Raw genomic sequence first — 141,979 nt, 5'->3', positions numbered from 1 at the left:
ACCAAATGTCATTTTATGTAATTATCTTTCCGTACAACGTTTTCTTGTGGTTACTCACTTGCTTGTCTTAATCACTGGGCCTCTAGTCACCAGGCCCACAAAATTAAACTAATCAAATCAAAGTCATAACAACATGATTAGCATGCCCTTTTACAAAAAAAAAAACATGATTAGCTATAAATAGTAAGGTATTTAGTTAATCAAAGCAACTTACTTATTTCAGGTTCTTCACCTAAAGGAGCAGCTTCATGACGCTGAAAGAGAGATCCAACGGCTGGCACAAAGAGTCGAAGGAGCCATAAGCAACAGTCCGATCTCATCTGTCTCTGTCGTAGCCAATCAGACTACACCGTTTTTCGGAGACTATGAAGTCGAAGTCGGAGACGACAGTGACGGTTACCAGAACTTGTTCTACTCGCCGGAATACATTGATGGATTTGAATGGATTAGCCCATTCGTGTGAAAACTACTAGCCTAAATATTAATTTTATTAGTATAGAGATAACTAGGTTATATGATTGGTCGATATCTATAATGAAGCAGCTTGTGGATTAAAGCTATAGATCTAATTCGGTTGTCTAATGTTGTGGATATCTTTATCTAAGCATCAATTGCTTAAGGCTTTAATTGGTTCGACTTGAAGCCTTGAAGGTCAAGTTTGTACAAAACAATGTATTTATTTGTCAATTATAAGTAAATATATATGATATGAAATCATATTATACTTGGTATTTTTTTGAAAGAATTTAACTTCATATAATAAAAGCCTGTTTACATCGATGCACTTAGTATTTAACATGCAGTAATCTTTAAGACATACATAATAAACCCTAATTTATTATTCAGAAACTATATATTGATCAACGGGTTATCTACATTCACACGCTTAACTCTAAGCAACTACTGATACTCAACTCCATATTTATACAAAACTATAAATATAATGTCAAAAGAAGCAACGAACTAAAACTATTAAAGAAACGTATGACCACCTATTTGACGATGATATACAACCACTTAAAATATATATTGGTGATTTGACGATGGTAAACGACCACTTAAAAATATATATATTGGTAATGTGTATTACGTGTAATATAAACTATTTATTATTGTCATAAGAATAGTTAAGGTGCAGAAAAGATTGCGTTCTCTCACTTTTTAGTCACATAATTTTAATTTATTGGTTCTTTTTGCAGCGAACGACTTCGTTGTCAAATTTATAATTACGAATCATTCATAAGAAATCGTACGTACATAATCACTGAATTAAAATACCGACACTGGTTGTCATTTGTCAAAAAGGAAAAGAATACGGACCATTGGAATCGATAACCTGATAGATTTTAAAGCATGTCTTCTTGTCAGATTGGTACTTACGTGTTTCTATATGGACTGTGGATATATGTTTTTAAAAAAAAGTTTAAAAAGATTTTTTTTTGCACTAATAAAATAATATACTGGTACATTACATAATATAAGCTGTATATATTACGGGTTTTCTTTAAAAACTTTTTATCATCATCGAACACATATGGTAGCATGTTATAGAAAAGAAAACTAACGGCGAAAGGTATCGCACTCGCACATGATATTCAAACACAAGCAAAACTACGATAAAACTTTAAATGTCGATGGATAACATTTTGCCAAAAATTTGAAAAGAAGTTCGGATAGAATATAACTCAATTAGGCAACGAAATAATGTGGGTTCACCTCATGTGACAACAAAATTGGATATCTTATACAATAGGACGGTCCAATATATATTGATTGGAAAATAATGTGGGTTCACCTCATGTGACAACAAAATTGGATATCTTATGCAATAGGACGGTCCAATATTGACTGGAAAATATCTTCCTATGCATATCTTACTGTCGTCAGTTTATTAATATATGACCACAAAGATTTAGATAATACAAGATGTCCACGTCTAGAACTAAAGAGAAATATAACATTGTAAAAGCTTATTATACTAGTGAGTTTTTGTTTAATACATCAATGGCTAAAACTCAAAGCTAAAGTTGTAATAACTTTCTTGGGAAGGATATGCAGGATAAGTGTCCCGTGTGTCTTATCTCTTCACCAAATCAAGGCTTTAAATGTTTGTTGTCTCTCAAATGTGAGATTTAAATGGTCACATAAAGTTCAAATTCTGTCAAATTAACAATGAAGTAACTGACATATACATGTGTCTGTAGAAATAGATGTCTATGTGTCAAAATATTGCAATTTATTCCTAGCAAAAAGCGGAATCGAGAAGTGATAAAAGAACGCAATTGGTGTAATTTTAGGAAATAGAATAGGGACTGATATTATAAAGAAGCAACAGTGTCGGGTACTTTTCCAAGTTGAAGTCAGATTCATTGGAGTATAGTGTGATATGTGTCAAAAAATCATGGATTTATGGGCTGAAAAGTCGGTCATCTTTTCTGGTACATCAAATATTGTGTTGATATTTCTATTTTGTACATTTCTTAGGTAGAATAATTTGAAACTATAACAAATGGAAACGAATGCCGTTACTATATGAAAACATATAACTAGCTAGGTTGTGGATCAAACCCGCTCCGCTTGATCCGTCAATCCGTAGTTGTAGTTCGAATAACTTTTTTGATTTTAAAAATTTTACCAGTTTGATCCGCAATATGAAAAATATAAAATTGGCATCTGCCCTGTTAAATCCCCAAGTTATCAGCTAGAACCACATATGATATTATATTAATAATAAAAATTATTATTTTAACTATTTTTATTAAAAGTAATAAAAATCTACTTATAATTAAAATTAAATATTTTTTTTAAAATTTTTTAATTTATAATGTTATTTCTTAAAAGATACATTTTAAATTTTGCAGATTGACAAGTATCCGCGTTTATATTTTGGTTGATTTGCATCCTTACCACACAAAAAATACTCGATCCAAATTATTATTTTTCAAATTACTTGACCGCATCCGCCTCACGACGGATCAAATGAAGCAAGGTCCGTGGATAATATTTCAAATTCCTAGACCTACATATAACATAGTGCTGTAGTATTAATTTTTGTTATCACTTTAATATTTATATATATTTCAACCAAATATTCAGAAATATTTTTACATACTAATATGTTATTGCTAATACATAAAATACATATGTTTAGATTAAAATATTAAATGGTATTGTATAAAATAGAAATATTTTGAAAATATATAACTAATGCTAGGTTGTGGGTCAAACCCGCTCCATTTGATCCGTTAACCCATAGTTTAAGTAATTTTTTTGATACAAAGATCCGCAACATGAAAAATATAGAATATGTATTTGCTACTTTAAAGGCGCGAGTGATCCGCTAGACCCACAAATGATATTATTAATAATAAAATTTATTATTTTAATTATTTTTATTAAAAATAAGAAAAACTATTTATAAATAAAATTATTTAAATATTTTTTAAATTTTTAATTTTTTTTTACAAATTCTATTTCTTAAAAAATATATTTTTAATTTTTGGAGGTTGACGAATATCCGCGTTTAGATTTGGTTGATTCACATTCGTACCAGATAAAAACACTCGATCCAAATCATTTTTATTTCAAATCACTCGACCGCACCCACCCCACGACGGATCAAATGAGGCAAGGTCAGCGGATAATAATTCAAATTCCTAGACCACATATTACATAGGGCTGTAGTATTAATTTTTATTATCACTTTAATCTTTATATATATTTCAACCAAATATTCAGAAATGTTTTTACATATATGTTATTATTAATACATAAAATACATAAAACATGTTTAGATTAAAATATTAATATATATATATTATAAATATTATGTATACGTAGTTTAGACATTTTGTAACTCTTTTCTCTAATTGATGAATTTCAAACAATTTTTTTATAAAAGTTTGGTGAGACAAAAGTATCTAAATATGAGTTATAAATATTATATTTTACAATTTTATTGTGTATTTATTATTTATTTATAAAAATTTAGTGTTTATAATTAACAATTATGAAGATTAGAAATTAAATTGTAATATGTAAAAGCATTTAAAGATAAATTTGAGATTTCTTGTTGGAGCAACCTACGCTTAAACCCTCATTTGAAATTTTACTAAACACAATTTAATTTTCATTTTATCCCTTCAACTTATGTAACTTAGATGTAATTTATTAGTATTAATTTTTATAACTTAATCTTTATATATATATTTCAACCGAATATTTAAATATATCTTTACATATATGTTATTATTGATACATAAAGTACATAAATATTTTTAGATTTAAATTAAATTATAGGTAATAAAATATTATGTATATTTTAATCATTTTGTAATTTGTTTTCTCTAATTGATGCATTTTTAGAATATTTTTGTTTTTATAAAACTTTGGTGAAACCATAGTATCAATATAGAGTTATAAATATAATGTCTTTTATTTTATTGTATATTTATTATTTAATATTAAAAATTTAGTACTTATAATTAATTTGTATGAAGATTTAGAATTACAATATAATATGCAAAAAAATATTAAAAAATTGATTTTTTGTTGGATAAATCCATCTTCTATCAAGTCTTCAATTTGAAGATCCTGCATCTTCAAGATGAGTTTTGTTGTTAAAAATCTCTAAACCAGTGTTTTGAAAACTGAACCGAATCAGCCGATATAATAGTGATTTGATTTATAACCGAACAGTAAAATCAGATAAAAACCGGTAAAATCAGTTCAAAAATCGACTTTAAAAAATCAACATATTATATGTTGTTTCGGTTATTATTAAATTAAAACATCATATTTTATAGTTATTTTTTGTTTATCGTTATTTAACTGGTTACTCTTTAATTTTATTCTGAATGTAAAAGTTTCTTTTTTGGCTCTCATATATTTTTCTTATTTTTTCATATTTATAAAATTTAATATTTTATCTTCAAGAATAATAAATTCGGTAATTTGAACAGTCAATCATTTGTTTTTATCATTAATTTGCATAGTATTCATTTGTTTATTATATATATAGCTAGATTTATATTTATTATTTATTTTCACTAATTAATGAAAGAAACTATTGAAGATATCCTGTGTAGAATTATTTTTTGAAGTTTATATAGTGTATATATATTATTATATATATTTTTTAATTTTCTTAAAATAGAAAATTTGATTCGACCGGTTCAACCAATCAATCATTAACGTATATGGAGTTGATCTGGTTTTTAAAACATTGCTCGCTTATCACAAATTCGCCTGGTATAAGAGCCGGTATAATGAAGTCATAAAAAAAGACAGTGTTTTGGTAAATATGAACATTTACACTAATACCCTCAAGGTCTAGTTTATCTCTCGATTGTGCCCTAGATATATCTGCTAACCTCACGCTCATCACACACACGCGCACACACACACACACACCCCCCTCTTCTCAAAAACCTCAAGCAAGCGAATCGTGGAATTTCGAAACTGTTGAGAGATGTCTGATCACGAAGAAAACGGCGTCTCCGGTGATGGATTTCACTCCGAAGATGGCGGTGGACGCGGCGGCGAGATCGACGACCACCGAGACTCAAAATCCGAGGTAAGTACACGCATCCATCTTCTACTTGGCGTATTGCACAATAGGGCTTTTGAGTCGATTCGATGGAGCTATTGCTGTGTTTTCTGTGCGTGTAATTGGATTTGGCTCCGAGATTCGTCACGTTTTGAATCGAATATTTGAGACGAATCCCCAAATCGAATTGGTTGAATGTTGAGAGCAAACAGTGTTACTTTCTACTAGAGTTAGTTTAGAATATGTTATGATACTGTGATTTTTGTGAGTATTAGTGAAATGAGAAAAGTTGTTTTGTGTAGAGGGAAACGGTTGACAAGGAGAGAGATTCGAGAGGGAAAGGGCGGGATAAGGAGAGAGACGGGGAGCAAGAACGGAGGAGGGAGAGAGATGGAGAGAGAATCAAGCGACATGATGACAGGGAGGAGGATAGAAGAAGCAGGGATCGAGACCGACATCACAGAAGTCGTCACAGGGATCGCAGTGGCGAAAGAAGAGAACGTGTTAGGGGTGATGATGATGACTACCGTCGTAGTAGCCGTGACCGTGACTTTGACAGGTTTTGTCAACTTTAGAACTATTCTCCTTTGCATTTTAGATGAAACCATTCCACCCTTCATGTTTTAGAAGACGCTGAGTTTTGATAATTTTTCTGTTTTAGGCGTAGAGATTCTGACAGAGATAGAGGAGATAGACGCCGTCGCCGTTCTCGTTCAAGGGGTAGATCTGAGCGAAGATCACGTTCTCCATCAAAGCCGTAAGCTCATTTTCTCTTTTCATACTGTTTCTAAGAAATTATCTTTGACATTATCTTGCTCTCATGATTGACACTACAGTAACATATTTTTAGAGAATCCAGCTGTGATGAATAAAGAGTGCTCTTTATGTTTAGTTTGTAGAGTAGATTGTTCTCTTGTGCATCTCTCAAGTTGTTGGTCTTTGCGTTTTCGATTCTTTGAATATCAATATCCTTAATTGCAGTAAGCGGGTCAGTGGATTCGACATGGCACCTCCAGCTGCTGGGATGTTAGATGCTGGTGCTGCTCTTACAGGTATACCCACCTCATATTAGCATTTTTCTTCTGTAATTATTACTTTGAAAGAGATAAACTAAGATTGGGTTGTTATGGAGTAGAATGCTAGAATTGAAACCTTTGGTTGTATGGTGTTTTTTTTCCCTGTCTATCTTTTGAGAAGGAAACGTTGGGTTACTTTCCCCTCTCTTCCAAGATTTTGGACTTTATTCGTAAAAAGAAAAATTGACAATCTCTCTAACGGGCTCCTTATAATCTCACTTACTTCACCACTCTATATTCTAAAACCTATAGGATGGATCTAGGTCTTCTCATACTTAAGTAGCAAGTAGTTGTAATAGGCTCTGCTCAGGTGCTTACCTTGTTTTCCTTTTATAGGCCAAGTTCCTGCTCCAAGCCCAAATCTTCTTCCTGGAAATGGAATGTTTCCTTTACAACCTGGACAGGTATGTACCTTTGTCCCTGCCAAGTTGATCCCTGTTCCTGCAACTGATCTTCCTCTTCTTCTATGTCATGTAGCAATTCGGAGGAGTCCCTATGATGCCTATTCAGGCAATGACACAACAGGTCTGTTATATTTCTCATGGATATATGGAAGATACTGTGATTTTTCTGTCTTAACATGCATTCGTATGTGTCTTCAGGCTACTAGACATGCGCGTAGGGTCTATGTTGGTGGCCTTTCTCCCTCAGCAAATGAACAGGTTTAATATTGTGCACTGCATATTTTTGGTCCCTAATATCTCGTCCTGCGTTTGATACGTCTATAAATTCTTGTATTGCAGTCTGTTGCCACATTTTTTAGTCAGGCTATGGCTGCTATTGGCGGAAACAGTGCTGGTCCAGGTATTTTTTTCTGCTGTATGAATTGGTAGAGTTTTAGGTTGAGAACTGTTACTATACTCATTTCTTATAATTATTTGCAGGTGATGCTGTTGTTAATGTGTACATAAACTACGAGAAGAAATTTGCATTTGTGGAGATGCGATCCGTTCAAGAAGCCAGTAATGCAATGACTTTGGATGGAATTATATTTGAGGTAGGTCCTGTTTATCATGGCACCAACGTTTCTTCTGTGTAGGTAATGAAGACTAAACCATATTATTCTTCTATCCCAGGGAGCTCCAGTGAAGGTGAGGAGACCGAGTGACTATAACCCAGCGCTGGCTGCAACCCTTGGTCCGAGCCAGCCCATTCCAAATTTAAACTTGGCTGCTGTAGGTCTGACTCCAGGAGGTGCTGGTGCGCTTGAAGGCCCAGACCGTCTTTTTGTTGGTGGACTTCCTTATTATATCCCTGAGTCACAAATCAGAGAGTTGTTAGAGTCCTTGGGAGCCCTGAAAGGTTTTGATCTTGTAAGAGACAGAGAAACTGGAAACTCAAAAGGATATGCATTCTGTGCGTATCAAGATCCCGCAGCTACAGACATTGCATGCGCTGCCCTCAATGGAATTACCATGGGAGATAAAACTCTATGTGTAAGGCGAGCTAACCAAGGAACAGCTCAAACGAAACCTGAACAGGAGAATGTATTGTTGCACGCACAACAGCAAGTTGCTTTCCAGGTAAAATAAATAATTGCATTAGAGCTTGCCTCTTTGTCAACTATAAATTGATTTGATTTTCTTTTCTATTTTACAGAAGATTATGCTACAACAGGGAGCAGCAGCAGCAGCAACCAAAGTTGTGTGCCTGACTCAAGTAGTTACAGAGGACGAGCTTAGAAATGATGAGGAGTACGAAGACATTGTTGTAGACATGAGAGATGAAGGCGGAAAGTTTGGTAAGAACTCTTCATCGCGAAAAGCTAAGTTCACTTTGGTTTTGATTTGGTGTACATAAGTTGTTGTTTCTGTGTTTGAGATTAGATTGAAAGAGTATTGATCTATCTCCGTTTTGTGTTGGTATATGTCTGTTTTACAGCCTTTTGTTGTCCCACATTCTGCTATAAAGAATCAGGCCATAGCAGGAGACTGCATAGCTTCCTTATCTATATATCATCCGAGACACAACCTTCTTAGAAGAAACACCTTGTTGTTTTTGTGTTTTTGTTTGTTCTTGGATTCGAATATGTTTGCTATTAAAATGCAGGTGCGTTAACTAAAGTCGTGATCCCTCGCCCCAGCTCCAGTGGTGAGCCCGTTCAGGGTGTTGGAAAGGTTTGTAGCCATTATTATTGGCCTATATATTTTACATTTTCTGTTCAATGCAAGTGGAATGTCTGTGGCTGAAAACGATGTTTGGTTTGGGACAGGTGTTTCTTGAGTATGCGGAAACAGAGAGCTCGAACAGGGCAAGAAACGGTATGAATGGTAGGAAGTTTGGAGGGAACGAAGTGGTGGCTGTGTTTTACCCTGAAGATAAGTTTGAACAAGGCGATTATTCTCTCTAAGATAGTATATTTTAATTCTTCAAATAACTTTTTATAAACCATTTACTTGTTTGTGTTGTATCAAGACAACGAAGGATCCACATATTACAATGCTTGTTACCTTTTATTTACCAAACGAAGGCATTCTTTTGGTTTCACATATTTATTTTATTGTATGGCCTTTTTGAGTCAATTTGCCAAATCTAATGGTAAAATTAGGTACTAAAGTTATGGATAATAATTACGGGGACAGCAGTATATTACATATTAATGAAATAATCAATTGAATTGACGTGTAAGTTAGCCTAATTTTTTCACTAAATAACAGTTTTAACTTTTAACTAAGCTTTAACTCAACCACATGGGGGTTTGTCTACGGGTAGGTGTGGTGGCCTTCGGTTAATCAGATTAATCAGAAAAAAAAAATTAACTATTTCATTATACAAGATATATATAAACAAATATATATTCCTTCTATTTAATAATAAGTGTTATCCTAATTCTGTTTTGTTAGGCTACTTTACAATTCCAATATAAATTATATTTTAGATGAAAATTAATTGAAAACTGCATTAATTTTATAAATATTTTTATTTATTTCAAATATTGGTAATCAAAAATATGTAATTAGTAACAACTTAAATATATTTCTGTCATTTTCTTAATCAATGTGAAAAAATATCAAATTGATTTTTGATTTGTATAAATGGAACAAAACATACTATATTTGTATAATATCAATGTTCTAATAATTGGTGGTGCCTAGGCAATAGATCGGTTATAGCCGAAACAATTTTTTAATTTTTTGATTTATTGCGATTAAGTATTATATTTAAATATCTTTTTCTTCATTTTAAGGTAAATTATGTGTCATCCAACCACTAACTTTAAAATATATTCCCTATGTTTTATAACTTACAAGATTTAAAATTTCTATCACTTAAATGAATCTTTGTATCAGATTTTAAAATATACACAATTCTGTTGTAAATTTTGTTATAGTAATTTATTCATGAAAATGCAACAAAAGATATCAAATTTGGAACAACATTAAATTTTAATAACATGTCTGAAAAATTTATTTGATAACCACCAGATTTATGATTTATAAAATTTAAATTTTAATAAATTAACTGAATAAAAATATTTCATAATGTATTTAGAGTTTTTTAGCATCAAACTTTTTTTTTTTCAAAAATTAAATTTTCTCTTGTTTAAATTTCCAGATATTAAAGTCAATGCTAAAAAGTCTTAAACCCTAAGAAAGCAAAATGCCAATCACTCAAAACCCATTTCTTCCGAACTCTTAAACCCTAAAAGGCATTTCATTTCATCTACCAGTCGACCACTAATTACTTACCTTACCCTCCGGTGACGACGCCCCCTTGCAATGACGCCGTCTCGTCTCTATCTCCATTTCCTCCGCCGTTTCTCCACCGCCGTCACAGATCCCACAACCACCACCACCACCGCCGCAGCAATCACCGTCTCCAAAGCAAAGTCCAAACTCCGCAAAGTCCACGACCCCGACAAAGCCCTCGCGATCTACAACTCCGTCGTCTCCAACAACACCGCCTCCTCCTCCTCCTCATCCCCACTCTCCTCTCGCTACGCCATGGAGCTCACCGTCCGCCGCCTCGCCAAATCCCACCGCTTCTCCGACGTCGAGGCCTTGATCGAGTCTCGCAAGAGAGACCCACTTATCAAAACAGAGGCTTTCCTCTCCACGCTCATCAGATCCTACGGACGCGCCTCCATGTTCGACCACGCCTTGAAGACCTTCGAGGAGATGGAGCAGCTCGGAACTCCCAGATCCGTCGTCTCCTTCAACGCGCTGCTCGCCGCCTGTCTCCATTCCGACAATTTCGAAAGAGTCCCCCACCTGTTCGACGAAATTCCTCAGAGGTATCCTAACGTCATCACTCCTGATGAAGTCTCTTACGGGATGTTGATTAAGTCGTACTGCGACTCTGGCTCGGTGGATAAGGCTGTGGAGACTATGAGGGCCATGGAGGAGAAAGGTGTTGAGGTTAACATCATTGCTTTGACGACAATCTTAGGATCTTTGTATAAGAGCGGGCGAACCGATGCGGCGGAGAGCTTGTGGAGCGAGATGGTGAGTAAAGGCTGTGAGTTGGATAACACTGTTTATAACGTCAGGCTAATGAACGCTGCGAAGGAGAAGGGGCCTGAGAGAGTGAAGGAGCTGATGGAGGAGATGAGGAGTGTTGGGTTGAAGCCTGATACGGTTAGCTATAACTATCTGATGACCGCGTACTGCGTGAAAGGGATGATGGGTGAGGCCAAGAAGGTGTACGAAGGGCTTGGTGAGAAAGAGGGGTGTTGTTGCGCCGCGAATGCAGCGACGTTTAGGACGTTGATATTTCATCTGTGTATAAACGGGTTGTATGAGGAGGGTTTGGTTGTGTTCAAGAAGAGCGCGGTGGTGCACAAGGTTCCGGATTTCAAGACGTGTAAGCATTTGACTGAAGGGTTGGTGAGGAATAATAGGATGGAGGACGCGAGGGGAGTGGCTAGGGTGGTGAAGAAGAAGTATCCTCCGCGTTTGGTGGCTGAGTGGAAGAAACTAGAAGAGAGTCTTGGATTGTATACAAAGAAGGCTGGTTCTTCCCGAACAAGACAGGTGTTGGATGATCAAGAAAGTGATGCTGCTGCATAAAGCTAAAGAAGGTCTGTGTTTTGTTTGTGCTGTCTTTGCTAGGACTTGTTGGAACACTGTGATCCATGATGCATTTATTTTCTCATAAGTTAGCTGTGCTACAAAAATTATAGTGGTTTGAATTTATATAAAGATGAGAACAATTATAGCTTTGATTGAGATAGAAATAGCAAAGATTGTGTATCTGCATTTCCATAAAGTCCATGTAATGTAGATGTTCTTCAAATTCCTTTTCCGCCATTCCTCTCTACGAATTGAACAATCCCAACAATTTTTTTCTTCTCGAAGTATATCTGCCAGACAAGAGGTTGATGAATCATGTTCTTCGAAAGTACTGTACCAACACAAGAACACTCTTACATTAGGCATGGATTTTTGTAGACTGAACTATAGTCAAACAAAACTAATCGATCAAATCTTTTGAAACAAAACTAAAATGGGCCGAAAAGGAAAGCCCATAAGTAATAAGAAACCCAATTAGTCGGCGAAAACCACATTCCTCTTCTTTAGAGCTAGAAACGTCGAGAACTAAGTACAAATAGACTTGAAATCTTAACAACAAAAAAAAAAAAAAACTTGAAAACAAAATCGAAAAACCTTCAGATTTAGGTGAATCGGTTTTCTCCGGCGAAGGAATCGAAAGTAGAGAGAGAATGGCGACAAGAATAGCACCAGGAGTGGGAGCTAATCTGCTGGGACAACACTCAGCTGAGAGGAACCAAGAAGCTACTGTTTACGTCGGCAATCTCGACCCCCAGGTTGGTTCCTCACGAACTCACTTTAGGTTTCCGATTTGATTCTTGAGATTTTACTCAGTTTATCTATTCTCTGTGAATTTTTGTAGCTTTCCGACGAATTGCTGTGGGAACTGTTCGTACAAGCAGGCCCTGTTGGTAAGTACTTATGAACAAAATCAATCAGCATAGGGTTTAGCTTATTAATTAATTATACGTAGAAGAAGAAGAACTTTGTGTTGATCTGTGTTTTTGTTTATTGGGGTGTTTAATCAGTTAACGTCCACGTGCCGAAAGATAGGGTGACAGGTCTTCACCAAGGATATGGATTCATTGAGTTCCGCAGTGAGGAAGATGCTGACTACGTAAGTCTCTTTGTCTTTCTTCTTTCAAGAGTTTTTTTTTTTTTTGAAAACTTCTTTGTAAACTGTTTCTTTCTTTCCTCTGTGTGTTTGCAGGCAATTAAGGTTCTTAACATGATTAAAATCCATGGCAAGCCTATTCGTGTTAACAAGGTATCATCAAGTACCCTTTATTGTGTTTGTTTTACTCACAAGTTGCTCAGGGGGTGAGTTTCCCTTTATTAGGAGTTTTGCTAACGTTTTTGCTTGTCTCTGGTTGGAATTGTATTTAGGCGTCTCAAGATAAGAAGAGTTTGGATGTTGGTGCTAACCTTTTCATTGGCAACCTTGACCCTGTTAGTTTTTTTTTATATATCATTACATTACTTTTTAACTACAATCTACTCATAGCTCACAAGAGTTTTTACGTTACAGGATGTTGATGAAAAGATCTTGTATGATACTTTCAGCGCTTTTGGTGGCATTGCTTCTAATCCCAAGGTATATTCTTCTTTATCATGCTAAATTTCAGTCCGTTATTATCTGAGTAATATGCCATTGGTTTGGGAATAAAACGGCTCTGATGCTCCCAACTTTTCATATCAGATAATGCGAGATCCTGATACTGGCAACTCACGAGGTTTCGGTTTCATCAGCTATGACTCCTTTGACGCTTCTGATGCTGCTATTGAGGTTTTTTCTTTTTTTTTTTTTCCATAAACAACTAAACTTGTCTACGGGAATGAGTTCCTAACGTATTTCAAAGAATCTAGTCACCTAATCCAATGAATGTATTTTGCAGGCAATGACCGGACAATATCTATGTAATCGTCAAATCACAGTCTCTTACGCATACAAGAAAGACACCAAAGGAGAGCGCCATGGTACTCCAGCAGGTTAGCCCTCTCTTACTCTTCACTTCTTTCAATTATTCAAGACTAGTTACTTATGTTTCTGTTATGAATCTTTCTCTTTATTAGTGGAACAACAACACATTGCTTTTTGTGAATGCAGAGAGGCTTTTGGCTGCCACAAATCCAGTTACCCAGAAGAGCAGACCCCATACTCTATTCGCAAGCGGCCCGCCAACACATCCCAATGCTCCTCAACCTAATGGTATTCCACGTCCCTTTGTCAATGGCGGCATGCCACCTGTTTCGATCCCAGGCCCCCGTCCTACACCACCACCCCCACCCCCACAAGTCTACCAAACTCAGCCACCACCATCTTGGCAACCTCAGCCGCATCAACAGCAACACGGCTTAGCGGTTCCACCCCCCATGCAGTTCCGTCCTACTCAGGGAATGCCGCCTCCACCACCTCCACAGTTTCTTCATCAACAACAAGGTTTCGGCGGTCCAAGGCCACCACCACCACCACCTCAAGCCATGGGAATGCACCAACATGGATGGCCGCCGCAACACATGCAACAAGGTGGACCACCACCGCCCCAACACATGCAGCAAGGTGGACCACCACCACCTCAACACATGCAGCTCCATCATCACATGTCTATGCCACCACCACCACCACCGCAACACCAGGGCTGAGTAATCACAAGGATTTTTCTCACTTCGCTTTTAGAAAACACAAAATACTATATTTTCTTGATGTCTAGTCTTTGATTCTCTGCAAGAGAGAGAGCGTGGAAATTAGTGCGCATGTCTGGTTTCTAGTGTTCATGTTCTGTTGCTGGGCCAAAATTACATTTAGACATGTTTTCACCGTTGATTTAACTGTCTGGAAAGAAAATATTACATTTGAAAACTGTTTTGTTGTCGCCTTCAAAAAAATAATGTTGATTGCCTCATATCTAGACATGTTGCATCGAGTAAATGTAGATAAAAGCCATTAACATCTCTAATGATCCAAGCCGCCGTTGAAATGCTCCCACTGTCCCAAAATCCTAAACCCACAATCGTAGTTACATTTGAAATAAATGTTTTTATTCAGTTATCCTTAGTTTGAGTTTAACCGATATTCATGATCTTATAAGAAATAATTGTTTATATTTGGCTATACTTGGTGTACTACATTTTATAAAATTTATGTACAATTAATCTTTTAATTTATAATATTTGTTGTTAATTGTTTTTTGGATAAATCGTTATTTATGTGCTATATATAAATTGTTTGAATATTGAGATAATTTAATCATTTCTGTTCTTTAGTTGAATCACACAATTAGAACGAATGACTTGTTTGATGTGCTCTTTCAGAAAAAGAAGAGGTCCATCGTTTTTACTGTTCAAAAACACGTTTCGCCATGCCACATATAATCGTACCAAAAAATAGTTCGGCCAATCTTGATGGCCTCGGTTTCAGTGCGTCCATCATTTTGCTTTCCACTCAAGGTGCTTTTTTTCCCACTAATTTTATATATCACCTGGAAAAATATTTATTACTTTTATAACAGCCATGTTAATTTTGAACCAGATTTCACAATAATCTCAAATCAATAAAATTTTAGAGTTTCTCTCTTTTCAAAGATATAACAGACTGCCTAAAAACCAACAAGAACGGTAAAAAAATCTTCTACAACCGATGATAAATTTTCTCTATATTCATTATCTACCATTGTCAATTTGTCCAGTACCTCCACAAAATTTACATCCGTGTTAGATTCATCTAACAAATCCGCAATATAAGGTTAACTAGTACTACGATAATTTAATCGTTTTTCATGAAGATATCAAATGTTGTAATCGAGCATAACTCTTTTCATAAATAAATTCATAAATAAATGTTTCTAAACTTTCATCTTCTTACAAAAACTTGCATCTTCTTAATATTCATGTTATACTTACAACTAGAGCATGTACATATCAACTTACCAGTTATTGTTCTGGTTGTCGTTGAGCAAACGTCATGAATTCTTAAATAACTTATGCATATTTTTTCATAATTGTATTTAGATCCGTATGTGGTTGATCCATCCGAAAACAAAAATAATCAAAAAAATATTATTTTTTTGTTTGCTTTGTTGTGACTTGCGAATAAATGAAAAGAATAATATTTATAGAAAAATCTGGAGAATTCCCAACGAATTCTAGGAATTCCGATAAATTCCTGAGGAAACATTTTTCATCAAGAATTCCTGACGGATTTTGAATAATTTTTCCAATTTGTATTTTTGACATATATTCCCGACAGATTGTTTGGTCAATATTTCCAACAGGAATCTGTGTGTTCGTATGTAGTAAGTGGTCTAAGTTTCCTTTCGATCGCGGGAGAGATGATCTATCGGTAGATAACATCAAGGTTGATACAAGGTGTGAGTCCGGAAGCTACCAGTTGAACAGATTGGTTGACCAATAATCCGATTTGACTTATTTATTTTTTGTTTTTAAATTTAAAAGTTAATTCTAATATTTGCATTAATTATATATTTTAAATACTTATCAATTTTATCTTGCTGTATTTTGTATTATATGTTGTAACTCCAAATTGTTACAAAAATTGTTTAAGTATTATCTATTTTATATTTTATGTGAAATTGAAGATAAAAAACAGATTTTAAAACTCTATTATGTTTTTAACATGATTTTTATTTTATTTTTAGTACTGATATATATATTAAGTATATATTTTAAACATATTAAACTATTGATCTACGTTCACCCGTGATCGATCCAATAACCTAATGATCAAAATTATTCAGATCAATCTCCAAGTCAAATTTAAAAACTTCTATCTAATTATCTATATTCTATATATATTTTCTTATAATATACTATTTATTAAATTTTACCCAAAATGATATATGATTTTATATACTATTTCTCTGTATATTGATCATATATCGAAAGCTAAAATTATTTACTGATTGCTCCTGATTATAATGGTATAGTTCACAATTTTATATATAATGAACATTATTCACTCTTTCAAAGTGTACATAATTATGATTTTGTTGACAATTTAATTGACATGTCTATTTGTTCAGTAATATTCTAAGAATAATAATTTTAAATATTTGTTTTTAATTACAGTATTATAATAATGAGTTTTACCGACAGATTACCATTTAAAAACTTGATATTCATCTATGGCTAAATAAATGAGTAATTATAGATTTTCTAGCTCCTATATTTGCTAGCTAAATATTATAGAGTATTGTTAGTTACCATATAGTGTTTTGACATCCAAATTCCTTACTTCCTAAAATAACAGATTCTTGATTTAGTATAAAATTGTTATTAAATTGTTATTAGTATAATGTTGTAGAAGATATTAATATAACATAGTCTTCTTAAAAAATTTCACCTAAAATCAAGTCTGTCCAACTTTGTGTTTCTATTTTAATAGTATTGATTGATTTTTTTTAATAATATTATTTTTATTCATACTTCTTCTTCAACAGGAGTACTTTTAATAAGCTTACATTTTAGTATCAATATTATATATATATATATTTCAAATGATATTAAGTTATTAAAGTAAATTAATGTTTAAATGACGTGGAAACATGTGACAGAATTTGCATTTACGCTTGTCTTTGTTTTTAGTTTATCTTGTACTTTAGAAAATTAAAATTTCAAAACTATCTAATCTATTAAAACTGATAATTTTGTATATTCCTAAAATCAATAACATTCCAAAAATATTTCCTATTTTACACTCTGAAAAGAATATTCTATCTATTAAATCTTTAACAATATAAGAATGTATATTAAATAATTCATAACTTGATGTATATGCTATACTCTGAATAGGACAGTGTTATAAAAATACTTAACACATAGCTAAAATAAATTACAAGACACAAACAATAAAATATCAATTTTCGGTTTATTTGGTTTTATACCAACCATAAATATATTTAATTTTTATAATATTTTGTGAATTTTACATTATATGATAATATATTGGCTTTACTAAAACATAAATATTTTTCAGTTCTTAATTAGAATTTTTCTGTTTTATTTTACTATTTAAATTAATTAGTAAACATACTAATTTACTAACAGAAGTAATTTTCATAAAATAAAAATAAGAAAATTATTAATACCATATTATTATATAAATAAATATTAGTACACATATTTTTCTTCGAAATTTTAAAAAGATTATTTTTATTTGACAAAAATAGAAAATAGCTTTTAACTTAAAAATATTAAATTAGTAAAATTTATATTTTAACTATGAAAATCAGATTATAAAATAAATCATGTGTATATTATTAAATATATTATATAATATACTACGTATTGAACATCCCCTTGAATATTATATATATATATATATATATATATATATATATATATAATAAGTTAAACAAATATCCATAAGGGTGTGCGATCAAAATCTAATTTAATTTTATTTTCCAAGATTATAACACAAAACTCTACCAAAATAAAATAAGTAATAAAGATCAAAGAACCCGAAGAAAGACCACACATTTTGGAACGGGAAGTAGTTACGATGGAGATTGTTTGTAGACTTTTTAAAAGTGGTTCCGATGGATAAACTTAGAAAACGACGTTATTATTTTTCTTTTTGAAACTTATTTAAAATATAGAAGAAGTTTTGAATAGAGTAGAGGAAAAACTTATCTGCCCAGTGCCCATATGATCTAACCTACCCAAGTTATCAATTGTATCGGAAAGTCCCCAAAACTTATCTTTCCCGCTGGGTCGGGCAATGCGTCTCAAATAAGTTTCACAAGTTCACTTTGAATTTCTCTCTCATCTTCCAGAAGATTTTTTATTATATCATTGATGAAAATAGTTTATCTGTCACACTGGTCGGACTGGAACTTTAGATACATGTAACTGATTAATTAAGTCTAACAGATTGACCACCTTAAAACAACATATATTTAGATTGAAAAAAACAATAAAAAAACTAGTTGTACATGACTGTGGTTGTATTAATATCCGTGTGGATTATCTTGTTAAAAAGGCAAAACACAAATTTAATGTAAGTTCGTCGATTCTCAATTGGCTTTCCATATTTAAGAGTTTCTCTCCGAATGCGTGGTTGAACTTATCATTTCTTACCCAACAAAAATAAAAACGTAAACGTGGTCGAGTTTATCATTTCTTACCCAACAAATTTGTTTAACTTCATCTATGATTTCTTCCGAGCTACTGACCCTCGTTCATGTTTTGATTTGTGACGGTGAAAATATGCCTTAAAATTAAAAGGTGAAAAGTAAGCAATACTCATTTAATTTGTTTGGGTATATTCATTACAGTATGTTGTTCAGGAAGTCAATTAAAAACTACTTTTGTCACGGATCTTTCTTTTTCAGCTCACAATATTTCAGAAATCAAATGTTATTATATAAATAAATAAACATATAAATATATATTCTATTTCTGTTGTAAGAGGAAGGAATAGAAACACACAACAGAAAACACATTCACATGTTGTTTTATCAACGTTGCCACTTCATCTCTTCTTGCTTCTGATAGAAGATCTTGATGATGCATCCCCTCCACCTCTTATAAGCGCTGGGTCCATTTGGACACGTTCCACTTGGAGCAGTACTCCAAATAACTAGTCCTTTTACCATGTCTAATAGTTTTAAAAGTTAATTTGAATTAGTTAATTATTGAGGCAAATAGTTCAAATACAATATTGAAAAAAAGAACAAGAGTGTTAATATAAATCTAAGTTTAGCATCACTGATTGTGCCTGTTAATTTAGGTCAAGATAGAAACCCTAAACCGGAATCGTAGCTCTTATAGATATTACCCGTGCTACATTACGTATGAACAACAAAACATGCACGACACCAAGTTACATAAATGTGGAAACGAATCTTTAAAGGATATATACCAATACCACTTTTACACATGTCAGGAAAATGCCGAAAGCGAAGAAGATAGGGACTTTTAACTTACAATTTTTAATGGTTTGTACAACATACTAATGAAATTTGATATTATAATATTAAATTATGATCTACTGATTAAAAATGGCAAATCTAACTACCGCTATCAGCATGCGATCTCGTAAAAGATGAAGTAGCTAATAAACATTTTTGAAGTGATTTTAGTTTTATAAATAAGGGATGTCAGATGCGTAAATATATCAAAAATTCAAAGTTAAAGTTTTAGGTATCATTTGGGAAACCAAGTAAAAAGATTCACTTACATATGGAGTACAAATCTTTTTTCTAAAAAAAATGTTTTTTCTTACGAAAAAATGTTTTTTGTTTCTTATAGTAAACTATTTTCTATAATCAATACTTTCATAAACCCAGTTGCACATGTTAAAAGCAATATTAAAGTACTTATATGATGACATACGCACAATATTTTCTGATTGTTTTTGTTTGAGTTCTTTTCAATTTGTTCTCTCCTACTTCTTTATTAAGGTCAAAATCTTATGTTAGCTAGGAAATATTATATTTCGTAAATATCTAATTCTTGTACCAAACAGAATACTTGGGACCCGCGAACACTGTTGAAGTTTCTGATCGTCAGTTTCCACTAAGTATGCAAGTGGTGACCAAAATTCATGTTTGTGACTGTGTGAGTGCGCCTATATATACAAAGAAAGGCAGATAACCGATACTCCAAGCTATTAGAACATTCAACCTTAGGAAAAAAAAAAGAGTCACCATGGTTCACACTGGTCCAAACTCAAGCACTGGCCATATGAACAAATTCGCTTTAGGGTGTGCAATCGTTGCTTCCATCATTTCAATTATCTTCGGATATGGTAAATCTCTATAACATACCCAAAAAAATATTTTTCGACGTATCATATATATATATATATAAATGATGGTTGTTTTTGGCATGCTTTTGTCTGAATCTTACCGTCCGAAACCCTTATAATACTAATGAATCTTGTTTTTCTCTTTGTTTGTTCTTAGATACAGGAGTTATGAGCGGAGCAAGGATATTTATTCAAGATGATCTGAAAATAAACGATAATCAGGTAGAAGTTTTGATGGGAATCTTGAATCTCTGTGCTCTCGTTGGATCTTTAACGGCGGGAAAAACATCTGACGTCATAGGTCGACGTTACACTATTGCTCTCTCCTCCCTGATATTCTTAGTTGGATCGGTTATTATGGGATACGGTCCAAACTATGCCGTTTTGATGGTTGGAAGATGTATCGCCGGAGTTGGTGTAGGGTTTGCTCTAATGATAGCTCCGGTTTACTCCGCCGAGATAGCCTCGGCTTCACACAGAGGCTTTCTCACTTCGCTTCCTGAGCTTTGTATTAGTCTAGGGATCTTACTAGGCTATGTCTCGAATTACTGCTTCGGGAAATTGACGTTGAAACTCGGCTGGAGACTGATGCTTGGACTCGCAGCGATTCCTTCAATGATATTAGCGTTTGGAATCTTAAAAATGCCTGAATCTCCGAGGTGGCTTGTACTGCAAGGTAGGTTAGAAGAGGCCAAGAAAATCATGGTTTTGATATCCAACACCGAAGAGGAAGCTGAAGAACGCTTCAGGGACATCTTAGCGGCTGCAGAGTTAGAGGAAGATAGAGCGGTTGGCAGCGATGTATGGAGAGAGCTGGTGATAAACCCTAGACCCGCGGTGCGTTTGATCTTGATCGCGGCCGTGGGGATACATTTTTTCGAGCACGCGACTGGGATCGAAGCTGTCGTTTTGTACAGCCCGAAGATCTTTGAGAAAGCTGGAGTGACTTCAAAAGACAAGCTATTGCTAGCCACGGTCGGTGTAGGTTTAACTAAGGCTGTTTTTATAGTAATAGCTACTTTCTTGCTGGACAAGGTAGGTCGGAGAAAGCTTCTGTTGACGAGTACGGGTGGTATGGTCTTTGCGTCGACCAGTTTAGCAATTGGTCTCACGATGGTTCACCGTTTCGGGAGGTTATTGTGGGCCTTGAAGTTGAGCATCGTCTCTGCGTACACGTTTGTAGCGTTTTTCTCGATTGGGCTTGGGCCTATAACGTGGGTGTACAGCTCAGAGATATTCCCGTTGAGACTTAGGGCTCAGGGAGCGAGCATAGGCGTTGCGGTTAATAGGATCATGAACGCAACGGTCTCTATGAGTTTTCTGTCAATAATGAAGACGATCACTATGGGAGGTGTGTTCTTCATGTTCGCTGGAATCGCGGTTGTAGCGTGGTGGTTCTTCTTCTTTATGTTGCCGGAGACGAAAGGATTGCCATTGGAAGAGATTGAGAAACTTTTTGGTGGTGGAGATGCTCGTGATGCTCGCGAGGGATTAGAGATTCAAGCTAAGAGAGTCAATAATAAGATTTGACTAGGTGATCATCCGGCTCTGCGCGGAGTGAACGGATTAAAAGAAATTATAATTTTTACTCTATAGATATCAAAAATATAAAAAAGTGACATATTTATTATACATGGTATAGATTATAGCATAAATAACGTTGATATAGAGATTAATGCAAGAAAAATCAATTTGAGATTAAAAGTTTATTGAATTTTTCAATCAACAAAAAAATTTACTGAAGTATCCGGATAACGATAATTTTATTATGGTTGACAAAAAAGTAATTGTCTTATTATTGAAGTTAAATCGTTATATTTCGTTAAAACTATAATGGTTTTGAAGTAAAAATTGTAAAAGAATATAAATAAATTGAAGTAAATAATATTAGGTTGGAAAACAAAAGAAAAAATAAGTAACTGATATGAATTTTCAAATTTAGTGGGCTTATTAGGACTCAAAATTGTAAAAAAAATCCTTTATCGAACCTTAATATCCATTAGACTCTAATACATATGAGCCTTTTTTGATTTATCTTTTATTTTTTTTTATTAAAAATTCTCGATGGGACATGAGATTAAGGGCTATGGTTCGGATGTGTTCGATCTCTTTTCTCATCACATGATATATCTAGATGTAGCAACAAAGTAAGGTTGTAAATCTCTAATTGTTCGTATATTTCCAGACAATTTTGTTCAGACTCTTATATAATTGAAAATAATTATATGTATAGGACGAAAATTAAGGAAGCCCACGTTAAAAATGATGTTCTCCTTAAATTAAATCGGAAAAATTATATGAATTTCTAAATTTAATGTCTGTCACCATTTCTGATAATTTCGTAATCAAAAATTTTGTTGCAAAAATTAAGAGATTGCAAGAAATTTAATAGGGAATTCCTTTTTGAATGTATGTTATAATATTTCAAGATTGCTCATAAATTTTATATATGACATTTTGATTTTACAATATAAAATAGTTTATATCATCCCAAAATAAATGTCATGTATTCCATAAAATACAAAATATATTAATAAAAATAAAAGTCACATACCAAAGTTTTATAATCATATTTTCCAATTCCTAGAAATGCATGTATCATTTATGAATCGTAAATAAATTGAATATTATAAAAATATGAATAGTATATATATAGTCAAAACCCTATCGGTTGTGACTATATATAAGGCTATCCTATTAGTTTCATATATGTTTATAATTGTAGATTTCAAGATAATTATAGAAAGTATTATATACATATGGCGAAAATTAAGGAATTTCACACCAAAAATGGTTAGTTTCTTTAAATTTAATTGAAAAGATATATAAAATTTCCAAATTTAATGTCTATCACCATTTATGATAATTTTGTATCAAACGTATTATTGCAAAATTGAAGGGATTGCAAGAAAATTAATATGGAATTTTTTTTTGAATGTATTTTATAAATTTTCAAGATTGCTCATATTTTTTTGATGTATGACTCTGATTTTACAATATAAAACAATTTATATTTTCCAGTCCCAAAATAAATGTCATGTATCCCATAAAATAAAATAAATATTATTCAAAATAAATGTCATGTACTAAAGTTTTATAGAAGAACATAATTATGAATATTTTATATTTTCCAGTCCCTAAAAATTGTCATGTATCATTTATGAATCGTAAAGAAGTTAATTATTATAAAAATATGAATTGTATATATAGTCAAAAATCTATCAGTTGTGACTATATATATCAGATTATCCTATTAATTTTGTATAAAATTATAATTGTAGATTTTCATATACTTATAGAAAGTGTTATATGCATAGGGCGGAAATTAAAGTAGTCCACATTAAAAATGATATTCCTCTTAAACTTAATCGGAAATAATTATATAAATTTTCAAACTTGATGTTTGTCACCATTTATGATAATTTTGTAATCAAAAAGTAATTTTGGCAAAAAATTAGGGATTGCAAGAAATTTAATATGGAAATCATTTTTGAATGTATTTTATAATTTTCAAGATTGCTCATAAGTTTTTATATACGACATTTTGATATTAAAATATAAAAAAACTTATATTGTCTATCCCAAATAAATGTCACGTATCCCATAAAATACAAAAATATTCGTCAAAATAAATGTCATGTACTAAATAGAAGATTATAATTGTGAACTGTTTATATTTTCCAGTCCCTAAAAATGTCATGTATAATTTAGAATCGTAAAAAAAAACTAATATTATAAAATATGAATCATATATATATAGTCCAAACCCTATCAATTATGACTAAAGATATCAAAAAATCAGTAATTGATCGTCCCAAATTTATAATTTGGAATGAATCAAGATATTCAAGATTTTATGATATATATTTTCCATGTTTGGTTACTAACCGAATGTTAGCACGACAAAACAACAAAATAAATAATATGTTATGGTCGTGGATAATTATAAAATGGAATGTAGCATTCGAATAAAAAATTAATCCAATCACGTTTAATGCTAATACAATATCAATTTTTGCGTTAATTGATATAATAAACACATAACTGACATCTCCTATCTTTACTTGCCTTATTTTTTTAAAATTGAGCAATAAATTTAGAGCTAAATTAGCGTGGAGATCAAGAGAACATTCAACTTTCCCTTATTTTGTAGTAATAATTGAGAACATAATTTGGAAGGTCAAAAGAATGAAATCCCCGATTACGGATTACTTACGATAATTTCTATTATATTCCTTATTTTGGTGGGATTATCGGTTGCAATAATATGGAATTAATACTAAGTGGCGACATTTCCCCACAGTACAACTGGAAGACGGACATCACTGAGAAACCATTGAAAATTCAAAAATTAATAATCTGTAATAGATCAAGTGTATCAAAAGTATTTTTCTAAAATAACAACTAAGTGACGAAAAATTTGAATAGGATTTTTAAACAGAATTTACTCTGCATCACGTATCAGCAATGAAATCTTCGGGATCTCCTTTTCATTAACTGAAAACATCTGAATGCGACCCACTTGCACAACATGTCCGATGACATCTATGTTAACCAAAATGGATTAGTAAAAAAACTATATAACAATACGCTGCTACTTAAACAATATTTGATACTTCATTAACAAAAAAAATTAGAATTACCAATCAGAATATGAGGATTAAGCGATCCATCGAGGACGTTTTTGAAAGGCACAAAACAAAAGACAGCCATTTGTGTTGGGACTGAACGAAATGAAAAACCACGGGTGGTTCGTTACTCACCTGGCTTTCCTTTTATAACAAATGTCACAAAAAGTTTTTATAATTATGGTAACTAAAAACTAAGAATATGCCTCAAATATGAAAAAAGTGTAAGAAATATCGCTAATCATATCAATTAAGCCTAACAATTAGGTGGTGATTGAGTTAATACGGAAAGATTGTGATCTGATTAGGGACTGAATCCTAAATCAATCATGCTTTGCCAGATTTCATATTCAGGATACAACCATAATTATTCCTTGACTCGCATACCAAATTGGGAGATTTTATATTCATGATTTGCGAGATTTCATATTCAATAATGACATTTTTGGGATATGATTATGGTTGTATCATAAAATAAAAAATAATAAAATTACGATAAACATAAAATATAAAAATAATAAAATATAAAAATTACGATAAACGGATAAAATATAAATAAAGTAGAAAATATGACAACTACCACTATTATAAGTATGAGCATTATATTAACAATAAATATATAAATATATATGTTCTTGGAACAAAAATATATATATGTTCTTTTGTTGCAACAAAAATATATATATTTTATATTAGTATGAGCATTATAACTTCAGTTGAGAAAGAATACATCACCAAAATATAAAAGAAGTATACATAATGTTATTGTCTGTATAAACATAAACTATAAAAGAGGTGTATAAAAGTGTCATTTCCTGCGAGCATTATAACTTCTGTATAAACATAAAATATAAAAGAGGCATATAAGATGTATAAGTTTATGGTTTAGCATGAACGTAAAGCATTGTACATTAAAAATAAGCACATCAATTCGACACAAAGCATTCTAGGCAATAAGTTGTGCTGGATATTAATAACATTTATTCCCTTTTCAATATAACATATGTCCATTACAATGGCATGAGAGATAAATATTTTAGGTAAGGATGAGCTTTTGAAAAAATAGTGTAAGGTGAAATGTGGAGATGCCACATAGGAAATGACACACATCACAAGTAATAAACACATGAACAAAAAGTTAATTTGATTAGTGATCTCCTCAAATAATAGCAAGGGGATTATATCATTGCAGTAGTAGAGTGATATGGCATATATTTTCTTTGTCAGCGTCATTTGGCATATATACTATATATATACTATATATAAGGTGTAATTTTGTAAGCAGATTAATCGTTCAAGAATGTCTTTATTGGGTCGTGATATATCGCATAATTTCTTATTCTTTGGGTTTATATCTTGTATAGCAAGTTTATAATATTCTCTTAAGAAATATGTGTTGGTATATTATAAAGATATTTCCTCTCGTTCTCACTCACTCTTTGTCACTCGTGTGTTTAATCATTCAAGAACGTAAAAGTACAATGATCAAATATGAAAACAATAACATGTAAAGACACCGATTGTTTACCTAGTGTACACCTCACTTTTCCAATGTTTAGTGTAAAATGATGTCTAAATTTAAAATAATGTGATTAAAAGTTGAGCTTTTAAACCGGTGGTGGTGGCCTAGTGGCGCTCGAGGGAATTGAAAAACCCAACAAGGCGAACGCGGATTCAAACCCCACCGGCCACACGAATATGAGTTATTGCTTTCGATTCATTTGAATGCCCAGGAGAGGGTCTATCCGTGGGCTGTATCTCCACCCGGAGGTTAGGCTTGTGTCATCATTGACCCGAGTTTAACCATTTTATTTAACAAAAAAAAAGTTGAGCTTTTAGTTAATTGATGTTGCTACTCCACAGAACTTAAAAAAACTGATGTATCATCATCTCCTTGAAACTTGAAAGCCACTTGTATTGAAAGTACTTAAAATGATGTTAAATGACTTGTTTCCAAAACTATAAAATGGAAAATCAGGTATGACCGCAACTTTCTAGATAAACACTGAATTTTATTATTTCTTGATATTGTATCGTTCAAACATCAATTATTAAATACCGCAATAATATCGATAAAACCTTACGTTCCTGCTCGTGATCTTTCCATGCTACCAAGCTTTTTAGACTCCACATCAATAACGTCGAAGGGGTACAAGTTGAAGAGGTAATTTCTTGACAATGGTGAGTGTGCCAAATTCTTCCATGTCAATTTCTCCAATTTCCATCCCATTTGGCAATCCCCAGTCGAAGAAGTAAAGCAAATTCATCAACCCTAGCTCCACAGTAGCAACCCCCATTGGCATCGCAGGACACATCCTTCGACCAGAACCAAATGGTAATAGGTCAAAATGTTGTCCTCTAAAATCTACAGAACTATTAGTAAACCGTTCAGGGATGAAATCTTCAGGGTCGGTCCAACGCCTGGGGTCACGTCCGATTGTCCATACATTAATTTGGATTAGCGTTCTCGGGGGAATATCGTAGCCTTTGATCTTGACATGAGACATTGTTTCTCTTGGGAGTATAAATGGAACTGGTGGATGCAATCTGAATGTTTCCTTGATTACGAGCTTCAAGTAATCAACTTTGTCTAGATCATCTTCAGTTATTCTTTCCCTTTTGGCCCCAAGAATGTTTCGAATATTTTCCTGAGCTTTCTTCATCACTCTAGGGTTTCTAACAAGTTCTGTCATCGCCCAAATCTATAGCGCTCGTATCTATCCCCGCAAGAAATACATCCTGAATATCATAACAAACATTTAAATCTAATTCTATTTAGTTGTGATTTAATATAAGATGTGAAGCAAGACAAGGATTTGATATTATACCATGAGGATTGCCTTGATATTATCCATATTGAGTTTGTATGAATCTGCATCTTCGTGTTTATCAATCATATCCAACATTAAGGAGACAATATCCGGGTTTTTCCTTCCTTCTGGCTTCAAGTGATCATTAATCACATGCTGGTAAAAAGCATCAAGCTCTTTAAAGACTCTGTTGATCTTCTTGTGTCGTTGAAACAGCAAGTCTATGAATCTTCCGACTCCGCCGTGGAAGAAGTCAGAGAAAGTGAAAGTCCCAAGAGCTTCCACAGCGTCGGTAACAAGCTCTTTGATCCTTTCTTGATCAATAATGAAGCCGCTCTCGTGGAAGTTCTGTCCTAAAGCAACTCTACCGATGATGCTTGCGGTGAGGGAGAAAAAGGTTTTGCTTAAATCAACGGAAGATTGTTTCATGCAAGACTCCGTCAGTTTCTTCACCATGAAATCAACCTCTTCCTCTCTAATATACCTAGAAGATTGAACCTTCTTAAGACTAAAAAGCTCGATAACGGCAATTTTTCGCATTTCCCGCCAATAAGCACCGTATGGCGAAAATGAGATGTCTCTAAAGCCGTAAGAGAGTTTGCCGGTCCCGAACGTCTTTGGTCGGCTGCAACATTGCAAGTCATGAGTTCTGAGAACCGCTTCAGCTGCTTCGCTCGATGATATCACAACCACTGGAACAAAACCTAGTCGAAGAAGCATCACTGGCCCATGTTTGATTGATAGCTTATGAAAACATCTGTGAGGCAATCCTGCAAGATGATGCAAGTTCCCAATGAGAGGAAGACTTGAAGGGCTAGGAGGAAGATTGAGTACTTTTGAGTTTTGGAATCTTTTAAGAAAGATTGATGATACAAGAGTAAAAAGAAAAACCAAGAAGAAAGAGAGCACGATCACCATTTTTAGACTTCCTCTTTTAAGCTATGTTTCTTAGAGTGGTGAGTGCAATTCCGAAGAGTCTTGTATATATATAATAAAGGACTCGAAAGATGACTTGCCTACGTTACCTCTCCAAAATCAAGTAGTTGAAAATTGTGTAACAAAGTTGTTATATTTGAGGATAATCTTATTTGGAATTATAAATGTGACAAAATTAAGTCTGATCGTTTTGTGGTTCCACACTCCAATAATTAAGTGTCCTGATAGACTTGTGTTAGATCATCTCCAACAATGACACAAAACATTAAATTTGGTGTAATTTCATTTACAACAAGACACCAAATTTGACATTATCTCGTTAAATTTGGTATAATACGAATAATGTTATACCAAATTCCACACCAAATCTTTAAAATATATATTTTATTATATTTCATTTAAGACTAGAGTTTAATTATTATTATTACTTATTTCATATTTGTAACTAAACATAAATATATTATATTATCATTTTTAAATTATTTTTACATAATTATTTTTAATTATTAAATTACTAATGAGTAATACTCCCTCCGTTTTATATAAGTATCACTCGGACACTTTTCACATAGATTAAGAAAGTTGTTAAAATATATGTAAATTGTTATTAATTACACCTCTTTGACCAATAGTATTTCAGAAAAATAAAATTATTTATAAAATCAATATAGTTTGCAATTAATTTTCAGCTGAAAGGAAGTATAATTTGCATTAGAATTGTAAAGTGACACTTTTTGTTTAATAAGAAAAAAGATTTAGAATGACACTTATTATGAAACAAATGGAGTATCATTTAAGTCATATTGTAAAAAAGTAAATTATCATAAAATTTTATGTAATGCTACTAAATTTATCAAGCACAAATAATTTTAAAATTTTATTTTACAATATAGTTAAACTTGTACTACAAACTACAAACTAATACAAATTTTATTAAAATAAATATATTATTTTGTTATGTGTTTTTGATATTTAATAGTTTGTAAATTTGAATATAACTAATATTTTTATAAGAAAATACATAAAATATAATATTTTTAAACCAAAAATATAAATGTAAATAAATTTTATAAAACATAAAATTACAAAAATAGTATCTAAATATCATAAAATAATTGTTTATTAATCACAAATAATAAACATTTATTAAAATTGAAACATCAAATAATATATAATATTACTTTTGATGTAGAATTTGGTGTTATTTTTGGAGATGTCAAAAAAATTAGACACCAAAACACCAAATTTGGTATTTAAATTACACCAAACTTTGTGTCACTGTTGGAGATGTCCTTAGATTGATTATACGAGAGCAACTCCATCCATAGTAAGAACTTTTGAGAATTTACTGAATGAGTATCTAAGATTTTGATAAACTTTTCCATCATTTTAACATAAATGATCACCTAATCACTTTTGGAGAACCCCATTCTTATATCATGGATGAGGGTGCTCTGACATGGCACTGGTTGACTGAACCATCAAATATGTACGAGTCATGGCTTCCTTCGTTGTGATCAGCATGTTGGTGAAATCGCCGTGATGGCACGTTCATTCATCGATGATAAGTGATTAGCATTAACGCGATTGATGTGATGCCATGGTGGTTGTGATGTTGTGATCATCTTGATACCGTGATCGACTTCATGCCTTGTAAGCTTCTTTTTTCCATTGATTTTAGATTGATGGAAGGTCAAAGACGTCCTTAGCGTTTGCTCGGCATAAGCATTTGCTTCGTTAACAAAAAAGAAAGACAACTTCGATTTCATGTAACCATTAACATAGAGCAATTGATAATCAAAATAAGCCCTAACGTGGATAACCTCTTTCATTATGAATATATTGAACAAAAACATTAGTCGATGCAACAATAAATAATTGAGTACAGTACAAGAATGATACATGCCATAATAAATTCAGGCTTTTTTCAAAAAAGAAATAATAATAAATTCAGGCTGACCAAACAATAGAAAATCAGCGTACTTGGCCATAAACGAGTTATGTAATATGGAGCGCGTGCCGTCATAAGTCAACATTAAACAAACTTGAGCTAATCATTATCTTGTAACATAGCTTTAGTGATAATACTTATCCTTTTATTAGAAGAACGTAGAGAGAAAATTGGAGATATTGGAATTTAAAGGCACGTAGCATCCTTATTTAGACTTCGTGAATACCTTCGACGAGTTCGTCACCGTTGAGTAGTTTTTTTCTTAGGTAATGATAATTTTTCATTCCCCACATATGGCCCCAATTGTTGAAACTGATTTGGCGTATTTAAAATGAGCACGAATTCAATGATGGATTAAGGTTAATCTTAGTGTTGGATCATAACTCGATGAATGAACAGAAAATATGTTTTTTAAGTAAATCTTACATTAAATTAGAAGTCTCAGACTATATTAGAGAAGGAGATGTTACAACACAAGACGACAACACAAGCCCAAGAGTTTGCCATATCATTAACACAATAAAACACAAGATAAGAACATAAGTCATCAAAAGACAAGATAAGGGATCGAATAGGGAATAAGATCATGTAAACATCAAAAGACTAACTCTCTGAAAGAAGGTGAAAGAGTTCTGACAGTATGGCTTGCAGACAAGCTTCGAGATACCCGTTGATATGATAGCAACTTGTGCACCCAAAAGGGTTAGACACTCTGCGACAAATAGCAGAAACGTCATAAAACCGGAAGGTAAGACTTTGCAATACCGGCGAATCTGGAACACCCGAGAACAAGTTCATACATGAACTAAAAACGGAAAACTTCCATTGACATAATTCTCCTTGCAATACGATCACTCTAACCAAGTGAAAGACCTGGGAGAAAAATAGGTTTCATAAAGGAGAACACCAAACTATGAAAACCCAAATACATTTGGTTCAAAGTAACGAAGCAAATACTATCACTTTTCCTTCGAATCTGCCACAAGTGGAGAAAAAATAACATTAATGCATCCACGTTTACGGCACCAACCGATGCAGATATGCATATTGCGGTAAAGATTTGCACCAAGGCGATAAAATTGCTACTGGAGCCTTTTGAGAGTACATACAAAAGAACCAAAACTACAATAGGATGAAGTTCCGTACACATTGAAACTCTGTCTAGTTAACAAGACGCATGGCAAGTATCCAATTAAAAGCTTACTATAGTTGAATCCAATCAAAAGCTGATTAGGAGGAAGCGCAAAGACATGAAGCACTTAAAGAGTCCGAGACGCATTGATCACTTAACACACCACCGGTTTGATTTCCTCACATCCATCCTCAATAGACTAGTGTTCCAAGTCACCATCTATATGATGTGGAGGGAGGGAAATGACAGGAAGCACTTAAAGAATCCAAGACAGGCTGGCCAATTGGCTAAGATCATTGACAAGATAAGAAACAGGATCATGTCCACAAAATACACTCAGAAGCCACGTTTGAGAGGCCTTGGTGTAGATAAATATTTGGGATAAATCCAAATATTTGTTATTTAATTTATTATTTATTTTATTAGTTATTTTGATAATTATCTTTATTATTCTAGGATTTTATGGTTTTATTATATATAGTCATCTAGGCTAAAGTTTGTATTCAGTTTATAAGTTTTGATTTGATTAATAAAAGTTGAGAGTTTTCTCTTTGTTCTTTGTTTTCGGTAGATCATTGGTGATCTCAACGAATTTAAGAAGACATCGATCTTAGGCATTCTTAGACTAAATAAGATCTTTGTGATTATCCTAGTTTTCCGGGTATTCTCAGAATCAACGGATCTCTAATTCTATCTTTTAAAGCTTCCGCTATATCATGTGGTATCAGAGCTGGTGTTTTGTTTTCTTAATCAAAACTCGATTCTGGAATCATGGCTAATTTATTCGTGGATAGTGAAATAATTGTTTACAAAACAATTATTGGAAGTCCAATCTTCGATCTTTATGATGATGACGGTTGGATTCAATACGACGGCAAGGAATTACTTGGTAAAGAGGTTGACAAGTTGAGCGACGAAGTTACTCGTCAGAATATTTTCATTCTCGTGGACGGCAGCAATTTGAAGCAGGGCAACTCACGTTTTGGAAATTATGGAGTCAGCTGGGCTTTTGTTAAAAGTGATCCAATAACAACAGCACATCATCGTAACAAGGAGAAGCATATGTATTTCAAGCTCATGATGATTACGTGGTTTCAGGGAGAACAAAATTATGTTTTCTCATTCGAGAAAATATACCAATGGAAGAGGAGGAAAAAAAAGAAAAGATGAAGCCAAACTTTAAGATTCGAGGACGAATCTTTCCAACCGGAGAGAATGGTGTAGATAAATATTTGGGATAAATCTAAATATTTGTTATTTAATTTATTATTTATTTTATTAGTTATTTTGATAATTATCTTTATTATTCTAGGGTTTTATGGTTTTATTATATATAGCCATCTAGGCTAAAGTTTGTATTCAGTTTATAAGTTTTGATTTGATTAATAAAAGTTGAGAGTTTTCTCTTTGTTCCTTGTTTTCGGTAGATCATTGGTGATCTCAACAAATTTAAGAAGACATCGATCTTAGGCATTCTTAGACTAAATAAGATCTTTGTGATTATCCTAGTTTTCCGGGTATTCTCAGAATCAACGGATCTCTAATTCTATCTTTTAAAGCTTCCGCTACATCAGGCCTGCTGTAACTTTGGTTTAGAGCACACTTGTAGATTTATAGTTCTAAGGTTTTCTTTTTGATTCTTTGTGTACATAAACTTTATATCTTCTGATGATCAATAGATTTAACATTTCATATAAAAAAAAAAGTCAAAAGCTGATTAGGTACCTTTTGAGTAGGGATAAATATAGAATATAGGCTGGATGAATCGCCGGAGTTGGTGTAGGGTCTGCTCTAATGTTTGCTCCGCTTTACTCCGCCGAGATAGCCTCTGCTTCACACAGAGGCTTTCTCACTTCGCTCCCTGAGCTTTGTATTAGTCTAGGGATCTTACTAGGCTATGTCTCGAATTACTGTTTCGGGAAACTGGCGTTGAAACTCGGCTGGAGATTGATGCTTGGAATCGCAGCGATTCCTTCAGTGATATTAGCGTTTGGGATTTTGAAAATGCCTGAATCTCCGAGGTGGCTTGTGATGCAAGGTAGGTTAGAAGATGCCAAGAAAATCATGGTTTTGATATCCAACACCGAAGAGGAAGCTGAAGAACGCTTCAGAGACATTTTAGCGGCCGCAGAGTTAGAGGAAGATAGAGCGGTTGGCAGCGATGTATGGAGAGAACTGGTGATAAACCCTAGACCCGCGGTGCGTTTGATCTTGATCGCGGCCGTGGGGATACATTTTTTCGAGCACGCGACTGGGATCGAAGCCGTCGTTTTGTACAGCCCGAAGATCTTTCAGAAAGCTGGAGTGACTTCAAAGGACAAGCTATTACTAGCCACGGTCGGTGTAGGTTTAACTAAGGCTGTTTTTATAGTAATAGCTACTTTCTTGCTGGACAAGGTAGGTCGGAGAAAGCTTCTGTTGACGAGTACGGGTGGTATGGTCTTTGCGTCGACCAGTTTGGCAATTGGTCTCACGATGGTTCACCGTTTCGGGAGGTTATTGTGGGCCTTGAAGTTGAACATCGTCTCTGCGTACACGTTTGTAGCGTTTTTCTCGATTGGGCTTGGGCCTATAACGTGGGTGTACAGCTCTGAGATATTCCCGTTGAGACTTAGGGCTCAGGGAGCGAGCATAGGCGTTGCGGTTAATAGGATCATGAACGCAACGGTCTCTATGAGTTTTCTGTCAATAATGAAGACGATCACTATGGGAGGTGTGTTCTTCATGTTCGCTGGAATCGCGGTTGTAGCGTGGTGGTTCTTCTTCTTTATGTTGCCGGAGACGAAAGGATTGCCATTGGAAGAGATTGAGAAACTTTTTGGTGGTGGAGATGCTCGTGGTGCTCGCGAGGGATTAGAGATTCAAGCTAAGAGAGTCAATAATAAGATTTGATTATATCATTGCAGTAGTAGAGTGATATGGCATATATTTACTTTGTCAGCGTCATTTGGCATATATACTATATATAAGGTGTGATTTTATAAGCAGATAAATCGTTCAAGAATGTCTTTATTGGGTCGTGATATATCGCATAATTTCTTGTTCTTTGGGTTTATATCTTGTATAGCAAGTTTATAATATTCTCTTAAGAAATATGTGTTGGTATATTATGAAGATATTTCCTCTCGTTCTCACTCACTCTTTGTCACTAGTGTGTTTAATCATTCAAGAACGTAAAAGTATAATGATCAAGAATGAAAACAACATGTAAAGACACTTATTGTTTACCTAGTGTTCACCTCACTTTTCCAATGTTTAGTGTAAAATCATGTCTAAATTTAAAATAATGTGATTAAAAGTTGAGCTTTTAATTAATTGATGTGGCTACTCCACAAAACTTGAAAAAGAACTGATGTATATCATCTCCTTGAAAGTCACTTGTATTGATTTATAGCACAGAAAATTACTTAAAATGATGTTAAATGACTTGTTTCCAAAACTATAAAATGGAAAATCATGTATGACCGCAACATTATAGATAAAACACTGAATTTTATTATTTCTTGATATTGTATCGTTCAAACATCAATTATTACATACGCAGTAGTATCGATAAGAACCTTACATTCCTTGCTCGTGATCTTTCCAAGATATCAAGCTTTTTAGATTCCACATCAATAAAGTCGAAGGGGTACAAGTTGAAGAGGTAGTTTCTTGACAATGGTGAGATTGCCAAATTCTTCCATGTCAATTTCTCCAATTTCCATCCCATTTGGCAATCCCCAGTCGAAGAAGTAAAGCAAATTCATCAATCCTAGCTCCACAGTAGCAACCCCCATTGGCATCGCGGGACACATCCTTCGACCAGAACCAAACGGTAATAGGTCAAAATGTTGTCCTCTGAAATCTACAGAACTATTAGTAAACCGTTCAGGGATGAAATCTTCGGGGTCGGTCCAACGCTTGGGGTCACGTCCGATTGTCCATACATTAATTTGGATTTGCGTTCCCGGGGGAATATCATAGCCTTTGATCTTGACATGAGACATTGTTTCTCTTGGGAGTATAAATGGAGCTGGTGGATGCAATCTGAATGTTTCCTTGATTATGAGCTTCAAGAATGTTTCGAATATTTTCCTGAGCTTTCTTCATCACTCTAGGGTTTCTAACAAGTTCTGTCATCGCCCAAATCAATACTATAGCGCTCGTATCTATCCCCGCAAGAAATACATCCTGAATATCATAACAAACATTTAAATCTAATTCTATATAGTTGTGATTTAATATAAGATGTGATTTAACTGTAATAATTTAATTCATTAAGGGTATCCGTGTAATCAACTATCATGAAAGTTAACGTGAGCGCGACATATCTGAAACAGATTTTTCAAATAATATTATAGAGATGCGAAGCAAGACCAAGATTCGATATTATACCATGAGGATTGCCTTGATATTATCCATATTGAGTTTGTAAGAATCTGCATCTTCATGTTTATCGATCATATCCAACATTAAGGAAACGATATCTGGACTTTTCCTTCCTTCTAGCTTCAAGTGATCATCAATCACATGCTGATAAATAGCATCAAGCTCTTTAAAGACTTTGTTGATCTTCTTGTGTCGTTGAAACAGCAAGTCTATGAATCTTCCGACTCCGCCGCGGAAGAAGTCAGAGAAAGTGAAAGTCCCAAGAGCTTCCATAGCGTCGGTAACAAGCTCTTTGATCCTTTCTTGATCAATAATGAATCCGTTCTCGTGGAAGTTCTGTCCTAAAGCTACTCTACCAATGATGCTTGCGGTGAAGGAGAAAAGGGTTTTGCTTAAATCTACGGAAGATTGTTTCATGCAAGATTCTTTCAGTTTCTTCACCATGAAATCAACCTCTTCCTCTCTACTATACCTAGAAGATTGAATCTTCTTAAGACTAAAAAGCTCGACAACGGCAATTTTCCGCATTTCCCGCCAATAAGCACCGTATGGCGCAAGGTTGATGTCTTTAAAGCCGTAAGAGAGTTTGCCGGTCCCGAACGTCTTTGGTCGGCTGCAACATTGCAAGTCATGAGTTCTGAGAACCGCTTCAGCTGCTTCGCTCGATGATATCACAACCACTGGAACAAAACCTAGTCGAAGAAGCATCACTGGCCCATGTTTGATTGATAGCTTATGAAAACATCTGTGAGGCAATCCTGCAAGATGATGCAAGTTCCCAATGAGAGGAAGACTTGAAGGGCTAGGAGGAAGATTGAGTACTTTTGAGTTTTGGAATCTTTTAAGAAAGATTGATGATACAAGAGTAAAAAGAAAAACCAAGAAGAAAGAGAGCACGATCACCATTTTTAGACTTCCTCTTTTAAGCTATGTTTCTTAGAGTGGTGAGTGCAATTCCGAAGAGTCTTGTATATATAATAAAGGACTCGAAAGATGACTTGCCTACGTTACCTCTCCAAAATCAAGTAGTTGAAAATTGTGTAACAAAGTTGTTATATTTGAGGATAATCTTATTTGGAATTATAAATGTGACAAAATTAAGTCTGATCGTTTTGTGGTTCCACACTCCAATAATTAAGTGTCCTGATAGACTTGTGTTAGATCATCTCCAACAATGACACAAAACATTAAATTTGATGTAATTTCATTTACAACAAGACACCAAATTTGACATTATCTCGTCAAATTTGGTATAATACGAATAATGTTATATCAAATTTCACACCAAATCTTTAAAATATATATTTTATTCTATTTCATTTAAGAGTAGAGTTTAATTATTATTATTACTTATTTCATATTTGTAACTAAATATAAATATATTATATTATCATTTTTAAATTATTTTTACATAATTATTTTTAATTATTAAATTACTAAATGAGTAATACTCCCTCCGTTTCTATATAAGTATCACTCGGACACTTTTCACACAGATTAAGAAAGTTGTTAAAATAAATGTAAATTGTTATTAATTACACCTTTTTGACGAATTGTATTTCAGATAAATAAAATTATTTATAAAATCAATATAGTTTGCAATTAATTTTCAGCTGAAATGAAGTATAATTTGCATTAGAATTTAAAGTGACACTTTTTGGGTAATAAAAAAAAAGATTTAGAATGACACTTATTATGAAACAGATGGAGTATCATTTACGTCATATTGTAAAAAAGTAAAATATCATAAAATTTTATGTAATGCTACTAAATTTATCAAACACAAATAATTTTTTAAAATTTTATTTTTAAATTTTATTTTACAATATAGTTAAACTTGTACTACAAAGTACAAACTAATACAAATTTTATTAAAATAAATATATTATTTTGTTATGTGTTTTTGATATTTAATAGTTTGTAAATTTGAATATAACTAATATTTTTATAAGTAAATACATAAAATATAATATTTTTAAACCAAAATTATAAATGTAAATAAATTTTATAAAACATAAAATGACAAAATAGTATCTAAATATCATAAATAACTAGGTGTTTTCCTGCACCATGTGCAGTAAAAGAATTTTAAAATATTTTTTAAAAGATAAATATAAATTATATTTATTTTTTATTAATATTATAAATTTTCTTTTTTATCAATATGTTAATATAAATTTGATTTAACTGAATATTAAAATTAAGATAAAACCAATTTTTTATTTTGAATTATATTTAAGAATGTGCATGTATATATTTAAAATTATAATCTTAGGTAGAATTTTCTATCTATTTATTTTAATTAAATATATTAAATAAATATGTAAAATTTCAGAATTGTCAAAAATTAAAATTAAATAATATTTATAAAATCTGTAAATATATATAAGAAACTAATGATTTTACGATTTAATTTGATGTTATGATTTAATTTTATATTTTTCTAAAAATATGTATATATTTTTGAAATATTTTTAATTTAAATGATATTACAAAATTTGAAATACCATAATTGAATATATTTATTTTAATGATGATTTATGCGTTATTGCCATATTTTTAAAAAGTCCAAAAAAATAAATCGATAATAAATATAATATATGAGTTATTACCATATTTTAAATTTTTTATCAAAAATATAAATTAACATTAAATATAATTGTCGATGTCATATTAATCTATAAGACATGTCATCAATTTTAGTAGCTATGTCACAATTATTAATCTAGGTGTTTTCATGCACCATGTGTAGTGATGAATTTTTTAAAAGTTAAATTTTATATTTTAAAATGTAATTTTTAATATTATATATTTTATTATTTTGACTAATAATTAATATAAATATCATTAATTAAGCATAAAGTTAAGAGAAAATATTTTTTTTTATTTTAAATTATATTTAAGAATATATATGTATATATATAAAGTTAAAATCTTAGATAAAAATTTATTTATTTCATTTGGTTAAATTATTAAATCAACTTGTACAAAATTACTAAAAATCATATAAAATTGTATAGTTATCAAAATTTAAAACTAAATAATATTTATATAATTTGTAGATATTTAAAAGAAACTAATGATATTACGATTTATTTTTTTTTAATTCAGAAAATTTAGAAAATTTTAGATAATAAAAATTTTATTATAAAAGTAAAATTATATAATATTTTGAAATTCAAAATATCATATTTGAATATATTTATTTTAGTGATGATTTATGAGTTATTACCATATTCTACAAGTTTACCAAAAATATAAATCAATATTAAATGTAATATATGAGTTATTGCCATATTTTAAAAAGATTTCCAAAAATATATATTAGCATTAAATGTAATTGTCCATGTCATATTTAACCATATGACATGTCATCAATCTTAATAGCCACGTCACAATTTTTTTTGTGAAAACGATTGTAGAGAATACATGTGGCAAATCACTTCTCAAATATAGACTAGGGGATTGTTTATTAATCACAAATAACAAACATTTATTAAAATTGAAAACATCAAATAATATATAATATTACTTTTGATGTAGAATTTGGTGTTATTGTTGGAGATGTCAAAAAAATTTGATACCAAAACACCAAATTTGGTGTTGAAATTACACCAAACTTTGTGTCACTATTGGAGATGTCCTTAGATTGATTATACGAGAGCAATTCCATCATTTTAACATAAATGATCACCTAATCACTTTTGGAGAACCCCATTCTTATATCATGGATGAGGGTGCTCTGACATGGCACTGGTTGACTGAACCATCAAATATGTACGAGTAATGGCTTCCTTCGTTGTGATCAGCATGTTGGTGAAATCGCCGTGATGGCACGTTCATTCATCGATGATAAGTGATTAGCATTAACGCGATATTGATGTGATGCCATGGTGGTTGTGATGATGTGATCATCTTAATACCGTGATCGACTTCATGCCTTGTAAGCTTCTTTTTTCCATTGATTTTAGATTGATGGAAGGTCAAAGACGTCCTTAGCGTTTGCTCGGCATAAGCATTTGCTTCGTTAACAAAAAAGAAAGACAACTTCGATTTCATGTAACCATTAACATAGAGCAATTAATAATCAAAATAAGCCCTAACGTGGATAACCTCTTTCATTATGAATATATTGAACAAAAACATTAGTCGATGCAAGAATAAATAATTGAGTACAGTATAAGAATGATACATGCCATAATAAATTCAGGCTTTTTTCAAAAAAAAAAAAAAATTCAGGCTGACCAAACAATAGAAAATCAGTGTCCTTGGCCATAAACGAGTTATGTAATATGGAGCGCGTGCCGTCATAAGTCAACATTAAACAAACTTGAGCTAATCATTATCTTGTAACATAGCTTTAGTGATAATACTTATCCTTTTATTAGAAGAACGTAGAGAGAAAATTGGAGATATTGGAATTTAAAGGCACGTAGCATCCTTATTTAGACTTCGTGAATACCTTCGACGAGTTCGTCACCGTTGAGTAGTTTTTTTGTTAGGTAATGATAAGTTTTCATTTCCCACATATGGCCCCAATTGTTGAAACTGATTTGGCGTATTTAAAATGAGCACGAATTCAATGATGGATTAAGGTTAATCTTAGTGTTGGATCAGAACTCGATGAATAAACAGAAAATAGGTTTTTTAATAAAATCATATGGTATATTATTAAAGTTGAAGTATACAATTGAATGGTTTAGAAAGAAGGATATTATAATAAATGAGATATGTTTGGAAACATGGATAGTAGAGATGTGTATTTTCTTTTATTTACATATTTAGCCATTATATTTTCAATAAATTATTAACAAATGAGAATTGTTTAGAAACAAGAATAACATATTTAATACTTCTTTTTATTTAAACATTTAGCTATTGTGTTTACAATAAATTAAACAACATTCTTTCTATATTTTTTCTTATTTACAATTCTGTCACTATATTTACAATTCTTTTTATTTACAAATACAAACTGAAATATAAATAATATATTATATAAAACAATTTTTAAAAACAGTATTATTACTTTATTTAGTTTAGTCAAATATAAAAAATTCAAGAGTTCAATTTTCAAAAGAAATATCATAAAATTAATAATAATTCATGCAAAAAACTAAAAATTTGAAACATGGATAAAAATGTGTCAAGAAGAAAAAAGTAATGGCTTATGTTATTAATAAAAATTGGAAATACATTATATCAATTTTAAAATATACAAAATGGACTAATCTAATTACCTAAAAACATTGTTTTGTTAAAATAATCATAAAACAAAATTTAAATTTTATATTTATATTTCAAATCAAAATAATAATTTAAAGTTATATCAAAAATTGATACCAGCTCAAAACTGTTTTTTTATTTGATTCTAGATTTTCTATCAGTTTATACTTTTAACCTTTGTTGATTATGCACTACAAGAAAACAGCATTTTGGCGAGGAAAGTTAACGAGGAAATATAATCATCGTAAATTTACGAGGAACTTACGAGAAATTTACAAAGAAAGAAATAAACCTCGTTATTTCCTCGTAAACTAACGAAGACAATATTTCGTCGTAAAGCCCACGTAACTTTACGTGGTCTTTACGAGGAAATACACTTTCCTCGTAAAGACCACGTAAAGCTTGCATTATCTTTACGAGGAAAAGTGGAAATATACTTTCCTCGTTAAATCAACGTAAATTTACGTCACCTTTACGAGGAAATGATATACGTGAACTTAACGAGGAATTTTAAAGCACGTTTTTTTTGCTACCTACCTTTTCCTCGCAAATTCATCGCAAAACTTCAACTACCAGATTCGAAAATTTTCTATAAATATGGAAGTTTCAACATCATTTTAAACACACCAACAAGAAAAAAAAAGAAAAACGTGAAAGGAAAAAAATGTCAGGCTCCGGGAATGTCTACGAGTTGCGGAGGTGGATGTATTTGCATAGAGATGCTAACGGGAGAGTGACGAAAGAATACATTGCGGGACTAGAGACATTTATGCATCAAGCAGATTCCACACCGCTCGCCCTAGAAAGGGGTAAGATGTTCTGTCCATGTCAGAAATGCAACAATTCGAAATTGGCCAATCGTGAAAATGTTTGGAAGCATTTAATAAATAGAGGTTTCACGCCAAATTACTATATCTGGTTTCAACATGGAGAAGGTTATAATAATTATGATCAGAATGAAGCTAGTAGTAGTAATAGCAATTTTCAGGAAGAACCGGTTGCTCTTCATTTGCATAATGAACCTAGTTACCATCAGGAGGAGCAGATGGTAGATTTTGATAGGGTTCATGATATGGTAACTGATGCATTTGTAGCTCATGATGAAGATGAAGAACCTAACATAGATGCAAAAAAGTTTTATGAAATGTTAAATGCGGCGAATCAACCACTTTACAGTGGTTGTAGAGAAGGTCTCTCTAAATTGTCGTTGGCTGCTAGAATGATGAATATTAAAACTGATCACAATCTACCTGAAAGTTGCATGAATGAATGGGCAGACTTGTTCAAAGAGTATTTGCCGGAAGACAATGTGTCTGCTGATTCTTATTATGAGATTCAGAAACTGGTGTATAGTCTTGGGTTGCCTTCGGAGATGATAGATGTTTGCATCGACAACTGCATGATCTACTGGGGAAATGATGAGAAGTTAGAAGAATGTCGATTCTGCAAGAAGCCACGATTCAAGCCGCAAGGACGGGGACGTAATAGGGTACCGTACCAAAGGATGTGGTACCTACCAATTACAGACAGATTGAAAAGATTGTACCAATCAGAGCAGACTGCTGGAAAGATGAGATGGCATGCCGAGCATACTCAGACGGATGGTGAGATGACACATCCATCAGATGCAAGAGCCTGGAAACATTTTAACAAAGTATATCCGGAATTCGCTAGCAATATCCGGAATGTGTATCTCGGATTATGCACAGATGGATTTAGTCCATTCGGAATGTCAGGGAGACAATATTCATTGTGGCCAGTCTTTCTTACGCCATACAACCTGCCACCGGAGATGTGCATGCAACGGGAGTTGCTATTCTTGACCATATTAATACCTGGTCCAAAACATCCTAAAAGGTCACTGGATGTTTTCCTGCAACCACTGATAAAAGAGTTGAAGGATTTGTGGTCAACAGGGGAGAGGACGTATGACTGCTCAACGAAGACGAATTTCACTATGCGAGCGATGCTTTTGTGGACCATAAGTGACTTTCCTGCCTATGGGATGTTGTCGGGATGGACTACACATGGGAGATTAGCTTGTCCATATTGTAATGGAGCGACAGATGCGTTTCAACTGAAGAATGGGAGGAAGACAAGTTGGTTCGATTGTCATCGTAGATTTCTTCCCATTGGCCATCCGTACCGAAGAAACAAGACATTGTTTAGGCACAAAAGGGTTGTGAGAGACACTCCTCCTCCATATTTAACTGGAGAAGAAACTGAAAAGCAACTCGATTACTATGGAGCTTTGGAAACAGTTCCTCGTGGTGGTAATTGGCATGTTCCCCCTAATATGCCTGATTCTTACGGTGTTCATCTCAACTGGCACAAGAAGAGTATATTTTGGGAGTTGCCATATTGGAAGGATCTTCTTCTGCGCCACAACCTCGATGTGATGCATATAGAGAAGAATTTCTTTGAGAACATCATGAATACAATATTGAATGTCCCGGGGAAGACAAAAGACAACATAAAATCGAGGTTAGACTTGCCGGATATTTGCTCAAGAAGCGAGTTACATATAAACAGCAATGGGCAAGTTCCTGTTCCGATATTCAGATTGTCTTCAGAAAAAAGTCGGTGTTGTTCAACTGGGTAGCATCAGAAGTGAAATTCCCCGATGGGTATGTTTCAAATCTGTCTAGATGCGTTGAAAAGGGTCAAAAGTTCTCCGGGATGAAGAGTCATGACTGTCATGTCTTTATGCAACGACTACTTCCCTTTGCTTTTGCGGAGCTACTTCCTACAAACGTACATGAAGCACTTGCAGGTACTATATTTATTATTGCAGTTATTTTATATATAATGATTTAGTTTGAAATATATATGACTAATATGTGTATAATTGTTTTTGGAATATACAAGGCATTGGAGCATTTTTCAGGGATCTGAGCACCCGCACCCTTAAAGTAGAAGTCGTGGAACAGCTTCAAGAGAACATTCCCATCTTATTGTGCAACTTGGAGAAGATATTTCCTCCTGGTTTTTTTGACGTAATGGAGCATCTAGCTGTCCACCTTCCATATGAGGCATTGCTTCGTGGACCTGTACATTACGGATGGATGTATCAGTATGAGCGAGCCATGAAATATTTGAAGGGAAAAGCAAAGAACCTTGCAAAGGTTGAAGGTTCTATAATTGCTGGAAGTTTGACGGAAGAAACTTCTCACTTCACATCGTACTACTTTGCGTCAAAAGTACGTACTCGGAAAAGAGCTTCAAGGATATATGATGATGGTGGTGTCGCGCCAACATACGCAGTTGCTGGTGTTCCAGACATCTTTAGCCAGATTGGGCGACTGGGTGGAAAATCAAAAGAGGTTTGGTGGTCGAGTGAAGAAGACGCTCATAGTGCACACACCTATATTCTACTTAATTGTGAGGATCCATTGATTCGTTATTTTGAAAGGTAACATAAATGGACACGTATATATAAATTAACACATATATATAATTGCCAAATATTAATTAATATAAAATGTGATTTTACAGCCTATTTGTTTCACAAGTCGAAGAAACATTCCCTGGTATATCCACAACTGACGTAGACAAAAGGAAAGATCAACACTTTATAAAGTGGTTGAAGAGTCAGGTATTAACTCAAACTCTTTATTCATAAATGATTTGTATTTTAACGTTCACTTTGTTTTTGCAGGTTGATTTTGACGACGATGCAGATTATCCTAAGTGGTTACATGAAGTAATTCAATCTCCACATGTAAAGGTCACCACTTCACAGATGTATTTCACACGAGGCTATACTTTTCACACATATGAGTATGGTAGACAGCGGGCGACCAGTAACTATGGAATATGTGTGAAAGGGGAAACCGATTTCTACGGTATCTTGACAGAGATTATCGAAGTGGAATTTCCATGGATATTGAAGCTGAAATGCGTCCTCTTCAAATGTGAGTGGTTCGACCCCGTCGTCAACAGAGGTGTTCGGTTTAACAAATTCGGTGTAGTTGATGTCAATGGTGGACGAAGGTACAACAAATTCTTTATTTGGCATACATGAGCAGAATAAGCTTACTTCTATGTTTTCTTTATTTTCAGGTACAACAAATTCGAGCCTTTCATCTTAGCTTCACAAGCAGATCAAGTTAGCTACCTTCCATACCCTCGGATGAGAGAATCGGGAATAAATTGGTTATCCGTGATCAAAGTTACACCTCGAGGACGAATCATAAGTGGAGAAGAACCACCATTGCAAGAAGAACAAATAAATGAAGTCGAGGAACCTGAACAACAAATTGATGACATTCTTCTCATTGATCCGCATAATCATGAGTATGAAGATCTTACCGACGATGGCACAGACGAAGCTGTTGAAGACGAGTTTAATGAAAATGATGATGTTTCTAGTGATGACGAAAATGTATCCGATTGATGTATTTGTGTTTTAATATGATTGAATTTCAGACTTAATGCATGTGATTCGATTATAAAGAAAAAAAATATTGAGTTTGAGGTTTTGAATGAAAAATAAAAGATTGAGGTTTGGGATTGGAATATGAAGAGTAGAAGATAGGAAAGATGGTGTTTGTGGTTTGGGGTTTTTGATTTTAGAGGTTTAGAAAGAAAACCTCGTTAATTCCTCGTAATTTACGACGAAATAACGAGGAAAGTAGAAAAAAAGAAATACACGGGCCTCGTTAATTCCACGTAAGCGCAAATCGTCGTAACGACCTCGTAAGCTTACGTGGAATTAACGAGGCTTTCTTTTTTTTTTTAGTTCCTCGTTATTTCCTCGTGGGCTTACGAGGTTTTAACGAGATATGTTGTCTAAACCCCTAAACCCTAAACCCCAAACCCCATCTTTCTTATCTATTTTGTCTAAATACCAAACTCCAAACCCCATTAATAATTTTATAATTTTCAAAAGATTATATTTTAAATCTTCAAATGATTATATTTTCAAATCTTCAAATGATTATATTTAAATAAATAATTTGATTTTGTATAAGTTTAAATTAGGAAGAAGAGATTGATATTAGAAGTTAAAGAATTGTGATTATAAATTTTGAGGTTTGAAATGTTAAGAATATTGAGGTTTGAGGTTTTGAATGAAAAATAAAAGATTGAGGTTTGGGATTGGAATATGAAGAGTAGAAGATAGGAAAGATGGTGTTTGTGGTTTGGGGTTTTTGATTTTAGAGGTTTAGAAAGAAAACCTCGTTAATTCCTCGTAATTTACGACGAAATAACGAGGAAAGTAGAAAAAAAGAAATACACGGGCCTCGTTAATTCCACGTAAGCGCAAATCGTCGTAACGACCTCGTAAGCTTACGTGGAATTAACGAGGCTTTTTTTTTTTTTTTTAGTTCCTCGTTATTTCCTCGTGGGCTTACGAGGTTTTAACGAGATATGTTGTCTAAACCCCTAAACCCTAAACCCCAAACCCCATCTTTCTTATCTATTTTGTCTAAATCCCAAACTCCAAACCCCATTAATAATTTTATAATTTTCAAAAGATTATATTTTAAATCTTCAAAAGATTATATTTTTAAATCTTCAAAAGATTATATTTTCAAATCTTCAAAAGATTATATTTTCAAATCTTCAAATGATTATATTTAAATAAATAATTTGATTTTGTATAAGTTTAAATTAGGAAGAAGAGATTGATATTAGAAGTTAAAGAATTGTGGTTATAAATTTTGAGGTTTGATATGTTATGAATATATGAAGTAGAATATAAGAAAGATGGGGTTTAAGGTTTGGGGTTTAGAGTTTAGAGGTTTAGAAAATAACCTCGTTAATAACTCGTAACTTACGAGGCATTTACGAGGAACAGAAAGACGGGCCTCGCTAATTTATCGTTTAATTTGGGACGGGCCTCGCAATATCCTCGTAAGCTTACGAGGTTTTTACGAGGAAGAGGAACACGGGCCTCTTTAATTCCTCGTAAACTTACGAGGAAATTGCGAGACCTCCGTAAGTTATATATACAACCTCACAAACCTCACACTGTCCATTCCTCCCAACTTCCTCTCCACTTCCTCCCCATTTCGTCTCCAACTCCTTCCCCATTCCTCTCTCCTCCGAAAATGGTAATTTCCTCGCCCCCTTTATTAGTTTAGACAATTTAGATAGGTGGTTAGTTTAGGTGGTTAGTTTAGAGAATTTAGATAGGTTTACGGATTTTATGTTCGTTAGATAGATTTTTAAATTATTGATGATAGCTTTTTAATTATTGATGATCATAATCTCAAAAAAAAATATTTTTGCAGGTTCGCCAGCGCATGCTTTCTGCTCACTACAGGGAGATATTCGGTGAGCCTGGTAGTCAGTTAGACCCGCCAGGTTCTTCTTCAGGTGCCGGCGGTTCAGGTTCTTCGGATCAGGAGTCTGTTCCCGAGACTCAGCATTTCTTCCCTCCGATGCCTACTCCGATGGCTCAGCCGATGGCTCAGCCGATGCCTCAGCCGATGGCTCAGCCGATGGCTCCTCCGATGGCTCCTCCGGTGCCTCCTCCGATGGCTCCTCCTGAGATCCCCGCCGCTGTTCATTCCGATCTCATGGTGCCACCTACTGTTCCCTTCTCGCAGTACACTGTCGAGGATATTCTCGGTATGCCAGGCAGAGCTGGTTTACCAATCATAGACCCCGACAGACCCGACGGGACTTTATGGTAAGTGTATTTTTTAAATAATTATTTTAATTTATAACTTCATTAAATAATTTAAATTTTCATTTTTTCCAGGTTTGGGGTTGACAATTCCCTTGCGACAGATGTAACCGAGACGATTAAAGGTTACTTCTCCATGGCGTATCCAAACTGGAAATTGACGCCGATCTACATCCGAAAGACGTGGTTCAAGATTTACGCTGTAAGTAATTCTATTAGTTAAATTTTTTTTTTATTAACTAATTATTAATTTTTTTTTGCAGCAAAAGTATCATTGGTCCATCGGGGTCAGTGAGAGAGTGAGGAAGGCGTTTTACGAGAAGGCGCAAGTTCGCTTGTCGGACACGGTTTGCAACTGGAAGGGTGCCTGGATCGTCAAGGGGTACACCCGTGGCAAACCCGCTGAGCTTACCACGGATGTTTGGGACGGCCTCATCCGTTACTGGAAGGATCCTAACTCCATTAGGATCGCAAACATTTGTGCTGCCGCCCGTAACACGGTAGACGAGCACGGTAACGGCCCGATGCTACACTCTACGGGCCAAAAACCACATGCCGGTGTCCGTTTGAAAATGGTACGTAATTAAATATTTAATTTTTTAATTATTATTTTTAATATAATTAAATATATTTCTAACAATTTTCTTAAATGTTTTTAGGCCAAAGAGTTGGGACGTCTCCCGACTCTTCCGGAACTTTACGAGCGGACCCACAAGAACAAGGCGGGCCAGTTTTTAGATGGCAAGTCCGAGCAAATCTACAACAACGTAATTGCTCGGGTTGAGGAGCGCCAGACTCAGCTGACCCAGCAGTCCGGCGACGGATTACCAGTTACCTTATCCACAACTGAAGTGGATAAGATTTACGAGGAGGTAAATTTTTTAACATTATATCTTTTTAATTATTAATTGATTAAATTTACCTTTTAAATTTAACTAACAAATATAATTTTTTTGTTTTTAAGGTTGTCCCTAAGAAAAAGGGACGTATGTTGGGGATCGGTTCCGTCAATGATGTCCCGAAAGCGACATCATCTTATGCTCAGAGACAGACCGAAGAAGTCACTCAGTTGCGTTCCGAGCTGGGCGCGACCAAAAGCCGTGTGAGTGGACTCGAAGCCTTCATCGACGTTATAGCGTCCACAAATCCGGAATGGGAAACTTTGTTGAGGAACATGAAACAACAAAATCCCATTCCAGGCGAGTCATCGGGCACACATAACGAGGAGGATGTTACGAGGAGGAGCGAGGAATTCTACGAGGCGATGAACGAGCCTTAGTTTTTTTAGTTTTTTTTCGGTTTATGTATTATAAAATCCAAAACTTAATTATATATAAAATATTTTGTTGCTTCTGAATTTTATTTAAAATTTATTTATAAATCCAATATTTAAATATTTTTATTTTGTTAAATTAATAATTATTATATTTATCAAATAATATTTTATTAATTCGAAAAATGGAAGTCTACGAGTTATTTACGACGAAAAGGTTTCCGAGGAATTTACGAGGAAAGTCTTTCGAGGTTTTTACGAGGAAAGTCTTTCGAGGAATTTACGAGGAAAACGTTTCAACGATTCTACATCGATTTTACGAGGAAATCTTTTCAAGGATATTACATCGAATTTACGAGGATATGATTTCAAGGATCTTACGTGTAAGTAACGACGCGTGTTTCGCGTGGTTTGTACGAGGAATCTCGGCGAGTGATTTACGAGGAAATGGGGCGAGGAACTTACGACGAAATATTAACTTCGTCTTTACGAGGAAATAGAAAACTCGCTAGGCTACGAGGAAATGGCGACGAATCCTTTGTTACGACGGACGATAAACGACGAAAAGCTTTTCCTCGTTAATTCCTCGTAAAAGGATGTTTACGAGGAATTAACGAGGAAAATGGCCCTCGTTAATTATTTGTTTTCTTGTAGTGATGGTTTAAGTTTGTTTGTTCTTGTTTTTTTGAAAATCTCCTTTAGATATTTACTTTTTATGGTTTAAATTTGTTTCATTTTTTTTGACTAACGGTTTGGTTTAAATTTGTTTCTAGATATTTATTCTTATTCTGTTCGCTTTTGTTTCTACAGAATTTTTTTTTTCTACAGAAAATTTTGTTCCTGCTAGCTTTGTATCTCAAATCTGTGTTTCACCTCTGTATCTTTCCAAAGATGATAAAAATTCAGTGTGCATATACATATACGGGAGGGTCTGAGGAATGAACGATTTGATCGAAACCAATTGAATTAGACAATCTCTAAAAGTCAAAAGAAAGATAGTGTGATACTATAAATAATGCAGGGAGTTACGTGGAATTGAATCAACATTTTTAGCTCCTAATATCATGGACCCGAAATGAAGAAAAACAAGACCGATGCAACTAACTAACAGAAAAACAGTTATTAAGACAGGGAAAGAGACTGAAGAGGCATGTTTGTCGGGATGAAGACAGAGCTCATCTCTTTACTTTTTACTTTCTATAATTTTTTTACCAAACTCCCGAAAACTCTCTTTCTCTCTTTATTTTTGCACTCTCCCCTTAATCTCTTCTTCTAAGGTACTAATCTCTTGCTAGTTTTGTATTAAACCTAGCAAGCTTAGCATTACTCTGTTGCTGTTAATTGTTAGTTATCTAACGAACATAATAAGACAAGAAACCATTCCCAAATAACACCATCTGATAAATCATTTGTTAATCTACGTTTTGTTGTTTGTTGTTCTTAGACAGTTTCAGTGATTGAGGGAGAGAAGATAGAGAGTTTCTATTTTCTATTTTCGGATTTTCTTCTTCTACTCCAATGGCTTCTTCCCCTGAATCTGCTCCTCCACCGTCAAATTCAAGCTCTTCTCCGTCTCCACCGTCTCCATCTCCTCCTCCTCCTACTCAAGGAGGCTCATCTCCTCCTCCTCCTACTCAAGGAGGCTCATCACCTCCTCCTCCTGATTCCACCACACCACCAGCTCCACAAGCTCCCTCTCCCCCCGATTCCAGCAATAACTCTCCTCCTCCACCGGCATCACAGGGTGGTGGAGGAAATGCCGGCGGCAATGAGTCTCCACCATCACGGGGCTCACCTCCTTCTAGGGGTGGAGATAATGGTGGTGGTAGATCTTCACCATCAGAAGACAATGGTGGCTCTCGTTCGAATAATCCTCCCTCTGGTGGAGGTGGCACCACTAGCGGTGGAGGTAGCGGCACTAGCAGTGGAGGAGGAGGAGGAGGAAATAATATGAATACGGCGATCATTATAGGTGTATTAGCTGGAGCTGGACTGTTGATGATCGTGCTTATTATTGTGTGTCTTAGACGCAGAAAGAAGAGAGATGATTCTTTCGATGCTGAATCCATGAAAGGTAAAACCATATACATACACTTATAGGTTTTTCTTGCATTAAAAGGTTCACCATTTTTACATATTGTCTCAGGAAACCAATATCAATACTATGGAAACAATAACAACAACAATGCTTCACAGAATTATCCAAATTGGCACCTAAATTCACAAGGCCAAAACCAGCAACCTTCTGCTGGTTGGGGAGGAGGCGGACCATCACCGCCTCCTCCTCCACGGATGCCTACGAGTGGAGATAATTCTTCCTTGTACTCAGGACCGTCACGCCCGGTTTTACCTCCTCCTCCACCTACTTTAGCCCTCGGATTCAACAAAAGCACTTTTACTTACCAAGAGCTTGCGGCTGCAACAGGAGGATTTGCGGATTCAAACCTTTTGGGACAGGGAGGATTCGGGTACGTCCATAAAGGTGTGTTGCCTAATGGGAAAGAAGTTGCGGTTAAGAGTTTGAAATCGGGTAGCGGACAAGGAGAAAGAGAATTTCAAGCTGAAGTTGATATCATTAGCCGTGTGCATCATCGGTATCTTGTTTCTTTGGTTGGATATTGCATTGCTGATGAAAAGAGAATGTTGGTTTATGAATTTGTTCCTAACAATACTTTGGAATATCATCTTCATGGTTAGACATTTAAAACTTACAACAAAATGATTTAAGTAGTCTACAGATTAAAAAAAGAAAAAGAAAATTTAAGCTTTGTATGTTGCTTTTATTGCAGGGAAGAACCTTCCGGTAATGGATTTCTCCACAAGGATGCGTATCGCCTTAGGTTCTGCGAAAGGACTTGCTTACCTTCATGAAGACTGTGAGTTTCAACATTTCACCAATCTCATATATCTGAACCAATGTTGCAAAAAACAGAGAAAAGATTGTTTCTGACTAGTGATTTATTTTTGGCCGAGAAATCATCACAGGCCACCCACGGATCATTCACCGTGACATCAAGTCTGCAAACATTCTCTTGGACTTCAACTTTGATGCAATGGTTATAAAATAGTGGTTGCATTTAGTTTCGGATTATGTTGCTACATAATCACTATAGCTGATGACTTTTTAAGTATTTTGTCTTTTTCAGGTGGCTGATTTCGGATTGGCTAAGTTAACATCTGATAACTACACTCATGTATCTACTCGTGTGATGGGAACTTTCGGGTAAGCGGTTTCTTCACTATATAAGATTTTTCATACGAATCAAGAAACATAACCTTTGTAGAGGGACCAATTGACTTTTCTCTGCACAAACATGTGTAGATATCTAGCTCCAGAATATGCATCGAGCGGTAAATTAACTGAGAAGTCCGATGTTTTCTCGTACGGTGTCATGTTGTTGGAACTAATCACTGGGAAACGACCGGTTGATAGTAGCAGTACCATGGACGACACATTAGTAGATTGGGTATATATGTTTTTTCGTTATTCCTACTTAAAAGCGTTTGTATATGCTTTTGCCTTTTTTTACGGGTACTACTGATTCCAATTTTACTACAAGTATAGGCTCGTCCTATCATGGTTCGCGCACTAGAAGATGGAAACTTTAATGAACTTGCAGATGTAAGGCTTGAAGGAAACTACAGCCCGCAAGAAATGAAACGAATGGTGACTTGTGCCGCTGCTAGCATTCGCCATTCTGGACGTAAACGCCCAAAGATGAGCCAGGTGATCCGATAATATAACATAAAAATGGATTTTTGTTTTTGGTTTCGTATAATAACAAACAAATGTATGTTTTGTCTCTTTCAGATTGTAAGAGCATTAGAAGGAGAAGTGTCACTAGATGTTTTATATGAAGGTGTGAAGCCGGGACATAGCAACATTTATGGGACATCAGGAACAAGCTCAGAATATAGCCAAACCTCTTACAATGCAGACATGAAGAAATTTAGACAGATGGCTTTGTCGACCCAAGATTTCCAAAGCAGTGAAGGTGAAGGATCATCTGGCAATGATTCCAAAGAGATTAAAAGTCCTAATGCTCCTAAATGAAATCTCTTTTGAAGCAACCAGAGATAGATTCATTCTTTTTGGGATAGTATGAATAAATTGATTTTTTCAAAGGATTTTGAGGTTCTGAGAGTAGAAGAAGCATGTATGCTAAAAAGCAATGTCATTGTAATGTTTAGATTGTTCCTCAAACAGATTATATTATATGTTTCATTTTTTTATAGAGATTTGATTCAATTTCAGACATGAACATACAACACCAAAAACCATCTTAGAAGATTTTTAAAGTGTTAAAAAATCATATATAAAACTTGAATTGAGCTTATAAGAGGCTGAGCCCGGAAAGTGGTCTATTTCAAAGTCAACTTTCCGAATCGTTCTTATTCCATCATGGACTTTTGTATAATGCTTATTCTATCATGAATTCAGCAAAACTTTAAAATGTTTATACGAATTTTCACAAACGGTGATTAGTCAACCGTATATTGATTATAACAGTGATTAGACAACCGTACATTCGGATGACTAGATAGTTGACATAATATTTTCGTTAAAACAACGTCATTTTGAAAAATATCAAAAAATTAAAATTTTGAGTAAGACAGACTTCAAACCACCTCTTGGCGGAATAAAACCCACTTCGAACCCACATCTTTGCGGATAAGTAGCAACCTTTTATGCACCAAAACTTAGAATTTAAAATCTGTATGACTCAAAATTTTAATTTTGTTATATTTACGAAACGACGCCGTTTTAATAAAAATATCATGTCAGTTATCTAGTCATCCGAATAAACGGTTGACTAACACTGTTATAATCAATATATGTGCATGTATGCACATGCATGTTTGTGAAAGTTCATATAAACAGTTTGAAATTTTCTTGAGTTCATGATAGAATAGGCACTATATCAAAGTTTATGATGAAATAGTCAGGACCTGGAAAATTGGGTTTCAAATAGATTTTCTTTTTCTGGCTGAACCCTTAACACATAATTATGAAAATTGATTGGGGGTTGAAGCAGTGACCGAACCAGAGTATTTATCGGGTCCCGGTTCTACCGGACCGGTTAAAAACCCCTTTTTTCTCATTTCATTCTTTCTCTCTCACCACTCTCCGTCTCCCTCTTTCTTCCCTCAATTCCTCAAATTGTATAATAAGAATCCTTAATTGTGGATTCTCAATTCCGCTCTCGTTCTCGAATTCCACTATGCTAAGATGGAGAAGTCTCCTCTCGCTGAAAAGCTCATTTTCATCATCTTCGGCGGCCACGAAAACCATCCTCGCTCCATTTCATTCGACCAGTGTTCTGTCTGAGAAATCGAGGAAGCACTTTGGTTCCGTAAGATCTTATCTCGAAATTTCGAATCTGGGTCGTTCTCAGAAACATTTAATTAGATGTTTGGTTCTTTTGTTTTTTTTTTCTCGCAGGATAGAGCTTCCAAGGGTGGTGCTGGTGGTACAACTTCTGAATCTTCTTCAAAAGTATGTGTGATCGGATGATTTGTTCTTTACAACCAAATGGGTTTTGTAAATTTTTATTCTTTCGTTTTGAAGAGATGAGTTTTGGTAGTAAATGTAATCTGCATTGATAAGTTTTATATGTTTCAATGCCATTGGTGTGTGTGTATGGTCATGTTGTTTAGTTGTATCTCTCTAATTCATAGTCATAAGAAAGAGAGTTGTCAAATATTTGATCCCAGAACTCGTCCATAAGGTTCACCTGTACCGTTAAGGAGAAGGGTCGTCGCACTAGTGCTAAAAAGACTGTAGACAAGCTTCTCTTCCACAGTGGACTTAACGATCCGATTCAGGTTGAACTTTTCTTTATACTTTCTTTCAATATATCTTCAGTACATATCTTATGACTTTCCAAGCATTTTGTATATGTCTTATAACGTAGAATGAGTGGAACATTGGTCCAAATCCGCTTATCCGAGATAGGCATATGAAGAAAAAATCTCCACCTGGCAGGGGAAAGAAGCCTCGTGATAAGAAAACAAAACGTGAGTTTGCTTGCTTCCATCTCTTCTTCTTTTGTAATAATATCAGACAAAACTCTTGGCTCTGAATCCTTTTTTGTTTGTTTTTGGAGACATTAGGGTGGCACAGAGAAGGAAACACCGACGATGACTTCGGCGCTGATGCTACTACTAACAAATTTGAGAACAAATGGAGAGAAGCCTGGACAAACCAATCTCAGAAGGCCTCCTCGTATTCGAGGGACTCGGCATCATCGGGGTTTCAATGGAGAGAAGGATGGAGCTGGACTACTCAGTCTCAAAGGAGGAGCAAAACCTGGAACAATAATGGGTCTTGCGATGATGAGCCTTTGATGGTTGGGTCTCAGTCTGATAGGAAAGCTCTTGGTCTACCTCTAGCTGGTCCCCTCAAACTAGAAGATGTTAAGAACGCGTAAGTCTTCCAACTGATTCTGTTTAAACCTGACAAGACTGCTCCGCTCACTATAGTTTTTACTTTGTTTTTGCAGCTACCGTTTATCAGCTAAGAAATGGCATCCTGATACAAACCAGGGGCCTTCTCAGGTATGTTTTTAACCAAAAAGATTGGGGTTGTTTTTAGGTTTCTGAAGTCGTTTGTGAGAGATTGTTTTGGGTAATGTGGTGGAAATTTGCAGGCAGCGGCTCAAGAGAAGTTTAAACTCTGCGTTGATGCATACAACTCTCTCTGTTATGCACTCTCTTGACATTTACACAGAGTCATTGATTGATACATCATTCTTTAGTAGGAATCTAGAGTTTTTTGAAGTTGCTTAGGCTGCTTACGAGAGATCCAATGGTTATCTCATATGATGGATTTGAGTCATCAGAATACGTGTCTCTCAACCTTTCCATGCATTTGATAACCAGAAAAAAGACGATAATATATGAAATTGATTTACTTTAAAGTATTTAAATCACTTTCAAATCTAATTTTTTTCTATGTTCTCCTTGTTATTTCTTTAGTGTCTAGACTAATACACGGCTTAAACGCACATCCAATCACTATGAACCTTTCACTTATATATGCTAGGTTTCAAAACATTCTTGTATTAGCAAACGTTGAAGTCACCTAACCACAGAGTCTACTTCACACTGGTGCAATAGCAAAGGTTCCTCTTTGACAAAAAAGAAAAGCAAAGGTTCCTCCAAGTGACTTATGAATAGTCTTTGCATCCTTGGTTGTTAGCATCTCTGGAATCGACATGCCACCAGAGATGACTATTTCTGTTGCAAGGAAAAAAGTTAAAACCTGAGATCAATTTGTCGAGATTAGATTCTTATCAAAAGCTACAAGTTACCTATGCCTTCCCGGACTGAGAGGTTATGCCTTATGATGTTCTTTGAGCTAATGAGGAAAATATCTCCAAGGTAGAGATGATTAGTGGGGGACATAAGACACAACAGAGCTCTTCTCCGCCAACACGGCTTAGAAGCATCACAGTGGATGTAATGAAACCAAAAGCGTATTCTCCCATATGAAGGTGTCTGATAATCGCAACCTCCTCGAATGCACTTGAGCTTTGTTCCGATAAAAAAGAGAAAAATGATAAAGTAAAGATTGAGAAAATTGTCATTTAAATTACGAATTTTCAAATTTGGTTGAAAAAAGCATGAGTTTTTTTTGGATCATTTAAAATATCAACTTAGTTTGAATAGTCAATTTAAACTTCAATTTAATTTGACTAAACCAAATTAAACATGATGATAATATGTTTACAAAAATTTAATCTGAAAAACGTATTACAAAATAGATCTCTTTTTTTTTTTACAAAATAGATTTCCAGCTTGTCTTTGTCTTATAAGTTATAACTAGATTTTGACACACGCTTAAAAGCGCAGGTTTATTTTTTAAAACATAATAAAAATATAAATACATGTTACTTTTTCATCTGCTTGAGCATTTTTAATCTCACAAATCTTGAATCAGAATAATAGACCAAAAATTACAGATTCGGTTTGATCAAGTTTAGGCTAAAATATCTATTTGATAAAACAAATTGACCTATAGGTTGTTTCGGGTCCATGTTCAACCCAACCCCAGTAGATATTTGAAATATTCAAAATTTGTTGTGTATATTAGTTATATTTGAATATTATAGCATATTTTTGGTATTACGAATACTTTTTATATTTCAGGTTAGATTTTACGGTTAGCAATAAAATAGAAACAATAATATGACCTATAGCAAAGCCGTATAACTATTTTCTTTTCTTTTTAAAGATTTTTAACTTATATATCATATGCGTGAGTTATTTATAGAATAAGATCTATTAAAATATTTAGAAATGATATGGTAAGACTAAAAAATTGTTAGAGAAATTTAAGGTAATTTATTGTTAAAGAAATATAAGGTAAAACCAAAAACAATTAGCTCATAAGAGAGTCAACCAGCTTTCATAAGTAATCTTGAGAATAACCGGACCTAAAAGTAAAATGTATGACCCTTACATAATCTAGTTTGCGTTTGATGAAAATCTGTTTATTTAAATTTAAAAAAAAAATTAAGTTTGATATCGAAGATTTTTTAATGAAAATCATGATTTTTTTCAAGAAGTTACAAATTTTAGAAAGTTATAAATGCTTTCTTATTTTGTAAGGTTATTTAAGTTTGTAATTTGGCAAGTTCGGTAGTGAAAAACATTAGTTAATATTAATGTTGATTGTTTAAATATTTTTTTAAGAATGTTTTAGGGTTTTCCATAATGTGTTCCTAAAAATATGGAAGATATTGGAATGTAATTTTGAAAATTTATGGCGAAATATAAGTTCAAACCGTAAATGCTAGATATGAAAAGTAAATAATTAGTTTTGTTACAATTTTGATAGCTAAAATCCAGTGTTTTCAAAACCGGATCGGACGGGCCGGTCGAACCGGTCCGACCGTGACTCGCTGAAGAAGCCGAATCCGGTTCGGTTTAAAACCCGGATTTGATAAAAACTAATAAAACCGGCTGAAATTCGGTAAAACCGGTGATCCGGTTTAATTTTAAAACCTGATTCTTAAAAATTAACATATAATTAAGTGTTTTTAATTATTACTAGCTAAAATTTAATATTTTATAATTAGTGTTCAACTATCACTATTTAATTAATTTTTTATTTTTCTAAGAAAACATGTGAAAAATGTATTTTTGACTCTCATATACTATTTTTATTTTACCATATTCTTAAATTTTGAAATGTTAGTTGTAAAAATAAATAAATATGATTGTTTAGCTGTAAATCATTTGTTTTTTTAAAAAAAATTAGTTTACATAGTAATCAAATTTATGTTTGTTGTTTATTTTGAGTTAATAAAAAAGAATAGAGAAAGTATTATATGTAAAAGTAAAGTTTATATAGTATAAATATATAATTATATACATTTTTATATAAATAGAAAAACCCGGTTCGACCGGTTGAACCGGTCTAACCAGTCAACCAGTAGCTTCACCGAGTCAGTGTCCGGTCCGGTTTTCAAAACATTGCTAAAATCATAACATGATTCATATTTGAATAGTTGAATTTAAAAATTTTGGAATTACATGATGTTATTCGGAATATATTATAAGTATATTTTTAATATTAAAATATTATGTGCATATGTTTCCATTCTTATTCAATGCTTTTAAAGTGATGTATGCAAAAATTAATATAGTCCACGAAACACACATATATCAAGAAAAGTATATGAAACTCTTCTAATAATAATAAGTAAAAAAAAAAAGAAGAATGATGTAATCATAGTTTGTTGTTAGTATAATTATTTCATTGATTTTCATAAATTGGAGATTGTAAACTATGCCGTTGTTGTAAAATTATGCAAGTTTTATTACATCAATGTTATTATAGTATTAATATAATATGAATTTGAATAATCTATTCTATTAAAAAAGGAACATTCTGAAAAAATCTACCTATGCAAAATCATAGGTTACCATATATTGCGTCCAATATTGTTACCATGTATTACTCATCTATATAACGACTTATATTGTTATTCCAATAGCCTCTCAATTTCGAAAATAATTAAAGGGCCCAACCCAATATCTATATATATATTTTGAATCCTTCATATCTTAAGTTCTATTTGGTCTAACCATTCTATGAACCCAATACTGACGTGCTTTATTACCTAAGTTTATAATCCACTAATATAGCAATATTATATTTGACAGAAAATAACATATTATAAACAATAATATATCACACATTACATCTTGTACACAATACACTATCTATCGCATACATGGAAAGACCATACATTGTGAAGAGAAGATTCAAAACAATATCTTTGATGAAGATATATCTTTTTTTCTTGGTCTGACATATATAATCCATAACAGAACCTTATATGTAGGTAGAACAAGTTCTCCAGCTTCGAAAATGATTCATAGTAGAAGACATCATTTTTCATCAAACAAATCTGTAAAACGAAAACACAAACATAAATAACTCTAAATAATATGGCAGAAGTTAACTAATTTAAACATGATATACGAATATTTAGGATATTTACTGCAATATCTAACCTACTTAAACTGAATAGATTTTTCAAGCTATATTTTCTAAACGATATTTGATACATAAAGTATTTTATATAAAAAACTTGATATACACGTTTTGTATTGAATACTATACGTGTCCAGTCTGTTTGAAAACAAATGCTGTTACCTATTCTAACGTGATATATAATATCCTGGTATTTATTTATATCGAGTATTCAAAGATATTCCTTATTAGAACAACTAAAAAATCCCACCAAATCTTCTGAACATCCAACCCTGCCTAAGCGTACCCTATAAATCACTATCACCCTTCCCATTATAAATACAAAGCATTTTCACCCCTAAAAACATCAACGATATCACATCTCCATACCAAAAAATGGCAAACAATTTGCAACTCTCTTTCTTGAACGATATCAAACCGCACAAGACTGCATGGCGCATTCAAGTGAAAATCCTCCATTCGTGGAGATTCTTTATGAAAGGTGTTGGTGTAAACGTATCGCATCGGGAGAGAATTGTTTTTTTTAATTGTGGTGTCGATTTGTTTTTCGAAAAAGAGGGAAGTTATCCTCTAATGTCCGCAACATATACAAACATTATGGGCTTTTGAGTATTTTAAAATTATAAACCACCAGACCCATTATAATAAAAACGTGATGGGCTGTATACCCATGATACAAAACAAATATTTTTCCTTTTTTGTCAACATAACACAAAAGATATATATTAAAGCTAAAGAACTAATATAAAACTCTAATTAAAAATATTCAATGTACTCAATAAAACATGTAAACTGTTTTTAAGTAATTCATTTTTTGATTCTTTATAAAAAGATATTTTATATTATTGGTTAAAATTTTCTGTATGTTGCAGTAAATAAACAGAACATTACGTGCCCGTGGAATTGTTGCCATATATATTTTCTTCGGTATATTAACATTTTTTAAACTAAATTGCTTTGTTCAATTCATTTTCTAACTAAAACACATCTCAAAGAAACACATTAAATCGACTTCGTATATACCAAATTTGTTTTTTTACTAATAACGATTCCGTTTAGTTTAAATATGTTCATACACCTCATATAACAAAAAAAATTTAAGAAATTATATTTTTAACAGAGACAAATCCGCCCTTTTTAAGGGCGGGTCAAAATCTAGTGATAGATTATGAGATCATCAGTCTGATTTTTGTTATAAGATTAATGAAGAAAGTTCAGAGATTGGTCACGTTATAATATTTTGTCTACCGATTCCCGAATGATGATGTATAATAAATAAGGGATTGACTAAACAACTAAATTTGATATGTATCTCATGTTACCTTATGTTGTTAGAAAAATATTAGGTAAGACCAAAAATAATTAGCTAACAAAAAGGTCCAACAACTTTGTTTAAGTAGATTTTTTCAGAATGTTTCTGTTTTAATAGTATAGACTAGATTTTGACCCGCCCTTTCAAAGGGCGGGAATATTATTTGTTTTAATTTTTTTTTAAAAAATAATTTTTATATTTGAATTTTTTGTAATTATATTTATGTTTAAAATTAATTTAATTTGATAGAATTGTCTCTTAAATAAATGAAATACATAGTTGGACATAACATTATCAATAAGTTATGTTTTTGTTTTAATAGAATAGATACATATATGAGAATCAAAATATTATAATTTGTCTATTTAAACCCGTCTTCTATCATTTTGAAATGATTTTTAATATTCTAAAGCTTGGAAATATAATCTTAAGTGTAAAAATATATTTGGCAATCTTTTAGTTAGTTTCTGTTTTAAATGATACTGATTGATCACCAAGTTTTCAGAATGAAATATTTTTAGCATAAACCATTACAAAATTATTTTTAATAATATTAAAATCATATACGTTGTAAGATTATTTATATAACCTATGTTAAATTCTTGTAAATTTTCGTTATTTTATATGGTTTGGGGATTGTATACTATCATTTATGCTAGTGAAATAGAGTTTGTATATATTTTTTTTTTGTAACCCTCATTAGAGTTTGTATAGTTAGATTTAGCTACATAGACGATTTTGTAACCCGTTACGTGTAATATAACTTTCTAATTATTAGTCGTTTAATAATAAGTTAAACTCTATAAGGTTTCGCTATAATTTACGTTTGGAGTAGATATAAAATGACCTTTTCTTGAAAGTCCACCAAGACTAATACATCCGCCATATTCTAATTGTTAGACAGTTTTGTTTTGTTTTATAAATAAAAAGGTAGTAATTAATGAATGACATTCTCTTGTAAATAATACGCTTTGTAACATATAAAATTATCTTTTTTAAAAAATATTATACTTTATAACATATAAAGCACGAGATTATCTTTTTTTTTTAAATATTATAGTACTTTGTAACATATAGTTTTGAATGAAAAATATATAATGTGTTTTTGTGTATATGTGTAGTGGTTGTTTTATATGCTTAGAATGATCATTATTGATATATAAAGGTAAGTGATGCTAATTCATAATGTCTATAATTAGAATTGAGAAGTTTTTAAAGCGATGAAATATTATTTTTTTGTTAAATATAACATGCGTTAATTAAATAACACAAAATACAGTATCATCAATTACATCAATTACATAAAAGTGAAGGATACAATTGCATATTTTCATATCAATCGTATGTGCGTAATCCAGAAAGTATTAAATATATGTGAAGATGGAAAGGTAATTGTATTTATTCTTGATACCAAATAAAGATTATTGTTTATTTACTTAACTAAATTTTATAAAACAAAAGAAAAGCCAGTGGCATGATACTGTAATTATAAAAGAAAAATAAGGGCAAATACCTATTAGGTATTTTACTTTAATAGTATAGATTAAGAGAATAGGCAATAGGGGTAATTTTGTATACGAAAATAAATAACAGTGAAAAATAGTGTAATTGGTTATTTAGCTAAATAAGAGATAATATATATATATAGGAGATGCAAATACTCAAAAATAAATAGTAACGTACTTTTGAAAAAATACACCTGCGCGGTTAAAGTAAAAATAAGATGGACAGATTAGAATATTGTAAAAAATAGTATGGGCCTACATTTGTAAAAAGTAGGTCCATTAATGCTTACGTCCATTTGATTAGTGTTATACGTCCATTCACTAATGTCTGGACAGATTAAGGGTTCAATTCTCAAAAGGTAAAATGATAGAAATATGCACATGAGAAGAATAAGTCGACGTAAGTTATCTAGAAAGCCAACCGGTCAAACTACATGTTGAAAACGTACCTAATAAGAAACAAAGAAGAAAAAGATAAAGATAGCTCAACCCAATCGGATCTTGATCCTTTTGAGGATGTTTTTCTTTTTCTTTTTTTTTTTCTTTGTGGTTAGCCATTTTGCTGTCATTCTCTTTTGTTTGTTTTTTTTCCCTTTCTCTTCTTGTTTTGTGTGTTGGATAAGGACCGTATAATACAGTACGGATCCAAAATGCTAAAGGTGGCGTCGTCAGTCGGTGATTACTAAATCATGAAATCACCTTACTAAACGTTTGCTTTTTTTTTCATGCATGTGTTCTTATATATGAAACCATTTCTTTTCGTCAAGTTAAATTGCAAACGCAAATGCCAAAGGCAAACGTTTTTCTTCATTTACATTTTTTTGTAACTGTTCTTCATTTACATTTGAAACAATCAAAGCCTAATATATAGATCACGGTTATGACTTATGCGTGACATATCACATTACATCAAGCACATTTTGATTTTATAGAGAGAGGTTGATTAGTTCCTTTCTATATGTTTGTTGAATACTTGACAATTTATATGTTTGTTGTGCATATTATACATTTATGTAGTTAAATAGTATATATATATATATGAGTTTTATATATTATATAAACTTTTATTTTGTCAACAGCATAAACAAACACGATCAGTGGCGGAACTAGGTGGGGAGGAGGTGGGGCAGCTGCCTCCCATAATTTTTTTTTTTGGTATAATTTGGCTTAGAAATTTTATAATGCCCTGGATGAAAATTTGAACTTATATATATACTACTAGTGTTTTGTTGTTTTGCCCCGGATAAAAAATCATCCTAGATCCGCCATTGAACACGATTAAAACTCTACTAATCAAACAGAGGATTTTATTGTGTCGATGTAGACAATTTGAAACGGTTGGATACGAGTACCACATACAAAACTATCTGTCTCTTTGTTCCGAGTCTGGGTACATGCATATAAACTTTTATAAATCGTTTTAAAGCTAATAGCCTGGTTAATACTCCTCTGTTTCTATAAGATCCATGTTTTAGAATTTTCACACTTATTAAGAAAAACATAAAATTTTAGTTACCAATGCATTGTTTTTATTAATTAACAATTCCCCAAAATTTTGAACCAATAAGATTTTAATAAATACAATTATATTTTTGGAAATATACAAATTTTCATTAATTAATGTCTTGAAAATGTAGAAAATATATCTTTTTGAAACAAATTTTTTTTCTAAAACATGAATCTTTTAAAAACAGAGGGAGTATATTATATAGTTTAGTTATGTTTCTGTCTTGTGAAACAATATATAATATATTTCATTGTTTTAAAAAATGTATATTTTAGATTTTTTTACAGATATTAATAAAACATATATAATTTTGATTATCAATACATATTTTTGTTATTTTGAAATTTAATAGAAATATGATAATATAACTAATTTTATGAATTTTACATTTTATTATTATTATCCAATAAAATCATAGAAAACATAAAAATGTATCTCAGAAACATAATCATTTCCAAACTATATATATATATCTAAAATGGAGGCTGTAGTTAATATAATGTATGTAATTTTAATAGAAAAGCCGAACATTTACAGTGTCTCGGGTCTAATTATAGTTTAGTTTTTTTTTTGAGAATTATGTTTCTTGTGCTGTGAAACATATTAAAAGTGCATGTGTTAGAAATAGATACGAGAGACATCTGTTAACCAAGTAAGAAAATATCTCTGTCAATAGCGGCGGTGTTTTAATTAAACAAACTAGCTCCCAAATCGCAACTTTAATTTTATTCTCTCTGTTTGCTTAAAGTCTGCCTCTTTGGCTCTGTTGAGAATCTTTCATATTCTTTGAATCTTTATTTGATCGGAATTATTTTCAGACTTAAGCATAATATGTTGGTCCATATCATTGGGCACGCCACAAGAAAAGAAGAAATGGACGAACATATTCTGGATCAAAGTTTACCAAAAAAAATGTTGTCTTCAGTTCTTCGTCCTTTTGGGGAAATCCGATAACATTAGAAAGATACAGAAAATATTAACATGATCCATGCACCAGGATGACACGAGAAATTGTCTAAATTTTTAAGTTATAGAAAAATATTATGGATCAAAATTTTGTTCTCATTTATTTGAAAACGCAATCTTAATTTTTTAGTCACTAAGATGGGTCCTAATTTGATAAGCATACAATATATATGAAAACAATCATACATACACATATATATATATATATCGAGAAATTGTCTAAATTTTGAAGTTATAAAAAAGTATTATGGATCAAATTTTTGTTCTCATTTTTTTGAAATCTCAATCTTAATTTTTAGTCATTAAGATGGGGGTCCTAATTTGATAAGCATACAATATATACAAAAAAGTTTCAGTTCAAAAAAAAAATATATACAAAAAAGTATATAAGCATACAATATACAATATATATATAATATATATCGAGAAATTGTCTAAATTTTAAAGTTATAAAAAAGTATTATGGATCAAATTTTTGTTCTCATTTTTTTGAAATCTCAATCTTAATTTTTAGTCATTAAGATGGGGGTCCTAATTTGATAAGCATACAATATATACAAAACAAGCATACATACATACACACACACATATATGTTCTCATTTATTTGAAATCTCAATCTTAATTTTTAGTCATTAAGATGGGGGTCCTAATTTGATAAGCATACAATATATACAAAACAAGCATACATACATACACACACATATATATATGTTCTCGTTCTAAGTCCCAAAAAGCATACAAATATCACTTTTTATTACATTTGAAGACATACTACCAAAAATATAATGTCTACAAAGTTCTCCAAGAGTAATAACAATCGGATGCATGCATGGAGTTTATAGATGAAATATATCGAAGACAACAGAACTTTTTTTTTTTTGAACAAGAAGACAACAGAACTTAAGATAAGGGAAATAGGTTATATCTGTAAACCACTTTAACTTCTAATATAGATAATACGATGGGAAAATTCCATAAAAATACCCGAACTAAATTTTGTTAAGCTTTTTAATACTCAAACTTTTTCACTACCCAGTTTAATACCCCAATTAATTATTTTGCTCATTTTAATACCTAAACTTTTAAAACTGTGTCCACTTTAATACCCGAACTTTATTTATTTTAATAAAAATACTAATAAGTTTCAAATAAAATTTTAAAAAATCTCTAAAATTTACAAAATAAACTCAGAAAATTCTAAATTTTTTTTGGTGTTGAGAAATAAAATAACTAAATAGTGTAAAATATTAAATTTTGTAATAAAATATCTAAGTTTTAAATATTGTATTTAGTTTGTTTCTGAAATAAAAACGAAATTTATTTTTATCATTCAAATTCATTTATTTTTTGAAAACATAAAATTTCCATGGTTTATCTACCTTCTTTTCTAAATCTTAAAATAAAACTAGAATTTTTAATTTTTTTTTCTTAGATTTTTGAGATTTTATTAAGTTTTTTTTGAAACTTATTAGTATTTTTATTTAAATAAATAAAGTTTGGGTATTAAAGTGGGTACAATGTTAAAAGTTTGGGTATTAAAATGAGCAAAATAATTAGTTGGGGTATTAAACTGGGTAGTGAAAAAGTTTGGGTATTAAAAAACTTAACAAAATTTAGTTCGGGTATTTTTATGGAATTTTCCCTAATACGATCGTAGACAATAATGGATATTGAAAACGACAATTTTGTTTTGTTAATTTTGTGGGATTATTACAGAGTTATATATCTTTTATAGGCACATATAAATATGAGCTTATTTGCTAAATAATAAAAAAATAGAGTAATTAGATTTTTAGTAAGAGATCGGAAGAGAGATAAGGAGAGAGAGGGTATTTTTGGTTAGATAGTGGGTTTGTACTTTTTTATGGTTATAGGGGCAAATTTTTCTATAAAATATTTCATTAGAACAATTCATTTTTGCTTTCATTTTAAGATTTTTCGCTTCCTGTTGGTATTTAGTACTGTTATCCTTGTCTAGGCAAAACCATCATCTACTTTAGGAGAGGAACGAACTAAGTAACCCAAAATAGGGAACAAAAGAAAAAAAAAAGTAGCAGTTGAGTGTTTGATGTATCCAGTTGAGTTTATTCGTTTGTGTGTCTTTTTCTGATTATTGCTTTAAGAAATTACTTTGAGTTGGAGTTTGCTTCTTTGACTGATCAATTGAATCTCTCGCTCCCAAGACCAAAGAAAGAACACAAGATGTTGCTTTTGATCATTGCCAAGAATCTCACTTCGGAATTCTCTTTGCCTTTACCCTTTTTTATTTTCATTCCTAGCTTAAACAGTACTAGTTCTCCTTATTTTTATTTTTTTAGTTCTCCTTAATTATGAGTGACATGTAATTCATACATTGCCTTTATATTAAAGAAGCTTCAGTATTTGGTTATGATTTTCAGTTCCAAGAATAGTAAATGACATTGGTATAAAACGACAAACAATTCATTTTGTCTTTTATAAGATGTGCATTTAGAGCATTTGAGCATGGTTCCATTTTTCTTTGGGGTCCCGTCGTACCAAGAACCCAGACCAGACGAGGCGGAGTGGAGCGAGAAGTACCTCAGGTACCACTGGTTAGCTATATTTCATTATAATAGACGTCTAGGGAGAAGACTCGGACTGAGTTGGAGGACTGAAAAGAGCAATGAGTAAAGAGGACTTCGTAATCGGAGAGAGACCAAATCTTTAGAATACCGTGACATTGTCATTCACGTGGGCCTCTTTTGACCAACCCTTCCGACAATAAACTGCAGATAAACACTTCTATGATTACACTTAGTTACCGGCATTAAATATTAATTCTAGAAGATCTTTAACTTCACTATGCGGTTGAACAAAAAAAAAAAACTTTTCCATGCAAAATTATATTGTAGTTTTGCTTAAGAATGTTAAACATTTATAGTTTGCTTTTGTCACTTTTATTTAAAACAAACATGCAAAGGAAACAACTTATTTCATGTATATACTTGTAGAACTTGTTCCTAAAATATCTGGTAAAACTGAAAGGACATGAAAGAACCATTTGAATTAAAGAAAAAAGAGAACCATTTTGAATAACTTTGATATTGATTCAAATTTGCAACATAAAAACAAAATATCTATCAACACGAGGAAATGAGAATGTTAAACATGTATTTTAAAAATCTAAGAAATGAAATGAAATAAAAAGTGATGCTCCACTTAAATTCTTAAAAAATCTATTATTATTGGTTGATTGTTTAAGAATACTTACGATATGTTTCCCGTACCCAAAAAGGAAAAACCCGATTAAGAAAATATTGAGTTAACTAAAGCCCTTGAGAATATTCATTGTAGAATTGTTGCTTTCTTTAGATAAAGTAACAAAAGTAATGTAATCTTCACTACAATAGATTTGATCATACCCAATTCCTTTTGTCGTTAAGTTAAACAAAGGCTATATATATGTAGCCATGTCTTACTTTGTACCTTATAACCTACTCACAAAGCAACCAGACAACACATCCATCTCTAATCTCTCTCTTTCTCTCTCGCTGTAAACTTCAATTCATGATGGAATACCAAACAAACGCTAGTTTCTCCATGTTTTACGACCAAGACCACCCTCATTATGATTATGATGACCTCTCTTCATCAACTTCTGTTGATTGCACTCTCTCCCTTGGAACACCATCTACTCGTGTCAACGAACACCGTAGATTTTCTTCTGCCAATTCTAACAACCTCTCCGGCGACTTTTTCTTTCACGGAGGAAGCGCAAAAACTATGTCGTACAAGAAGAGCGGTAGTGAACACAACTTGCCTCGCCGTTGTGCTAGCTGCGACACAACTTCTACTCCTCTATGGAGAAACGGACCAAAAGGACCCAAGGTAATTTAATAATAAAAGCAAAATCATTTTGGCTATTAAAAACTTAAAAACTATTACATATTATGCAAAACTCATAAAGAAATTTGCTTATTTTAGGAAAATAAAAGTAGAAGGCTTTTTAATAGAATAGATTTCCCTTCATTTAGAAATTGAATGTTTTACTGTTTTTTTATTAATCACTAACTCTAATTTAATTTGCTATTTTAATATTTAAAACAGCTAGGTTGTGTTAAGTTTATAGCTAAAATAATTCTTAAAATTATAAGAATATTAAGCTATCGTTTATTATTTTAATCTCGACTTAGTAACATATTTATATCTAGTCAGAATATATCAACAATGTATATACATTTTACTAAAATTTTGGATGGGACAAATGATTTAACTTGGCGCAGTCTTTATGCAATGCGTGTGGAATAAGATTCAAGAAGGAAGAGAGGCGTGCAGCCGCCAGAAACTCAATAACGTCCGTTGGTGGTTCATCAGTTGCAGAAGTTCCGACAGAGAACCCGTACAACGGAGGTGGAAACTATTATTCTCATCAATACTATGCTTCGTCGCCACCGTCGTGGGCTCATCAGAACACACAAAGAGTTCAGTATTTTTCGCCAGCACCGGAGATAGAATATCCGTTCGTTGATGACGTCACGGCTGCCTCGTTTCTGTCTTGGAACTGACGTCACGGAGACTAATGGCCTTCTCCACCATTTTTAACGAGAAAGAAACGTTAACTATGGATGATGATGATGACGACGGTGACGAAAGGTCTAGCTAGTCATAGATTCTCACCCAGGCTAAATCAGTCTTGGTCAAATCCATTATAGTTTCTTTTTATTTATTTATTTCTTACATCCTGCTTACATCGATTCTATCTACTTTTGTTTTCTTTTTATGACTTTTTGAATGATATATTCATGCGTACTCTGTTTATGACCCTTTTCATTATATTCCACTTGTTTTGAGTTTTGACCGTGTATGATGCATAGCATACATACAGGCTGATAGCATATGATGATCTCAATATATATTCTCAACGTTATTTTACATCGTTTTTAGTCCTTCAAGCACTTTGTTGATGCAACCTGAGGCCTGGCGATGGCTTGTCTCATAGCAAAATGTTATTTTTATTAGTTTAAAAAAAAAGTTATTTTTATTGAATGTTAAGTTTGTTGATAATTTTTTGGGAATAATTGACATCGAGTCAATCAAAAGGATCAAAAGGCTCAGAAATGATGAATAACAACTGAGCCGGGATTTGCATACCGGAATATATATAAATTGAGGTTGTGTATATCATTTAGACTTCATGATTAAGGATCGGAGTTGCCAAGTTAAGATACCACCACTTAAAATGACCGTATTGGTTTCTAAATGATAGATTGTTGAATTATGGAGTACCTACTATCCGATTTACAATTTGTTTTTCCCACTTCCTGTGTGACCCTATAATTAGACTGTAACCTTCTTGGGGGATTGCAGGGGGAGTGCAGAACCAGTATATATTCGTTAATAGGAATAATTATAAAAAATAATTTGAATTCTTTTTTTGTGTATATGTTTTGGTTTGTATTTACTTTTTTCAACATTTTATTATAATGTAAAACAGATAGAAAAAAATTGTAAGAATTTAAAATTTGAACATAATATTTTTTTTCATAGTACATGAATGTAAGTCTAACTAACCATCGCCACTGGTACTTCTTTATTTTTTGTTTCATTTTTATTATTTAAAGGCATTTCAATATTTTTTTTTCATTTTTTTCATTTTTAAAAATTGAACAGTGTTTTTTCAAATTTGAAGATATATTATTTAGTTTTTTTCTTTATTTTTAATAATGAACTTTTTAATTATGTACAAACAAATTGTTAAATTTAACTTGTTATTATTTATACTTAAATAATTATAAGTGTTTATGTTACCCAATTACTTAAAAAATATATTATTATTTTTATCTAATTAAATGTTAAAAGCAAAGAACATGAAAGTATTCATACTCGAGAAATGTATGTTCGATTTAAAAGAATTTGAATAAAATAAGCTCATTTCAAGTTTCAGAATACTTTGGTTAATCAATTAAGAGAAATATATATTTGGTTATTTCTAATAAAATCTAATGTTATTTATTTATTTATTTATTTTATGTATAATAATTATATTATATGATCTGAACTTATAATAAATAGTAATTATGTCATTTCGACGAAGACGTTTTGTCGGATCTTGTCGAGAAAAGATGGTCAGGATTTTGTTTGGATAAATTGATGAATTCCTGACAGAGAACCCGTTCAACTTTCAACAAAATATTTCACCGAAAAATGGTCGTAAATATTTCTGACGATTAGTAATTTAGCTGGAGAATTTTTAATGATCATAAGACTACTTGCAATGGTGGTTTTATCAAATGTTGATAAATTTTAACCAGCGTTGATAAGTTTATAATGGTTGAAAATCAGTGTTGAAACTTAAAAAAAAAATATAGACATTTTTTGTATGACATGGTAAATAATGATCGGAACAAGATATTAAATTTGTCTCTCAAATTTTAATTGCAATCCAAGTAGATAGATGAAGACATGTGTAAGAACCTGATTGAATATTCATATTTTCTAACTTTTTTTCATCTCAATTATTTAACATCAGTTATTGCACAAAATTCATCATTTTTCATACTCTATAGATAGAGACTTGTTTTATTTCATTTGGACACATAAAAAACTCTTCTTTTTTAATATGTAAAATAAAAACGAAAAAGAAAAATTATTTTCAAAATTTAATTAGTTCTTATTTATTTGATTTAATTTCAAATGATAATTTTTTTATTAACACTATGTAATTATAAAAATATTAAATAGAATAAAAGTATGAATAGGGAAATAGGGTGTTGTAATTTTTTTACAACAACGATTGTAGAGAGTAAAAATTGGATGGGTATTTAATTGTGATGTGGAAAAGAAGGAAAATGATATGGAGTAAAAAGAGGTGGTGTAAACATACAACCAACCAATGTACATAGTCTAAGTCCGTTTTGATAAAAAAAAAAAGGTCTAAGCCCGCTAAGATTATTACAAATGAACTAATGTCCATCAGGAAAATTCCTGTCGACCAAATTTCTGTCGGGATTTTTACCGACAACAAAATTCTAATCGATAAATAGAAACATGACATTTACCATGTAACATTTTGTTTGATACAAGAACAAAAATCTACCAAATCCAATCTAGATTTCAAATCATATTTTCATTTTTCCTTGGGCATTTAAAACAATGTTCATATAATTGTCGAAAAATCTTCTTAACATGTTTGACAGGGTGGGTGTTCGGGTTCGGATCGGGTATTTTAAATTTTTGGATATTTCGGTATATGGGTGTAATATCCGTTTGGGCATTTCTGTACTTTGGGTCGGGTTTGGGTATTTTTAGTTTGGGTTCAATTATTTCGGATCGGGTTCGGATAATTAGATTTTGAAAAAATAAAAATAAATTGTTTTCATTTTTAAGGTTTTTGTATTTGAAATTTTAGTTTTCAATTAACTGACTTTTTATTTTTTTAATAGATTGAATTATTAATAGATTTGGTAGCAACATTTCAAAAATAAATAAAAATTAATTTGGCTATTACTTTTAGAATTTGAATGTAACTTTTGTTAATACATGAAATAAAAAGTATGATATTCATTTTAAGTGAATATCAAATCATTTTTCTCCGTAATTATATATGTATATTATATATCTTAAAATATGTGTGACATCAATATAAATATTTTGAATAAAATGAAAGATGAAAACTTTAAATATAAAGGTAAGTATATATATGTCCGGTTATCTTCGGATATCCATTCGAGTTTGAATATTACCTTTTCGAATTTGGATATCTAATCTCTTCTAAATCAATACCCATTCGATATTTTGATATTTTAGTTCAGATTTCGGTTAGGGTTTGGATGCGGCTTCGGATATCGGATAAAGTGTCCATCCCTACAAGACATCTAGATTATAATCTAGTAGCAACAATAATCATTCCAGTATGACAATTCTTTTTCAAATACACTTTTATTCCATTTGTGATGTTCTTCAACAGAGTATATGGATAGTGTACTTCCACCACAGTCCAACATCCTCTCTCTAAGAAGTATCTTAACTGGTCCAACAAATTACTGCTATTTAATTCATGACGTAGACTATCAAAAACTTTCTTCTTCTTCCTAAAATCATTTTATTTCTATAATCATTTTATTTCTACTCTCTAGATTTACGAAACATTGTATGCAAGAACAACATGTTTACATAGTAGTTTCAATAATCCATGGCTGAAGTACCTTGTTTTTCTTGTAGCGGCGAAAGTAAATGCACTAGTTAAGAATTTAACAGATAATACTTATACATTAACATATGCAACGTAACTAAATTATATGAACCTTATAATGATTTGGCCTAGAGACACAAACAATATAGGGTCATTTTGCTGTATATTCATAAGGGAGGGAAAAAATAAGAATATAGTCATGCCACAGATGCAAGCGATGGATGGGATAATTTGTACCAAAATCTGACTAAAATCTCCTTCCAAGTGCGTGCGTTTGATATTGGCACTCTACAACGAAAAATTTGATACTATACTATTTACCATGTAGTATATTCCAGACAAAGAAATCAACTAATTACGAAGTTGTGTTTCATCCATAAAATGACTATACTTTACATATTATAACATAGTATGGAATACACAAAACAAATACATAAACCATAATACTATACAATAATTTATTCTATACAATTTACAATAATATAGGTAAATACAAACAAACAAACACAAATCCATATACCCTAAATTCAAATCCTAAATCTTAAACCCAAATTTTAAATCCTAAACCCAAACCATATACCATAAACCCAAATTTTAAACCCAAATCCTAAACCCTAAACCCAAATCCATATACCATAATCCCAAATTCTAAACCCTAAACTCAAATCCTAAACCCAAACCATATATCCAAAATCCAAACTCTAAATCCAAAAATCTAAACTCTAAACCAATACCATAATTTATTCTATACTATTTACAAATATCATATACTATAGGCAAAAACAAAAAATAACAAACACAAACCCATATACCCTAAAAATTCAAATCCTAAACCCTAAACTCAAATCTTAAACCCTAAGCTCAAACCATATACCCTAAACCCAAATCCTAAACCTTAAACCCAAATCCATATACCCTAAACCCAAATCCTAAATCTTAAACCAAAATTCTAAACCCTAAACTCAAACCCTAAACCCTAAACCCAAACCATATACCCTAAACCCGAACTATAAACCTAAAACCTAAACTCTAAACTCATACCATAATTTGTTCTATACTATTTACAAATATCATATAGTACAAACAAAGAAAAAAAAACAAACAAACACAAATCCATATATCCTAAACTCAAATCCTAAATTCTAAACCAAAATTCTAAACGCTAAACTCAAACCAAAACCATATACCCTAAACCCAAACTATAAACCCAAAACCTAAACTCTAAACCCATACCATAATTTGTTCTATACTATTTACAAATATCATATAGTATAGGCAAAGACAAACAAACAAACACAAATCCATATATCCTAAACTCAAATCCTAATCCCTAAACCAAAATTCTAAACCCTAAACCCAAACCCTAAACCCAAACCATATACCCTAAACCCAAACTCTAAACCCAAACCCTAGAGCGTAAACTCTAACCCATTATGTGGTTGACGAGTGTGTTATCTGCTGGTAGAAGAACCACATGAAACTACTTTGAACCATAAGGGGATCCCAATTGGCACACCCGTATATAACCAAACAGTTGTGTAGTCAGTTGACAGTTATGCATAACTAACATATTATACTGTACTATATAGAGTAAATAAATAGTATAGACAACTTAATACATTAAAACATCACAATGTAAATCAATTATAGATTAAGAAAAAATGACAGTGATGTCATGCCTGGCAAAGGAGAAGGAGGGGGTTGGGGAGGGGCGCCACGAAGGAGGGGAGGGGGAAGGGGCCGTGAAGGAGGGGAAGGGAAGGGCAAAGAGGAGGAAACACTAAGAAACTATTTCTATTCTATGTTTATCAATAGAATAGTACAACATAACATTTACTGTTTTATCTTCTCCGATGGTTCTGTGCATTCTCTGTTTCTTAATTTTCACAGTGGGATGGCTTCGAAAATGATGAGATAGACTACTCTGCTCTTCAATCACACAGGACTTACTTTGATTCATTCGTTTCAATCTATGCAAAGCTCGTCACGGAACTAAATGTTTTCATGATTTCTGATGGAAATATATAAAAAAGAAGAAAAAGGAAAGAAAGAAGAAGCGCATGTGTAATTTGATAATATGTGAGGGTACTTTTGTATATATTGCAGAAAATATATGGTATATCATAGCATATGCCTTGTAATGGTTATAAGGTTGATTTTTTTTCAGTATTGGTTATGTCTCCAAATTTCCCAACAATATAATACAAGGCCTTTATTGATGTAAATGTCATACTTAAGAATGATAGACGGACCACTCCATGATACTGAAAATATCTCAACCAACCCTGCAAATAAGCAATTCCAATAAAATCAAGTTATGTTTTATTTCAGCCTTTAGATTTTTGAATTCTCTCTAAACAAAATATTAAAACATATTAACTTAGTACTTAAAATATTTATTAGATTGCTAGTAAATTTATTTACTTAAATAGTAATAATTACACAATTACAATTAATTTTCATCTTTCTTAGTAGCGTTCGTTTTAAATTAATAAAATAAGTTAAAATTTTGTGAAATTTGATAATGTATTTCTAATAATTTTATTATCTTACACTTTAAAGCATGTTACGTTATTCTATCATCACAAGTTTAGTACTTTCAATATAAAGTTACGAAAGATAATATTAGACAATAAATTCAGTCAAGAGCATATCAAACGTACGTTTTGCAGTCGACAGTAGAAGATGCGTCAACCGGCAAGCTTGCGTTACAATTGCTAGCGAGAGCTTAGCCAATTCAGGCTTCACGGTGACAGTGCTAGCCACTGACTTGATGCATTCACAAGCCTCCTTTTTATCGGCAGATGTAGTGGTCGCTGCGTCTAATTTTTGAACTCCTTCGCAACAAGTCGCCGGAGGTTTTCCACTTCCGCTAGTCAAGTAGCTAACACATGGCTGCAAATCGCTTAGAACAACACTGCAAGATATCTCAGATTCGGAATAACGAGGTGCTAAAATATTCCGAGAACGGAGATGATTACTAAATTTTTCAATATGCTCATTGTAGAAAGAAATAATAAGATCTTATGGTTTTACTGGAGTTTTCTTCCTTGTTTTTTGTTATATATGTAAAGTGAAGACGAAAGGGGTTATATATAAGATGAATGGGAACTTATATTAGTATATCTCCAAAAAAATTAAAATTAGAGAATTAGTAGATGTGGGTGCAATTGTGGTTGAGTGAAAGTTACTAGTAATGTGCATATAAACTTCAACATTTTGGTATGACTTTTCTTTTAATTATATATTATTTAGGTCCAGGTAGTTAGGTTTGTATAAGTCTTGTCATTTTGGGTTTGCGCATATTAATTTAATAATCATTACCATTTGTAATTACTATTCTCAAAGATGACGTGTTTGTTAAACTATCGAGATTTGGAGGTTATGGGTCATGTAGTGTTAATTAATCGCTGAGTAATCAACTTATAAAGTTATACTAGTAAATATTAAATTTGCGTAATCGTCTAATTAGGTAGCACAATCGTGCTTTTTCTACTGCAGCTACGGCTGCTGATATATAAACCGTGGGAGGTATGGCCGTAGCCCACGTGGGATTTCTTTGTATCAGTGTATAGAACAGGGCTGTCTAATAGGCTAAAAATTATGATTTAAGACTTTAAACTTTGATTCACAAAAAAAAAAGACTTTAAACTTTTGTTGCTAAAAAAAAAAACTTTAAACTTTTAGCTATACTATTAAATTTAGAACATAATTTTTTGAAAACATCAAATATATATATAGAACTATAAAAAGGTTTAAAATTATTCTATTACATTGTCAAATATACTATTAATATATTTAGTTGAACAAGACCCATAAATAATTTAAGACGGTACTGTTCCTCCGACATCCGACCGGGCTTGTAACCCAATGGTGATTACGATAACTTTGGCTTAGTCTCTGATCTGTAGAGCTAAGAGAGAGAAATTGGACGGTTATTCAATAACAATACATCCTTATTCTATCACGTCCTAGAGCATTAATGTGTAGCGATCAAGATTCAGACACATCTCAACGAGTGTCCATCGGACCTTACCATTGTCTAAAAGTGGAGCTTCACTAAATGTGGAGAAGTATAAACTGATGATCGCCAGAAAATCTCGAAACCATTCTAGATCTTTCAGGTTTCATGAACCTAGACATCAACACGGAGACCGTTCTTCGAAACCTGGTTGCTTACGAAGCTTCAAACACTTCAGGACCATTAGTGTTCACTCGCTACACAGAGCTGATAAACGGAATCATAGATTCTGAAGAAGACGTTAGGTTGCTTAGAGAGCAAGGTGTTCTCGTAAGCCGTGTCAAGAGTGATCACGAAGCTGCGGAGATGTGGAACAGTATGAGAAAACCAGTGAGGTTGACCAAAGTTGGGTTCTTGGATAAGACTATTGAGGATTTGAACCGGTAGTATACCGGACGGTGGAAGGTGAAGGTTGAGAGATTTGTTGAGGTTTATGTTTATGGTTCGTGGAAGATTTTTGCGTTTTTTGAGGCGGTTTTGTTGTTTATGCTGGTTTCCTTGCAAGTGTTGTCTTTGGTGTTTAGCTCATTGAGGTTGCTTGAACTGAGAACCGTTTAGGTGGGATGATGTGATTTTGGATTTGGGTTCTATGTGGTTTCATTTTGATTTGGGTTTTGTTGAACCATGTAAGGAGCCACACATAGCAGAAGATTCCAAACCAAATTAAACCGAAACCTTCCCGGTGGAGCTGTAACTGGTTTACACATGGAACCAAATTGGCAAATTATATTAAACAAGATACAAACCAAAGAACCCGGTTAGTTTAGAATACCGGTACACGTTTGTAGATATAAAACTGTAGTCAATCCGTTCCTTTAAACCTAATAAATAAATAAGAGAATTCCCAAAACTCAACTTTCAGACCATTAAATTTTGCACAAAGTTTTAATTTTCATTTTGAATCTCGAACTTTTGTTGAATGAACCATAATATACAACTAGATCATGACCCGCGCACCTGCGCGGATTTATCTTTTGATTCACATATTTTATATATATGTTGTATATTATTTAAGATTTATAATATAAAAAATTAGAATGATCTGGAACCAAAAAAATCGACCCGGACAAAAAAAATCAAATACCTACTTAGATCCAAATGTTGAAAACTCGAAGAACTCATACCTGAAATGAACAGATTTATACCCGACCCAGTGAGCTAATTTTCAAACATAATATCTTTTGTTATATTTTTAATTCATTTTTTTGGGTTGGTGAGATTTTCTATTTATTCGAAAGGTTTTTGGCTAACTTATTGGTATATATATATTCGTAGGTTTCTTTTTTTCTGAACAGGAAAAAAAAAATTTGGGTCTTGATTAAATTTATCTTATATAACAAATTGCTGCTACAGATAATTTTTATAAAAACTAATTTGTAACAGTAATATCATTTTTGTTATAAATTAGTATATCATGGTTTATAGGTTCAAAGTATAGATTTAGTCGTTTTCATAGTATTGCTGATATTGATAGATGCAAGTTAATGAATACATATAATATATTGTATTATTAGTAATCTGTCGTATAGTATTTATTATATGTTAGTAGATGTATTATTAATAATCTATCTTATAGTATAATATGCTTGTGTGTGTGTATCTAGCTTATAGTAAAATATATGCAATATAAGGAAACATGCGTAGTGGATATAATAATAAGGTAAGAACTAAAAACTATGGTAATGTTTATATTAGTTATTTATAAAAGAGCATATATAATAATAAGTAGATTAATATAGTATTAATTACATAAGGTCCAACTTTAAAATCTACTTAGAAAAAATTGTAATGTTTCTGTTTTAATAAGATAGATGATATTATTTTTGTATAGTGGAACGCACCGTGATAATGAGAAAAGAAAAAGTTATTTCCTTATGTGAACACTTGTCTTGATCCATTACATATCCCACATTATCTTCATTTACTGAAACCTGTTGCCCCTTTGCAGAGAAAGGGAAGTATACTGGTCTGACTCCTGACATTAACCTAGTGGTCAGCCCATGATCATCCACGTTGTAGTACACATGTGTGTTCTGGATAACTAATGTGAAATCTCTTCCATCCACGACATGCATCATTTGTAAGTAAATGTGTCAAGATTTTATCGGATAATTAATTTCGAATTTCAATACCAAACATAACAAAACCATTCTCAGTTACACTACAATACCCTGCCATTTTTTTTGTAAATCAAAAGGGTTAAATCCGGGTCAATGATGACATAAGCCTAACCCCCGGGTGGAGGTACAGCCCACGGATAGACTCTCTCCTGGGCATTCAAATGAGCCGAAAGCAATAGCTCATATCCGTGTGACCGGTGGGGTTTGAACCCGGGTTCGCCTTATTGGATTTTTTAAATCCCTCAAGCGCTACTAGACCACCACCACCGGTTTCGCCCTGCCATTTTTAGTGTGTACAATCTCATTAGACTCTCTCACCGCTTTCAAAAACCTAAGAAGTTGTTTCATATAAGACTATAATGAAATATATGAAAACATCGTATTGAACAAAATAACAAAACGATGATAATCAAAGAAAATTATACAGAACAAGGTTAGTACATAATTTCAAACAATAACTTTATATAACTATTGAGAAAGTATGTATGATCCTTGATGCATGCATATGAAACAAAGCAAGGGAGAGTAGTTTTGTAGTAATGATGAAGTTTTAACCTAATTTGGAAAATAGAATAACTGTTTGGTTGTAGGCATTGAAAAAATAGTTGTAGATATCTACTCGATCAGAAGATTTATTTTTAGAGATTAGTTTCTCTAGCTTATTTTCATGTTTCGATGTAATTACAATAGACTAAACACTGTTTTTGTTTTTGTTAAATAAGAAATCCTTAAAAATAAGCTTTGGTAAAGGATTTTAACTACTTTTGTTATCAAAAGCACATTTAGTAAAGTTGTTGGTAAATATATATATGAGTTTCTCAATATTTCAATAATGAAGATCAATGCATTTGTGAGATATTTATGAATTGTTGGCTACCAAATTCAATATCAGTTTAATAATAAAGTAATATTAGTAAATATAATATAAATATGAAAATAGCGAAAATCATATTATTATAATAAAAAATAAAAGTTTCAATTCAATGAATTTTAATGTAGATTAGTAGTCTAAAAATTAGAACAAATATTTTGATTTAAACTTTTTATATTATAAATAAAATATAATCCATTAATTATTTTTTTTATAAATTTAAATATTGGTTGATATTCAGGTTCTCGTATTGCTCCTACCTCGAGTGAGGAGTGCACACATGTTTTTGTTGAGCCTTGTATGCAAGCGAATTTGAAATAGGGCCCGCCGGTCTATGGCATAAGCTGGCGAAGCCGTGGCTTAGGGCAAAAAAATTTAGAAGTGTTATGAGCTAATTATGTAGATGTCCATTAGACCCATAAACCCATGTTCTAGAAGGTTCTAAAATCCTAGTTTTGTATCAGTATATATATGTACCATTATCTATGGAATAATAAGAACAACTGATTCTCCTTTTCACAACAAGAAGGGCATTGTATATGTTTTTGTTGTCAATGGGACATATTTTAGTACTTTACAAATAATTAAGGTTTGTAAGGTTTTGTTAGCTAAAATAATAAGCTTTGGTTTATTTTAATTTCAGATTTGTGATTGATTTGGTCGAGGTAACTAGACCTTCAATTCAATAGGATCTAATTTCAGTGACGGTCTAGTTGCAAATATGCTAATGGGTTGGAGTAATATTTTATTTTTTTCTTATGGTTTTCTTTTTTTTGTAAACTTTGGTCATTTTTAAACCGAAATCTTCAAACTGAGGTAAGGAGGGATCGAACTTCTAATGTTAGGGCCCGAAGACAGAGCTCAGTTGTCCATTGGCGAACCTACGTTGTATAGGGAGGAGGCAAGTGCCCCATAAAAATATAGAAATAAATCAATTTGCATATAAAACAACAAGCTTTCCTTAGCATTGTTGGCTTAAATCCTTTGCTTGCCCCCTCTGGTCCACGGTTCAAACCCTCCCAAGCCCTTAACTTCCTTTTTATTTTTTTTATGTCCCCACAAAATTATTTTCCTAGATTCGCTGCTGCAGTTGCCATTTGGCTACGAACAACCAGACATTTTTTTCTCTTATGGTTCTATCGAAATTTTTTTATCGGCAAAGATCTATTAAAAATCTGATGGACTAAAATTGGTATCAGTTACAAAGACATAAACCCAAAAAGCGCAAACATAAAATAAAAGCCCAGTTAAACAAAAGTGTATATTGATTCGTGTCCGACCAGGCGTACGCTTCCTAGAGTTCCATAATATAAGACACGGTTCCAAAACATGTACCCTTCATCGAAAAGCAGCAAACTCAGCCCGAGGACATCAATTTTTCTTTTAAACAGAGTAAAAGAAAATATTGAGTAAAACTGTTCGTGGACGACCAAAAAACACTGTTCGCTGTTAAAAAAAAAAAACTGTACTAATCTTATTGGATTTTTTGCTCCATAATAACGTGATGAATAAACAATTATTTCATTTACGAAATAAACTTCATTATAAAATAAAATATGAAGTTGGATTAAAGTACTTTGTACTCTATTTTACTCTATTTTAGAATAAAAATGAAATGAAGTTGGAGATACCCGAAATTTTTTCCATCTGAAATGACTATATATCTCTTCTCCGTCTCTTTCAATTCTCAGCTATGAGACATTTCATATGAAGAAGTTTTTATACTTCAACCTCTGATACCAACCTCTAACCTCTGACACCAACCTGTATACTTCATATGAAGAAGGTTTTTTGGGTCCAATACGAAACTAAAATTATGGATTCTAAATATTAAAAAAAATTATTTTTTTGTACTAATTCCTCCATTTCAGTATAAAATGATGTTTAATTAATTGTTGTTGTTCCATAGTAGATTTCACATATCTAAGTAATTTTAGGTTTATCAAAAACTCTATAGCCAATTTTTTTTGTCATCAGCCGATTATATTTTTACTGTTTTTATTTATAATTAAATAAATTAATTTTAAATTATATTACTAATAATTGATTCAGAAAAAGTAAATTTATTAATATGTATGTAAAGAATCAAAACTTCATCTATTATGAAATGAAGGGAAAAAAATTTATTCAAGATAATACATGTTTATCAGTTCTAAACGTTTTTTCTATTTATTTTTATGTAATTAAGAAAAAATCAAATTTTATTTTGTAATATGTTTGAAATATGTTTTAGGATACTTTTTTTACTAATCAACAACATAATTTTTTTTTTCTAAAAGCTGTAAAAATCATAGGCCCCATATTAATGTATCTAAGGTTTTGGGTCAAGAGAATCGGGCCTGGATAAATTGCTTCTCTTATGTTGTAAATCTCTTTTAACCAATCTTCTCTCTCTAGTGTGAGAAGCTCTTTAGTGTGAGAAGCGCAACACTGTCTCTAGTGAACTCGGATCTTGTTCCCGTCTCACTTAGATTTGACAGATGAGCAAGTATGAAATTAGCCCCATAATAACTGGCAGATTCTTCAATTGGAAAGAAAAATATAGAGAGATTAAGGTGAAATCACAGAAAGACATTTCATATCTGAGAAAAAAGATTGGAATTTTATTAAGCAATCAAACCAAACCGAAAGAAAGAAGATGGAGATATAAGGGTATATCTAATGGTGCACAATAATTTATTATATATTTTACTTTAAAATAGAGTAACTCTATTATAGAGTTGAATTTATTCCAGTAGTTTTCAGGTCTAATAAAGTGGATTAGGCCTGAGTAAAAAAACTGAAACGGAACCGAATAAAAATAGCCGAACCGGAATCGAACCGAGGATCTTCAAATATCCAAATAGTTTTTATATTTTTATATCCGAAATAACCAAACCGAATCGAAACCGAACCGAAAATCGAATACGTATCCAAATATATAAAAATATTAATTATATATACATATAACATAACTAAATATATATTTATAATTAAAAAATTTCTTAAAAAAATCCAAAAGTATTTGAATATAATTACATTATTATAAAATATCTGAATTATCCGAACTATCCAAAAGTACTCAGATAATTTTATCCGAAATATCCAAAGTAATTCAAAATATTCAATTTTTTATCTAAATCATCATAATTATTTGATATTTTATTCTAAATAACCAATATTTTATCCGAACTACCTGAACGGGCTGAACCCGACAAGAACCAAATGAGAACCAAAATTATTTCGGGTATTTTCTGGTTTCTAGTTTTATTATCTGAACCGAACCGAACCGAAAATATGTCAAGTACTCAGTGGGTCTTCTAGCCCCCTATCCGAACTATCCAAAACCCAAAATACCCAATCTGAACCAAACCGATATCCGAAATACCCATGTCTAAAGTGGATTATAGAGTAGTGTTGTTTTTCATTCTAAATATAGAGTAAAAAACAACATTACTCTATAGTTTACTCAATTATAGAGTAATTTTATTATAGAGTAAACCATTAGAATAAATTTAATTTTATAATAGACTTAATTTATTTTAGAGTAAAATTGTATGTACCATTAGAAATTGTCTAAAGCACGGTTCCGATTTAGATTGAAAACACACAGCAAAACTTGTCTAAGTGAAAAAAAATGCGATAAGTCAGAAGATATCAATCATAAGATCGAAAATTTACAACAAAACAAAGCAAACAATATCTCTTTCCCTCTGAAAGATTTTGAGGTGTTAAGGAGAGAGACTCTCTATTTTAGAGTTTTCAAAACTCTAAATTTGAAGTTTTAAAGTATTCTTCTCCAAAAGAAAAATTTTAAATCTAACTTCAAAATTATTTATATTTTACACTGTGGTCCTTATATTTATTATAATTAATATAAATTCATAAAATTTATAAATAATTAGCACATATATAAAAATATCACATTGATATTAATTAATAAAATCTTACAGTAAATATATAAATTATAAATATAAATATATAACTAAATATTAAACTACAAGAAAAAGACACTCTATTTTAAAACTTGCAAAACTTCATATTTGAAGTATAAAGATAATTTTAAACTTCATATATGAAGTCTAAAGATGTTTTTAAACCTTAAAACTTCTTATTTTAAGGTTTTTTATTTAGTTTTATGTGTAAAACTTAAAATTATGTAAACAAATATGAAATATTATGAGATATGATTTTTTAAAGATTAAAATGATAAACAATAAAATAGTATGTAATTGTAAGGACCAAAATGTAGATAAAAAGTGAAACTTCAAACTTGAAGTTTTGAATAGTGACGCTCTATATTTGAAGTTTCACTAATAAAAATTTCAAATTTGAAATTTTGAAGTTATAGAGTGTCTTTTGGAGATGCTCTAAGAATAGAGAGAAAAGTCCTTATGGGATTCTTTCACTTGCATTAGGCAGAAAATTGTATAAAAACAAATTTTAAATACCCTAACTAACTTTATTGATTAACCTGCACGTAGAAATAGTTATTGGCTAGGTTTAGCTAAATCAATGCTTCATATATCTATACATAAATGAAAATGCAGAGCCAACTGTGAGAGATAGTTTACATATACATAAAACATTGATTTTATTAAATAAACCTAATTTTAAACATATTATAAAGTAACAAATTAGAGTATGAATATTAAAGTATTTCCCGTTCTCTAATTACTCGGAAATTGATCCATAACAAGTTGTCATTGCCGACAAGTTTAATAAGAAAAAGGTTAGAAAGAGATTCTAACCCATTAACATTAACAATTCAACTTAATACAGAAAATATTCTGCTGCCAGATTTCTTCCAACTGTTAATCTTGATGCATTACCCCTGGTCATCTGTTTGTTATCTTTATGTATTTAACGTCGATTAATTTATGTTCTAAACTATATTAAACTATGTTTTCTATATTATATATTATTATTATTATTATTATTCAAACAGAGTGTCTCCAGTATATGAAAACCACAGGAGTTTTGTGATTACCCCAACAAAAAGAAGAAGAGTAGACTTGTTTTTATTTATTTTTAAGAGAAGAGGAAACTAGAGAGTTATTTTGACTGAATAAGAGAACATGTAAAAGAAAGCTTGCACAAAAAAACATATATAAAAGAAAAAAGCTTACTATGCAAATGAAGATGAACATTTTTTTGAAACTGGCTTCAAATGAAGATGAACATGGTTGAAATAGAACAGTATTATATACATTCCACTATAGATCATTATTAATTTTGTAGAATTCACTTATCGAATATTTAGTTTCAGATATATATATATATATATATATATATAAATTCTCTCAAAATTGTGGGTTTAAGACTTTAAGTCAATAATCTTCTTGTTCTAAATATGTACAGTGTAGGAATTTGTACTAAAGTATCATTTACTAGTTATTACCAACCCCAAAATAAAGCCTACATAACTGTGGTTAAGTGGTAAATGAGATCTGGGAATATAGTACAACATTCTTTCTAAAGTTCGAGTCTCTCTTGAAATAAAATCACAATCATACGGGAATTCTGAGTTTTGGCTTCAGATGCAGTTCGCATGATAACTTGGTAATAGGCGATCTAGCTAAATTCTTTCCTTTAAACCTAATAAATAAATAAGAGAAATTCCTAAAACTCAACTCTTATTGGTCTAAATAATTTATTCTAAAGTTAGATAATTTATATTTATGTCAAAAAATCATTAACTTTAAAAGCCATTTTAAGCCTACTATTAGTTAATTATAATTGTTGACTAATGATATGACTAAAATGATATGGTCAATGAAAGTTTATGACTAAAATGACTTGTCAATGAAAGTTGGTGTTTTAAATGGTCCAAGTGAAAGTTCGTATTTTTTTAACGAAATTTAAAAGTTCTTGATTTAAATGACTATTTTCCCAAATTTAAATATTTTGCTTGGCAAATAATTTCTTAAATTTAACCAGTTTAAAAATTTAAGATTACATGGTATACAATATGATATTCAATACTCTCTCTCTCTCTTCTCTCTGTTTCATAATAAGTGTCACTCTAATATTTTTCTCTTGTTATACGAAAATGTCACTTTACAATTCTAATGCAATTTATACTTATTTTCAGCTGAAAATTAATTGTAAACAACATTGATTTTATAAATAATTTTATTTATCTCAAATACTATTGGTGAGGGAGATGTAATAACTAACAACTTGCATATATTTTTGTCACTTTCTTAATTTGTGTGAAAAATATCAAAATGACACTTATTCAAAAACGGAGAGACTATAATATATGTGGGGCGAAAGAAGAATCAATGAACAAGTACTTTTTGATTGTCTGCATTCGCTTCAAACATGGATCTTGTAAAAAATTTCATCTAATGAGTTTTTATAGTTGCAGTTCCTTCTATATTCTCAAACATGAATAATTTATTTTGGGAATTCCAAAAAGATCACAATTTCAACTATTTTTCCTAGATTTTGTGGTACATCTAGAAAAACTGGAATGCTAATAATTTAAAAGCAAAAATGGAAACCCCAAGACATATAAGAATTGACAGAATAGTACAAATAGAACGATCCTCTAGAAGCACAAGATCATGTATCATTGATGAAGCATGGAATGAATAAGATAAATTTTGAGGTTATACATGGGTTTTTAATGTTTTCTTATGAGATGTTACATCTATTGATCATCGGGAAAAAAAAGAATGGTTATTTTTTTCTGTAAATTATACAGGGATATTATTGTCTCCACAAAAAGTGGATCCAAACTAGATGCGTGTTAACATCCTATATTTTCAGCACATGTGTCGATCCTATGTCCTTGGATATGCCAAAATGTTAATTTTCCAGTGGTTAGGACTCAAACCGTGGTAGCTTCACCGTATTGAGTTTTGCCTCAAGTTAATCACTACTAGAACACAAGTCCTAGTTATTTATAAATAACTTATAAATATTTTCAACTAAATATTTTTATCCTTTTCCAATGTGGATACTACACCAATGATGAAGTAGACCCTCAAGTCTCTTTTCTCCAGGTACTGAGTCGATAGAATCCACTGCCTAATGGTTTTGTCGATCAGTTTTGCAAGATGTTGAGCTGAACGAGTTTTCGGTGTATGCCTTCTTTCATTTTTTTTCACGCCAGATATAATAAATGGTCACTTGGAATGCTAATCTCAGGAGGATATAAGTGAGCCTGTCATGCAGCGTGCTAATAATACTAGCCATAATATTTGTCCAGTCAGGCGTAAGGGCTGGTATCAGTAATGATTTGATAACCTGCAGCCATAAACCATAGGTGTAGGGGCACGCAAACAACAAATGGTCTCTCAAGTCTTGTGGCTCTCCAAAAAAGAATATCCTTGACTTATCCGTCAAACTCTAATTCTAACTCCTGTGGAGAGACGATCCTTGACAGCTAACCAGGCTATAAAGGCAAACCGAGGGACCCTTTGCTTAAACCAAATCAGTTTAAACCAAGGGACCCCTAGTATGTGTAGTGCGAATGATATCCCATATGTTATATGCTGAGAACTCCTTATACTCATCTTCTCCTCTTTTCCATAGAGTTGTATCATTTTCATTATGCATCAGAATTATAAGTAACTCCTTCACCTGCGAAAGAACATGTTGATTATCTACCAAGACATCAGCTAGTTATCCTTGCATTTCGAACAATACCAAGCTTCTTAGTTTCTCTCTCGCTGATAACCTCGATCAATCGCCCTATAAGGACCATAAATCAGTCCAAAAACTAACTGATTTTTCACTGTGAATTTCCATCTGTAGAAACTTCTTCGCTATCAAAAGAAGTAGCTTTTTCCAAATCTATGATTCAACTTCACCTTTTCTAGCATCCCAAAAAGAATTCCTTAAGATAATTTTCTCCCACATAACCCACATCGATTGAGTTATTGAACAAGTGCCAAATCAGTTTCGAAACAAATACAATTCAGACATCTTGTAGTTTACGAACTCCTACAAAATAGTAGTATTAGAGATGTAGGAGATAAATTTATGGGACCATGAATACCCAATCAAATTTTGAACAAGATCAATTTATGATTTTAGGTATTACTCTATGAACCCATTTAATCCAATGTAAATTTCACTGCACCAAAATGATACTACCCAATATACTAGTAGTTGTTTTGCTCGGATTGAATATTTTTTTTTGTAACACGCATATTACTATTTTTATATATCTATAGTATTAAAGTAGAATCCTATTTTTAAAGTTTTGGATTCTGCCGTTGGATTTTATTATATTTACAAGACAATACCATTCTATTTTAAAATATTATTTTCGGGCATGACATTATTTATCAATCTTGTGATCAAATATGAATATATACATGAAATTAAAAAGAGATTATGTTTTTTAATAACCATTTATTTATTTTCTTCAAACAACGTTATAAAAAATTCAACAAAGTTTTAGGAATCACACATTTATTTAATTTCATATAATATTAATAAATATATGAATGATTTAATCAACTTTTACAAAATATTATCAGATTTCCGAGTTTTATCGGATCAATTGGTATGAGATCACAGGTTTTGTAGCAAATTTTTGTTTTTACTGAGTTTATCGATTTTTAATTAAAGATTTTTCATAAAATACAAATCTATCAGTTCAACTATGGGTCAAAGTAAATATAAAAATACTACTTTAAACTCAAACATTATATTAGAAAAATTTTAAATTATAATTTTTTCAATTAAAAAGTTTAAATTTATGTAATTTTTTCTCGAACCCATCAACAAAGCAAAAGGGAAACATTTAGAAAATATATATTTATTTAAGGTTGTTGGACCCTTTCATTATATTTATTTTTTTTTTGCACTCTAACAAGAAACAATATTGACTTTTTATTGATATTCAGTATAAGCGGTTTATTTGTATAATTCTTGAATAATTGCATATAGAGTTATTAATTATTTAAAATTAAATAATTATTTTGTAATTATATTAATGACACATGCAGAATAATATTAAATTTGTGTAAGCCTATTAATAAAATTAATATTATACATGCAGAATAATGCTATGCATTCCCGCATGTCCTTTATAAACTACAATGAAGAATAATATTAAATTTGCTTATACCTATTAGTAAATTAATTTTATTCGTATGTCCATTTTAGCAATCATAAATTTAATTTAATAATAAATCTAAATCCATTGTGTGCTTCTAAATAGAAAAAAACAATTATCTACATTAAAATTGTAATGTTATTGATCACTTCACAACCTATAATTTAAAATGCATGACATAAATATAATATATTTACTTTATATGAAAATAAAATATTTATTTAGTTTTATGTACTATTATAAAGTATATGATTTTTTTAAAAAAAATAAAAGAATATTATAAGATTTTCTGAATTTTTGCTGGGAGTTGGTTTACGGGTTAATGGCGGATTTTTAGATTTTATCGGATTCTTAATTAATAGGTTTTCACTAAATATGAATTTTGTGAAAACATATCAGTTGATAGAACTTCTGATAGAATGCTATATGAAGAATATAAACCAGCCTATATTATATATGGCAACCAAATTTACCGGTTCAACTGTTGTTCCGGATCGGACAGAAGAACATTTTTTGTATTTTAATCCGTCTATAAATCAGATATGTACCCATACTAAAAAGAGTTAAATAAATTGTAAATATAATCATTTCTTCGCACCATTTAAATGTATATGCACTATTAATATCAGTATTCGTTTTTGGTTCATGCATTTTTGGTTTTTGATATTCTGGTTTTAGAAATTATAGAACCGTTCAGGTATTTACAGATTTTGATTTAGTTTAAGTTGGGTTATTTTGGTTCGGTAACAGTAGAAAAATTGGGAAACAGCTAATGTGCCAAAAAAAAAACTGGGTCCAATTAAGTTATGTTCAATTCTGATTTTTGGTTAATTACATATTTGTAGATAAAAATATCGGATAATTGAGTTTTCAGTAGATATCTGGTAATTCAAGTTGTTCGTATAAAGTATTTTACAATTCAAATAATTTTTTATTTTTGAATACCAAAAATTCAGGTAATTCGGTGTTTCGAATAATTCGGTTTATAAAAATATTATTTTATGATATTTGGTTATCTAACAATTAAATATAATTAATAATTGTAAGCACATAATTTTTATTTTAAAAATGGTATCCATTTGGTTTTCTGTTCGGTTTAATTTTCTAATTTTTAAAATATATGATATGTTTGGTTATTTATGAAATTCAGTTCGCTTTTGTTTTTTTTTAGTTTACTACGATTCAGTTCACGTTAAACCTACGCTATTTTATATAGAAATTCATTTATAGAATATTTTATTTAAAAAAAATCTACATTTTTAAGTGCGGATCAAAATGTAGTATATTTTAAAAATAAAACTAGTTTATGTTTCCCCGAACGTGTGGCCGCTAAAAAGAGCATATGGGATGCGACATGTCCCACATGAGCATTCATATGGTTACATGTATCTAGAAGAAATCTAGAATGACTTCAACTGATTATAATCATTAAACTCTTTGAACAAGAAAAAATAATAATCATTAAACTCATTTAATACTATAGTAATCATATACTGAATAATCATTATCCAGCAATACAATCTTCGTTTGTTTCTCCGTCAAGATCCAGTAATCCTTTGATAATTTGGAGAATCAGCATTGACTTAAAAAAATTTTGTTAACTCAATATTCAATATCTTAAATAAAACCAAAAGTTAAATGATAGTTAAGCCGTATAGGATATTTAATTATCTCTTTCACACATACTTGGTATAATCTAATAATTTATGGTGGCATAAGATATAATTTGTTGATTGGCAGTTTTTTTTAAACTCAATCAAGAGGGATGGCTTTTTCAAAAAAAAAAAATTAAGAGGGATGGAATAGTGTTCCAACAAAACAGCTAAATAAAAAGCATGATAGAAAACAACGACAGAGCACAAACACCAGCAATATGATCTTAAGGGAAAGACTTTAATAGTTGTATCTTAAGGAATCTACACAATAGAATCCTAGGTTGATTGACAGTTTAGTATATGATATATACTAATTAGAGCATCTCCAACTCATCTATGTAATAGAAATCTCTAAAATAGAAAAAAAAATAGAGATAAGATATTTGCTCCAATGTGTTTCTCTATAATAGAGGAATACTATATTTGTCTCTATAAATAGAGGCAAATATAACATTCCTCTATTATAGAGGAATACATTGGAGCAAAAACTCATTTCTATTTTTTTTTTCTATTTTAAAAATTTCTATTATAGAAATGGGTTCGAAATGCTCTTAGAGGAAAATCAGAAAAGATTGATATTTTGTATTTTCTCATATTTAATTATTTTTTTTTATGATTTTCAAGGATTTTGTGCAAAAAACCATCAATGTAGTTTTTTTGGAAATATATTCACAATCTTGTTAAATATGAGTAAACCCACAGTATAAATCTCAGCCATATGTATATGTGTATTTGGTTGTGTATGATTTTAACATTTTTCAATACTACGTGTTTTTGGTATTAGTTATTAATGAAAAAATTGTAAAATAGAAGGCTTGAACCTTACACAGATTTCAGAGGCTATCTAACCATTTCAGCCCGCTGATATATTTGTTTTGTTATCAAACGCAATTATTTGTATAGCAAATATGTTCCGAAATGATCTTGTTTGTTCTTCTTCCCTGGACATGTGGAGCTTGGTAATGAATATGGGATGATCCACTGAGGAGCAGCATATCTTTTTTCTTTGCTATCGCCATGGGTGCAGTATATCTTTTTTCTCGCTATGATAACACTTGAAGAAGAAGTTGGAGCTGAGCTGAAAACGAGAACCCAATTTAATTTGATTGTTGTTCAAACCATGTGAAATAATAACTATAAGTAAAGAAAATCAAAAAGAGTAGATGTTTGAGTAACAATGAAAGGATCACCTTCAATCCAATCTCCTATGTCCAAGGGAGAAAAGAAGAAACAAAGCCATTTCAGCATGGATTTGGTATAAATAATTGTGTTTGATAAGATAACAAAAATATCAGCTTGCCGAAATGGTTAGAGAGCCTGTGAAATTTAAATCTGGATCTTTTAGATTATGGATAAATTCGCCAAAAAAACTATATTGAAGATCTTTTTGCAGAAAGGGTTTTAATATTTAGTTTTTGAAAGTAAGAAGAATACATACAGTTGATATCTTCTGAAAATGAAACGGTGACATAGGAAGTATAGTTCTCGCAAGAGAAAAAAAAAATTAAAAGAGTAAACAAAAACCTTTAACATAAACTAAAAACCAAACTTATAATATAATTTACCAATACAACTGAAGATTAATTCAAATCTCACAATAACTGAAAAAAGTGGAATATGATACTACAATGTTTATAAATTAGAGCGAACTACAACCGAAAATAGAGAAAACTAAAGAAAAATTAACATAAAGACAATAATTAATACAAATTTAAAGAATCGAGAATGAGAATCTAACTCATATCCACTAAGAGCACCATTAATGCAGTAGCTTAAGAAGAGATGCTTAGTGATTTTCAGATTAAAAGAAAAAAGAAAAAAAATAAACAAAAGTTGGAAGAGAAAAGCTTTGGTGCTTAATTAAGCACTCCAAGCTTGATTTAAGCATCAGTGCTTATCACTTTTACCACTTTAATTATTAAAAAAAAAATAAGCACTCCTAATTGGATATCTAGGATAATTGTGCTCTAATTAGCTTTTAAGGAGTTTTAACTACCACTTGTTATGATGTTATTTAGTTCTTTAATCATTGTTTAAGTTATTTTCATCTTTCTTTTGTTTTTTAAGTTACAAAAGTTAATCAATATATAATGCACATATGCTCATGTCCTGTGGAACATCATTCGTTCTATATCTTTCTTTTTCGTTTTCATTTTTAAATATTTTGCTTCTCATTTTTCTAGAGATTCGTCCCTTCCAAGTCTTTTCTGTGTCTCAGTGTAGCAAAGTTTTCTGAACCCTAGGAGCTGCATTCTCAAATACGAAAGCGGAAAAACAATTGGCTCTGGAGAATACCATACTTACTCCCCTTTCCACTAACATTAAGAGTCTGTATAGAAACGATTTTGTATAAAAACGGTGCGAAATAACATTACGGTATGGTGCATCTGCGATCAGGGGCGAATCTAGAGAAGTTATTAACTGGGTGCATTATTTGTAGTAAAAATTAAATATGGAATAGAAGAGATTTGAACTTGATATATTATGGGTACATAGGCTGAGTTTTACCATATAACTAAGCCACTGAAAATTTATTATTTTCTAATGTAAAACTGTGAATATCACAACAATTATGTGTGTACTAGATATGAGCCCGTTGCGTTGCAACAAGTTTTGTTTGATGTTTTAGTTTAATAAAAACATAATAAAAATCATTTTATTATAGTTTTATGATTTTACTGCATATATTGTGTGAGATTTATTTTATAGTTAAAAACCATTTTTCACACATAAGTTCAAATTAATATTTGTATTTTATAATCATTGTTCATAGATCAATGTTGTAAATTTTGCAATTAGGATTAAAGAATATACTATATCTAAACGTTTAAACTCAACATAACCCAAAATAAGAAATTGAATGAAAGGTAAAAAGAAATCAAAATCAAATACACCAATCGAGTCAAGGAAAATATTATACATGTTCTTATGTACTAACTTAATGCTTTATTAAATAAGTTTTAAAAATTATTTTATAAATCTCCTATTTTATTACAATTAATAAATTAAATAAAAAATAAATACTCTTTTACATTTTTTTAGATTTTAGAAAAGGAAAATTTGTCATATAACCTATTACAATTATATTCTCTTTAGAATTTCAGAAAAAAATTGCTATCAAATAATTATTTCTAGTTATTAATAAATAATCTTAAAATTGCTTTTATTAACAATTTGTATCAATACCACTTTTACACTTCTTTCATTAATTAAAGAATTTTTAATATTATGTTCATCATCACATACTCTCTTTAAATATTATAAATTTTTTTTTACAATTCTCTTTTGGTTAGAACTTAGAAATATGATACAAATTTCTTTTGTTTAGGATTTATTTTAGAAAAAAAGGAAAAAAATTATCAAATATTTTTTACAGCTTTTAGGATTTTAGAAAAGGAAATTAATATTACTTAATCTTTTACAATTATATTTCATCTAGGATTTATAAAAACAAAATTTCTATCAAATAATTATTTCCAGTTAATATTAATTATTTTTAAAAGATGGCATTTTCAAAATTCATTTTTTTCAATATCACTAATGTTTTTTTTCAATTTGTATTGTTAATTAAATAATTGTTAGTATCATGTTTAATCTTAAAATTTTAAACTAAAAATTAATATTATTATTTTACAATTCTCTCAGGTTAGGATTTAAAAGAAAAGAAAAATCTTAATTGGTTAAGATTAGAAAATAATTTTTTTTTTAGAAATCTCTTTTATTTAAGATTTTATGAAAAAAAATTATTTTCACATAATGTCAGTTTTGATTGACACATTCAAAATCTATTTTTTAGTAATTGACACATGTTGCTATCATATCAGGTGAAATTTTTTAAGTTATTTTTTATTTATATTTTTTAACACAAAATTACTAAAATAAAAATTTAGTTAATTATAAAAAAATAAGATTACTTTACCTTTACATTTTTATTTATACTTTTTTAAAAAAGGAAAACTAATTATTTTATTAGTTTTCCTTATGATTTTATGCAACTATTTTATTTTTAATAGAAAAATATCTGTTTAATATATGATGTAAACAATGTTGTCAAAATTGAAAGTTATGTTATAATAAAATGTAATAATGATAATAAAAAGTTGAGTTGTATCAAGAAATTAAAAGAAAATACTCAGGTAATACTTTTCATGTAAATACTATTGTGTTTTATAGAAATAATATGTGGAAGCTTAAACCTAAATATAGATGTGAAATGTTTGTAGCTATTTTTGGTCATAATTTTTAGCATACAATTATCTATTGGAAAGAAAAGTTAGGTACTTATAAGAAAGTAATAAAAGTACTTTTACAATTTTCTTTTAATTAGGCTTTTAAAAAGGAATAGTATTTATTATAAAGTTAGTTTTTCTCCATGTTTTTTATTAAATAATTGAAATTGTGGGATTTTACAATTCGTTTGTTTAAATTTTTTTAAAAAGTTGAATTTATCTTTTATAATTCTCTATCTTTAGTGAGTTTAAGAATAAACATTATATATTTTTTTAAAAGAATTAACTTTCTAATACCTTTTTGCAATTATTATTTTTGTTTAGTCTTTAAAAAAAAAATTACTATCAAATATTTTATAATATAGAATTTTAAAAGACTATGTAATAGTAATTTTCCTTTTCTAAAATATATAATGATTCAAAATATATATACTAAAAATAATATTGAAGAAATAATTCTAAATTTTATTTAATAGTGAAAAGTAATTATAAAAATTATTTAATAGTAATTGTTTATAAACTTTACTTTTCTAAAAGACTTTTCCATTTTTAAATCTCTATTAAATAATAAATAAAAGAAAATTATATCATATTTTTGACACATGTCACCATCTTAAAAATTTATTGACACATGTCACAATCATGTTAATTAGTAACTTTGAAAAACCAAACTTTATATAATAAGATATGTCTACGATTCACGTGTTATCCGAGTTAGATGTATTTTTAATAAAACAAACGATGAAGAGTTAGCAAAAAAAAAACGATAAAGAATAAGATTTAATTGGTGAAAATTTTACGATTTTGTTAGATAAATATTAAGTAAATATTTTTGATTAGAAAATATAAAATAAATTTTATTTAACATTTAAGTATGAAAATATATCAAAATAAAGTATTACTTAACTTTTAATATAGATATACTTACTAAATCTACAAAACCGCACACAAAAGTTTTTAAAATACGAAATATGTGTGATTTTACATGACTGTTACATATGTCTTTCCATTTGACGCTTGTTTTTACTTTTCAACATTATATAATAAAATCAATAACGCACTGCACATTATTAATAATTAATTTTGGTCACCAATGAAAAACTACTTAAATATACACAGTTATCTTTTATATACTAAATAGTATAGTATCTATTTACCATTTAAAAGTATTACATAATTGTAATATAATAGATAATATCTTAATTTTGTCAATTCTACTGTTACCGTTGAATACCTAACTTAAGTTTAAACTAGATTTTGATCCGCACAACCGTGTGAGTATCTATTTTCATGTTTATATATATATATTGCTTTTTATTATGTATTTAATTTTTCCTATTGAATTTGATTTTGATGATTAAAAATAACATATTTGAGAATTATTTTTATATTTAATTTATTATAATCCCGACCTCTAATTCAAAGTGCTAGATTTCTTTGATAAATTTATTTTGTTTATTCGGTTTATATAATAAATTATTGTATATATAAAAGTTTAAGAAAAGTTCATTTTATACATGTATTATATAGTTTATTAATGTTAAATCATTCTACCAACATATTATATTTTTAGAATAATTTTTTATATTTATGAAAATAAAATATACTAACTTATCAATTTAAAATAATTTTATCGTATTTAGTTCAATATAATAGTTTTAATTAAAATGATAGATTTGTTAGAAATGACCTACTTCAGCATTATTTTGTATTTAATTTATTATGATCCGGACCCGTAATTCAAAGTTAAATTTCTTTTAGTAATTTGTTTTATTTATTCAGTTTTTATAATCGATTATTGTATATATAAAATTCTAAGATAAATTAATTTTTTTATACATGTTATATAATTAAAAAGAAATGGATATTGCTTTTCAACAAAATCTTCTTAAAATCTTTGTAAAATGTATTTTTGAAAAGTAATCCTTTTAAGTGGCTATTATCATTACAATATTTTATATAATTTTATTTTTTGTTTATAAATCAAAACTAAACTAAATTTAAATTTCTGATTATAATTTATGACAACTAAAATTTAAATTAATCAATTTTCAAAAAATAAAATTTGAAAAGATTCTTCAAAGATTTTGTTAGAATTTTTTTAAATTAATATTTATTTTTTTCAAAGATATTAAATGATATTATAGTTAAGTAATGTGTATTTTATAAAAGATGACAAAAAATGTGTATTTTATAAATCTTCTAAATAATAATCCAACTTAAAATATCACATATGAAATGAAACCATGACTTTTATTTTAATATAATAGATACTTTTTTGTTAGTTTCCACCAGTCACCAATTAAATGTAGTAAAATTAGTTGTATTTTCTTCTTGATGTGTGAAAAAGAAATTATTTTGTAAAGGGTCTAACTTTTTTTTTAACTATTATATTTTATTGATTGTTTAGTGATTAACTCTGATTATAGAGTAAAGATTTACTCTAACGCTGTAACTGGTTTTAAGTGGAATAAAACGGTTAAAACAAGAGTAAATGGAAGTCAAATCTAAACACATAGAAAGAAGAAGAGAGAGAATAAAGAGTACTAAAAAGGAATAAGATGAAAAAACGTAATAAAAATTTATTATCATTAAAACAATTAGAATTATTTACTCTATATTCAATTGTATTCAGTTGAAAGTGACCAACCGAAATATTTTTCAGCTAAATTTTTCTTGATTGGTAAATATTAAGCTGAATATTAAGTAAAATATATTCAGCCTAATGCTTACCAATCAAGAAAAACTTTGCTGAAAATATTTCAGTCACTTTCAGTTGAATTCAGCTGGTTTTATTCTAAAATATTTACTTTAAAATACAAACTTTTTTATGATACAAACTTATGCTTATTTTACCTAAGCCACTAATTGCATCAATTATACTGATCTTTAACTTGCGGATATTCTAATTAGTTTTTTAAAAAAAAATATTTCAGTCAATTCCAACTGAATACAATTGATTTTAATCTTAAAGCATTTACTCTATAATAGCTTATTTAGTCACACTCTAAATCTTGTGTTAATCCAATGGCGGACAAGCTTGCTCATGGGGTAAGGAATTCACCATCAGCTATGTTATATGTCGATTCGATTCCCTCGGTTTGGCTTTCTGAACCGGTGGAATCACGGTAGAGTAATTCATTGTTGTCAAAAAAAAAAAAAATCTTGTGTTAATCTGAGTTCCACTAAAATTTTATAAATCATGTTAAGTTTCTTTTTTCATATTTCTCTTTAGTATTGAAACAAAAAAAGTACATTTACTTACTGTAGAATTAATCAAAATAACAACATTTGTTCCACTTCTTTCATCCATTTTCACCTATACTCTCATTCAGTTTTACTCTCAAAATATCAATCAGACCGATATTTTTTTCACCTATTTATTCTATTATTGTTATATTCCCAGTTCTTCTGTATTACCAATCGCACTCTATATAGTATTCACTCCAAATTGTGTTTCTTTTCACCAAAAAATGAAAAAAAGGAAATTTGCATATGTTGATTTTTGTTTTTTTTTTGCAAAAATAGAGAAATAAAATACATATGTATTTCTTTTTTTCCAAAATGAGAAGGCCAGAAGGGAAATGTAGTAACAATATTTACGTGAAAAAATGCATTTTTCTCTATTCGTGTTTCCTTCATCTTATTTGTTCTAAATAACATAGCCACTTTGTTGTTCTTCATTGCTCCAAAAAAGTATTTAATTAAGTTCGTGGCTTCGTGCTGCGTTGAAAATTTCTCTTTGACGAACCAGTACTGGTACAAAGGATTTACGTTATTGTTATCTTCATAAAAATTTTAGATCTTAGAACCGACATGTTTTTATTTGAAGAATTTTTTACTCGCTGAGACACTTAATGACTTTGGATTTACTAAAGAACATTATAGATTCAATATTTGCCAACACTGATCATACGAACTTACTTATATCGCTTATTCTACCATAGGTCACTGATGGCATCAATTGTACTAATTCGTTTTAACTTGCAGATATTCGAATCAATTAAAAGAAGAAGATCAAATCACTACTGCGACAAATGTGCGGACACTGTATGATAGAGAAACAACGTGGCATTGTCTGCTACATGTCCACATCTCTTGTTTGGTAGTGGACTGTGTTATTATTGGCACAGACCAAACCCACTTCATTTCCCATTTCTTCATTAGATTTCTTTTTCTCTCTTGGAAATTGATGGGCAATAGGAAACACAATTTCAAATTCTCTCTCCCCTCTTATCCTTCCACAGTAACCAATACCAAAAGTGTCTCATGAGCCTCTTTCTCTCTCCTCTTTTCCCTCTCTCCTTTAGTAAAGACCTAGAGTTTATCTTCTTTTCTTGCAGGGTTTAATCGCTTCTTAAATGGGTTTAGATCAACTTCTCCTTTAATTTGATTCCTTGTAGACTTGAGACTAGTCTAGTAGGTTTTGGTGGGCTATCACAAAGAGAAGAAAAATAAATAAAGATGAAGTCAAAGTCAAATTTGAAAAAGGTTTAGACTTGGAACAAGATATATATCATCATCTTCATGCTCTATAGCTTATGATTAGCTTATGAGAAGCTAAAGTTATGATTAATTCTTTAATCAAATAGCTAGGGCTTTGGAGAGAGAGAGAGAGGGGTTAAAAAAAAGGTTTTAATCTTTGTTTAAGAAAAAGTTAAAACAAGATTAGGGTTCCATTTCAGAAGCTCAAGATCAAGTAGATGGAGGTTAGAGAGAAGAAAGATGATAAAATAGAGATGGAAAGAAGACAATCATCAGCTAACCAAAACATTCAAGATCATCCTCCGTACACTTACTCCCAAACCGCCGACAAAGAGAAACCCACCACCAAAAGAAACGTGTCGGATCCGGATCCGAATCCTATCTCTATAGCTCCAGCTCCAAGGTCACACTCTCGGGCTCAAACAACTTCTCCGACAAGGAACGTGAGATATAGAGAATGCCAAAGGAACCACGCGGCGAGCTCCGGCGGACACGTGGTCGACGGTTGCGGCGAGTTTATGTCGTCAGGCGAAGAAGGCACGGCGGAGTCGCTTCTCTGCGCCGCATGCGATTGTCACCGGAGTTTCCACAGAAAAGAAATCGACGGCATGTTCGTTGTCCAATTCAATAGCTTTGGTCATTCACAGAGACCTCTCGTTAACCGCCACGTGTCTCCGATCATGATGAGCTTTGGCGGTGGCGGAGGAGGAGGAGGAAGAGATCCGGCGGTGGCGGAGTCGTCGACGGAGGATCTCAATAGGTTCCAGCAAGCTTTAAGTGGTGACGGACCGGATCAGTTTCAGTACCATCCGAAGAAGCGGTTTAGGACAAAGTTTAACCAAGAACAGAAGGAGAAAATGTTCGAGTTTGCTGAGAAGATTGGTTGGAGGATGAACAAGACCGAAGACGAAGAAGTGAACCGGTTTTGTCGTGAGATTAATGTGAAAAGACGAGTGTTTAAAGTCTGGATGCACAACAATAAGCAAGCGGCCAAGAAGAAAGAAACGTAAGAGACTTTTTATTACATATGTACTCTGTGTTACAAAAAAAAAAAAATATTGATTTTAAAGCTCAGCATAAAGATTCCTGATTTTTTACCCTTTTCATTTACGGATTCGTATGTGTAATTTGACGATCGCTTGACCTTATGTCCTTAATTGGTTTCTTTGAATTTTTTGGACCTTCCATTTTTGGTTTTGGGTGTGTGTTTGATCGGTGAATTGTTTATGTTGCTTTGTCTCTACCATACTTTATTGAACGTACACCTTTATCAGCTGCTAAGTCTTTGACACTCTTCGACCTCTCTTTGGCTCCTTCATAGGCTTCACTGTTCTTCTTAGTCACCATTCTTATCACATCGCCGGTCTTGTCATACACGTAACCCTCCTAAGCAGTTTTTTTGCATTTTGAACCTTTTCATAAGCTGTGTCTTTTGTGTTTCTTGCTTTCTTGTAAGCAAAGTCTTTGGTCTCACTAGCTTTCTCATAGCCAAAATCATTAGCTTTGTCTTTCGCATCACCAGCCTTATCATAGGCTAGTACAGGACAAAATCAGGAGGATATCTTGGCCTTCCCTTTTGAGCAAGGAGTGCTTCCTGTTAGATATCTTGGTCTACCTCTTCTTACCAAGAAAATGACTGTCAGCGACTACCTTCCACTGGTCGAAAAAATAAGATCAAGAATAAGCTCATGGACCGGAAGATTTATGTCGTTTGGTGGTAGGTTACAGCTTATTCAGTCAGTGATTACCAGTCTCGCAAATTTTTGGCTAGCAGCATTTCGACTTCCAGCTTCCTGCCTGAGAGAAGTAGAGCAACTCTGCTTTGCTTTTTTATGGTCGGGACCTACTTTGAATACGAAGAAAGCAAAGATCGCATGGACAGAAGTATGTAAGCCAGAGATGGAGGGAGGGTTGGGTATCAGGCCGTTGAAAGAAGTAAACAAAGTTTGTTGTTTGAAGCTTATGTGGAGGATTCTAACGGCAAAGAATTCTTTATGGGTTAGATGGATACAAGTTTATCTGATTCGTAAAGGTTCATTTTGGAGCAGTAAAGGAAACAACTCAGCTTGGGTCGTGGATGTGGGAGAAGATCCTTAAGTACATAAGCATAGCGAAAGACTTCTACAAGGTCAGTGTACAGAGTGGAAAGCAAACTTCATTCTGGTATGAGTCTTGGTCAGATATGAGATGTTTAATTGATATAATTGGATCGAGAGGCTATATCGATATGGGCATAAGAAAAGAAGCAACAGTTGAGGAAGCTATGGTTGTGCATAGAAGGAGAAGGCACAGAGTTCAGATTTTTAATCAAATTGAAGAAAAGATTGTTAGATGTAAAGAAAGAATGTCAAGTGAAGATGACGTCGGTTTGTGGAAGCAGAAGGAGAATGTTTATAAAAGGAAATTCCTCTCAAAAACTACTTGGAATCTAACCAGAGTTCAAAGTAGAAATGTGGAGTGGAGTAAAGGAATTTGGTTTTCTAATGCCACACCAAAATTTGCCTTCTTGACTTGGCTAGCAGCACACAACAGACTGTCGACGGGTGAGAGAATGTTGAAGTGGGGAGGGAGTGTAAACGCTGCTTGTTCTTTGTGTGATGATCCACTGGAAATCAGAAGTCACCTATTCTTTACGTGCAGTTATTCAGTAGAAATGTGGGAGAATTTGGCTAAAGGTCTTATAGGTGAGGAATACACCAGTGATTGGTCAGAAATAATAACACTGATATTTGCAGGTCAGAACAATATGAAGAATTTTATGTTGAGATATTTGTTCCAAGCTTCTATACACGGGTTATGGTTGAAGAGAAACGGAAGAAGACATAGAAAAGCTTCTCTGCTACCAAATGTGATGATAAGGAAGATTGATAGAAATATCAGAAACCATTGTATCACAATTCAGAAAGTTAGAGATAGAAGATGGGATGGAGTATTACAATACTGGTTCACTGTTAGACCAGATTATTAAAACTTTGAGTAGAATAGAAGTATAGATAATCTTTATTTTCTATAAGGTTGCATTGCAAAATGTACAAAAAAACTTTTTTGATTGAATAAAATTTAGCATTCATTCAAAAAAAAAAAAATCACTCTCGTAAAGCCATGTCCTTGCATTGTCTGCCTCGCGTGACCAGCCTTCTTGTAGGCTATGTCCTCCGCATTGCCCTATCTTATCATAGGCAAAATCCTTAGTGTGACCGGCATTGGCATAAAGCCGAGTCCTTGACGTATTGCGCCAGTGTTTTTGAAAGAGAGACGATGATAAAGGCAGCAGCATTTTGCAATATTCGCCTTTTATTTTTCTTACTACCATATAATCCACCGGAAGTAAACGAGGTACCTCTCAATTCATATACTAATTAAGTACGGCCAAATACGTGTGCTTATTCTCCAGTGAGATGACCAAATCTTACATGATACATTTACCTATTTCACATGACAAAAATGAGATGACATGAAAGAGAATATCAACGTAAAAAAGGATGGATGGGCCAAAAGTGGGTCTCAGAAATCACTTACGTGGCGGTGGTTTTGTCGGAAACCCAACAATCCCACGAAGCTGTCTTGTCTTTAGCGTCTTGAGCAGTCTCCGTCGCCATTTCGGCAGCGTTTCTCACGTCCTTAGCCGTTATCCCCCTTTCTGCCACGTCAGCATCACCACTACCCCCACCAGCAGTGCCAAAGCCCTTCTTCTCTACATCATCTCTTCTAACAAAGTGATTACGGATCAATCTTTCGTTTCTTTTTCTTTCGTTTCTTTTTCTTCCTTTTTGAGATGCGTTACTGTTAAACACGTGGTGTAACACTGTTACGTGGCGATGAAGGATACGGTTGCGTTGAGGGAGTGCCTCTGCATATTTGCCACGTATCTTATGACAGGACTGTCTTAAAGCTGTTTGTATAACCTTTTTGCTTTAGACTAAAATTGAAAAATCTCACCAATTCCAACTCAAACCGAATTTGAACCGGTCTCTCAACAATGTCGCTGTTACAATTCTTTTTATTTAAAATCAAAACTATGGTTAAGAAATAAACCATAACTATGGTTACCATACAGAAGCAGTGACTAACCGTACAGAAACGATTGGCCACCTTCGGTCGCAAGTCTGGCTCTCTGGTGGTGTTCTTGGATCTTATAATCCACAATCTCTTCAAAAAGCTGTGAATCCAAGACGCAATCCGGTCGTCCGTACACCGCAGCTTGAACACCAGCGACAAGCTTAGCGATCTCACGACCAGAGAAGCCTTCTGTCTTTCTCGCAGCCACTCTGATCACTTGGTCTGTTAAGTCTCCTTCAACGGTTATCTTCTGTGACTGCTTCTTGAACAAATGGCTCCACTTCGTGTTTGTGTCTTTCTCGTCTTCACCAGTTAGGTACTTGTTGAGATAGAGTTTAATGAGCTTGAAGCGCTCATCTTCACCAGGGAGTGGAAACTCGATAACTTCGTCGATCCTGTCGGTGACCGCACTGTCGAGATCCCCTGGTCTGTTTGTGGCCAGGACCAGAACAATGTCCCGTGACTGATCACCTGTTCGAAAGAGCAATGCGTTCAGAGCGCTGCGCTGAGCCTCGCTCATATACGTGCTGTTACGTCTGCAATAAAACGATCAAGAAGTTGATAAGAGTATTACACATAAATATGGTCAGGCTTTCAAAAAGAAGTGAGAGCATCTTACTCGCAAAGGAAAGCATCAGCTTCATCGATGAAAAGCAGTAAGCCTTTGTTTGATTTCTTAGCCCAATCAAATATCTCATGGATTTTTGTAACAGCCTGTGCACCCAGTGGAGCAACATCTCCTCCTGTCATCATAGCATAATCAAGACCCTGCAGCACCAAAAAAAAAAGCAAACAAGTGTTATAAGGTGAGGCTCAAGAACACAGACCAAGAAAGAGGAAACAAAAAGCTCACCGACTTCCGAGCAATCTCTCTGGCCACCATAGTTTTACCAGTTCCAGGAGGACCATAAAACATCATGTTGCGGAATGGAGCTTGATGAGACTTGGTATTCGCTGTGGCTCTAGCGAGATGCTCGATTCTCTTCTTTAGAGAAGGATGGAGAACTACATTATCAAGTGGGTTTTCTCCTTTTGCAGATGCAGCTTTACCGAACTTTGAGATTTTGTTCTTATACTGAGACACTGAGCCTGCCCACGGAAACCTACCCATGGAGGATTCTCTGATAAGTGATGGCTGTCCAAGTATCCGGTTAATGTAACCCCATGTAACCCTAGCACCCTCTCTGTATTCATAAAAGGAAACCATATAAGTAATCTACAAATACGCATCTTAAATTACAGCTATATGTAGTTAGGAGATGCATACCGCGTTGTGTAGACCCCAGCGGCTAATGCTGTGGCTCCTCCAACAGTCATAATCAGCTTGTTTCTGTCAGTTAATAGGGCCTTGATTCCCCCTGCCAAGTTCATTATAGAAGCAAACGATTGTGAGGACAGAGGTTTCAAGAAGGCAACGCTGTTATCTTCTAATACTACTAATCAGAAGGTTAATAATGATTTCAGAGAAATTTAAGCGTAACAAGAAGTGGATATATCTCAGTAACAAAGCTTATGAGTTCTATACCTTCAATGTGACTGAATGTAGTGTTGATAGCTGCAAGCCATTTCTCCCTTTCACCATTGATCCTATCCAGGAGCATTCTCCGATTCTGCTCCTCAGTGAGTTTGGCTTCGTGAGCTCGGCCTTCAGCCTCAGCCATGGCTTTGACGCGAATCGTTTCTCGCTCGAGTTCAGCTCTCTCTTTCTCAGTCTGACGCTGCTGCGCTTGAATCTGTTCTTCCGTGACGATCCTTGCGTTCTCTTTCCGGGTAGAAGACTCCTCTTGCATCTTAACCAACTCAACATTGTGCCGTCTCTGAGCTTCATGATCCGTCTGCAAAAGTTCCATACTTTTCTCAGTAAAGAACAATCCTTCAAACAATTAAACATAGGTTCAGTGATTTCTTGATCTTAACCTGAAGTCGCTTCCTCGCCAACTCATCTTCATATCGAAGATTCTGCGCTTTTGCTTGTGCCTGCTGCTGCAGTAGGTTTCTTTGATCCTCAGCCAATTTCTGCTGTCTTTCCTGCCCCATCACATCCCCATAAAACAGTAATATTCGTTAATAGTCAGTTAGCACCCATGTTGAACCGGTTTAGTTAACCGGTAGTTCTTAGAAGTTATTCTCATAACACCTTTAACGGAAAATGCATCTCTTCACATGGTTGTTTATATATATGAGACATAGGACAAAAAAAAAGATAATGATGATAACAAGAGCAACAGCTAGCGACCGTTATAACTCACAATGTCCTTGTGTGCTTGAATAGCTTCATTATGCAATTTCTCAGAAGCTAGTTCAGCCAAACGAGTCTTCTCCTGCTTTCGCATTACATCAAACACCTGGTGAACACAAAAAAAAAAAAAACAAAAGTAAGATCAAACGCAAGATAGGAGATTCATTCAATTCATTCAATTCAATTCAATTCATTCATCATAACCTGTTTGGAATGAGGAGACTTGTTAATTTCACGAAGAGCTTTAGCGCCTCTTTCCAACGACTCGGGATCGAAACCAGATCCTTTACGCTCACCAGTCTCCGGTTTGGCCTCCGATGAAGGCTGATCCGTTTGAGATTCCGACGCCGTCGAAGTAGAAGAGGAAGAAGAGAAGAAGGGGAAGCGAAATCGCGAGTCAGCGTAGGCTCGGTTCGGAGACGTGGACATTGAGGTGAAAGCAGCAGCGATCGCCGCCGCGGAGCATAATCTAGAAGCAGCCATCGTGTTGGATCCTCCAAATCCAATTTTCAAGAAATGGTGCTTCGGTTCTGGTTTTGCTTCCGGCGAGACGAGCATAAACCCCACTACGGTGGCTAGGGTTTAAATGGTCTTTTTGTATTTCTCCGTGGTGTGGACATTTCCTCCTGGATAGAAAGTAAGTGATCGAATGATGGGCTCAGCTGTAAATTTGGGCCCGTGTTTAGGCCCAGTTGTTTCCTTACGCTCAGTGAAGGTGACCGGGATTAGGCTACAACTTCGCTCAGTTGAATCCTAACCTAAACTGTCTACGAGCACACAAGTATATAAGTACACAGTTTGCGTTTGGGTTCACTTGTGTAGTCTACATTATTGTTCGTCTCAGAATTACTAGGACAGGCTGTTGGAGGATCGTCGCAAAAACGCTTCCTAATCAAGTTTACTGCACTTGTACTTGTGTGAACTTGCCAGAAATATTTCAAATTATAATCTAACAAGAAAAGTAAATGAAACCAAATTTATTTCAGGTCAATTCTTTCAAAAACCATAAAATAGGATGACCAAATAAATCTTTATTAAAAGAGGTAAGAAACTGTTTTACCATTATTTTATAGATATTTAAATATACATAATTAGTTAAATAAATAATTTAAAAATTGTTCGAATAAAAGCTTTTTGAATTTTCATTTTCATTTTTTCAAAATATTATTTTTAAAATCTAAAAATTCTTTTAGTAACTATTTTAAATTTTAGTATTTGTTTATTTTTAAAATCCTAATCTCCACCCTCTTCCACCCCACCTCCAAAAAAAATCCCACCCCACCTTCCTTCTCCCAAAAAATCAACTCATCAAATCTAAACTATAATTGTAGGTTAGTTACTTCAATAAGTATAAGTGTCTATTTATCTTTTGACTATCTTATAGTTAAAGCATCCAACCCTAATACCATAAGGGTTAAGGTCTCTTTCATCGTTCATTTTCCTAATAAGCTCTTCTTATCTACTTGAAAGGACAAAGGAAAAAAAAACATAGACACAGAAGAAGGGATAAAGAACCTCGAAGTGTTCATAAAACATGCCCACATGGTGTTGGGTATCTCACAGACCCACACCTTGTCACCTTCTCCTCTCACCTTCTTTGCTCCCAACCTTTAATCAATATATGTCCCAATCTTTCCTAAGATGCCGAATCTTTACTATTATTTTATGCAAATTGTTCTTGAGACTTAATAGTCATAGTCAAGTGTCGAAATACTGGACCAGATTTATCCGCCAACACTAACTCTAAAATCCGTTTAACTGTCACGTTCATTAAACTAATATGTAATAATTTGACTCATCCTATATTTTTGCTCCTTCAGTTCAAACATCTAAATATGTTTTACTACCAACAATGAGTTAGTCTAGTGTGTAAAATTATTTGGGTATAGAAAATGTAGAGATTTTGGAAGTCACATGTTCTAAAACTTACGGGTCCACGGTCCATAACTTTCTTCTCATCAATATATATATATGTATGTATGTATGAGTTTACGATTTTATTGTGTCAGACAACTATATAAAAAGTTATCCGTTATTGCTCAATGTGTCTGACTTTATCTAGTGTGTGTATATGTGTATGTATTAAAACTTGTGGTACGGTTCCGAATTTTTAAGGGAGTATTTATGTCTAGAGGTATGTTGAGGTAACCAATATGTAAATAAAATTAATATACAAAGGAAGGTAGAAAACAAAAGAAGTAGGGGACCTCTGTGTGTAGGTCAATGTTGTTTTCTATTTAAAGCTAAGAAGAATGATCTCAATGTATTAGTTTGCCCACCTCTTTCATCTTTGCTAAGCAATCTACCCAAACAACATTACATAAACGTAAATCTTTTACTTCTTCATACATTTATAGCAAATCCTCTTTTCCCTTAACCAACACACAACAAGAAAAGAAAAAATCAGTCTTTTTTCCCCATTGTATATTCTGTTTGTACTTTTTGTCTCACTTTTATACACATTAATTCAAGCTGAGAGATTTCTGCAGAGAACAACATGTTGGAAGGTCTTGTCTATCCAGAAAGCTTGTCCTTAAGCTACGCGGACATGTCTGTACCTGAAAGGCTTAAAGGGATGCAACAGCATCAGCAAATAGAAGTTTTGTCTCAGAGCAGTAATGATTCACCCGAACTTCTTCAGATACTTCAGTTCCATGGAAGCAACAATGACGAGTTGTTGCAGAGTACCTTCAGCCATTTTCAAATGCTTGAATCTGGTTTTGGAACAAAATATAACATGGATTTTGGTCCTTCACATGAAGCTATGGATGGCTGCATTTCAAGAACAAGTAGTTGCCAGATAGACCCAGCGGATACAATGGGGGTTATGTTGAAGAACAGTGTAGAAAGCAGAGCTATTTCCTTGAAAAACAAGAGAAAATCAGAGGTTTGTTTTATCATATTTTGGTTTGAAAGAATGTTTTGAAACATAGTTTTTGATTTTCTAATATATTTATGTCTCAGGTCAAGACAAGGGAAGAGGAAAAGACAGATAAGAAGATCAAAGTAGAGGCTGAGACAGAGTCAAACATAAATAACAAGGAAGCATCTTCAGACACTTCAAAGGAGACATCAAAGGGAGATTCAGAGATCCAGAAATTGGATTATATCCACGTGAGAGCTCGTCGAGGACAAGCCACAGACAGACACAGTTTAGCAGAAAGGGTAATAAAAGTGTTTCAAATAACTTTCTTGTGTAACAAGGTAAAGAAATTCTAAGTTTAAAATAGATTTGCTTTTGCAGGCAAGAAGAGAAAAGATCAGCAAGAAGATGAAATATTTGCAAGATCTTGTCCCTGGATGCAACACAATCACTGGGAAAGCTGGTGTGCTTGACGAGATCATCAATTATGTTCAATCTCTCAAGAGACAAGTTGAGGTAAGTAATCAAACCAAGATCATTTGTTTCATCACTAACCAAAGTTCGAAGTCTATATTTTTAAGTGACAAACTCTTGCAGTTCTTGTCGATGAAACTTGCAGTCCTAAACCCAGAACTCGAGCTTGCTGTGGAAGATTTATCTGTAAATCAGGTGAAATTACTCTCTCTAAGACCCTCAAGATCTTGTTCATGAACTTTATCATAATAACCTTTTCATCATTTCACTATGGAATTTCAGTTTCAGGCTTACTTTACAAATTTTCCAGTAGTAATTGCTTCAAAACCATCAGTAATGGTTGATTTACCATTGTTTCCACTAGACCAGCAAGGATCTCTAGATCTATCAGTGATAAATCCGAACCAAACATCTATTGACGCTGTAAAATTTATCAATCTGAAAACTTCTCTCATTATTCTAAGTTCTTGTTACTTGTCTGGAAAGTAACATGTCTCTTATATCTCTTTGCTTCAGCCATCTGCAAGCTGGGAAACTCAGTCACATAGTCTCTTTGCTTCAGTACTAAGATAAGATCTATTGAAGCAACCAAGTTGACATCATCAAAATCAGAACAATATATGTCCACTATATATGCTGATCAAAGTGACAATTTCGCTGAGAACAAAAATCCAGCTTCTGCATTATCCTTTGATCCTTTTTCTGATATTTAAACCAGAAGAACTTAAGTATCAATTTAATGATCATGTATCCATCACTCTTTGTATATAGATCATATTATGTTTTAATGTGTAAGATAAGATATAGAGAGAAAGAGGGTAAATAAATACTATGTTTTAAAGTTTTTATAGATGTGTGATATGTCATGTGTAGAAGAAGAAAAAGAAAAGTCTTGTGATGCTACAATTCCTTGTTGGATTATATTAATCTGGAAGCAAGTTGTTCAACTTTTTCTTCTTTTTTGTTCTGCAAGTTGTAAAAATCCGATCTTTCTACGATCGCATTGTCAACTAAATTTAGCCATCATTCGATATGTTTGCTTTTGACCATTAGGCTGCTGTCTAGTAAATTTTTAGACCATCTCAAATGGTACCTTATTTTGTGTTAATTTTTTAAAAATTATTTTTTAATCTTTTATATAATTTTTATATCATAAAACCTCAGTATTTGTTTGTAATTTAAAGAAATTATTGTTACTTTCGTAAAAAGTAAACTTATGTAGATAAAGAAGATTTAATTAAAATAAAATCATATTTAGATGAAATTTTAAGTTTTATAAAATAATAACCATTATTTAAAAATTAATAAAAAGAAGTAATAACATAATATATTTGAAATTACTTTTTGAGTAGAAAAATGAAGGAAGAGCAAAATGTAAATTCATTTTAAGCTTACTTCATTTTCAGGGGGAAAATGAGAGTAGTGCCCTTATTGAATTCACTGTTAGGTCACCATGAATTATCAAATTCGTTGAATAATTTGGATGATCAAGTAAACATCTACATTCATAGAAACTTAAACTATTTAACCTAACTCTCTTTTTCTGGAGACTAGATCTTACATAAATCGAACTTGTGATCTCTAAAATTCATACGCTTACTGTAACTATAAAACTTAACTATAATGTCAATTCATTGGACCAATTATTCAAGTAGATAATGTACAGATAAGAATCATAGAAAGGAATCAAACCAGAGACTATTGAACACCAAGTACTAGTTTTACAAATAATAAATATCAACTGATTACTATAAGGCTCCAAAAACATTTCTAAAGTATGTTGTGATGTACCATTGTTCAAAAAATAGCTAGACAAGAATTAGGCGTGTATAGAGGACTATTGTTTAAGTGGACATCTAAACCGTTTTTTGAACGCCAAAATCATTTTTCTAAACTGTTCTTTAAAACTAGTTTCATTTAAATTTGATTTGATTTGCCAAAAAAAAAATTTGATTTGCCGTCTAGGAAAACATTTAGTCGCTACCTAAACCGATCTTTATAACATTGTTTTATAAACGGACTATCATGACATGCAGTCTAGTGGTTAATGTTTTTTTTCTTTCATTTTTTCATTTTTAGTGGTTTATATGCTATTGTGACAAAAAAAGTAGCAATAGATACACAAATTATATACTTACATATTATAGTTTTCTCACTACCTTTCTTAAATTCTTCATGCATTTAAACAGATTACAAATGTCAAATTATATACTCAAATATTATAGCTTACCATCATATCGACTTTAGATTTGTTGGCTTGATAACATTCAGCTAACCATTTTCCACCACTTTTTTTATATGGTGTTACTGATGCTGACACAATTCTTCCTAGATATTATCATAATATGTTTTCTAAAAGTAGCTTTCAAGCTAACATATGGGTCAATGTTCTTTTCTCATATCAATTTTTCCAACCAATGATCTAGATCATGTATGAGCTGTCTGGTTTTGACAAGATATTATCCATAACAAAATGGAAAACTAGAGGTAGTTTTTGAAGAATGAGAGTAGTTAAGAAATTTGAGAGGATCGAAGGATGAGAACCTGGTTGCAGAGATATTTAACCAAAGTGGACCTTCTTATGTTCTATCTCTTTCTGTGAGATTTTATTTTTCTATATTTATTGGAATCTCTTACATAATATTTAAAACTCCAAAAGTAAAAAAAATTTGAGGTGTCGTTATCATAAAAATTGAAAGGATTTTTTTTTTTTTTTGCTTTTGGAAATACATGAAATTTAAATAGTAATTGTATATAATTTTAGTGTTGTAAACATCATTTAAACATGTGTTTCAAAAAAAAAACATCATTTTAACATTATTTATGAAACAGTTTCTTATAATTTGTATATGCATTGTTGCGACATTAATTCTCAACAATAAAAATAGGAAATGACTTTACACACACACACACACATATATATATATGCCATCAATTTAGTTATGATATATACAAATTCTATAGAGATTATTTGTGAACTGTTTTTTCTCAAAATTTGATTATGTGTCATCAGTATATCAATTTTCAGAAAATGACATAAATCAAAAAATAAATTGACAGGACATCAAATTCATTGTGACATATACAATTTTTATAAATATTTCATATTTATAAAGATTTTAAAATATGATAATGATTAATAGTTTTTATATCACTATCAAAGTAAAATTCCTTTATAAATTTTCATATTATTAGCAAAATTATTCAAATATGGAAATGGTTAACAATTCATATACTACAGTTATATATCACATTAATGAATTAAACTAATATAATTTTAAATATTAAAAAAATCTTCCTCAACTTATATAATTATAAAGATTATGATGTCTTTTATGTTTTTCCCCATATAACCATCAATGAAAATTAATGATTTGATTACTGTTTTAATAAAATTATTTTAAGCACACTTACAATTAATTTTAATATATAAATGTAATATTATATGTATTTTTGTTTTCCTGATTCTGTTAATTATTTAATTTTATTAAAGTTTCAAGGAACTTATTTTTTGAAGAAGTAAAACTAAAATTAAATTTTAAAAGATAATAAATTTATTTGTATTATATTAAATTTACGACTACTTATTCTATGTCTATTATTTTATATATATATATATATAATATATGTCAATTAGATTTTTTTTATTTTAGTTAAAATATGTTAAACTGGTAAAAATCAATTTTTTCTTAACCTAATGAAATGATAAACTTAAATACAATATCAAACATTTAACTATCAACAAAATTGTGGTTTGATTAGTGTTGTTTTGACTTTTTATATGCTGATCACACTTACAATTTATATATATATGTTTATAAAAAGTATATATGATATATAAGTTGATATAGATTTTATTTATTTCTAGTTATATTATTAGTTTAATTGTTTATTAATATGTACATATATTTTATATTAATTTGTAGGCATTAATATAATTCTTAGATTTATGGTTACATTTTTATAATTCCCTATCTATCTTCTATCTTAAATATAAACAACTGGGATAACAATAACTCTGTTTTAGTTTTCATCACCACCAGCCTTCCAGTCTGATGAATTTTCGTCTGGCTGAATTGCAAAGAAGAACATAAATTTAAATTCTAATAATTGATAGTAAGAAATAATAAATCTTTTTTTATCTAGTTAGGTAATATTTAACATATCTTGACTGTAGGTTATTAGTTTCAGACTCATCAAGATTTTATAGTACCTAACTTTATTTGTAGAAAACTGTAAAACTAACAAAACATGGAGGTAAATCTAAATAATCATATTATGAGGGGAATTGTTATTTTATCTTTTTTTTTTGAAAAAAAATTATTTTATCTTATAACTACAAAATAAGGAATATCAATTCGTGATATACATATTTCAGCATCTCTAGATCGATGACATTGACATGTGCTCGCTCTAACTGAACCGCAATGTCACCTATTGCTTCGCATTCAATTTTACGTTCACTATACATAACAAACAATGTTATGTCATTTAAATTCTATACATAATATATTATTATATATGTTATTCCTCCAATTTTGAATAGGAAAACTTAGAAAAGCAAGATCATTTTCCTTTGTTACAGAATTCTAAATAAATTGAATTGGTGTAGAACTAATCATCATGCTACGACTAAAATAAATAGAAATTTAATAAAATGATGTTCAAACCTATTTAAAAAAATCTATAATTATATTATTTCTCACAAACATAAATTTTGAAGTCAGTCTCCTATGAAGAATATCAGCAAATCTAGAAGGATAGACGTACAAAGAAAATAACACATGATGAAAGGATTGAACTATGGTGGATATATATAAAAACTATGGTGGATATATTGAATTTGAGTTGAAATTTTTTATTGGTTGTCCTGATTCTACAAATGTTTGTATTTATCTTGAAATATTTTATATCATAAGGTTTTTTCCAGAAGTCATTGAAATTTTATTTACTAGATGTTTAAATGAACTTGTTTAGTTCGGTTACCAGTGAGCTGATATTTGGCCCGTGTGTTTCTCTTCACATGAAAATAGTTTTCAATACATTCATGTCGTAGATAGCCAATTTATATTGTCACCTAAACCGAAAAGGTACTCACATCCACCATATCAAAGTTTATGGCCCTAGACCATGTGTCTCCATCTCCGACTTAAACTGCACATTGTTTACTGTAATTTGAAGTTAAACTTACATTCGCCAGATCAAAGTTTACAGCCCTATACCCTGAATCATATGCCATCCATTTCAGTTTATTTCACAGAAGTTTTTCACTTATATGCCACGCTGAGATGAGAAAATTGATAGGTGAAATTGGAAATATTATTGAAAAAGTATTCTACATCAAAAATTGGAAGGGACATTAAGTAACATATAAGATAGATGGACTAATCCATCTATCACTCATTCATTTTAGTTTGAAACTCCATCTAACTGAACATGGTATCAGATACTAATCTATGCAATCCACTCCGATCCACATTTGATCTGATCCAAAGTTGGTCCATCGATCATTAATCCGAACATTCCGATATTGGCTCTCAAAGAACCATCATCTTGAAGGGAGTATTAGAGACAAAATATCTATAACAAAAATTGGAAGATACATCAGGTTGAAAACTCATCTAACTTAACACGAAGAACATGGAGTGTTGAAGATAATTGTTATTGGATCACTAAGAAAGAGGCTAAATGTCACATTAGGATGTAAAGCTCAGAGTTTCATATGTTGAGGCACCAGCACTGCAATTGCAAAATGAAATGACTGAAATAGCAAGTGATCAGCCAATCATTTAATTTAAAGATAAATCAATGATCCATTTTTAGAGAATATAATATTTGTTGATTTATTAGTATCTCCTATATATTAAAGGAAAAACATTTAAAAAGTTATAACCTATAGTTTATACTAATTAAAAAGTGTCCTGCTGAGTTGTCACGTAATTAAAATATTATTTTTTCTTACATGGCGGCTTGAGAATCAATTGAGAATTTTGTTAGTTCAAAATTAAATTCCTAGAGCATGTTAAATTATATAATATGTGATTATAGACCATTCATTTATTAAATTGAAATTTATTATCTATTTTTTTCTAAAATAAAATCTACGGAATTACTTAATGTGATTAAAGATATATATGATAATTGATATATATGATAATGTGATTAAAAAAATATATATGATAATTGATATTTGCTAAAAGTCTGTATATTTTCTATAATTTTTGTTTAATTCTTTATTATTATAATAAATTATACAATTACATTAATCATATAATTAAAATTTAGATTTTTTGTATATGTTGTATTTTGAATTTTTTTTAAACGAGTATAAATTACTAAAACTGTGAAAAGTCTCACATAAACTTTTGTGATCAAGGTTTAGTTTCTTATGTAATAATATATAATTATTATAAAACTACATGAATAAATAATTTTATTTTAATAGGTGCTTATGTTAATATATATATATCATTTGAAAATACATACTTATATTTTGATATTTGCATTGAACATATATTGGAGTTAATATTTTAGTGTTGAAATCTTTATTGTTTTCTTTAAATGATTATAAATTATTGAAATCACTATGCATCCCACATTAAAAAAACAATTCGTTGGAGTAAAATTTTGTTACACTAATATGCAAATAATTATAAAATCATATGAGTAGAAACCTCATTTAATAAATATTCATATTAAAAGTATACTATATATATATGTATGTTAATATCATTTAAATTTAATTATACATAATATACATAGATAAATTTGATTGTTTTAATATTTTACCCTAAAATTATTGTGAACAAACAAAAGTGATTGTTTAGTTTATATGAGTACGCCAATTTATTACATAATATTAACTGATTTCTTAGTTATTTAATATATATAATTATTATTTTATTATTTCATAATATGCAGAAAAAACATAAAATAAGTAATAAATATAAAATATTTATCTGCACAAGACCCAGATCTTAACATAAGTATGTATCTCTTTAATAATTTTAAATCTTAAACATTTCTAAATCTCATGTAAAAAAAGAACAAAATGAAAATAAACTCCAAAATTAATATTTATATCGAACAATAACTAAAATGAAAAAAGCAAACATAAAAAGGAAAAAAATATTAAAGATAGATAGGATTGGCACGTGAATGTAAATTTTTTATAACCATAATTAACTTTTTATAATCATAGTTTCATTGTAACCAAATAGTAGGTATGAGATTCTTTGGCCTAAACATTAAGTTTTATACGAGAAATGATTTTTTGACCTAAAATATTTTTAAAATGGGATCATCGTCATCATTAAACAAATTATGTAATTAACAAAAAAAAAAAAAATTTAAAGGCCAAATATATTAATTTGATTAAAAATATAAATTTTATTTTTATACAATATTTTTTAAATAATTTTCATATAAATTGCGCATGTCTTATCTTATCCTAGTTTAACTATTAATAACTACAGTGTTTTACATATCAACCAACTGATTGATATGAATAAGTGTTTTACGATTTAGTGACTAATGATTTAGTTTCCTGACTAAATGGTCAACCTAGATATAGGTTTAATAGTTAACTAACTATTTGAGTTATGATCTTTAATGTATAGACTCCAATACACTTGAAAATTTATACTAAATTTTCAATCAAGAGTAATCAAATATTCACCAAACAAGAAATCAGAACTATTTCAACGAGAAGCAATTAATCGAACATTTTCAGTCAATATACAAACAAATATATTCAAAAGTTACAAACAAAGTTGATCTTTACAAGTTCCAAGTTCATGATGTTTCTTGTTCAGCATGTTGTTTCTGTGTCTCAGCCTCTAACTTCCTCAGAGTAGTCGAACTTATCTTATTCCCACTTGATCCATCAGAAACTATTTCCACAATCTCGATCTACAAGGAAGAAACAATAAGGGTTTGATGATTGAATCTTTTCAAAACGCATCACAAGGTTAAGGCTGGCGAATAAAGAAGATGAACCTTGAGTTGAGAAAGACCTCTTTCTGCTCTCTTTCTGTTAACTGACAAGCCACCAGGTAATGTCTCTTTGCTGCAGATTATGATTAGTTAAAGCCACGGATGTGAACAGAAAAAAAAAGAGATTAATAAACAAACACAAGGTTAATAAACCTGACAACAATAGCTTCCAACGATTCATCGACAATAGAAGGACCATATGGATCAGTAATGGGCTCGGTTTGTACAACCAGCTCAGGTTTGATAGACTACAAATACAAGAAAATGTAGTTCTCTTAACTCATATCTTTTTTTTGTCACATGGGAGTAAGAAGACTATTCAATTAATTACCTTGACATAGTTCTCCACATTACGCATCCTTTCTTCAATTGGTTGTATCCTCTCTGAGAACTGTACACACAATAGAGTGAATTAATAAGAGCTCAGCATCGAGACATCTAACCGGAAACCTTCTGTGTGAAACAGAGACTTCTCTTTCTATTCTTATGCACACACTATCATGATCCCTACTTGAGAATAGGTTCAGAGGGAGTGTTTGGCTTACTTGCTTGCTCGTCAACATAGGGCCATCACATACTCCAACCACTAATCGTTCCTTGGTCAGTTCCACCGCCGCCTGATTCGATAAAATTTCGATTCGATTCTTAAAAAAACTCATACATACGAGAGAAAAACAACAACTAACCTTGAGGAAAGTCCGATGCCCGTCGTGCAATCGATCAAACGTACCGCCCAGAACGACCGCATCGAACGGATTCGCCGTTGAAATCTTTGAATCTTCCGCTACTGCCATTTTCGCCGGAGAAAGACCTTTGAATCGCTCGTTTGTATCTCATTTTTTCCCGGTTCGATCTGGTTTGATCATTTATAACCGAACCAGCTAACCGGATCGGTTCAACAAAATATGGATCCAGACTCGTCGAAGAAAACAAAATCACTTGTATGAACCCAATCGAACCGAAATTTCAGTTCAAATTTGATGTAATTCTGTAAATTAAGAAAATCTCAGCTAACGGTTTGATTTGATAATCGGTTAGTTAGTTTTTTCCATTTAAAAATAATTATATCTAAACCATATCAACTCCGAACCGAACTAATTAGATTGTAAACCGAATAACTCAATTTATGGACTGCTTCGATTACTTCAGTAGATTTTCATTAACCAATACCGAATTTTTTGTTCGGTCCAACTCGGCACAATATTGTTCTACCGAATTAACCCCAAAGCTAACCATTTGAACCGAATCCGCAACTTTTAGAAGAGCAGATTTAGAAACAGAATCATTCAGCCAAGACAAAATAAACGAACCAGGCCACAAAAAAGATCTATGTTCTCAAAATCAGACAGCGTGCTGCTGCTTTGTTGGCTTGAAGCACTCTTGCAAGAAGTTGTGAAGCTGCGAGGAGTACAAGTCTGGAAAGTTACGGTAGTGATCAACATGAGGAGACGACTTGAAATTGAAAGAGTGTACGTTTCTCCCAATCATCCGCTGTTCTTTGATCCTCGTCTCTACGGAATGACAAGGAACAACTTTGTCACCAGAGCTGTAAAGATAAAGCTGAGGGCATGGAGGATGGTTTCCATAGAGTTTCCGGGTGATCCTGTTTAGCCTCCTACAATAATACACTCGCGAACCGATGACTAACCAGTACCAAGTCAAAAAGAAGCAGATGGGTGCATACAAAGTAGAGTGAAAGCTAGCTTACATGTTGACCTCTGGGATGTTTAAGACAATGGGGAATAGTTTCTCTAGAGATGATAGCATCATGCTTTCGATTCCTAGAGGTTCCTTCTTTTGCTCAACTTCTTCGTTTCCGGGACTGTTTGGTTCTGTGTTTATAGTGGAACTACGCTTCTTCAATATAGCAGCAGTAAAACCAGCTGCCCAAATCTGCAAGTAAACCAGGAATCTATGGAGTTGAATCTTCATAATAACATACTCATTGCTAATCTGTGCCACTCGAATGATTTAACATGTGTATAAAAACTCTACTGTTATACTTAAGGGTCTTGGTTTTAAAAGTTCAAACCTTGGTATCTAGAGGATCTGCTCCTCCAGAATCAATGATACAACCCTTAATCTTTTCTACTAACTCTTGTCTGCCCACAAAGCTCTCCAACAAGGCACCATAGCTGCCACAAGAACAACACTAATGAGTAAAAAGTGTTTGCCTACAAACACAACGTAGAAGGACGAGATTGATAATCAAACCTACACAAGCCAACCAGTGTTACTGAAACTGTGGAACACCAAGCACTTCTCTCTCCCGTCCTCTTCTTTCTCCGACACCCAGTTAACTAATTCGTTCCCGAACTCATCAATCCGCCGCTCGAGCCTCCGTCCGAGATCAAACCTGAGCAAATCGCTAACGTCGACGGTGAAAGTAACGGCGTTGATCCCTCTGGAGTTGTACCACTCGACGTACCTCCTCAGGTGCTTCGCTTTCGCTCCTAACCAGCCGAGGAGAACCACCGTCGTCTCTCTCCCGTTCTCGCCGAACGTGTTGTTCGCGCTTCCTCCTCCTCCGTTCAGGGTGGGCCGTGGAGGAGCTCTGGTCCAGACGGCGGCGGCGTCTTTGGGTTCGGATCGGAGCGGGTTGGCGTGAGCGGCGGAGTTCTGGAGATGGGGGGGATTCGAGGTGGTGAGGGAGAAGAGAGATTTGAAGAGGTTGGGACTCGAGGGAAGCGAGGAGCAGCGTATACGAGCGACGGCATTGCGAGAGGGAGAACGGAGCAATAGTGGATCTGGATTTACGTTGATCTTGGTGAGAAGGAGACGACGATGGAGAGCACAAGTACTGAAGATTCGTGTGGTTGCTTCCATGGCGAAATCTTCGTCAGACTATCTCACGATTTGGAAATTGAAAAAGAACATATTCAGGAAAGTAGAGACTCTGTCTGGGCCAGCGGGTTTCGTTTATATGGTCTGAGAAGAAGTATCATTTGTTAGGATGTGTGAAAGAGATTTCTTGAGAAGAATTAGTGAGAGTTTGAGCTGCAAAGACATCCACTAAGACGCTCGGATGTGTTTTTTCTATCTTGGTGCTTCCTATGTTTCATTACAGCTACCTCCATAGAGTCTACACATTGTTCATGATGAATCAAAGCGAAGCAAGTATACATATATATACTAGACTCTAGATGGTGCTCTCATTGATATAATATGAAATATATGCTTCCGTTTCTTGTTTCTTACATATTTGATTATGGCCAGTTTCATCACAAACCAAGCACACTCTACCTAATGTGTTGTTGGAAGTGGGTTTACCTTTACCCTCTACAAACCCGGTCCAGGAATCTGGCTAAATAGTCTAAAGGTCCGCTAAAAAACAATGGGCTTATAAAGAATGAAAACTCATTCCAGAAAGAACTTTTTACATTCTGACCCACTTTCTCACTTTCCATTTTCACTATAAGTCACTTATAGCTTGTGACATACTTTCTGTTGAGAGAAAGACTACAATGTCCTCTAACTAGAGGAAGAAGAATATTAACTGTGTTCTTCATATTTCACAAACCGGATCCACATCATTTTCTTTTCAAAATTCGAAATCCACTGGGTCCATCTTATAGATATGTCTGCTTTACCATCACTTTCAAACTCTAATTTTTTGTTTCATCTTCTTTCTCAGAACCACTTTTTCACCTTCTCTAGGAATGTCTCTTCCGCTTTCTTCCCGAATAGATATCTTTGATTAGGTGACGAACAAGACCCGGAGGCTGTACCTCTTCCTCCTTCTCTTGATTCTTCTTTGTCGTCGATTCTTCTCCCAAAATATCTAGAGATGGCGTTTGTCGTCGAGAACACATGTCTCAAGCCTACTTAGATCATCTCTGGGAAGCACTCCGACACCATTCACCGCGTGAAATCAAGTCAAACGCCATTTTCGTTTCTTCAAAGGTTAGGGTTTCGATTCAAAAAGTCAGATTTAGAACTCCGATACCGAATTCGTTACCATCTTCATCATGGGTCACTTCTAAAGATTCAAACTTTTGGTTTGGTGTGAGTCAGAGGAAGAATCTCGTCAGGGCATCATTGAAATGTAGCGACGAGAAGTCTCCGTATGACACCCTTACCCACGGTAAATTTAAGAGCTTTTTGTATCTAACAGTTTCATTTCGTTGGTCAGCTCCTGTGGATCTCAAGATTTTATGCTATGAACTTTCTGTCAATGAATAATAATAGAAAACAGAATCATTTGTGTTGTCTTTTATATTTTGATTCCTGTTTTTTACCAGTTTCTTTAGTGAATCCGCCCCTGATCTCAAGTTCCTTAAAGCTATAAAGTTGTTTTCTCTCCGAAAGACAACATATTTTGCGTTTAAAGACATGTAGGATCCTTGTGTATCTCTTTGAAAGTCACCACCTTTAGAGATGCATTGTCTTGTTACATCTCTGAGTTCTGATTTTTAATTGTTTGATTATGGTCTCTGAACTTTTTTTTTGGGAGGGGGGTTCGTTTTTAGCATTAAGTTGTTTAGATCTTCAATTTGCCATTTATTTCGAGTTTTGTAAGCTTCTGTACAAAACCTGAGGTTTATGTAACCGTTTTCATTTCTTGGCAGGACACAACCACCTCCCATTTAGGCTGTTTGCGACTGCCTTGTAGGCTTGTACCCATGTGGGCGTCTTAAAATTTACTCTAAGCCTGACCTCTTAGCTTTAATCCGTCATGTGCTTCGTGACACTGAGGAGTTTGAGCGACATGTGGACGACAGAGTTGTGGACTAGTGACCTGTGGACGGGTTTTTTGTGGAAGGGTGAGTCGTGGACAGGTTTTTTGTGGAAGGGTGAGTCGTGGACGGGTGACATGTGGTTGGGTCAGCTGTGGACTGGTGAACTACGGGTGATCTGTGTACGTGCGAGTTGTGTAAGTGTGAGTTATGTAGGGGTGGGTTGTGGACGGGTGAGCCATGGAAGAGTTAATGTTATGGTTTATGTTTTTAAAAAAGTTTTTAGCTGTGTACATGACATTATCTACCTCCACTTCTATATAGTGGTGTCCAATACTATTAGGTTTCCTAGAAAATTATTAGATTGGATTTTAATGATTTTCCAAAGTTAATTTGTCACAAAGAAAATTCAGATCAGAGCTTCCTTACCTGTGAAAAGAAGCTATAAATACACTTTTACATTGTCATGTATTAACTTTTTAAAGCATCAGCCGTCGGATTTACAACCTTCTTTTTGATTGTGTGGTTTTTAATGTTGCAAAAAAGTCAGAAACTTTCATTCAAAAAAAAAAAGTCAGAAACCAAACCTACCAAATGAAAAAACTAACTAAACCGAACCAAGATGCAACTCTGTGATTCGCTTCATTAAGGGCAATTGTGTCAACAAACAACTTTCGTTTTCACGAAAGTATGCCACAAGCTGAAAGTGACTCTGAATATAAGGGAAACTCAAAAAGTGACCCATTAAGTAATCAACTTTTCCAGAAAACCTGTGTAGAACATTGCTTATTTGTTTCCTTTTCATTGATTTTATTTTTTTCTCAAATTAAAAATTAATTACTTAATAAAATTACAGTATAGTAATAATTTACGAACTATATACTCAAATTCAGATAGTTTCAATATGGTAGTTGAACACCCCTAGTGACCATGCTCTAAAGCTGGTTTGATCTCAGTCCCTCCATTCGAGATAGGGTGCCCAACAAAATCTTGAAAAATCCGAACCGAATATTCTCATTCTTCAGGGGTCCATAGAACCGAATATTAACTTTACATTTTTGATCACCCCTTCGATTCTAGCCTTTTTATCAAATCCTTTATCTCAGGCCCTTTTTAGCAAATAAGGAATTGTAGGGAAAAGAAATTAATGAGAAGGAAATCGCCTAATTCTCATGACACGCGTCATATCTTAGTTTGTCACTCGGATGCTTTGGCAACATCAGTGTCGTCCTTTTTCTTTCTTTTTCTCCCCTCGATTTTAGAAAGGTACACATTACAAAGGCCAATTACAGTAAACAAATTAAAAAAAAAGAAGCTAGGATAAAACCAGGTCCGTCAGATCCTTCCCTCTTTTCAAACTCAACGAACACGATCCGTCGCACGATTGACGATGAACAACAACCAAAGGAATTAGTGACGTCACCGTCTTCCTCCAACGTCCCATAAAGGAAGCGCCACACACACTCACTCACACACCAATACTGCTACTGTAACTGCTCTCGAAAGGAAGAAAAAAATTTTGCGTTACGGAATCTCTTATTCAGCTGCGCGATCGAATTGAATCTGTAAGGTAACATCTTCTCCGTTGATTATTCATTTTTGTTTATCTTCTGCTGTTAATGGTGGATTGATCGGAGCGGTTGCGCTGATTTTGAGCACAGTAAACTTGTACTGTTCGCCGCATCTGTGCTCTTGTTTCGTTTGGATTGCATCAGTTTCCCCGTTCTGGTCACTAGTTTCGATCGATCGATAGCATATAGGTTAGAGTGGGAGGTGCTGTAGTAGAGTGTTTCGATTTGTTTCGTTTCGATTATATCTGATTCTCCGTTGTGTTCACTGTTTCCGATGGATAGATGGTACATGTTTAGAGCAAGAATGGATCTGCGATATCTTTGATGCTATTCGTGCTGTAACATTGTTCAATAGATGATATATATAATCGCACCAGAACCGTATAAAGCGTAGAATAAGGTGTTTTTACCTTTTAGTTTTGGCGTAGAACCGTAATAAGCGTAGATTAAAGCGTATAAACCCGTATATAGTATTATCCTTGAATGACATCTTATCTTTGGCGCTTTTACCTTTTTAGTTTTGTTTGAAGTAATGTTTAGAAGATTGAATTCTATTGGAAGGAAGAAGGTGTTGCTGTTTTATCCTATGGTTAATTGCACGAATTGAGGATATGTTTCATTGCTTGGTTTGGTTTTATTATGCTTGGAATGCTTCACTTCTAGCGCTTATGGTTTTGCTATTTGAGTTATAGTGAACATATCGATATGGCTGATATCAAGGATGAAGGAACCCCCAAGAGCTCTGCTTCTTCCCCTCTGAGGAACCCTAATGTTACCCTTAACGAAAGGAACTTTGCAGCCTTCACACACAGATCAGCTGCTGCTCATCCTTGGCATGACTTGGAGATTGGTACCTTAAATCTTTGTTACTGATCATGTTTTGCTTTTCTTCTTATTGATTCATAATAAGCACCGGCATGTATGTATCCTTTTTCTTTTCATGAGAGTGTTGGTTTGATGGATATTGTATGTAGGTCCGGAAGCTCCTGCTGTTTTCAACTGTGTAAGCTTTTATCTCCTTTTGCACTGTGGAAGATTAGATCTTTTCAGAGAGTTTAAAACGAAATTTAACTTGTGTTTATCAGGTTGTTGAAATTAGCAAAGGTGGCAAGGTGAAATACGAGCTAGACAAGAACAGTGGACTTATTAAGGTACAGTGTCTTTACCTTGATTGAGTTCGGAACCTGTTGTTTGTTTCTGTGGTTGTATGTATCATTGCATATATGCAGAAGTCTTCCTTGTTACATGTATTTTGTCTGTAATATCAGATTTGAAAAGAAGAAAAAAAAAATCTGATCACTGAATAGTTTTATTCTCTAAGGTTGATCGTGTCCTGTACTCATCCATTGTGTACCCACACAACTACGGCTTCATTCCTCGAACCATTTGCGAAGACAGTGATCCTATAGATGTCCTCGTACTCATGCAGGTGCTCTCTCTCACTTTTCATTAGCTTCACTTGTTCTTGCTAACTTGAACAAACATATGGCAACTGATAGTTATTGTGTAGGAGCCTGTGCTAACTGGATCGTTCCTCCGTGCCCGTGCTATTGGGTTAATGCCCATGATTGATCAGGTAACAATCACTAAAACCCAAATCTCTATCTGGATGTATTACATTAGTAAGAAAACCATGGAATCAACTTGCAGGGTGAAAAAGACGACAAGATCATTGCAGTGTGTGCAGATGATCCCGAGTTCCGTCATTACAGAGACATCAAAGAGCTCCCTCCTCACCGTCTAGCTGAAATCCGCCGCTTCTTCGAGGATTGTATCCACAATATAACATCATATTTTGTTTTTGGATTATGCTTTTGTTCTAAGTTTTCACTTAACAGAAAAAAAAAGACAAGAAGAACGAGAACAAGAAAGTGGATGTTGAAGGTTTCCTCCCTGCTCAAGCTGCCATAGACGCGATTAAGGGCTCCATGTAAGTTTGTTTTCTCCAAATTATTTTGCATTTTACTCTGTTACCTTAGTCACAACAAACAATGTACTGTTTTGATGAAAACGCAGGGATCTTTACGCAGCTTACATCAAAGCCGGCCTGCAGCGTTAATGAACTACACCTACATGCTCGTTATAACTTGGTGCATTTTCGCAGTGTACATCGAAAAACTTTTGTTGCATTATACGCTTTCTATTGATGACGATGAAAAGTGCTAGTTTCAATCGTTAAAATTTGGAGATTACATGAAAAATGCCAATTTCATGAAAAGTGTCAGCTTCAAATTCAATCATGAAAAATGCCAATTTCAATCATTAGAAATGCTACTCCCATTTTTCTATTAATGATGTTTGCAAACTTTTCTTTGTCTTCTTATAGTTCACTGAATCACATCATCCCTTAACCGAGTACTACCTCCGCAAGAATTGTTCATAATATGAAATAGGATGATGATTTCAGACTTAATATATCCGAATATTTTTATTCAAAATATCTAAAATAATTCAAAATATTTAAGATTTTTATTTGAACCATCCTAATTTTTTGATATTTTACCTAAAATGTCTGATATTTAATTTGAATTACCTGAAATAATGATTATTCGATATTTTATCTATACTTGACATTCAATCTGAACTACCTGAAATAACATAACTGAAATCAGAACCAAATGAAAACTAATTTTTTCTAGATATTTCCGGTTCCTAGTTTTACTATTAAACTGAACCGAATTCAAAACTACCTGAACCTAAAATAGATCATGTAGTAAGTGGATCTTCTAGTCTCTCTGAGCTACCTGACATCTGAACTGAACCGATTGAACCGATATCCGATACAGTCAGTTATAGAACGCTGTTGCTTGTTCTTCTTTAGTGGAAAGCACATTTCTCCAAACTATGAAAGTTATGGTTGAGATATTAACTCAGTACTTGTTACGTGTATTCGTAGGCGTTCAACCTCATATGGGACATGAACATTCAAATATTGATCGATTTATGCTTGTAGGGTCCATTTTATGATTATTATTGAATAAAATGATATAATATATAAATTTGAAAAATGTATGTCCAAATAACTAAAACAAACATAAAATGTTTGGTTTGAATATTTTGATGGAGAATTGATAGATATTTCAAGTATTTTTTGGTGTTTTGAATATTAGTTAGCTATTTTGTATAATTATTTTTGCTACTTATATATATTTGCAGATATTTTGGACAATATTTCAATTGTTTTTCGTATAGTTTTGATAATTTTAGAAAATATATCTTCAATAATTAATATATTTATGTATATAATTTTTATTTGGATATTTTTGAATACTTGAAATATATTGGTTTGAGTCGAGTTCGATTCTGGTTCTAGATACCAAATTTTGAACCTATTCGGATATTCAACTAGCTTGGTTCGGATTAATACTTTTTTTAGATTGGGTTGGATTTGATTATTTGGATTAAAATATTTTTCCCAGCCCTACCTCGAGATCGAGAAGCCTGCTAATTTTTTTTTTATGTTTCTTTGTAATATATAATTAAAATGAACATGAAAAAGTAATAAAAGAAATAGTAATAACATATTTGTTATAAATATTATGTGATCTGCATTATATATAAAATCTTACATTTTACTTGTTTCCCAAAATTTACTTGTTCTCCAAACTAGCCCATAAAGTCAAAGTGACCAAATTAGTTTGCACTGAAGGTAATGGCGCAAGGCGAGTACTTGCATTTTTACATATACTTGATACTCGCTTTACTTTGAACGAGTAATGCATTTTTAGACTTGGTGTTTGCCTTGTCGAAAACGAGTACTTGTTATATCGAGTATTTGTCGCAAACTTACTTGTATGTTACTTGTCTTGTTCGATTACTTACTAGTGGGGTTGGGTACAGGACAAATACCCGAGATTTTTGCAACACTTGTAACCCGATTTGCTTTGTTCGAGTAGTAAAAAATTTTCCTTATATTTGTACTTGCTAATACCAAGTACTTGATTAAACGAGTACTCATCTATATATGAGATACTTGCGAGTAACTTTCTGTACTTATACTTACTCATTTAATTTTTTTTTTTTTGTATTCGAGCCTTGAAAATATAAATTATATTTCAATGATTTTATGATTAGGTGATTGTCTATATTTATAGCAAAATAATTATTTGATTCTTATGCTACACCGATGTAAGATAATATAGTGTAAAATTTGAAGAACAAAAAAATTATTTAATCCCACATGTTTGATATTATATAAATATTAAACTAGATGAAATAATAATGTAAATATTATAATATATTTTAAAAATCAAGTAGCGGGTCAAAACGAGTCAATGACCTAAAATAATTTTAAGTCTTGTTACTTGATTTGAACTTGCAAGTATTTAAAATTCTTAACTTGTTACTTGCCTTGATTAAGACGAGTACTTGTATTTACGGGGCAAGTATGGGGCAGATAACGAGTTTAAGGCGGGTAACGGGTATTTGTGCCCAGCCCTATTACATACAAATAAAATAAATAAATAACTATCTAAAAATGGTTTTTTGGAAATATTTTTGGAGAAATGATTCTTTGTTCTTATAAAATTTAGAGAAACTGCATGAGTATGTATGATACATTCCAGAATAGTTATAGCACGTATAGATTTATATTATTTTTCCTAAATATGCATATACATCAAATTCAATAAGATATCATACACATTAAGAAAGAACTTCATAAATATACAAAGACATTACATTGGAGAAGTCTAGTTATACGTTTGTGAATGTATTCTTGAATTTAGGAAAATAATTTATGAATTCCAAAATATATCATACATATTCAAAAATGTCTTCCTAAATTTTCTTAAGACATTATGTTTCTGAAAAAAAAAAATAGAAGAAAACATTTTGAAAAAACAAATTGGCAGAACTTTCTGGAAAAAAAAACTTTTTGTTATACTATTTTTATCTATTTAATAAATGTGATTTACTCAAAAATAAAATTATAATTTGGTCACTTTGATATTTATGGAATATTTAGGGAACATAAACTAATTGGGAAATGTATCTTAATAAATTTGTTATCATCATGAAAAGTGAGAATATTGACTTGTTTCCCAAGATTTACTTGTTGTCCAAGTTGTACTTTATAGTCTCTAAGATAAAAACCTACAGTGTATTCCTATATAAAGTAGTCATGACTATCAATAGAACAACACACCAGTTTCTCCTTTTCTCTTCTTTGCTCACAGTTTTCTTTCTCATGCAGCATCTCTACAAAAACCACTTTCTTGAATCTTTAGTTCATCGGAAAGCTTTGTCGGAGATCGTTTGAGAGAAGATATGTTTCCTTCTTCCGACAACTCATTCTCAGCGTCGACGCTTTTCTCAGCGTACGCATCCCTTACCGGGTTCTTGATGCTCTTCAGATCAGTGCTACACGACTTCGTCCCGGAGCAGCTCCGATCCTACTTCTCCCGCTTACTCGACCGGTTCTTCACTCCAAAATCAAAATACCTGACGGTTGTCATCGACGAGAACTTCAAGTACAACAGGAACCAAGTCTTCGACGCGGCGGAGATGTACCTCCGCAACAAGATCGGCCCAGAGACGGAGCGGATACGCGTCGGGAAAACACCGAAGCAGAAGCATTTCACGGTCTGTATCGAGAAAGGAGAAGAGATCCTGGACACGTCGTTCGAGGACACCGAGGTGAGATGGCGCTACGTTCAGACTGAGAACGAGAAAGGTGAGAAACTGAAACGGTACTACGAGCTCACGTTCGAGAAGAAACTGAGAGAGAGAGTCATGAGCTCTTATCTGAGCCACGTTGTCGCGGTATCGGAAGAGATCAAGAAGAGTCTGAGGGTGGTGAAGCTCTATAGCCAAGATGTGGACGAGAGCGACGATGAGGACGGATCTGCTGGCGGGAACTGGGGATGTATAAGTCTCGAGCATCCTTCGACTTTCGACACGCTGGCGATGGATCCGAGCGCGAAGAAGAAGATCATCGATGACCTGGAGAGGTTTCTTAAGAGGAAAGAGTTTTACAAAAGAGTTGGTAAAGCATGGAAGAGAGGTTACTTGCTGTATGGGCCACCGGGTACCGGTAAATCTAGCTTGATCGCTGCGATGGCTAATCATCTTAAGTTTGATGTGTTTGATCTTGAGCTTAGTAGTATTTATGACAATCGTGAGTTGAAGAGGGTTTTGTTATCCACCACGAACCGTTCGATTTTGGTGATTGAGGATATTGATTGCAATGCTAAGGTCAGAGACAGAGAAGCTGAGAAACAAGAAGATGAGAAACATAGTGTTCACTACTAACCACAAAGACCGGCTTGATCCTGCATTGTTGCGTCCAGGAAGAATGGATATGCATATTCATATGTCGTATTGTACAGGTTCGGGATTTAGGATATTGGTTTCTAATTACCTTGGTTCGGATGGCTTGAACCATCCTCTATGTGAAGAAATCGAGAGGCTGGTTGATTCTACCGAGGTAACTCCTGCTGAGTTAGCTGAGGAGTTGATGCAGGACGATGATGCTGATGTTGTTCTTCGTGGAGTCGTTAGCTTTGTTGAGAAGAGGAAGGTTGAGAGAAGCAATGTGAGTTTTTATAGAGTTCTCAACTCTCTGATGTGTGTGTGTTTGTAACAGCTCTAATAGAGCAAGATGAGAGCTTGATATGAATGAAGGAGAAGTCTGATGACTAGTGATTACAAAGATCAGAAACAATAGATTAAGAGAGATTATAAGATTAAGAAAGGGAGAGATTAAAGGGAATCTGATCTAAGAACACTAGGTTTATTTATGAAGGAGTGGGGAAATCCCCCATACTCACTTAGAGTTTACAAATCGACAATGAGCTGCTTAAATACAACTTGCAATACTCATGAAAGCCCTAAAGCTATGGATAAGAGATGAAGAGTGGAGATTTAAAGTATTTGAAATGGATGGTGAGATCAGATGTTGCAAGCTGTGTAAAGGTGTAGCAAAGGCTTGGTTTGAACCTCACAAACTCGCCTGGTGTATCTGTCCACTCCTTTGGCCAGATACATAGTCAAGCCTTTGCTTCTTCCTTTCCAGCTTTGCACAGCTTGTCCCTTTGACTGAATGGATAAGAAACCTTATCCATAAACAGCTAGTAACAGTGCACAGCTTCTTCCTTTTCCAAACTATTCCAAGATGCTATTTGGATGCCTTCCTCACTCTCTTGGTCGTCCATCACTCTTGCTTGTGATCCAAGACTTCCCAAACAGTGTATAGTACTTTCGTAATAGTGTATAGTGCTTTCTCACTATACACTATTACATCAACTTCTCCAAATACACCCAAACTCTTCCAGTCTCATCCACTCTTCTCTATAAGCCCTTCTTGGACTTTACTTAACTTGAGAATCACTTCAGTCTCCTTCTGAAGCTTGATTGAACTCTTCAGCTCAATACTCATTTCTTTTCTTCAAGTTAACACTCCCCCTCAAGCTTGACTCTAGGTGATCCTAAGTCAAGCTTGGAACCTTGAAGAATCCCCTCATTAAAAACCTTACAAGGAAAACCCTTTGGGACAAAACCTTGTAAGGGAAAAAGAGTAGGTTCATCAAGGCCTGGGGATTGGCCAGTGGTTCTTTGTACCTTACCAACAATGTAAGGGATCCAAAGAACCACTTGGATCATGGCCTCTTCTCGTGATGTAATGAGCTCAACACCTCATTGCACATCACCAACACTTCTTGGATCTCTTTCTTGAAACCGGCTGTGTCTTCCCTTCTCTCGTGGCTTCTTGCCATCTTCATCAGGTCAGATCACACCCTAGCTCTTCCTCATTGAGACTCCAAGTAAGGTACCTGATACATCATCACACAAGTGTATCAGTTCATCAAGATATAAACCTATCAAGGAATGTATTAAAGAGATTAGTTTAGGTTTACTCCCTTGTTTATAATGGTGAGGCATGGCTGCTCTGAACCGCCACTTGCATCCTCACTCTCTGAGCTTAACAGCTCCACTTCTCATCATGTAAGCTCACTAACACTCCCCCTCAAGCTTGACACCGAGTATAGGGAAGGTCCAAAGCTTGAAGGTGAGCGCATGATAAGCTCCATGATCTCTCTTGTGGGAACACCTCCATCTTCTCAGACTTGATGCATACACCCCCACTTAACTACCATTGCACTGAGGAGATACATCAGCCCACTCTTGTTGTGAGACCTTCTTCTTCCCTCCACTTCGGCTTGATCATCCTTCATGATCAGCTTGCAATGGTCTTGAGGAACCGAGGTCATTGAGCTTAGAGGATCTTCTGGTAGCTCACTTGAATCCCCACCTCAAGCTTGGCTGAGTATAGGTCCAAGCTTGAAGTGAGCTACAATGAGTTTTCAAACCGGGAGCGCATCACCACCTACAGCTGCGCTTAAGCCAACCGATCCACCAGTGCCTTCAGCTCCAATGCCTTAAGATCATCAGTCTCCCCATGACTTTCTGTGATGATCTTCCCCTTGTGTCTCTCCATGAACCAGGAGCGCATCACTAACACTAGCTGCGCTATCTTAACCGGCCATACACACAAGCTATTCTCCATTGCTTTCTACAATGGCAAGTCTACCTCTTGCTTGGACTGGTGATGAACTAAGAACACTCCTCATGCACCTGAAACATCACTCAAACTCCAGCATAGATAAGACACAAGTGCATTGGGTCAATCCTTGATGCATCATCAAGATTGAACACCAATGTCTTTAAGCAATGCACTAGACAGAATCAAGACAATGCAAGTTCTACTATGCAAGCAACTTTCACTAAAGCACAAGAATGATCTTACTAGATACATTTCAAGTTACTTAGCAATTTTTTAAAGCTCCTTTAACTGCTCTTTAGACATGAATCTAATAGCATTGATACAAGGAAGCTTAAAGATGATAATATGCACTAGCTACTATCAGTTTCTTTTCATGAGTGTATCAACCGATCAAGACATTACAATCAGCTATACATTCATTAAGAACTGAAGCCAAGCATAACTATCATCAACCAACATCAGACTAAGCAAGCACACGATTTCAAGTTCATGAACAAACCGGATTCAAACAAAACTGTCTAACATCCTAGTATATTCATAACTGAACCGAGGCAAGCACAATAATCTCTCAACTTCAAACAAGTCTCAATAATCATCCTGGGACAGTACCAACTCTATCCACAGGTTTAATTCACAACACAACAGCACAATCAGTTCAAATATTCAAGCTTTATCAAGAGAAAGAGTTTCCTTACAGCCAGAGAACTAGTGCTAGTTCTCTGATCCTCCATAGTCACACGGCAAGAACTGGAACTGTTGGTGTCGACCCCAACATCTCCTTCCTCCATGGACCTCTCTCTTGAACTCTCCACGCCAAAGACCCCACCTTTCTTCATGGTTTCAACTCGCCACATCAACACCAAGTGAAAGCTATCACCTTTCTTCTTGGGCAGTAAGTGAGATGGCACTTGGAACTGGTTTTGTTGGAGAGGCTAGCTAGACCACGCCATAACCTTTGCTTCCAGGGACCTTCTTTCTTCAATGGCGACCCATGAGAGTGTGTAGATCAGCCAAGAACAGCTTCTGGACAACTCGGATGAACACAGCTTCTTCTTGAAGTGATGAACAGCCGGCTGGACAAGGAGCTTCTCTCTAGGCTTGAAACGACATGGGAGTGAAGCATGAGCAGTGCGGAAGCTTGGAACCAAGTTCATATGAACCTGGCTCTGATACCATGTGAGTTTTTATAGAGTTCTCAACTCTCTGATGTGTGTGTGTTTGTAACAGCTCTAATAGAGCAAGATGAGAGCTTGATATGAATGAAGGAGAAGTCTGATGACTAGTGATTACAAAGATCAGAAACAATAGATTAAGAGAGATTATAAGATTAAGAAAGGGAGAGATTAAAGGGAATCTGATCTAAGAACACTAGGTTTATTTATGAAGGAGTGGGGAAATCCCCCATACTCACTTAGAGTTTACAAATCGACAATGAGCTGCTTAAATACAACTTGCAATACTCATGAAAGCCCTAAAGCTATGGATAAGAGATGAAGAGTGGAGATTTAAAGTATTTGAAATGGATGGTGAGATCAGATGTTGCAAGCTGTGTAAAGGTGTAGCAAAGGCTTGGTTTGAACCTCACAAACTCGCCTGGTGTATCTGTCCACTCCTTTGGCCAGATACATAGTCAAGCCTTTGCTTCTTCCTTTCCAGCTTTGCACAGCCTGTCCCTTTGACTGAATGGATAAGAAACCTTATCCATAAACAGCTAGTAACAGTGCACAGCTTCTTCCTTTTCCAAACTATTCCAAGATGCTATTTGGATGCCTTCCTCACTCTCTTGGTCGTCCATCACTCTTGCTTGTGATCCAAGACTTCCCAAACAGTGTATAGTACTTTCGTAATAGTGTATAGTGCTTTCTCACTATACACTATTACATCAACTTCTCCAAATACACCCAAACTCTTCCAGTCTCATCCACTCTTCTCTATAAGCCCTTCTTGGACTTTACTTAACTTGAGAATCACTTCAGTCTCCTTCTGAAGCTTGATTGAACTCTTCAGCTCAATACTCATTTCTTTTCTTCAAGTTAACACTCCCCCTCAAGCTTGACTCTAGGTGATCCTAAGTCAAGCTTGGAACCTTGAAGAATCCCCTCATTAAAAACCTTACAAGGAAAACCCTTTGGGACAAAACCTTGTAAGGGAAAAAGAGTAGGTTCATCAAGGCCTGGGGATTGGCCAGTGGTTCTTTGTACCTTACCAACAATGTAAGGGATCCAAAGAACCACTTGGATCATGGCCTCTTCTCGTGATGTAATGAGCTCAACACCTCATTGCACATCACCAACACTTCTTGGATCTCTTTCTTGAAACCGGCTGTGTCTTCCCTTCTCTCGTGGCTTCTTGCCATCTTCATCAGGTCAGATCACACCCTAGCTCTTCCTCATTGAGACTCCAAGTAAGGTACCTGATACATCATCACACAAGTGTATCAGTTCATCAAGATATAAACCTATCAAGGAATGTATTAAAGAGATTAGTTTAGGTTTACTCCCTTGTTTATAATGGTGAGGCATGGCTGCTCTGAACCGCCACTTGCATCCTCACTCTCTGAGCTTAACAGCTCCACTTCTCATCATGTAAGCTCACTAACAAGCAAGGCCAATACATGTAAAGATGTTGTGACTAAAACGAATGATGATGACAAAAAACAGAATGGTTCTTCGAATGGTCAGAAGAAGAAAGCTGGTAAACGAAAAGGGAAAGGGAAAGGAAAGGCCAACTAATTAGATAGATTTGTATTTGTATTAATGGCAAACTAAGCTTGTAGTTGTAGTTTACATTAAACCAATAATAAAGCTTTTTTTAACAGAATTTTAGAGTTGTTGTGTTGTGTACTTTAATTTACACCAATAAATTTAAGCTTCCAAAACCTTGTTTTATTAATTTACACCAATAAGTGAGGAGGGCCCGGATCTGGAATGAGCTACAGAAGGACCAACAGAACAATGCTATAGACATTGGTTTGTTTTAAGAGAATAAAATATGGGAACCAATAAATTCAGGCTTTGCCAAGTGTAACCTACATTGAAAATTGGAGGAATGCCAAACTGCACAGTGGAGATGCTTTCATTATAACGTGACTTCAAAGGTGATGTAGTCCACCATGCCAGATATGACTATACTTTCTATCTAAACAGACTCACAACAGAATTAAGGTGTCTTGAATAAGCACTGCTGAGCAAGAAAGACTTGGGGGTATAAAGAGGTAGTGATAGCGTCCGACTTCTATGAGATCATAGAAGCTGTAAGTTTTGTAAATATATATATTATCAATTCAAAAGCCTTTAGAAAAAAATTGTTTTCATATTTTTGAAATATTTAAATATTAAACTTTTATATAATTTTTTTTATATTTTAATCAAATATATTTTAACCAATAAAACTATATACATGGATTTATATTTATTTTTAAATTATTATGGTGTAAAATATTCCAGATAACACCAATAATAATAATATAGAATATTTTTAGATAATAATGATTGTAAAATTAATGAAATTCATGTTAAATTCAGATAAATGGTTAGAAATATCACAAGTTAAGTATCACTTTTCAAAAACACTACCAATCGAAAAATATATTAACATTTGAGTTTATAGTTTAGTGATTATTGTTTATGATTTAGTATAAAGGGGTAGGGGTTGGGTTTATAAATGTATTAAAAATATCAAAAATTAGCTTACTGTTATTTTATCACCAATTTAGGATATTTTTTTGAAAATAGTCATTAATTAATGGTAAATTTGAAAGTGGTTTGAAACTTGTGATAGAATTGAAATTTTCCCATAAACTTATGGGTAATTATATATTATATGATATATATATATATATATTAAAATAAAATTGGTTTAATATTAGTAAACCAAATATAATATCAACATGTATATAATATTTTAATATTACTATAATAAATATAATATATATTTAATTATGATATGTCATTAAAACTATTTAATTAGCCTGAAAATAATGATAAATTATCAGCTAAATCACTAAAATTAATTATTAAGATTAATAATCTATCATAAAATATTACTAAACCTAAAATTATAGAGAGCATGATGTTTAGTAATTAATTAAATAAACTTTTATATACAATAATTTAAAAAAAAAATATCTTTTATTACGTAAAATAAAATTGAAAAATTCACATATACACAAAGTTATATACATAGATTTATATTTATTTTCAAAATATTATGATGTAAAATATTTCCGGATAACGTAATATATATTTTTTAGATAATAATGATTATAAAATTAATGAAAAAAATCGTTTTTAAATTTATAGATAATTATATATTATGTGACTATTTATTAAAATAGAATCAGTTTAATATTACTAAACCAAATATAATATTAAACATATATAAATAATATCTCATGGAGAACCTGACAAATAAGAAAAAACCACTTAAAATATTGATAAATCTACGCAATATTTTTTCATTCTTTTGCTACGGTTTTTTGTCGTTTTACACTGATTTTTTCATTCTTTTGCTAGATCTATACTAATATTGATAAATCTATGCAATATTTTCGATTTGTACCATTTAAGTGAAGAAAAACAAAAAAAATCCACAATACCTGATTTTTTGGCCGATTTCAATCTAATCCCGGCGGCCTCAGTCTGCCCAGCGAATTTCCGGCTAATAGGCGGTTTTAGACGGCGTTCTAAGATATATACACTTTAAAACTATCGTCCTTTAGTTCTGAAAATAAAAACAACGACACAATAATATTTTTTTGACCAATGTTTTGTCTTCGTTGACGGACCAAATCCAAAGGGTTGCAACGCAAGCTTCCTTCCTCTACAAGTTCCTTTAATATAATACTCTTGTTTCAGATATAAGTAGTTTAACACTAAAAGAACTAATATCAAGAAAGTTGCTATTTTTAAAAAAGTAATATTTAATTAATAAGCTCAATTAGCTATAAAAAACATACATTATTTGATTGACTATATAATATCTAATAAATGTAAAATTACATAAATGTGTGAACCATTTGCATTTTGAAACAGGAAAATTTTCCTAAAACTACTTAACAATAAGGAAAGGGGTAGATAATAAAAGTTATAAATTAAATGAATTAAAAATTTATGTGCCTATTAAACCTAAAAATCACATTGTCTCTTTCTTAAAGTAAATCCTAACCTATCCATCGGATATGTCGTCGGAGATGTTTCCTTCATCCAATTATTCTTTCTCACCGTCGACTATGTTCTCAGTGTTTGCATCCCTAAGTGGGTTCTCGATGCTCTTTAGATCCATGCTCAACGACTTCGTACCGGCGCAGCTCCGTTCGTACGTCTACGACAACTTACTCGGCAGATTGTTAACTCCGAACTCGAAGAATCTCACGTTGATCATCGACGAGAACTCCAAGCATAAGAGGAACCAAATCTACGACGCGGCGGAGATGTACCTCCGGACCAAGATCGGCCCCGAGACAGACTGTTTACACGTTTGGAAAACTCCAAAGCAGAAGCACGTCTCTGTCACGATAGCGAAAGGAAAAGCGATCCGCGATACGTTCGAGGACTTCCAGGTGGAGTGGTTATATGTTGAGGATAGTGATACGGGAGAACGGTACTACGAGCTCACGTTCGAGAAGAAGCTGAGAGATAGAGTCCTAAACTCTTACTTGAACCACGTTACCGCGGAGTGGGAAAAGATCAAGAGGGATCTGAGAGTGGTGAATCTCTACAGCCGAGATGTGCATGTGCGCAACAATGACGACGACGATGGAGGTGCTGGTGCGGGATGGGGATGTATAAGTCTCGAGCATCCTTCCACGTTCGAAACCTTGGCAATGGATCCTAGTGCTAAGAAGAAGATAATCGATGACTTGGATAGGTTTTTGAAGAGGAAAGAGTATTACAAGAGAGTTGGTAAAGCATGGAAACGAGGATACTTGTTGTATGGACCACTAGGAACGGGTAAATCTAGCTTGATCGCCGCGATGGCTAATTACCTAAAGTTCGATGTGTTTGATCTTGATCTTAGTCGTATTTATGACAATGGTGAGCTGAAGAGGGTTTTGTTATCCACCACGAATCGTTCTATTTTGGTGATTGAGGATATTGATTGCAATGATGCGGTGAAAGATAGGGAAGATGAGAATCAAGAAATTGGAAAAGCTAGAGGAAAGAGGAAACACAGAGAAGATGAGTATGAAGACAGTGAATATGTAGACAAACAGGTGATAAATGTTATTTTAAAAAATTGTGAATATATAAGTTTTTGTTTTGATTTGAGGTAATCTACTTACTAGTATTGTCTTGAGTAGTTGACTCTGTCAGGGATTCTGAATTTTATTGATGGGCTATGGTCAAGTTTTGGAGATGAGAGAATCATCGTGTTCACGACAAACCACAAAGACCGGCTTGATCCTGCGTTGCTACGTCCTGGAAGAATGGATATGCATATCAATATGTCGTATTGTACAGGTTTAGCATTTAGGACATTGGTTTCTAATTACCTTGGTTTAGATGGCTTAAACCATCCTCTATGTGAAGAAATTGAGAAGCTGGTAGATTCTACGGAGGTTACTCCAGCTGAGTTAGCTGAAGAGTTAATGCAGGACGATGATACTGATGTTGTTCTCCGAGGAGTAATTAGTTTTGTTGAAAAGAGGAAAGACGAGAAAAGCAAGGTCAAGGCCAAGGAGGATGCTTCTTCTTGTAACGGGAAACAGAATAGCATGAAGAATCAGAAGCAAAGGGGCAGGAAAAAGCAAAAACTTGTGTAGAATTTAACTAACGAGCGAACCAAAACCTTTAGCACGGTTTTGTTTTGCTTTTAGTTTTGTTTTTTTTTCAGTATCCGGCTTGAAACTTACTAAAACTATTTGTAGTTTAGTTTTTTTTTTCTGAGAAAAAATTGTAGTTTAGTTTTGTGTCGATTTAAATTTGTGATTTGATTTTTGGTTTAAAGTGAGTCTTATTTCACTCAATATAAAAATTTAAGTTATAATACAATTGTTATGTTCATTATAAAGCATATTTCTTAAAAGATTATATATATATATATATATATATATATATATATATATATCAGAATTTATTTATTCTGTAAACGTTTATCTCTATTGTCGATGCACGATGATGATTCTAATGTTTTTTTTTAAGCGCGTAAACATACTCAAAATCTTAATTACAAGTTCTACATTCGTCGGAGAATCGACATCGTTGGACAAAATACCATATGTTGTTTGTGTTTTTGTTTAACTTATCTTATGGTAAGGTCAAAGATGTACATGTCGGTGGTCGAAGCAGTGCTGTGCCTAGCTTCCAAAAAGCCTCAAAGGAGATAACCTTCATATTAATCCAAAAGCACTATGCTTCAGAGTGAATTGAAAACGATTGTCATTCTCTTTTTGTACTCCAGTAGGAACCACCGAGATAAGACAACTCTCTATTTTGCTCTATTATCAGAATCAAAGAGATTACCGTTCCATAGAACTTCATGCTGCCTTTCGAAGTAACCATAGTTTGCAGCAAGAACTCTATCACCATCGAATGAAGAACCATCAACGATTGAAGCCGGTAAGACCCGTCGCCACCATCCGCAGTAGATCTGTCAATTAACTTTTCTAAATAGTTCAACTGAACCGAAAGTTTTATCTTTCCAAACCAATTGGAAGAAGTATACGAAAGAACAATAAAAAATCTTGCCAGATTCAAAATAAATTGGCAATAAAATAGTGACTGGAAACAAAACAGATCCAAAAAAGAAATGCAAAACGAATTAAACAAGCCGATGTCGGAGCTGAAAAAGCCTCCGATCATCGGCTTGAAACTATAAAAAATCTCTCTTTTTTTCTCTTGACGGATAGGGTTTTCTCTCCAGAACGGGAAATTTTACAATGATTCTAATGTTGTTCTTCAGAGTAGATAGTTTTGGTGAGAAGAAGCGAGTTAAACATGTATGGCCGAAGACTCCAAAAATCTTCACCCCTAGGCAAAGTAGAGGCTGAAGTAAAATGGTAACGGTGACAAGGAAATTTAGTTATGATATAAAAAAAAAAAATAGAATATATCACTAATGGTCGAATCGAACTTTATATAAAAAGCATTTTTTAGTTAACTTGGGTATTTTATGTTAGTGAGTTTTTAACGGTACTAAAAGTAATAAAGGATATTTACTTACATGTTTGGATTATGGCTTGTAAGTAAAACTGTACACGAGTAAGTTTTCAAAACACCTTGAGACGAGAGAATGAGAAAGTAATACTGAATGTACAGTGAAAATGGAAAAAGTGAGAACTATGAACTAGTGCCGAATTTTTTTTAATGTTACTTTTCTTGCCTGGTTGCAGCCATCTCTTGTTCCAAGACATTGGCCCCGCTAATGGCAGCACTAGCATCTCTTATTCGTAATCATGTAATACATTAGCGGTTTATATATCTCTGACTCTACTGTATCATCTTAATAACAAAGTGGATGTAGTATATCCCCTATATATTATTTGAGAAGCATTGAGAATGATTTTTGCTTACGTGTCGTTCCCACAGTGATTCTCAGCAAAAATGCTAACGTGTCAGTCTCGAGAATGAATTGCATTTAATTCGGCATTTAATTTTACATTTAATTTGGCATTTAATTCGGTATTTAATTCGGTAATCACTAAACATAAAATCGTAAAGGCTTAGGGGTGGGCTTCAAATACTCATTCGGGTTTGGTTTCAGATTTATTCGGGTTTTAGGTTTTCGGGTTAAAAAATTTCAGCTCTACTCGGATATTTCTATATTTCGGTTTGGATCTTTGCGGGTTAGGTTCGGGTTCGGATAACTCATTTAAATAATTTTTAAAAATTTAAAATTCATTATATACTTACAGTATCTCAAAATATAGACAAAATATATATTACATGTACTTTTGGAAAATCTGTAGAAAAAATCATTTTAAACATACTTTTGACTATTTTATATATACTTTCAAGTATTTTTGACAGAATATATAATATGTTTTTTTTAGTATATACCATACAAACCGAATGTGATTTTATAAAAAACCATGAGATTTGGATATGGTTTGATTTATAACCGATTAAACTGAAAAACTGATTAAAAGTAGAAACATGTAAATATGTATATATTTATAACGACGCATGAATATCTATTTGTTATATAAGTTTAATTATAATTATAATTTGTAAATCACTTGAACTATAATTAAGTAACAACTCAATGCATCTGAGGCTTCTTATTTTCAATGTGTTGAATACATTTAAATAAAGATTATAAATTTGATAAACAACAATTAATTGAATTCTTTACAGCTTTTTTATCTTTAAATAAACAGAATTGTGTTCAATTGAAGACATAAAAATTTGATGAACACTAAATATGGAAGAATAGAAAAAAATTTCTTTCTTACTTCTATTTAATTTTTTTTCTTATTTCCGAAATTTAGAGCTTTTATATTAATTCTAAATTTGATTATTTTATTAGATGATAGAAGCGTCTTTTTGTTTTCTATTCTTTTATTTAAATATATAATATTTTTTCAATTAATGACTTTTTGACAACATGACTCTAAAATTTGTATAATATATAATATGATCTCAAACTAAATAATTATGTTTTTAGGCATAAACCGAATAAACCGAAAATGACGTATATAAATCGAACCAAACGAAATAAATATGGATTTAGCCTATTAGTTGTATTTTACTAACTGAAATATCGAAAACCGAAAAACCAAACCAAACCAAAATCAAACCGGTATGAACACCCGTAATCCAAATAAAAGCAACTATTGTTTCATTCTCTAAAACATAATAAAAATAATAACTTCACTCCGCGCAAGGCGCGGATCTTATCCTAGTTGGTAAGTATTCCACGTTG

At 32.5% G+C, this 141,979-nt stretch overlaps 18 protein-coding genes, 1 long non-coding RNA gene, 1 other non-coding gene and 4 pseudogenes across 26 annotated transcripts in view; 17 read left to right on the top strand and 7 right to left on the bottom strand.

The window, feature by feature from the left end:
- LOC108826319 (homeobox-leucine zipper protein ATHB-21) overlaps positions 1–731 on the top strand; it is a 1,898-nt gene extending 1,167 nt beyond the window's left edge. For all 4 annotated transcript variants that reach the window (XM_018599698.2, XM_018599699.2, XM_018599700.2 and 1 more), the window contains exon 3: positions 224–731. In XM_018599698.2, coding sequence (XP_018455200.1) covers positions 224–463 — 240 coding nt within the window. In that variant the 3' untranslated portion in view covers positions 464–731. The remainder of the gene's footprint in view (positions 1–223) is intronic.
- Positions 732–5,375: 4,644 nt separating this feature from the next.
- On the top strand, positions 5,376–9,111 carry LOC108828454 (splicing factor U2af large subunit A). Of its 2 annotated transcripts, XM_018602160.2 has the most exons (13): positions 5,376–5,575; positions 5,851–6,107; positions 6,210–6,305; positions 6,530–6,600; positions 6,961–7,028; positions 7,102–7,149; positions 7,227–7,286; positions 7,368–7,428; positions 7,509–7,621; positions 7,701–8,147; positions 8,224–8,365; positions 8,674–8,741; positions 8,837–9,111. In XM_018602160.2, the coding sequence occupies exons 1-13, from the start codon at positions 5,471–5,473 to the stop codon at positions 8,972–8,974; spliced, it is 1,674 nt and encodes a 557-aa protein (XP_018457662.1). In that variant the 5' UTR covers positions 5,376–5,470; the 3' UTR covers positions 8,975–9,111. The 2 variants fall into 2 exon arrangements, with proteins under 2 accessions (XP_018457662.1, XP_056850581.1); XM_056994601.1 differs by lacking the exon at positions 8,837–9,111 and having other exon boundaries at positions 8,506–8,741.
- A 1,106-nt stretch (positions 9,112–10,217) lies between these two features.
- LOC108824164 (pentatricopeptide repeat-containing protein At2g18520, mitochondrial) lies at positions 10,218–11,863 on the top strand. Its single transcript, XM_018597537.2, has one exon. It carries the CDS (start codon positions 10,344–10,346, stop codon positions 11,631–11,633), a length of 1,290 nt encoding a protein of 429 aa, XP_018453039.1. The 5' UTR covers positions 10,218–10,343; the 3' UTR covers positions 11,634–11,863.
- Positions 11,864–12,187: 324 nt separating this feature from the next.
- Positions 12,188–14,481, top strand: LOC108823620 (uncharacterized). Its single transcript, XM_018596869.2, has 9 exons — positions 12,188–12,391; positions 12,478–12,526; positions 12,644–12,732; positions 12,826–12,882; positions 13,002–13,064; positions 13,144–13,209; positions 13,315–13,401; positions 13,511–13,604; positions 13,723–14,481. The coding sequence occupies exons 1-9, from the start codon at positions 12,287–12,289 to the stop codon at positions 14,256–14,258; spliced, it is 1,146 nt and encodes a 381-aa protein (XP_018452371.1). The 5' UTR covers positions 12,188–12,286; the 3' UTR covers positions 14,259–14,481.
- A 5,715-nt stretch (positions 14,482–20,196) lies between these two features.
- On the top strand, positions 20,197–22,111 carry LOC108825988 (probable polyol transporter 3). The gene is made up of 2 exons (XM_018599349.2): positions 20,197–20,382; positions 20,540–22,111. The coding sequence occupies exons 1-2, from the start codon at positions 20,283–20,285 to the stop codon at positions 21,910–21,912; spliced, it is 1,473 nt and encodes a 490-aa protein (XP_018454851.1). The 5' UTR covers positions 20,197–20,282; the 3' UTR covers positions 21,913–22,111.
- A 5,009-nt stretch (positions 22,112–27,120) lies between these two features.
- Positions 27,121–28,738, bottom strand: LOC108826734 (cytochrome P450 71B2-like; annotated as a pseudogene).
- Positions 28,739–31,134: 2,396 nt separating this feature from the next.
- Positions 31,135–32,176, bottom strand: LOC108826220 (uncharacterized). The gene is made up of 2 exons (XR_001945393.2): positions 31,912–32,176; positions 31,135–31,799 (listed from the first exon to the last, which is right to left on the bottom strand). It is a non-coding gene; the product is annotated as an uncharacterized LOC108826220 (long non-coding RNA).
- A 1,427-nt stretch (positions 32,177–33,603) lies between these two features.
- Positions 33,604–34,926, top strand: LOC108825125 (probable polyol transporter 3; the record flags this gene model as incomplete). Its single annotated transcript, XM_018598461.2, has 1 exon — positions 33,604–34,926. A coding segment is annotated over one exon (1,128 nt), but the record flags the coding sequence as incomplete, so codon positions are not given.
- Positions 34,927–35,437: 511 nt separating this feature from the next.
- On the bottom strand, positions 35,438–37,116 carry LOC108826771 (cytochrome P450 71B2-like; annotated as a pseudogene).
- Positions 37,117–43,966: 6,850 nt separating this feature from the next.
- Positions 43,967–45,849, top strand: LOC130499730 (uncharacterized). The gene is made up of 5 exons (XM_056994085.1): positions 43,967–44,209; positions 44,305–44,848; positions 44,932–45,031; positions 45,095–45,429; positions 45,499–45,849. Exons 1-5 carry the CDS (start codon positions 44,116–44,118, stop codon positions 45,830–45,832), a joined length of 1,407 nt encoding a protein of 468 aa, XP_056850065.1. The 5' UTR covers positions 43,967–44,115; the 3' UTR covers positions 45,833–45,849.
- A 4,658-nt stretch (positions 45,850–50,507) lies between these two features.
- Positions 50,508–53,538, top strand: LOC108825924 (proline-rich receptor-like protein kinase PERK4). The gene is made up of 9 exons (XM_018599284.2): positions 50,508–50,623; positions 50,791–51,420; positions 51,493–52,038; positions 52,136–52,222; positions 52,332–52,402; positions 52,493–52,569; positions 52,669–52,813; positions 52,912–53,073; positions 53,158–53,538. Exons 2-9 carry the CDS (start codon positions 50,865–50,867, stop codon positions 53,398–53,400), a joined length of 1,887 nt encoding a protein of 628 aa, XP_018454786.1. The 5' UTR covers positions 50,508–50,623; positions 50,791–50,864; the 3' UTR covers positions 53,401–53,538.
- Positions 53,539–54,443: 905 nt separating this feature from the next.
- On the top strand, positions 54,444–56,269 carry LOC108824245 (uncharacterized). Its single transcript, XM_018597626.2, has 7 exons — positions 54,444–54,700; positions 54,790–54,843; positions 55,062–55,172; positions 55,262–55,364; positions 55,461–55,773; positions 55,850–55,904; positions 55,997–56,269. The coding sequence occupies exons 1-7, from the start codon at positions 54,569–54,571 to the stop codon at positions 56,063–56,065; spliced, it is 837 nt and encodes a 278-aa protein (XP_018453128.1). The 5' UTR covers positions 54,444–54,568; the 3' UTR covers positions 56,066–56,269.
- Positions 56,270–65,102: 8,833 nt separating this feature from the next.
- On the top strand, positions 65,103–65,202 carry LOC130500602 (U6 spliceosomal RNA). The gene has a single exon (XR_008939219.1). It is a non-coding gene; the product is annotated as a U6 spliceosomal RNA (small nuclear RNA).
- Positions 65,203–68,587: 3,385 nt separating this feature from the next.
- On the top strand, positions 68,588–70,042 carry LOC108825933 (GATA transcription factor 20). The gene is made up of 2 exons (XM_018599298.2): positions 68,588–68,993; positions 69,389–70,042. The coding sequence occupies exons 1-2, from the start codon at positions 68,673–68,675 to the stop codon at positions 69,668–69,670; spliced, it is 603 nt and encodes a 200-aa protein (XP_018454800.1). The 5' UTR covers positions 68,588–68,672; the 3' UTR covers positions 69,671–70,042.
- Positions 70,043–73,329: 3,287 nt separating this feature from the next.
- LOC108825995 (non-specific lipid-transfer protein 8) lies at positions 73,330–76,353 on the bottom strand. Its single transcript, XM_018599358.2, is given in 5 exon segments — positions 73,330–73,444; positions 75,498–75,581; positions 75,960–76,026; positions 76,029–76,250; positions 76,253–76,353. Coding segments are annotated over 4 exon segments (345 nt in total). The 5' UTR covers positions 76,299–76,353; the 3' UTR covers positions 73,330–73,444; positions 75,498–75,571.
- Positions 76,354–77,306: 953 nt separating this feature from the next.
- Positions 77,307–77,880, top strand: LOC108825123 (putative UPF0481 protein At3g02645; annotated as a pseudogene).
- A 21,521-nt stretch (positions 77,881–99,401) lies between these two features.
- Positions 99,402–100,909, top strand: LOC108828229 (zinc-finger homeodomain protein 6). The gene has a single exon (XM_018601847.2). The coding sequence runs from the start codon at positions 99,954–99,956 to the stop codon at positions 100,743–100,745; it is 792 nt and encodes a 263-aa protein (XP_018457349.1). The 5' UTR covers positions 99,402–99,953; the 3' UTR covers positions 100,746–100,909.
- Positions 100,910–103,660: 2,751 nt separating this feature from the next.
- Positions 103,661–106,581, bottom strand: LOC108823668 (uncharacterized). The gene is made up of 8 exons (XM_018596924.2): positions 106,238–106,581; positions 106,044–106,139; positions 105,712–105,822; positions 105,320–105,629; positions 105,062–105,152; positions 104,648–104,978; positions 104,414–104,562; positions 103,661–104,330 (listed from the first exon to the last, which is right to left on the bottom strand). The coding sequence occupies exons 1-8, from the start codon at positions 106,514–106,516 to the stop codon at positions 103,802–103,804; spliced, it is 1,896 nt and encodes a 631-aa protein (XP_018452426.1). The 5' UTR covers positions 106,517–106,581; the 3' UTR covers positions 103,661–103,801.
- A 1,707-nt stretch (positions 106,582–108,288) lies between these two features.
- LOC108828228 (transcription factor HBI1-like) lies at positions 108,289–110,320 on the top strand. 2 transcript variants are annotated; one of them, XM_018601844.2, is made up of 6 exons: positions 108,289–108,920; positions 108,998–109,198; positions 109,278–109,412; positions 109,494–109,565; positions 109,653–109,793; positions 109,887–110,320. In XM_018601844.2, exons 1-6 carry the CDS (start codon positions 108,531–108,533, stop codon positions 109,941–109,943), a joined length of 996 nt encoding a protein of 331 aa, XP_018457346.2. In that variant the 5' UTR covers positions 108,289–108,530; the 3' UTR covers positions 109,944–110,320. The 2 variants fall into 2 exon arrangements, with proteins under 2 accessions (XP_018457346.2, XP_018457344.2); XM_018601842.2 differs by having other exon boundaries at positions 109,653–110,320.
- A 6,723-nt stretch (positions 110,321–117,043) lies between these two features.
- LOC108823491 (phosphopantetheine adenylyltransferase) lies at positions 117,044–118,208 on the bottom strand. Its single transcript, XM_018596712.2, has 6 exons — positions 118,052–118,208; positions 117,911–117,982; positions 117,697–117,756; positions 117,519–117,613; positions 117,369–117,438; positions 117,044–117,281 (listed from the first exon to the last, which is right to left on the bottom strand). The coding sequence occupies exons 1-6, from the start codon at positions 118,157–118,159 to the stop codon at positions 117,165–117,167; spliced, it is 522 nt and encodes a 173-aa protein (XP_018452214.1). The 5' UTR covers positions 118,160–118,208; the 3' UTR covers positions 117,044–117,164.
- A 373-nt stretch (positions 118,209–118,581) lies between these two features.
- On the bottom strand, positions 118,582–120,439 carry LOC108823490 (uncharacterized). The gene is made up of 4 exons (XM_018596711.2): positions 119,584–120,439; positions 119,398–119,500; positions 119,074–119,258; positions 118,582–118,980 (listed from the first exon to the last, which is right to left on the bottom strand). Exons 1-4 carry the CDS (start codon positions 120,189–120,191, stop codon positions 118,707–118,709), a joined length of 1,170 nt encoding a protein of 389 aa, XP_018452213.1. The 5' UTR covers positions 120,192–120,439; the 3' UTR covers positions 118,582–118,706.
- A 2,993-nt stretch (positions 120,440–123,432) lies between these two features.
- On the top strand, positions 123,433–125,874 carry LOC108824196 (soluble inorganic pyrophosphatase 2). 2 transcript variants are annotated; one of them, XM_018597568.2, is made up of 9 exons: positions 123,433–123,611; positions 124,305–124,462; positions 124,587–124,615; positions 124,698–124,763; positions 124,934–125,041; positions 125,123–125,188; positions 125,263–125,383; positions 125,461–125,542; positions 125,629–125,874. In XM_018597568.2, exons 2-9 carry the CDS (start codon positions 124,318–124,320, stop codon positions 125,669–125,671), a joined length of 660 nt encoding a protein of 219 aa, XP_018453070.1. In that variant the 5' UTR covers positions 123,433–123,611; positions 124,305–124,317; the 3' UTR covers positions 125,672–125,874. The 2 variants fall into 2 exon arrangements, with proteins under 2 accessions (XP_018453070.1, XP_056849814.1); XM_056993834.1 differs by having other exon boundaries at positions 123,489–123,606.
- A 2,867-nt stretch (positions 125,875–128,741) lies between these two features.
- Positions 128,742–130,242, top strand: LOC108825120 (AAA-ATPase At2g18193-like; annotated as a pseudogene).
- Positions 130,243–137,265: 7,023 nt separating this feature from the next.
- On the top strand, positions 137,266–138,990 carry LOC108825118 (AAA-ATPase At2g18193-like). Its single transcript, XM_056994173.1, has 2 exons — positions 137,266–138,329; positions 138,417–138,990. Exons 1-2 carry the CDS (start codon positions 137,295–137,297, stop codon positions 138,876–138,878), a joined length of 1,497 nt encoding a protein of 498 aa, XP_056850153.1. The 5' UTR covers positions 137,266–137,294; the 3' UTR covers positions 138,879–138,990.
- The last annotated feature ends 2,989 nt before the right edge of the window (positions 138,991–141,979 follow it).

This window comes from Raphanus sativus, chromosome 9, assembly GCF_000801105.2.
Source record: "Raphanus sativus cultivar WK10039 chromosome 9, ASM80110v3, whole genome shotgun sequence".
NCBI lineage: Eukaryota > Viridiplantae > Streptophyta > Magnoliopsida > Brassicales > Brassicaceae > Raphanus > Raphanus sativus.
This window is presented reverse-complemented; position numbering and strand designations above follow the sequence as displayed.

Bases quoted from the DNA above. Each gene is read 5' to 3' on its own strand.
- LOC108825924 (XM_018599284.2), top strand. From the start codon at position 50,865: ATGGCTTCTTCCCCTGAATCTGCTCCTCCACCGTCAAATTCAAGCTCT. The intron at 51,421-51,492 runs GTAAAACCATAT...ATATTGTCTCAG, and splicing joins CGATGCTGAATCCATGAAAG to GAAACCAATATCAATACTAT. The intron at 52,039-52,135 runs GTTAGACATTTA...CTTTTATTGCAG, and splicing joins TTTGGAATATCATCTTCATG to GGAAGAACCTTCCGGTAATG.
- LOC108825988 (XM_018599349.2), top strand. From the start codon at position 20,283: ATGGTTCACACTGGTCCAAACTCAAGCACTGGCCATATGAACAAATTC. The intron at 20,383-20,539 runs GTAAATCTCTAT...GTTTGTTCTTAG, and splicing joins TTCAATTATCTTCGGATATG to ATACAGGAGTTATGAGCGGA.
- LOC108824164 (XM_018597537.2), top strand. From the start codon at position 10,344: ATGACGCCGTCTCGTCTCTATCTCCATTTCCTCCGCCGTTTCTCCACC.
- LOC130499730 (XM_056994085.1), top strand. From the start codon at position 44,116: ATGAAGAGTCATGACTGTCATGTCTTTATGCAACGACTACTTCCCTTT. The intron at 44,210-44,304 runs GTACTATATTTA...GGAATATACAAG, and splicing joins CGTACATGAAGCACTTGCAG to GCATTGGAGCATTTTTCAGG. The intron at 45,032-45,094 runs GTATTAACTCAA...TTGTTTTTGCAG, and splicing joins TAAAGTGGTTGAAGAGTCAG to GTTGATTTTGACGACGATGC.
- LOC108828454 (XM_018602160.2), top strand. From the start codon at position 5,471: ATGTCTGATCACGAAGAAAACGGCGTCTCCGGTGATGGATTTCACTCC. The intron at 7,287-7,367 runs GTTTAATATTGT...CTTGTATTGCAG, and splicing joins CTCCCTCAGCAAATGAACAG to TCTGTTGCCACATTTTTTAG. The intron at 8,742-8,836 runs GTTTGTAGCCAT...GGTTTGGGACAG, and splicing joins CCGTTCAGGGTGTTGGAAAG to GTGTTTCTTGAGTATGCGGA.
- LOC108823491 (XM_018596712.2), bottom strand. From the start codon at position 118,159: ATGGCAGTAGCGGAAGATTCAAAGATTTCAACGGCGAATCCGTTCGAT. The intron at 117,614-117,696 runs GTAATTAATTGA...TTGTATTTGTAG, and splicing joins ATGTGGAGAACTATGTCAAG to TCTATCAAACCTGAGCTGGT. The intron at 117,439-117,518 runs GTTTATTAACCT...CATAATCTGCAG, and splicing joins TTGGAAGCTATTGTTGTCAG to CAAAGAGACATTACCTGGTG.
- LOC108825118 (XM_056994173.1), top strand. From the start codon at position 137,295: ATGTCGTCGGAGATGTTTCCTTCATCCAATTATTCTTTCTCACCGTCG. The intron at 138,330-138,416 runs GTGATAAATGTT...TGTCTTGAGTAG, and splicing joins GTGAATATGTAGACAAACAG to TTGACTCTGTCAGGGATTCT.
- LOC108828229 (XM_018601847.2), top strand. From the start codon at position 99,954: ATGGAGGTTAGAGAGAAGAAAGATGATAAAATAGAGATGGAAAGAAGA.
- LOC108825933 (XM_018599298.2), top strand. From the start codon at position 68,673: ATGATGGAATACCAAACAAACGCTAGTTTCTCCATGTTTTACGACCAA. The intron at 68,994-69,388 runs GTAATTTAATAA...AACTTGGCGCAG, and splicing joins ACGGACCAAAAGGACCCAAG to TCTTTATGCAATGCGTGTGG.
- LOC108823668 (XM_018596924.2), bottom strand. From the start codon at position 106,516: ATGGCTGCTTCTAGATTATGCTCCGCGGCGGCGATCGCTGCTGCTTTC. The intron at 106,140-106,237 runs GTTATGATGAAT...TGTGTTCACCAG, and splicing joins AGTCTCCTCATTCCAAACAG to GTGTTTGATGTAATGCGAAA. The intron at 105,153-105,319 runs GTATAGAACTCA...TGAACTTGGCAG, and splicing joins TACATTCAGTCACATTGAAG to GGGGAATCAAGGCCCTATTA.
- LOC108824196 (XM_018597568.2), top strand. From the start codon at position 124,318: ATGGCTGATATCAAGGATGAAGGAACCCCCAAGAGCTCTGCTTCTTCC. The intron at 124,616-124,697 runs GTAAGCTTTTAT...TGTGTTTATCAG, and splicing joins CTCCTGCTGTTTTCAACTGT to GTTGTTGAAATTAGCAAAGG. The intron at 125,189-125,262 runs GTAACAATCACT...ATCAACTTGCAG, and splicing joins TAATGCCCATGATTGATCAG to GGTGAAAAAGACGACAAGAT.
- LOC108823490 (XM_018596711.2), bottom strand. From the start codon at position 120,191: ATGGAAGCAACCACACGAATCTTCAGTACTTGTGCTCTCCATCGTCGT. The intron at 119,501-119,583 runs GTAGGTTTGATT...TTCTTGTGGCAG, and splicing joins AGTAACACTGGTTGGCTTGT to CTATGGTGCCTTGTTGGAGA. The intron at 118,981-119,073 runs GTAAGCTAGCTT...GTATTATTGTAG, and splicing joins AACATCCCAGAGGTCAACAT to GAGGCTAAACAGGATCACCC.
- LOC108823620 (XM_018596869.2), top strand. From the start codon at position 12,287: ATGGCGACAAGAATAGCACCAGGAGTGGGAGCTAATCTGCTGGGACAA. The intron at 12,527-12,643 runs GTAAGTACTTAT...GTGTTTAATCAG, and splicing joins CGTACAAGCAGGCCCTGTTG to TTAACGTCCACGTGCCGAAA. The intron at 12,733-12,825 runs GTAAGTCTCTTT...GTGTGTTTGCAG, and splicing joins GTGAGGAAGATGCTGACTAC to GCAATTAAGGTTCTTAACAT.
- LOC108828228 (XM_018601842.2), top strand. From the start codon at position 108,531: ATGTTGGAAGGTCTTGTCTATCCAGAAAGCTTGTCCTTAAGCTACGCG. The intron at 108,921-108,997 runs GTTTGTTTTATC...TTTATGTCTCAG, and splicing joins AAAACAAGAGAAAATCAGAG to GTCAAGACAAGGGAAGAGGA. The intron at 109,199-109,277 runs GTAATAAAAGTG...TTGCTTTTGCAG, and splicing joins GACACAGTTTAGCAGAAAGG to GCAAGAAGAGAAAAGATCAG.
- LOC108824245 (XM_018597626.2), top strand. From the start codon at position 54,569: ATGCTAAGATGGAGAAGTCTCCTCTCGCTGAAAAGCTCATTTTCATCA. The intron at 55,173-55,261 runs GTTGAACTTTTC...CTTATAACGTAG, and splicing joins GACTTAACGATCCGATTCAG to AATGAGTGGAACATTGGTCC. The intron at 55,365-55,460 runs GTGAGTTTGCTT...TGGAGACATTAG, and splicing joins TCGTGATAAGAAAACAAAAC to GGTGGCACAGAGAAGGAAAC.